Here is a 144,179-nt window from a genome sequence, read left to right on the forward strand (position 1 = left end):
TTGTATAGGTTTGCATTGTCACCACAATCTGTTTTGTAGCCTGTTTCATATTGATGTCACGATCTATTGTATAGCCTGTTTCATATTGATGTCACGATCTATTGTAAAGTCTGTTTCATATTGATATCACGATCTATTGTATAGCCTGTTTCATATTGATGTCACGATCTATTGTATAGTCTGTTTCATATTGATGTCACGATCTATTGTATAGTCTGTTTCATATTGATGTCACGATCTATTGTATAGTCTGTTTCATATTGATGTCACGATCTATTGTATAGTCTGTTTCATATTGATGTCACGATCTATTGTATATCCTGTTTCAAATTGATGTCACGATGTATTGTATAGCCTGTTTCATATTGATATCACGATCTATTGTATAGTCTGTTTCATATTGATGTCACGATCTATTGTATAGTCTGTTTCATATTGATGTCACGATCTATTGTATAGTCTGTTTCATATTGATGTCACGATCTCTTGTATAGTCTGTTTCATATTGATGTCACGATCTATTCCTTGGTACAAAGAATACTAATTCGTACTTTTGTATTTCATCGAATGACGTATTGTAGAGCGACAAAGGGGAAAATCGCGTACTTTTCATAAAAGCATGAAACAAGGTAAATTTCAAGATGAACGCCATTTTTTCGGGGCAAAGCTAAGAGAAGTAATAAAATGACACGCTGTGTCTCGAAACCATTGAACTTGGCATGCTAATAGCTAAGACTATCAAAATGAAATTAAAACCGGAAGCTATTGAAAAATGCACAAATAAAGGATGGCTGCAGTTTCCACAGGCAAAACTAAGAGAGTTAATGCAATAACACGCTGAACGTTATTATCAAAACATGACTTGTTATTGCCGAGACTATCGTATTGAAGTTTTAGACTCTGTTTTAACTAATACTTGTTATATGCCTATACCTCTTCCCAGTAGGTGTACTTGAACATAACTTAGTTGCTAAAAAGTGTCTATACATCCGTCTTAACATTACATATTGTTATTGACTCGTAGAGTGTTGTGTTGTTTGTACATTTTGCCAAAATATGCGAAAAATTGTACATTTCAGTTGAGTAAGCCCACAAAAATGAATACATTTTTTATAAAAAAACGTATGAAACTTGGATTAGAAGCCAAGTTAATCGAAATTAGGATTTAAACCGGGAGACATTGAAAGAAGTACCTATTTCCGGTATTATTCAAGATAGCGTTCATTTCCTTAGGCAATACTTGGAGAAGTAGTGAAATAGTAGACATAATACATAATGCGCATGTGCATTAATATACATTGTTCTGACACACACTGTGTGAAATCACAGACACTATCACTGTCCATATTACAACCCTCTTTGATGTCACGTTGCAATTGATTTGTATTTTTCGAAATTAGCGACACTGATCATGTGACAACAAGGAAATACATCAAGAGGACATCTACAGTAGTACAGTTCCTGTAATAAAACTGGCGATCGATCATGTTCGTCAGAAATACCTCCTTAAATAGATAGTATATATCACGGTGCCTTCATCTAGTGTACTCAAACGACATATATATATTCAGCTTCCAGTCCTTTGTCAAGATAAAGACAAGCCGAACACCTTTTCCAGACCACGTGATTATGTCCATGACTTTCTATGACGATTTCATGTCGCGGTTTGGTCTGTATTGTTCTCTTGCCTCTTTGTTTGAAAACGTGTGCCGCGATTGATTTTCGCAACTTCTAATCTTTGGCGAAGTAAGTTAAATTTAAAGTTCTGTATGCTCAGATACGGTTTTCAGTTGTTTATTGAATATCCATATAATATCTTAATCCGCGAATGTTGATATTTGCAACTTGTTTTGACATGGAAATCGCGAAATTTAATTTCCGCGACAGAAACAGTTTCCATCTAGACATTCTTTGCTGACTGATAATTTATTGTATCCATTTAAAAACGTTAAATCGCATTCCAGGGCAACGTGGATACCATACTCATTTCAACTATGTAGCGAACATGAACTTTTGCTCGTAGAACTCTAGGTCAATAAATATCGACAAACAAAAATAAATATTGACAACCAAGTGACTTCCGGTGACGACCAGAACCCGTGTGACCTTGGACTCCCGTGTTCGAGTTAGGCTGCTACAGCCTCTAAACAGAAACTGTGGGTCTAGTCAATGTAACGTATTGACAGAATCACAATGCTGACGGCGCCATCCGGTAAATCTAATTTGTTATTGAAATAATTAATAACAAATCCATTACAAATACATCTGGGCTGTTATATAATGAACCCGATATATTTTCTCGTGTCTCAATAGAATTAAATTTCAAAATTACTTTTTTTTTTTATTTCAGCGACTATGCAATTGTGATTATGCTCAAGTCCAAAACACACTATCCGCAATCATTGTATCTATATTACTACACCAGGAAGCCGATCGAGTAGGAAAATTAATTCAACACAATGACATTGTGTATCATTTTTCTCTTTCATTCCACCGATTACATTGTATGTAATTGTACTGTGACTAATCCTCATAGTTAACTGAACTGTAAATATGTCCTCGATAAATTATCTAACAATCGATATGCCGAAATCAAAACTTCATTTACATGTAGCTACATCGTTTATACGAAAGCACAGCGAATTTACATTAAGATGAGAAGGCGGTGTTATAGCATCATCCACAGCCATTTATCTTAATGGCATCATCCACAGCCATTTATCTTAATGGCATCATCCACAGCCATTTATCTTAATGGCATCATCCACAGCCATTTATCTTAATGGCATCATCCACAGCCAGCAATCTTATGGCATCATCCACAGCCATTTATCTTAATGCTTAACAATAAGGTAATAATCGGATAAAGAGGTGGTGCGATACGGTCACATATAATGAGTATAGGATACAGAGATGGTGTAATACGGTCACAGATAATGAGTATAGGATACAGAGGTGGTGTAATACGGTCACATATAATGAGTATAGGATACAGAGATGGTGTAGTACGGTCACAGATAATGAGTATAGGATACAGAGATGGTGTAATACGGTCACAGATAATGAGTATAGGATACAGAGATGGTGTAATACGGTCACAGATAATGAGTATAGGATACAGAGATGATGTAATACGGTCACAGATAATGAGTATAGGATACAGAGGTGGTGTAATACGGTCACAGATAATGAGTATAGGATACAGAGATGGTGTAATACGGTCACATATAATGAGTATAGGATACAGAGATGGTGTAATACGGTCACAGATAATGAGTATAGGATACAGAGATGTGTAATACGGTCACAGATAATGAGTATAGGATACAGAGATGGTGTAATACGGTCACAGATAATGAGTATAGGATACAGAGATGATGTAATACGGTCACAGATAATGAGTATAGGATACAGAGATGGTGTAATACGGTCACAGATAATGAGTATAGGATACAGAGATGGTGTAATACGGTCACAGATAATGAGTATAGGATACAGAGATGGTGTAATACGGTCACAGATAATGAGTATAGGATACAGAGATGGTGTAATACGGTCACAGATAATGAGTATAGGATACAGAGGTGGTGTAATACGGTCACAGATAATGAGTATAGGATACAGAGATGGTGTAATACGGTCACAGATAATGAGTATAGGATACAGAGATGGTGTAATACGGTCACAGATAATGAGTATAGGATACAGAGATGATGTAATACGGTCACAGATAATGAGTATAGGATACAGAGATGGTGTAATACGGTCACAGATAATGAGTATAGGATACAGAGATGGTGTAATACGGTCACAGATAATGAGTATAGGATACAGAGATGGTGTAATACGGTCACAGATAATGAGTATAGGATACAGAGATGGTGTAATACGGTCACAGATAATGAGTATAGGATACAGAGATGGTGTAATACGGTCACAGATAATGAGTATAGGATACAGAGATGGTGTAATACGGTCACAGATAATGAGTATAGGATACAGAGATGGTGTAATACGGTCACAGATAATGAGTATAGGATACAGAGTGGTGTAATACGGTCACAGATAATGAGTATAGGATACAGAGTGGTGTAATACGGTCACAGATAATGAGTATAGGATACAGAGATGATGTGTAATACGGTCACAGATAATGAGTATAGGATACAGAGATGTGTAATACGGTCACAGATAATGAGTATAGGATACAGAGTGGTGTAATACGGTCACAGATAATGAGTATAGGATACAGAGATGGTGTATACGGTCACAGATAATGAGTATAGGATACAGAGGTGGTGTAATACGGTCACAGATAATGAGTATAGGATACAGAGATGGTGTAATACGGTCACAGATAATGAGTATAGATACGAGGATACAGAGATGATGTAATACGGTCACAGATAATGAGTATAGGATACAGAGATGGTGTAATACGGTCACAGATAATGAGTATAGGATACAGAGATGGTGTAATACGGTCACAGATAATGAGTATAGGATACAGAGTGGTGTAATATCACAGATAATGAGTATAGGATACAGAGATGGTGTAATACGGTCACAGATAATGAGTATAGGATACAGAGATGATGTAATACGGTCACACATATAATGAGTATAGGATACAGAGATGGTGTAATACGGTCACAGATAATGAGTATAGGATACAGAGTGGTGTAATACGGTCACAGATAATGAGTATAGGATACAGAGGTGGTGTAATACGGTCACAGATAATGAGTATAGATACAGAGGTGGTGTATAATACGGTCACAGATAATGAGTATAGGATACAGAGGTGGTGTAATACGGTCACAGATAATGAGTATAGGATACAGAGGTGGTGTAATACGGTCACAGATAATGAGTATAGGATACAGAGATGGTGTAATACGGTCACATGATAATGAGATATAGGATACAGAGGTGGTGTAATACGGTCACAGATAATGAGTATTAGGATACAGAGATGTGGTGTAAATAATGTGTATCCACTGGATAATGAGTTAATGAGGAACAACAGAGATGGTGTAATACGGTCACAGATAATGAGTATAGGATACAGAGATGGTGTAATACGGTCACAGATAATGAGTATAGGATACAGGAGATGGAGTGATACGGTCACATGATAATGATTATAGGATACAGAGGTGGTGTAATACGATCACAGATAATGAGTATTGGATACAAAGGTGGTGTAATACGCTCACAGATAATGAGTATAGGATACAGAGGTGGTGTAATACGGTCACAGATAATGAGTATAGGATACAGAGATGGTGTAATACGGTCACAGATAATGAGTATAGGATACAGAGGTGGTGTAATACGGTCACAGATAATGAGTATAGGATACAGAGGTGGTGTAATACGGTCACAGATAATGAGTATAGGATACAGAGATGGTGTAATACGGTCACAGATAATGAGTATAGGATACAGAGATGGTGTAATACGGTCACAGATAATGAGTATAGGATACAGAGGTGGTGTAATACGGTCACAGATAATGAGTATAGGATACAGAGATGGTGTAATACGGTCACAGATAATGAGTATAGGATACAGAGATGGTGTAATACGGTCACAGATAATGAGTATAGGATACAGAGGTGGTGTAATACGGTCACAGATAATGAGTATAGGATACAGAGATGGTGTAATACGGTCACAGATAATGAGTATAGGATACAGAGATGGTGTAATACGGTCACAGATAATGAGTATAGGATACAGAGGTGGTGTAATACGGTCACAGATAATGAGTATAGGATACAGAGATGGTGTAATACGGTCACAGATAATGAGTATAGGATACAGAGATGGTGTAATACGGTCACAGATAATGAGTATAGGATACAGAGATGGTGTAATACGGTCACAGATAATGAGTATAGGATACAGAGATGGTGTAATACGGTCACAGATAATGAGTATAGGATACAGAGGTGGTGTAATACGGTCACAGATAATGAGTATAGGATACAGAGATGGTGTAATACGGTCACAGATAATGAGTATAGGATACAGAGATGGTGTAATACGGTCACAGATAATGAGTATAGGATACAGAGATGGTGGTGTAATACGGTCACAGATAATGAGTATAGGATACAGATGATGTAATACGGTCACAGATAATGAGTATAGGATACAGAGTGGTGTAATACGGTCACGATAATGAGTATAGGATACAGAGGTGGTGTAATACGGTCACAGATAATGAGTATAGTGATACAGAGATGGTGTAATACGGTCACAGATAATGAGTAATAGGATACAGAGGTGGTGTAATACGGTCACAGAATAATGAGTATAGGATACAGAGTTGTATTAATACGTCACAGATAGTGAAATAATGAGTATATAAGAGGTACAGAGATGATGTAATTACGGTCACTAAGGATAATGAGTATAGGATACAGTCATACATTGCTGGATAACCTTTTCTTAATGAGTAATATTCCAAAGATGTTTTGGTCACATAAAATGAGTATTATCAGACTGGTTATTACGATCAGGGCATGCAATCCATAAGGATCCATACAATTTCGATTACGATCGTCACCTCATGAAATTTCGATGATGCCCTCTTTTGTGATGCATTTAGATCAATGATGATCAGTGTCATCAGCTCATGATCAGAACTGAGACAGTTAGGATCATTTCCATTGATCCTTTCCAAACTGCCATCACAGAATCGGCCAAGAAAAGGTAAGAACCTTTCCATTGACTCAACTGTCGCTATACATTCAACGCAGAACCTTTGACTTAACCGTCGTCACACCATCAACGCAGATTTGAACAGTGAGGATCCTTTCCATTGACTCAACTGTCGTTATACCATCAGGCCAGATTTGAACAATGTGAGGGTCCTTTCCATTGTCTCATGTCGTTTATCTCAACTAACCACCAGTCGTTAGGGTCCTTTCCATTGTCTCAACTGTCGTTATACAATGAACCACCAGCCCAGAACGGCAAAAGATAGGATAAATTTCAAAAGCATACATATTAACAAAGATAATATACATAATGTAAATTATCAGTTTAAATGACTTTTAAAATTTAAAAAAGAGGCCGAATTCGCGCAAAAGTTTTTTTTTTTTTTTTTTTTTTTTTTTTTTTTGGAAGACAATCGTATATGTAAATTTTGTTTAATTGCCAAACTTATTTATTTTTTTCAATATGCAAAACGAATTTTTTTACAATGAAAAATAAAAAAGAGCCTCGTCTGATAAAATGGTTTTACATAAGCGAAGGTGGCGTGGAATCGTATAAAGCCTTCATTGTCTGATTTTGAGCTGTTTGGCCTCAAAAATATGTAAACAAGAGCTTATTTGTTTATAAAGCTATTCATAGGTTATCGTCCCAACTCTTGAAGCTTTGCTTAATATTTTTCATGAAATTCCTGCATGATAAACCAATTCCTAGAACCATTTTACAAAATCCAAGAGCTCGCAGCCAAGGTCGAGGTACGAGACAACGAGTGTTCACTCATGCAAGAGTTAGCACTCGAGGCCAGGATACGATACAACGAGTGGTCACCAACAAGAGCTCAAAGCAGAGGCCGGGGTACGAGACAACGAGTAGTTCCATGTACAAGAGGTCACTGATGAGGCCAGGATACGAGACAACAAGTGATCCCACATACAAGAGCTCACAGAAGAGGCCGGCGTACGAGACAACGAGTGATCATCCATATGATAGCCTGGGTACGAGACAACGAGAGATCACACATACAAGAGCTCAATGCTGAGGCCAGGATACGAGACGAGTGGTCATCCATCCAAGAGCGTACAGCTGAGGTCAGGGTACGAGACAACGAGTGGTCATCCATCCAAGAGTTCGCAGCCGAGACAGGGTTATGAGACAACGAGTGTTTTCCACCCAAGACCTCACAGCGCTCTACACGACTCCACGACACTCTGCCATAAAGCTAGTTGTTGCTGGTTACAATATCAATACCCACAATCACATGACGTTAGATTCAAAAACTAATTGACGGCTGAACTACCACTACCATATGCATATTACACTACCATATTACCACTAGCATTCGAAATCGTGGGTAGGAGGTTTTTACTGATTACTATCTAGCAAATGAAAATAAAATTAACCCAAGCAAAAGTCGTAGAATGTACTAAATGGGTGCTCTACATTATTGTCTTGTTAACATCACGGAAGGAACAAAATCACTCAGTAATTAAGAGTGGTTGCATAAGTATGCTTTTACATACATGGTACAACAACTGCCGAAGGAAAAAATTGACGGACAGCATTCATTATCGGTACATAAAGTACAAAACTGATTCTCTCCGGACATATACTCTTCTATCGTACTTTAGCTGTAGTGAACATTTGTCGGAGAGCTACAACATTTATAAAAAAATGAAATGAGAAAAAAACAGCGGCTTCAAAAAGCATTGCCTTTAAAACAAATTAGTTCATGCAAAGCGTTAGTTTTTCAAAACGTGTTACACCGTCCAGCCCGATCACGCCATCACCTCTCTCCGAGGAAGACAGCCACAGAGACAAGGCTTGTTTAGTATCATTTGATAGATATTCCTGTTTATTACTCGCCGTGGAAATCTCACCTTGAAATCGATCCTGACATCAGAGAAGCGCGTTGGGGTGATTAGAACTCGTTTTCTGATTCAGAAGTCGTAGAATCTGGGTTAATGCTCACAATGAATGCTGTGGATAGAGTTTGAATTATCACTGCGTTAGAGTTGTGATGGAAACGGGAACCTGTTCACACTAGTGCTCCGCTTGTGCTCCACACATTCTGCAATCAACATTATTACATGTTTTAACATCTCACATTGGATATTTTTTTTTTCATTTTAGGGAAGCCTACGGACACCTATACGTGCCGTGTAGTATTTTATTTCTATCGTGAAATACATTTACTTTCATTCCTACGGGTGTCACGGCGTCAATAAAATCTCTATTTCCTCGTTGAAATTTTAACATTTTTTCACAAACTTGACTGGTTTTACTATTAAAGATGCAAACAATGGAATTTGTGTTGAAAATATCACGTAATTTTTCATGTATGGAAAATTGACTTCCAGTCGTGGATTTCTTTGAATTTATTTCAAAATGGCGGGATATTATAGTTGTGGAATTGCAATAAAACGTCGAGGTATGAAAGAAAAATACTCTTTCATAACTGGATATGAAGGATATGGATATTCTACCCTCGGGATCACAAAATGTTGCAAAACCCTCGGCAAGCCTCGGGTTTTACTACATTTTGTTACCCTCGGGTAGAATATCCCTATCCTTCATATCCACATATGAAAGAGCCTTATAATCTTGCTATGATGAGATAACTGTCTTGTTATAACGAAATGAGTATCTTGTTAAAACGAGATAGAAAACGATACTACATGTCAAGAATAGGCTTCAATTTTACACGGACATTGTAAATAATTCAATTATATTTACATTTACTTGTCACTTCTACTACTATATAAACTGACCAAGGCAAAGTGAAATATATGACGACATAACTGACACCCAAAGCTTGACCATTATGACGTCACTAATGTTGACGTCAACTGATCACCGTCAAAATGGCTGTTCCATCTTGTGGATTAAATCGTCGTTGATAAACGATTTCCCTCGTTAATGCAGACAACCTAAAATGAGTTGATAATGAAAATATAAGCATTAAACTATTTTCCTATGGCATCTATGGTCTATATAGATGCCAGAGCTTTGCAGACGATCATCTCATAATGTGCTCGCGCATTATGATGATTGTCTGCAAAGCTCTGGCATCTATATAGACCAAAGATGCCATAGGAAGATAGCTTAATGCTTAATTAAATTAGTAGCATATTCCTCCAATTACTGACCTATAGTATACATGTACATTGCCGAACCTAGCGAATTAATCAGATCATTAGTGTGGATCGTCATTAAAAGTGATGTATTTTCACCACCTACCCCCCCCCTAAAAAAAAAATAATAAAAAAATGCGTCACAATTAATTTATAAGTTATTTAATGTAGAATGCTATGGTGAACGATAGTTATATAGCTTATAATTTGTAATCAAATAATCTCTTAAAACGACTTTACACGTGTACGTAAGGTGGTCAGTACTCAAACCTGGTAAAGGCCCCTTCACACTGGATGAATACTCTTCTACACTCTTCACGACCTCCACGACCATAAAGATCGTAACGAGATCTTGAAAAGTTTTGAAAACCATCTTCAGTGTGACTGTTTTAACGACACTGATACGCTCCTACCGCGCACAAAAATAGCCTTGCGCCACATTCTTTACGTCAACGGTTATGTTCTTCGTACGATTATACTACGACAGACCATGCTGTCAGAACGCTATTTTACGACTATAAGCCCGGATGCTGTTACGCTCTAGAAGATCTCATCACGCTTGTATTCCGCTGCTTCCACGAGTATACCGTTTGCGCTACGTTATTTCACGACATTGTCAAGGCCGATCGACGTTTACTATACATGTATATACGATGTCTTTGAGCCTCCTTTTTCAGTTTCATTCTTGCTTTTGAGGAAGAAACACCTTAAAAAATGAAAATCAAGCTTCGATGCACCTTACAATGTCAGCAAAGTATATTTCAAGTTTGGATGGCTATAACCCTAGCTATTGCTGCGGAAGGGGAAGAATAATGAGAGAACGGTCACATTTGTTTTTCCCTCTAATAATTAACTGTTTTATGTGACTTTGATGACGGTCAGACGATAAATGAAGGGTGGCTGTGTGTATTTATATAGATGTGATGACAACGTAAAACGGTCGTGGGGGCCTCGTCGTGAAAACGTGCCATGGTCCTCTTGATCGTAGTAAGATCGGGACTTTGCGTAGTAGACGCGTAGCTTGGACTTAACTATATCGTAGTTAGGGCGAAGTCGTCGTAGTGCAAGATCGTTGTTCAAACGCCAGACCAGCGTAGGGAGTGTTGCATCATAGTTTTGACGACCAAGCCACGCGAATCCTGCGTTTCTACTACGCTGCAATCGCTGCCTCTAAGCTCCGTCTACGACCTGGATACGATCCCACTATGACCCAGAAACACTACGACCTCGCTACATAAATGTTGAGAATGTTCAAAATAGTCGTAGCACAACCACGCTCTATCGCGCGCGATGACGACCTACCTGCGTTGCTAATACGCCTTTAAAGACAATTAATTTGGAAATTAACTATACTTATACCGTACTACTATCATAGCTTTTATTCACATTACAAAAATACCATCATTTTTCTAATGAATAGAGACACCTTCTTCAATAATTGGATATTACAAATACCTATAAGGCCACCCATCTTATGAAGACCGGGATTACTATAATAATACTGTGGGATATATTTAAATACGTATATTTTTTATTTCTTCGTCGTTTACATACAAAAAGATAGTGAAATCAATCCCCGAAAATTTCATTGCATAAATGGCATATTCTTTCACGTTTCTCAACATTACGCCATCTTCCAGTCTCAATTGGAATTTTTAAATTTGATGTACGGGAATTTAGTTGTGTATACTCTATTCATTTCCGATAATTTTATAAGATAATTTTCAAATCCAAATTCTTTTTTATATATTAGATAAATTTGCCCTCTTGAGGAATTTTCCACATCTGAGAACCATTTTTGTATAAACTGATCTTGAAGGCGCTGTTTCATAAAACTTTTATAAAAAACTGTTAATCATTTTGTATTTCATTGAGGAAGATATTTGACTGACCAGATTCATCAAAAATATTTTAAATGAAAGATATCCATTTTAATGTGTATATTCCTTCGAAATGTAACTTCGAGAGTAGTTTATAAAGTATACTACTTAATTTATTTTCATTTTGTATAAGTCTATTCCAAAAACACAGCATTCTCAGTTTTGATATTTATTTCGATTAGTGGGAATCTTCCCAGTTCCCCATACACCTTAAAATCTGGAGTGCTACTTCTGACTTTAAGTAATTCGTTTGCAGAATTTCAGGTGTGTTTTGCTCGACTGACTTTAAATTCCCATACCCCCAAACTTCGGAACCATATAGCAGTATTGGTTCAACTAACGAATCAAATAATTTTAGTTGTAAATCTATTGGAATAGCTTGGTTACGCACCTTTTTATATAAAGCGAATATTGATTTTTGGGCTTGGTCAACCAATCTGTTAATAGCGTTGGAAAAATTACCAATATATTTAAAAGTGATGCCTAAATATGTAAAAGTATCTGTTGTTTCCAAGACATGACCGTTAAGCACGAAAATTATAACACTTGTTTTAGTTTTCCTCTTGCTGAAAACTAACACTTTAGTTTTGTTAATATTTACCTGAAGTTTCCATGTATCGCAATACTGTTGAAATATAATCTAGTGCGTTTTTGCATACCTTCTGATGTTTTCGGAAAGTATCACAGTATCATCTGCATAAAGTAATATGAATATTTTCAAAAATATGCTTAATTTATCAGACATTTTCTGTTCGATAGTCTCAAGGGAGCTAACTCCTGCAACCTCCATATATTGTTCTAAATCGTTAAGGAATATTGAGAAAAGAAATGGGGATAGATTTTCACCCTTGGCGGACACCAACTAGGCACGGGAAACAATCAGATATTTGACCATTGTATTGTACACAAGATTTTTATATTATCATACATATTATAAATTACTTTAAAACATTTCCCCTTTATTTTGCTTTTCCTAATAATATTTTTTTCCATAAACCTACACGCCACACAGTATCAAATGCTTTTTCGAAAATCAACAAAAGTGCAATATACAGCTTTTTATTATTAGCGAGATATAGAGATATCAGAGATTGCAAAATAAAAACATTATCCATCGTAGAGTGATTCTTTCTAAATCCTGCCTGATTTTTTGAAATGAGGTTTTCTTTGAATAGAGTATTTATTCAACCTTGTGTTTATGATAGAAGTAAACAATTTCCCAAGACAACTTATAAGGGTTATTGCTCTATAAAATTATCCGGATCTTCCTCACTTCCTTTATTTTTGTTCATGGATTTTTATAATACCAATAGTCCAACTCTCAGGTAATAATCCTGTATCCAAAATGACATTAAAAAGTTTACAATATATAGTTATATAGTTCAGGCGGTGAGTTTTTTAAGTATTCATTTAATATCATGTCAATACCAGGGGCCTTTATTTTTTTTAACTGTTTAATAGCATTAAGTAAATTCAAGTTCAGTTTTTCACTATTCAATATATCATCATCAATCATCATCATCATCATCATCATCACCACCATCATTACCATCATCATCATCGTCACACATCATCGTCACAATCATCACTACTAACTTCATCATCATCGTCGATCATCATCATCATCATCATCATCATCAAACTTCCATCATCATCATCATGTCATCACCACCACTTCTATCACATCATTATCATCATCATCATTATCATTATCATCATCATCATCACCACCACTTCTATCATCATCATTATCATCATCATCCATCACATCATTATCTATCATCATCATCATCATCATCATCATCACCATTACCATCATCATCATCATCATATCACCACATGCACGTGCACGACGTTGTAACGACCTGCCACGATCTAAATGATTTTCTAGGTCGTAGCGCGGTCTTTGTCAATACGGATAGAATAAGGTCGCACGATTTACCTCCCTTATTACCATTGACTTACATTTATCATCTGCACAAAGCGATTATCCTCGTACATCCCGTACACTTAATTCCTTTTCTTTCACAGCTACATTGTACACGTACATACATAACTATGGCTTTAAATCCACTTACCGAATGATTGAAATATATGTATGTGGCTGATGTGATTTTTATGCTGAATATAATGAAATTGACTACATTATATATACATGTATGATAGTGTACAGGTATACATGTAATTTACATAGATCTGTTAATATATATATATTTGTTTAAAGGACAGGCGCAAGGTTTTATAAACGCACAAAACAGTTTCGATCAAATACAAAAAATAAATTTAATTTTTGCAACCTTACGTGTTGGTGTTTATTCTTCTTGCATTGCAGTCTCAACTTTTAGTTTTAAAAACTAACTGAGCTATCAATATATTCAAATAAAATGACATGTAAACTAAAAAAAAAAAAAAAAAAAAATACCACATAAACACGAATGTACATGTATATTTACCATGCCAGGGTATCTTTCAACACACCCTACAAATAATTTAAAAAAAAAAATCACGATCGAGAGTGTAAAAAAACTATTACATGTACATGTACCACCGATCTTGAGGCCAACAAACCCGACAGACACCGTATGTTTATGTTCGCAACGTAAAATCTTGACAGTGTGTAGTGAAATATGTTACTACAAGAAGTGTATTTATATATCTACAACACAAAGAACACAGACAACAGCTTAGGCTGACAATCCTACCGTACAAAAACTAAAACTAAGACCATAGCCCCCCCCCCCCCCCCGCCTTTGAAAAAAAATAAGACCCCAAAATCTTTTTAATATTGGATGCATATATTTTGACTTGGACATATATACTATTTTACTTAAAATATTGGTCTTAAAGAGTTATAAAGCTGCCATTTCCAATTTTTATCTATCAATGTTATAATTCAAATTGGCCTATTTAATCGGTCTAACCGTCTAATCTAGCCCTACTGAGATCGGCAACTCCCGGCTAAATTCGTAGAATTCTGAATGAACTTTACAAAATGTATGTCATATATGTATCCGTATTTTTGTATGTTCCATTTTCATTCCACTTTTAGTATGTGCTGTCACTCCGCATTTCGCATTTTAGTATGTACCGTGTTCCGTCAATTAGCATACGCATTACATACGGAACTTCCGGACGTTTTGTCAAGAAGGAAAGATGACGTAAGAAATGTTGAAGTTTAACTTTCAAATTTAATAACGATACGTTTGACTTGACGGAGGGCTATTCTGGAGTGTCCAGAATGCAGCCGTCGTGTTCCGTACAAAGTCTGAGAACTAACTGATTTACAAATAGAACATATCACGCTTTAAAAAATAATGTACAGACAATAAATTATAGAATTAGGGCTCATTGGGAGATTAATCAGCCGTGGTCAGTGTCCTTTAGGCAATTAGGATGGCCGTGGCATTAATCCGGTTACGTAATAGAATGGAACATAAAATCTTTCAGAAAAGGTTTATCGAAGTAAATTGCCAGAGGATATATACAGTGTAGAGTAGATATAATAAAGTTCATTATCAAGCCTTAGAAATGTCAAATTATACACAATAGTAAACTGATAATTGATGTTAAAATTTAGCAACTATTAACAGAAGTTCAAAGCACTTTAAAATTTATTACAAAATTCTTTGTGATACGCATCGTCTTATGTTACACGATGGTGCTAGTTCTATTAAAATAAGAAATATAAAAGTAATGTCTCGTAACATGGTTTCCTACTACAGACTGTTTATTTGTTCCACCGGTTACTGGAAACAGATTTCATTTCAAAATGCCTGATTAATTTCTAGAAAATCGTGATTTAAAATACTTTTACCACGAATGCTTGCTCTACACGGCTAAGATTTTAAAAATCGGTCAAATTTTGAAGACAGTGTGAAACTTTGCACATGGCTTCTTTAGGACATAAGGTTTCTGGAAAAAAAATGGACCCCAAAAATCACAGCCTTTGGCGGCCGCCATATTGGTTTTCAAAATGGCCGCAAAAAACACCTTCTGCGACCCGTATCTCATGTTCTACCAGATAGACTCAAACTTAAAACGTCTTCATCGATATTATTAATATTTAGGTACATTCTGGTAGTGCTAAACTTCATGTAGAAGGACCGCCATTTTATACTTCAAGATGGCCAAAAAACTTTGCGAGCTATATCTGTAGATAATACCCAGTTGGACCTTCAACCAAACATCAGTAAGTATGATGTGTCATTAAGATATGTCCTTTGGACCTTCACCTAAACATCAGTAAGTATGACGTTTCATTAGGATATTTCCTTTGGACCTTCACCCAAACGTGTCATTAGGATATGTCCTTTGGACCTTCAACCAAACATCAGTAAGTATGACGTTTCATTAAGATAAGTCCTTTGGACCTTCACACAAACACCAGTAAACACGTTAGTAAACACGTTAGGTACGCACCTAGCAAAAATCTTTTTAAGCCATCTGACTCGAAGGGTCAGGATGACCTATAGTCATCTTGGTTCGTCCGTCGTCGAGCGCCGTTCGTAAATATTTCATTCTTCTCAATAATTGAAAGGCCCAGGGTACTGATATTTGGCCAATAGCATGCTGGGACTTGATATTGGTTCTGTGAAATGCTTGGATGAACAGCTACCAAGTTTCGTCAAATGAATGACCTTGACTACCATTCAAGGTTACATGGGTTAAATAGGCTTTAATATTTAAATGACTTCTTGTGAATAACTATAAGGCTTAGAAACCTGATATTGGGTCTAGGACATGCAAGGATGGAGGGCTGCCAAGTTTGTTCAAGTGAATGACCTTGACCGCAATTAAAGGCCACTGGAGTCATATAGGCTTAAATATTTTAATACCTTAAATACATCAGATGACTCCAATGCTGGCTGGTCCCCTCATCAGGTGGATCCTCCTTCGTTAGACGTTTCGGCGCTTTCCATGACGTCCACCAGGGACCGGTCGGCTATCGCATCCGCTTGGTTTTATTGCGAGTAGTTGTCTTATTTATGTCTGTTCATAACTACGAGCAGCGATGTCCCGGAAACCCCTGCTTCCGATCTCTATCGGTAAGCAACATGTCTTCCATCCTCGATGTTGGCATTCTTCCACCAGCTGCTGGTATTTCTGTTGCTTCCGTTCGTTGGCCTCCTCCATCCTGTCTTCCCATGGTACTGTTAGTTCCACCATGACTACCTGCTTAAAGCTGCGGGACCATAACGTCGGGGCGGAGTGGTGTTGAAGCCACCTCTGCTGGGAAATCCATCCTCTGCTGGATGTCTGCCTCTCATTTCCCAGTCGCTTGCTGTTGCGAGTGTCCCACCAGCCTCTACACTTCCTGTAGCCCGGGTTCCAGACTTCACAAATATGACAAACTTAGACCCTTTTGATATCGTCCCCCTTTTTCACGGTCTAGACTTGCTGCTACCTCCTTTAGGACCTGGTCGTGGCGCCATGTGTATCTTCTATCTGAAATTGCCACCTAGCATGATGTGAGGACATGTGCCAGGTTAGCTGGTTTCCTGCAAAGTACCAAATCGGCGTTGTCCTTGATTCACCCAGGTGAATAGGTTGGTTGGGCTTAGCAGTAAATCGTAGGTTGACTTCAGCAGGAAGCTAGGTCTGTGACCTTCCATCTTCCAAATATCATTCCAGGATACTTTCCTCTGCCTCACCCTCTCCCAGTGAGTCTAGTGGCCTTGTGATGGTCCCCGGGCCAAGACGGCCTAATGCCACAGACTTTACGATATCACCAATCCGAAGTCTTACCTCTGCTTCCTTCAAAGTACTTTCTTCCTGTTCGTGTAACGACCCACGCTTCTCTGACCTTGTCATCCGCACTGTCCCTCAACATGATGACTTGACGTACTTTGGTAACCTTGAACTCCTCCTTTAACGATTTGAGCGGGAGTTGGAGTTTGGTCCCTGAGCAGTACAAGCCTACACTGTTGAAGCTGCGTAAAATGTTAAGCCATCTTCGAAAGTGTCCACTGATCATCCTCTCCATTACCTCTACAGATGTCATTTGCCAAGGCTCTTCACTGGCTTCTCTGTAACAGTTGGTATGTTCACTCCTCCGATCTTAAACCTTTCCTCCTTCACCTTGCCTGCCTTAAGTACGAGACTCCGGAACTTGGCTGGTTTGGACCTTATGCGGGCCCAAGTGATCTGCTCTTCTATATCCCTCAGGGTCCATCTTCCTTCTACCACCGTCTGCGTCGTCCCCGTTATATCGTTCATAAACGCTTTGGTTACCTACTGCCTGTCGACAGGTACAGACCTCTATACCCATCTTTTCAACAGCTTTGATGATCAAGTTCATCGCTGCTGTAAAGAATATGACCGATATCGTGCACCCGGTGACAATCCCGACATCCATTCTTTGCCAAGAAGTTGTGAGGTCTCCTAAAGTGAAGCGCATCTGGAAATTGTCGAAATAATTCTTGAGAATTCTGAATTTCTCGGGCACATGATACTTTTCCGTCGTCATCTCTACTAGTTTGTGTGGTATGGAACCGTACGCATTGCCCAGGTCGAGCCAAAGTAGCGCAACATTGCCTTTGTTCTCCCTAGCTTCCCTGATGTTTTGGTTTAGTACGTTGGTGTGTTCCAGACATCAAGATACGTCAGGAATGCCTCCCTTCTTCCCTGCAATGTCTATGTATTTGTTGCCCAGCATGTACTTCGTCAATTGCCTCGCTAAGATGGCTAGCATTACCTTTCCCTCCACATTCAGTAAAGATATGGTTCTGAACTGGCTGATGTCTTTGGCGTTATCTTCCTTGGGTATGAAGCACCCCTCTGCTCTGTTCCAGCTGTCCGCCAAACGCCCTCTCCTCCAAACCTTCCAGGTGCTGATCCTGCTCGTGGCTTCTTGATAATTTCACGAACCTCAGAAAGCTTCGGCTCGCTTTCGTCAAATGCCTCTGTTGGCTCTTCGACCTCCCTTATCTTGTTGTTCTCTGGCAGATCTTCAGCTCTCTTAGGATCACTGTGGGTCTTCTTTAGGTGCTCCTCCACTTCCTCCTTGGAGCTTACCAACTTCGTGAAGAAGCTTGCTCCCGAAGAGCTTCTTCACGAACTGGAATGGGTTTGTCTCAAAACTTTCTCTATTCCTGCTTCTCTCTTTCCGATTCCTTCTATTGGTTTCTGCTCTTCTCAGTGTCTTGGGTCTTTCCCCGAGGCCATGCGTCAGTTCGATGATAGGTTGTTTCTGGACGTCTGATACTTCCCTGTATTGTTTCTTCAGTGCTCTCAGTTCCCTTCTGATGTTACCAATTTCCTTCTCTCTTCTATTTTTCCGGTTGTTTCCACCTCTTCTTTCCGTTTCCTCAGTTCCACATCTCTCTATTCCCATACTGTATATGCATATGGCCATTCCTTTAACCTTCTTATCAATATTTTCAGCTAACATTGGCCCAAGGATGTTGCCGACGTCCTCATCAAACTGCCTTGTTGAAACTCCGAGGCCATTTTACACGTTTTCTTCTCTCCTCCCCTTGCTTTATCTGATCCTCCGCCAATTCCCTCTGAGAGTCTACCTCCCAGCCTTTCTTCTCTCCCCCCTCTACATGGAGACTGTGGTTACTGTGGTTGTTTCCCGGAACCTTCTCCTCCTCCTCCACCTCACCAGATTGCTCTGCGTGTTGCGCCAGGTTGAGAATAGTAGCGCAGACCATCTTTGTGCGGTGGATCTTATATGTTATATCCTATACCTTTTTCGTTCTTGCAGGTATTTCCGCAAGTACATATGCTCCCCCTTCTTCTGTTGATTGGTCTCATGTCCATATTCCGTTCCGTTGTCGTTTCCAAGATGTATCCGATGGGTCGCTCATCCTTCCAAGTTTGTTCAAGGGAATGACCTTGACTGCAATTGAAGGTCACAGGAGTCATATAGAATAAAATCTTTTAATGACTTCTTGTGAATAACTAAGAAGCGTAGAGAGACCTGATATTGAGTCTGGGACATAAAGTCTGACCTTGTCCTTCGTTTAAGTTCAAAGCTGTCAAATATAGAAGAAACTAACACCTACTGTCAGTAGAGTTTGTAGTATACAATACTTTGAATGTTGGTTGAAGATAAGGTGAAAATTGTCAGTCTTTATGATACCCTTTTTATTGATGCAAATTTGTATTTCCCAACTAAATACTTTAACTGTGCTGTATTGTGTCAATAGTCACATGACCGTTTAGGCCCATGGGCCTCTTGTTTAAATGTCATAATACATGCTTCTTATAAATACACTACTTTCCAGAGTGTGTTCTTCAAAGTTTTTTTTCTTTATACAATATTATCTTTGTGGATAGAATATCAAGACAATTTCTCTTACAAAAATGTAGCTATATTTGTGTCAACGATTTACATTTACAGGGTTAAAAAACAAACAAAAACAAATTAATTTCTTCTTAGAAATAAAATACAATTTAATGAAAACAAAAACATAATCCATTTTGCCTGTGTTAGCTAGTGAGAATCTCGGCTCCTTCATCAGTTATAAGAATTGTATGTTCAAATTGGGCTGAGCGACCACCATCTTTAGAAATACACGTCCAGCCATCTTTTAACACAGTGAAGGCTGTTTCTCCCTCGCACACAAGTGGCTCTGCAATGAAAGGATATAAAGTAGTCACTATAGGTAAAACTATTGGGTTTTAAAATGATCAAAAACTATGTAAAAAACAGTCTTATGAGTAATACTCATCTACAACCTTTAATTGTTTTCTTAAGTAAGCAAGAGTCATCCCATTGTTGTAATGTATAAATCTAACACTATTTTACAATGCAATCTACCTATTGTGAAAGTCATCCCATGTTGTAATGTATAGATCTAACACAATACACTTTTTTCTTACCTATTGTGAAAGTCATCCCAAGTTGTAATGTATAGATCTAACAATACACTTTTTTCTTACCTATTGTAAAAGTCATCCCAAGTTGTAATGTATAGATCTAACAATACACTTTTTTCTTTCCTATTGTAAAAGTCATCCCAGGTTGTAATGTATAGATCTAACAATACACTTTTTTCTTACCTATTGTAAAAGTCATCCCAAGTTGTAATGTATAGATCTAACAATACACTTTTTTCTTACCTATTGTAAAAGTCATCCCAAGTTGTAATGTATAGATCTAACAATACACTTTTTTCTTACCTATTGTAAAAGTCATCCCAGGTTGTAATGTATAGATCTAACAATACACTTTTTTCTTTCCTATTGTAAAAGTCATCCCAAGTTGTAATGTATAGATCTAACAATACACTTTTTTCTTTCCTATTGTAAAAGTCATCCCAAGTTGTAATGTATAGATCTAACAATATACTGTAATCTTACCTATTGTAAAAGTCATCCCAGGTTGCATTAAGACTTCTTCATCTGGTTCGTGTGCTGAGAAATCATAATCAAAAGAACATTTTTAATTTCTGTTTCTGTCTCTTGAATTAATTCTAGTCATTTTTGTATCAATTAGATTTTATGTAAGTAAGCATGCATGTACATTTTGATTGGTTATCTAAGGGAATAACTATTTATGTTCTAAAAACAATACTTGTATTTCTCAAAAAGACTGCATAGTTAATATAATATATTGTTTTTCAAATGAACTTTGGTAAGTTATATGTGTAGTGACAGTACCCTGGTAAGTTATATGTGTAGTGACAGCACCCTGGTAAGTTATATGTGTAGTGACAGTACCCTGGTAAGTTATATGTGTAGTGATAGTACCCTGGTAAGTTATATGTGTAGTGACCTTACCCTGGTAGTTATATGTTGTAGTGACAGTACCCTGGTAAGTTATATGTTGTAGTGACAGTACCCTGGTAAGTTATATGTTGTAGTGACAGTACCCTGGGTAAGTGTAGTGACAGTACCTGTGTATATGTGTAGTGACAGTACCCTGGTAAGTTATATGTTGTAGTGACAGTACCCTGGTAAGTTATATTGTAGTGTGTAGTGTTACAGTACCCTGGTAAGTTATATGTTGTAGTGACAGTACCCTGGTAAGTTATATGTTGTAGTGACAGTACCCTGGTAAGTTATATGTTGTAGTGACAGTACCCTGGTAAGTTATATGTTGTAGTGACAGTACCCTGGTAAGTTATATGTGTGTGTAGTGACAGTACCCTGGTAAGTTATATGTGTAGTGACAGTACCCTGGTAAGTTATATGTGTAGTGACAGTACCCTGGTAAGTTATATGTTGTAGTGACAGTACCCTGGTAAGTTATATGTGTGTAGTGACAGTACCCTGGTAAGTTATATGTTGTAGTGACAGTACCCTGGTAAGTTATATGTGTAGTGACAGTACCCTGGTAAGTTATATGTGTAGTGACAGTACCCTGGTAAGTTATATGTTGTAGTGACAGTACCCTGGTAAGTTATATGTGTAGTGACAGTACCCTGGTAAGTTATATTGTGTAGTGACAGTACCCTGGTAAGTTATATGTGTAGTGACAGTACCCTGGTAAGTTATATGTTAGTAGTAGTGACAGTACCCTGGTAAGTTATATGTTGTAGTGACAGTACCCTGGTAAGTTATATGTGTAGTGACAGTACCCTGGTAAGTTATATGTTGTAGTGACAGTACCCTGGTAAGTTATATGTTGTAGTGACAGTACCCTGGTAAGTTATATGTGTAGTGACAGTACCCTGGTAAGTTATATGTGTAGTGACAGTACCCTGGTAAGTTATATGTTGTAGTGACAGTACCCTGGTAAGTTATATGTGTAGTGACAGTACCCTGGTAAGTTATATGTTGTAGTGACAGTACCCTGGTAAGTTATATGTTGTAGTGACAGTACCCTGGTAAGTTATATGTTGTAGTGACAGTACCCTGGTAAGTTATATGTTGTAGTGACAGTACCCTGGTAAGTTATATGTGTGTAGTGACAGTACCCTGTAAGTTATATGTGTAGTGACAGTACCCTGGTAAGTTATATGTTGTAGTGACAGTACCCTGGTAAGTTATATGTTGTAGTGACAGTACCCTGGTAAGTTATATGTTGTAGTGACAGTACCCTGGTAAGTATATGTGTAGTGACAGTACCCTGGTAAGTTATATGTTGTAGTGACAGTACCCTGGTAAGTTATATGTTGTAGTGACAGTACCCTGGTAAGTTATATGTGTAGTGACAGTACCCTGGTAAGTTATATGTTGTAGTGACAGTACCCTGGTAAGTTATATGTTGTAGTGACAGTACCCTGGTAAGTTATATGTTGTAGTGACAGTACCCTGGTAAGTTATATGTTGTAGTGACAGTACCCTGGTAAGTTATATGTTGTAGTGACAGTACCCTGGTAAGTTATATGTGTAGTGACAGTACCCTGGTAAGTTATATGTTGTAGTGACAGTACCCTGGTAAGTTATATGTGTAGTGACAGTACCCTGGTAAGTTATATGTTGTAGTGACAGTACCCTGGTAAGTTATATGTGTAGTGACAGTACCCTGGTAAGTTATATGTGTAGTGACAGTACCCTGGTAAGTTATATGTTGTAGTGACAGTACCCTGGTAGTTATATGTGTAGTGACAGTACCCTGGTAAGTGTAGTGACAGTACCCTGGTAAGTTATATGTTGTAGTGACAGTACCCTGGTAAGTTATATGTTGTAGTGACAGTACCCTGGTAAGTTATATGTGTAGTGACAGTACCCTGGTAAGTTATATGTTGTAGTGACAGTACCCTGGTAAGTTATATGTTGTAGTGACAGTACCCTGGTAAGTTATATGTGTAGTGACAGTACCCTGGTAAGTTATATGTGTAGTGACAGTACCCTGGTAAGTTATATGTGTAGTGACAGTACCCTGTGTGTAGTGACGTACCTGGTAAGTTATATGTTGTAGTGACAGTACCCTGGTAAGTTATGTGTTGTAGTGACAGTTACCCTGGTAAGTTATATGTTGTAGTGACAGTACCCTGGTAAGTTTTATGTGTAGTGACAGTACCCTGGTAAGTTATATGTGTAGTGACAGTACCCTGGTAAGTTATTTGTTGTAGTGACAGTACCCTGGTAAGTTATATGTTGTAGTGACAGTAACCTGGTAAGTTATACTTAGTTGTATTGACATTAATACCTACCAACATGATGAATAACGTCTGGTGGACCATGGAAGTATGTGCCGATTCCATGCCCTAAAATCTGTGGTACAACTGAAAACCCTTCTGACGCAGCAACCTCGCTTTAATACAAAATGATGTAAAATTAAAATAATGTGGTCACACTGCTCAGCCTTATATAATACAGAACAAATATATAATTAGTTTGGTTATTCCACGAATATGATGAAACTCAAAATAGATAACGCAAAACTCAATTTCTGATTTTCTTCTACCAGGTAACCAGAACTATTTTCAGTAAAGCGTTTGCTGAAACAATTTTGATATTTTTAAACACTCAGTCACCATGATCCCTCAGCAGGGCTTGCAATAGATTGTCGTCTGATATTTATAGTAACTGCTCATTGCCCAGGACTTGACTCACCTTATTGCATCTCCAATGGCACTCATTGGCTGTCCTGGTCCACACACACTAATTCCAGCATCTCGACATTGTCTTGCCACATCAACTAAATGTTTACCATCCTCATCTACGTTTCCAACAAGATAGGTTTCTGATACATCACCATGGTAACCATCCAAATATATCTGGAAAAAATCAATATTTGATCTTTTAACTTTTAATTAGATGACAGTTAGAGTATATAATTACTTTTGATGCTTTTATTTCTTCACCCAATATGTATAACCCCATATTTAATTATTATAACACAAATCTATTTCTAATTTCTAATGTAAATGGTTGAAGTTATATACAAGAAGAGTACCCCTGATAACCTAAACACTAGTATTTTGTCTACTGCCCAAACCTTCTGGATTGTAAATTTTCCACATTTCCGAGTTCTGCCTCCTTAGCGTATGAATGATTATATCTAATCCTCCATATCTCTGTCCAAACCAAGTTGTCCAGGCTGTCAATATCTGGATTATTACGGGACTACTGTACATTATTCTTAAGACCTGCTGAATTCCATGCTACCGATCCCAGAGTAAGACAATTAAAGGATATATTGAAGAGACCAAACATCAAATGATAAACACATTTAGTAATGGTATAAAGTCCTTACCTGGTACCTAAATAATGGTATACAGTCCATGCCTGGTACAAGTAATAGTATACAGTCCATACCTGGTACAAGTAATGGTATACAGTCCAAACCTAGTACCTAAAGTGATTTATACAGTCTACATCTGGTACCTTAGTAATGGTATACAGTCCAATATTCTGACTATATAATTATATTCTCTTATCAGAAGTGTGATGGAAGGAAATTTGAATAATTTTAAAAGGCATTTTCTTCTTTTTTTTTTTTGAAAATTTGTTTTCGTTGAGAAAATACTTACTGTTATATCAACGTTGATAATGTCTCCATCCGACAGAGGTCGAAGGTCAGGAATCCCGTGAATCATTACATTGTTTACCGATGTACATATAGATTTATAATAAACGTTGTAGAACAGAGGAGATGGGTAACAGTTATTTTCAATACACATCTCATGCGCAAATTCATCCAGTTCATCTGTAGTCACTCCAACCTGTGCAAAATAATTCAATGTTTCAATTAGTAATTTGAATGTTAAAAACACCAAAAGTAACTAGAAACAAGTGTACATTCTTTTTATTTACTGTAAAAAGGACACAGATGTATATTTCAAACAATATTTATGATATGACAAATGAAATATATCATCACTATCGTGGGTATGTTACACATGAAAAAGTGTACATGATGTACCTGTATTTGTTCAGCAGTTGCATCGAGAATTGTTCTTGCAAGTTTACAGGAGTTTCTCATTTTTACAATTTGTTCTTCATTTTTTAGCTCAAGTTTCTCTTTCTTGCCGACTGTGGGGTTCTCAACATATGATGGTATAGGTATACGATCTCTGGGGAAATCTCTCAGAGGTGTACAATCAACAGGGCGTACAAGTTTGAACTTTCTCCTGGAATAGTGGAACTTTGAAACTTCTCCCTCTGGTTTGACCTCCAATGTTGTGCAGTATTTAGCGCCATTATTCACAAAACCTCTGCAGGATAACAATAACCTTCCAACTGAAACAAAAATAATCTTACAATATATATTTTAAAATTCTTTGAAGCTTTGGAGACATAAGATGTAGAAGGTCTCGATCAGGTGGATTACCTGCAACCAGGTACATTTTTGTACGTCGCTTGGTAGAGCATATGACCAGTGTTCGAAGATCCCTGCCCTTATCACATAATCTGGCGTCTACCATTTTCTATTAATTCAAAAGACTTGGTGCCTGACCAAACCCATCCTTGATACTCCAGGGGTTCCTATCACTTACGATCTCTACACCCCTGGACTATCTCATAGTGAAATTGAAGGCAGTTCAGCGGAAAATATTTGACCAATCACAGACCAGCAAAGATTTCCTTTTGAAGACTACAGAGAGAGCGACGTCCAACTTCAAAGCCACAGAGTCAACCACAGTGTACTGTTATACGACTCTATTGATGTACATCAAATGACTTATTTACCAGTTCTGTTCTGTTGCCTCCAGTTTTACTTGAGATAGTCCAGGGGTGTAGAGATGGTAAGTGATCGAAACCCCTGGAATATCGATGATGGACCAAACCATGTTTCAAGTGTGGTAAATACTTGACCTAGACCCGGATTGTATATTAATTTAATCTTCGCAAATACTGAAAATGGGAGAAAAAATTTTTTATAGGATTAATTTGTTTTAGTTATATACAACCAAATTTTAAAACTGCAATATTGTTCAAGTTTACAATAGAAAAGTTAGTATCAAACAAAGTTTGCAGATGTTGTTTATCAAATATATATGTATCAAATTAAAATTGTTAAGACTGGATTTAAATGAATATTGTTGTATTAAACATTTTTCTAAAAAAATGCATTAACTATTTAAAGCTAAATTAATGATATCAAGACTATTTATTATTAAACTTTATGAACAAAAAGAAAAGTTTGAAAATATGACTTATTTATATAATTGATTTAATTTATTTTGCTAACTTTCTCAAGGACATATGCAATTTATACTTATAAGTCCTTGACTATATAATTTCTCTAGATAATTATTAATTTCATAAATTTTAGAGTCTGCAATATAAGAGCAGCCTGATTCTAGACTACCAAAGACCACAGGTGAGAATCAAAGGTACATACATATGTAGCCCTGGGTACTGCCCATTACCTGTATGGGGTTTTTGGTGTCGATTACCTATCTGGGTGTAGTGCACTACTAGTTTACCTGTAGTTTAAATGCTGTGCACTACTAATGCACTACAAGTGCACTAGGTGTAAAGGTTAGCTTACACTCAACAGGTTGGGGACACTCCCGTATATGCAGGATAGTCCTGCATTTGAGTAACAATCCTGTATCTAAGGGATAATTTTGTTACGTAATTGCAGGATTCTGTGAAATGAAAATGGATAAAGTTGTTTTAAAAAACTGTATAAAAAAGGGCAAAATAATTTTCAGATAGCCATATATGCATATAACTGATTGAAGACTTTATGTTTTTTGTGCATGAACTATTGAATTCTATTATCTCACTTAATAATAAAGTGGCAATTTAGTTGTTCTCCACTACATAGCTGCAATGTTGTAGCTCAAAAGACTTTAAGACAGATACTGGTGTCGTCTTTAGAGCTACAATTGGTGCCTATTACTGCTAATGGAGCAAAGTAATGATTATGCAAACCATTATAAAACGTTTGTTTGCATTTTATCGTACTTGTTTGATATCGCTTACCTACTAGGAAATAAAACTGAACCACATAAAATATAAAATTCTCATCAAGGCATTATTTTTTTACACAATACATATGAAGGTTTTTCTGAAATCAATGTATATGGTAAGTCCACAAATTGTGAATTTGACGTCTTGTGAGTGGTACGGTAGATATTAAGAATGGTACATAATGTAGTTATGTTTGTTTTGGACAAAAATAATATGTAAATGCCTGTATACAAATAAAATAATTGGAAACCTACAAAAAAGTATAGGAGTCAATGCTCCACTACGACACATAGGGACCAATTCGTACCCGGCCGAAAGGTATAAACTTAGTAGGCCGGGTACGTATATTTGTTCTATAGACTACAATGTATAGCCATCAGGGAAATTAAGTGCAAATGTCATGGTTGATTGACTTTTACATGTGTTCTATTTTAGCCCAATAGTAAGCAATTGAGGTGATTTTGTTTGTGACATTTACAAACATTTAGATTATGAAATTTATTTCCATTTGAGTAATGATACATGGAAAGTTACATAATAGTGATGTTGCCATGTAAAAATTATGACGCTCTTTTTTGATAAAAATGTTTAAAACAACTTTATCAGTTTTCCTTTCACAGAATCCTGCACTTGCGTAACAAAATTATCCCTCAAATACAGGACTGTTACTCAAATTCAGGACTATCCTGCAAAACGTTACAACTGTAAAATCAGAGGCTCGATTGGACCAAAGGCGTCTGCATTTGGTTTTGGAAAAATAAAATGTCCTAACCCTAGTAGGGGTAGCTATATAGGTTATTATATTTTTATCAAACCAGAAGCAGACGCCTGTGATTGGGCACTGTTGTGTGAACTTGATGACAAGAATTAAAATGTCATCCACATCTATTAAATGAAAACGGTGCGTTTTCAATCACCAGTCATGACTATGACCTTCAGCAATCTCTTTTTCTACGAAAGAACATATTTTGGTCAGTAAACAGCAGGTCATGATCATTTTAAATACCTTTCGTCCTCATGTTTCCACTGTGTCGCTTACGCACATAAAAATCCGTTTATTAAAAAGGGGGAAGTTGACAGTTTATTAGTTCTTTCAGCAAATTAGAAAATAGCTCACTAAGTTGATTACTTTTTTTTAACAACGGTACCAAAAAAGACATACATATTATTTTACAACATACGATAAAATATCTATTTTTTGAAATCATAAGCGACACATTTTCAACTTTTGCTTTGCAACACCCTACAGACACATCGCCAATACGAAATTCTATTTCTGCATTATTTCCAGTCAAACTTCCATATCTAAGGTAGGCAACATATAGCGTATACATTTCTTACAATATTTTAATTTAAATGTAAATTACATTTTTTAATGATAATCTTTTAAAACAATTCTAAACGTTCGTAGTACTTTCGTCCAAGTTTTGGCCAATCAGAATTTACCACATCAGTCATCGGCTCTATTTGTTATATAGCCTATATGTACAGTTTCGAGATATTTTCTTTTTTTTATTAATAATGTAAATTAATAGTTATGTCATCTTATTTTTATTCGTTTATTATAGATGTTCCGTTATATCCATCAAGCTTGACATCTCCCAATTTAGTTTTCATGCGAGTGGTTGTTGACAGAGAAGTAAGAGTTATCTCCAGTATATCGCACATGACAGCATCTGCCTATTACTTTAAATGCAACACAGTTATTTATAAACCCCTGTAATAATGTTATAGGCCTATTTCTTTTTCTTTTACAGTAGACTTATTTAGACTGTAACTGCAGAGAAAATGGATCTACATATTTCTTGGACCTTCTTCATCCCTCTGATGATCATGCTGACTGAAGCAAAGAAGGATAAAGAACTGTACTGTGCTGGTAAATGGTTAAAAAAATGCTATACATTGATGATGAGACAAAGTGTGGTTTGGGCCCTTTTGGACCCCCAAATTGATATTTTTTTAAAGGATTATTAAGAAATAAACTTAACATTTATTCAGAATATGTAGTAACCTCAGACACATCTTTAGGCAAAATAATATCACTGATGGCAAGGCCTTAAAGGGCGCAGCCATATGTTTCAGTAAACCATTAATTATACAATGTTAAAAAGTTCAATTTATGGAAATAACGGAGCAGACCGAATTTTCTGTTTATTTTTTATTCATATATTCACTGTCCTTGTCTCCAAATCCCCATTTGAGATGAAATCCACATTTAATTTCCGTAACAGATATTCCGTTTTTGGTTAGCTGATTATATTGAAAGTGGTCTATCACTTGAACGCTTGCAAATAAAGAGCAAATAGCACTGATCATAAACTTCTGCCAGATGAAGATTAGTATGTTCGTCGGATCATTAAAGTGTTTGAACCGTTTGATTATATAATGAGATGACTTCAAAGCATCGCATCACGCTGATGGGATTTTTTACAGTGGGTAAAACAATGGCGGCCGCAAACTGAAGCTGTCAGTGTTGGATTGAATTTGAAAAGATTGTTTTTTTGTTATATTTTCGTATATGTGTTACCTTAGTAGTGCTTCGCACTTATAAAGTTTGTTGAAGGATGGACTCTATTATTTCTAGATAAAAAACTTAGCAAAAAATGGCGAAAATTGTCAAAATTTCCACATTTTCATTATTTATGCATATTTACAGATAGTTACCATAGCAACTACAACTATTAGAAAACAGCCGAATAGTTGAAATATAATATAGTGAAGTAAACTTGATTGATTTCGGGGCCAAAAAAGGCCCATACCATACATAGTCCTTTTAGATTTCAAGAGTTATTCTCTTGTGTGCATATAATACTTCAATTTCATTTCCCGATACAAATGCAATGTACCTGCTTGGATCATTATTGCAATTAGTACATAGAACATCATGTGCATGTTGGTAAGTTTTAAGTCTGTTATAGGATCATGCATGTATCAGTTTGGATATCACAGGGAAGCTTGCATGGGATTGTATTCTGTCTTTGAATATTAAAGGGACAATTCATTCTATAAGAGAACATTAAAATTTGTATATATATCAGATAAAACAACTTCTAATGGAAATTACATCAGTCAGTTTTACTGTGATATGCCTGAAACGCCTATGGTGGTGACACGTGTGTGAAATATTCAAACTTGCTCGCTGTCCGCCATTACACACTGTGGTCGAACTTCTTGTATGCCGAACCCTGTCCCTTGCTCGTAAAGTAATGCAACTTTTGGCTAGAACTGCTCAAATCGCTCTGACAGTAGTGTGTTTACCTTATTAGGTGAATTGTCTTGCCTAAAAATCATTTTATCACCTTCTCAGTGGTTATGTAGTTCATTTGTTTAACGTGCGTGACTTTGGCTCGGGTATGGGTACAGAGTTAATATTGTACCTGCTTAATCGTATTGATCAACGATTTGATATTTCAACGATATTAATTAAAATACTTAACAATGTTGTGGAATTTGTCAATGTTTTACGTTATATGTTTCATAAGAAATGTAGAACAATACATTTATGCTATATTTTGCTTATTGGTTATGTAAAAGAATTTGCCTGAGTCTTTGAATATTAAAGAGTTACCTCCCTTGCAGGTTACAGTATCCATTGTGATGTCTTTATTTTGTGAGCGAAATTCACATCATTTTCTCTGAAAATTATGACTTTGTGCTTGTATAAACATGACGTCACAGTCAGTACAGGTTCTATACCTGCAAGGGCAGATAACTGTAATACAGATACAGAATAGTCAGAGGTCCAACATCTTATATTATTGGATCAGGATAAGATAGCTAATGAATGATTATTCATATCATTGCTCACCTTGAATACTGAAATTATTAAAAAAAATATATAGAAAATTCAATATTACTCTTTTGTACAGTATACATTTAACAGGTTTAAATATAATATAAGTATAAACCTTATTTACTTTACATTGATTGTGAAACAAGTTATGTATAATATACAAATCACTTTTGATAGCCCAATTATCTGATGTGAGCAATCTTATTCGTGGATCCATTATCCTAAATTGAGATATTTTGGCATAGGGAAAATTTGGCATTTTTTTAAACAAAATAGGGGGGTTAAATTTTGGTGCTTTAAAATTTGGTGTATCCCTATACCTTATAAAATTTTGGTGCATAACTTGATTTGATCAAAAGAAAAGCGTGAAGATGTATTTTGTCTATACACATAGATCCTGCAACATTGAAAACTGACATGATCAGTTTTAAAACCTTATCGATATAAAGACAACCCTCTGAGATATTGGTCTTCAATGAAAGTGATGAATAGTTTTTCTTTGGTTGACAGCAGATACCTGTAATGAATGTTTATGTAACGTGATAGAGTAATTTACCTGCAAATACATGTTCACATACCTAAGAAATGATATGTATAGATGTAAAAATAGTTACCGACAAAACAAATAAAACATAGCCAAATTTTAGTGCGTTTAATTTGGCGCTTTCATGCAAACGCCAAATAAGCCAAAATTATCTTATTATATGTCAGTTTAATTGCATACTTTTTAACTTTTTAAGTCCTTTTGAAATGTGAAATCAGGCATTTAACAATCAGTGAGCTAGGGATCGATTTAATAATATATATATATATATATATATATACAAAATTGTAATCCTTATAATAATAACATGATTGATTGTTTTTATCCCCAGTATGCAGAGCCTTGGTTGATGAAGTCAGTTATAGTATTGGACAAGTTGATCCAAAGAAATTAGTGCAGGTTGGAAGTTTTCGAATTGATGGGAAAGGAAATCAGTTAACAAAACAGGTTTGTGAGATTAATTTTGCATTCAATACAATTATCTAACCTGGCCACATGCCAATAGAGTTAATTAAGCTTCTTAGGAGTAGATGTGATATTTCTATGTAATTTAGGACTGTATAGAACATATGTATGTACAATTGTATATATATACATGTATTCATCATTTTGATTGCACAGTAATATAATTTGACAATCATATAATATTATATCTGATTCATTAAAATTTTGTCGGAGACATGTTAATGACAATTATATAATGATTACATTTTCTAAATTATTTCTAATGAATGAATGAATCAAATCTGTGTAATAGGAACTGAATGAGCACTTTTTTGAAAACGGATATATATATTTCAGTTGTAACATTGAGCGACATGGTGAAATGCTGTTAAACTGTTTAATACATGTATGCAGATATGTAAATAACATGTTTGTAATAATTGATGTCTCATTAAAGGTTCCTTTAGCTAGATCTGAGGTACATCTTACAGAACTATTGGAAGGCATGTGTGAAAAATTTAAAGATTATTCAGAAACTAAAAACAGTGCCGGAAAAACTAGCGTGGTTAGGACTGCCTCAAGGAATGGGAAACCTATATCACTGAAAAATATATCTATAAGCAGTGAGAAACAGAAACTCATCCGGTTTGCCGTAAGTGAATTGTTTTCATTTTAAAATTAATATTCTTAAAGATTCTCCACCGCTGACAGAGCATTATAACAATACCCATCATTTGAACAATAACTGATGTTTAATTGTGTATATATATATGTGTGTAATTAACACAAAAATGTATATGAAATAATTTATTTTGCTTTTGGTGCATGCACAATCAGTACTAAATTCTATATATTGCATAGTGCCATGGATTTTTGTGGGACACAATTAAATATTTTTCATATTTTTAACTTCAACTAAGATAAGCAGCTCAAACTTTTTAATGGCAGTAATATGGTGTGAAGAATGTAACTTTAATTTGTAACTGAAGAAAAAGATTAATTTGACTGCTCCTGTTTTTGATAGAGATAAAATACCATTTGTTGGCAATGGAGTATTTTTAACAAAAATTTATTTCTGGATATTTTTCTTTTTCTTTAAATAAGGAGACAGTGCAGAGTCATTACCCCTGAAAGACCACCATAAATATATAACTTCTCTGCCTTCTCTTTTTTCTGTTTTTCTGTTCAAAATAGTGTAATAAGATATATGTTTGTCTTATTTTGTCTTAAAAATTTCTAGTCTTATAGTTATCAAAATATAGTATACTTAAATGTAAATTGTCCAGAAGTTTTGAAATGTAAATTTAGCAAAAGACGTTTAGCATTTAAAAGTAAACCTTATTTATTGTTTTTTTTTTTTATAAACAAATATTTTGATTATTTGTTTATTTTTTTTATCTTTGGTTTACAGTGCGATACGATTCTAGAAGACCATGAAGATAAGATGATGGCTGCCTTTAAACAGTATACTGAACAGACTGAAACAGAAGAGAAAATATGTAGGGAGTTAGCAGGTGAGGAAAATCTTAACAAATTTGGGAGTTAAACTCATTTAGTAAAAATATTTTAAGTTTCTGTAGAATGGCATGGAAGACTTATCATCAAATAATACAATATTCACAAAAACGTCTTCTGAAGAATCGCAAGGTTTTCAGAAATGTCTTGAACACACCATGTTTACAAGAGCACATTATGTTTACAAGATGAAAGTTCATTACTAAGTAAACAATAAAATTTAGTGGTCTCAGCAATTAGCGAAGTGTATTGTATTAATATTGCATACAGAAGTCACCAATATTGTCTTGTCTCATCCTTTCATATCGCATTGTGTCCTGTTTCATTCCGATGTGTCCTGTTATCATTTCTCATTAAGTTGGAGGTATTTTTTAAAAGACGTTATAGCAATTTTCAAAATCCTGAAGGAAATTATCATCAGAACCTTTTACTCATCTATAATATATGTCTTGGTGTTACTAACTGTTGGTGAACGATTCAGGTCCCTTTGTTTCATGATTACACTAAAATTGAACCAAAAATATGTGTTATGTTTTATAGAACTGTGTTCAGAGGGAGATCTTCAGATTGCTATGCCTTCATCTGAAATGACTGCAGAAGAAATAGCTGCCATGGAGAATGAGAGTGACAGTGATGAGAGTGATGGTGAGGAGAGTGAGGACGAGAACGGTGATACAAGTCCTCTGGAGGTGCCTGACGATGAGGAGGAATATGTATCAATGACAAATCAACAAGGAGATACTGAACAGAAATCAGAAAAGGAGGAGTTATGATAAACGGGTCTACATTTAGTGATTCTGAGTGTGCTGTTTGAGTGCTACCTTCCCTTAGATTCTCATACCCATATGTCTCCTCTCATATTTATCAGATTATTTCTTTCATATTGGTTGGTTAGCATTTTCTCATTGACTCAGTTTTCATGCCACCTATAATGTTTTCTTTTTAGGTCATCCTAACCATTAAAGTCATTGTGTTTCGTCTGTCATCATGCACCGTCCGTAAAAGAACCAAAAAGTTCCCAGGGTATTTGTATTAGCCATGTAGCGCATGCCAGGATTAAGGGCTACCAATTTTGTTCAAAAGAATTGTAGTGATCTTCATTCAAGGTCACACAGTTCAAAAATGCTAGTCTTTTCAATAACTTAGAGGTCAAGAGACTTAATATTGGGCCTGTGACATGTTTGGATGAAGGGATATCAAGTTTGTTTAAAGGAATGACCTTGACCATCTTTCAAAGTCACATGATCAAAAAGGTTGAAATCTTGAACAACTTATTTACTTTAAATAATTCAAAGGGAAAGAGACCTGATATTATGCCTGTAACATGCTTGGATGAAAGGCTTCTAAGTTGATGAAATAAATGACCTTGACCATCATTCAAGATCTTAGTTGTCAAACATAGCAGAGAATTTGGAATATGCAATGCTTTAATTGTAAGGTGAAGGAAAGATGAACATTTTGAATCTATTTGATTCTTTTGTATTTGTCCAAAGTTATGTAATATTTGATTATAGTGTGTTGTGACAATAGTCAGATGACCATTAACGCCCCATGGGACTTTTGTTATTGTTCAGTGCTTTATCCTCATGAAACAAAGTTTCTTTATACTTTCTCAAAAATCATAGATATCCCAATATACCAAATATGTACTGTGTTTTTTTCTCTTCTTCAAACTGCTATAATTAAAGGTTTCAGAAAAAAATGTTTACAATATGATCTGTTTTTCTTTAAAGATGCTCCACCGCTGACAGAGCATAAATGATATTCATCATTTGAACAATAATTGGCGTTTATTCTTGTATATATATGCCTAATTAGCACAAATAAAATAATATAAAATAACTTATTTTGCCTTTGGTGCATGCGCAATCAGTACTTCCTTCCATATAGGATATAGTGCCACAGAATGTTTTCGGGATGCAATTCATTATTTTTCATATTTTTAACTTGAAGTAAAATAAGAAGCTCAAACTTTTCAATGGTGGTAATGGTGTAAAGTAAGTATCTTTTGTGACTGAAGAAAAATACTAAATCGACTCTTCCTGTTTTTGATAGTGAAAAATTCCATTTGTCAGCGGTGGAGCATCTTTAAAGATGCTCTACCGCTGACAGGGAATAAACGATACTCATCAATTCAACAATAATTGGAGTTCAATTGTGTATATATATATGTTTAATTAACGCAAAAAGTAATATGTAATATTTTATTCTACTTTTGGTGCATGCACAATCAATACTTCATTCCATATAGGAAGTAGTGCCAGTGAATTTTTTCGGGATGCAATTTATTATTTTCAATATTTTTACCTTGAAGTAAAATTAGAAGTTCAAACTTTTCAATGGTGGTAATGGTGTAAAGTAAGGAACTTTTGTAGCTGAAGAAAAATACTTATTCAGCTGCTCCTGCTTTTGATAGCGAAAAAGTACCATTTGTCAGCGGCGGAGCATCTTTAATATATTTATATTTTGCTGTAATTGACAATCTTTGTTTGATAAATATTAGTAAATAAGTTTTTCTAATACTTTTCTACTTTGAAGATTTGCAGAATAATTATTTTTAAGATAATAAAGAAATTCCTTGTTCAGAGGAAAACAATTTAGTAATGTAAATTATATAATGAACTAAATAAACTAAAGTTAAACCATATTGAAAGAAGTCCAGAAATAATTTTATGTTTGACTGTTTTTTCCACGAGTCAGTATTAATAAGCCATTGTGAGTTTGATTATCAGGGGATTTTAAAGGAGGCAGGACACTGATATGTAACAAATTGGGCAGGTATTGCGTAAAATACTGAAAGGGTGATATTTGATTATAATGAAGAAAACTTGACGCATTCGATTTTAACGTTTTTGCCATGTTTATACAGCTCTTGAGAATAGCTAACGTTTTTGCCATGTTTATACAGCTCTTGAGAATAGCTGCCTAGGCACAGCGAAAATGTGTAAGTTTTCTTTATTCTATATACTTTTTCCCGTCTGTGAGGAGCATTCTAAATTTATTATGTAAATACATCAACATAAATATTGTGATAAGAGTAAATGTGAAAGCATGTTTGGAGAGAATGTCTGTTTGTGGTATTAGTGTAAGTTTAATAAAAAAAAAATGTTACAAATGATGATTATTACCCTGAAGTTAAAAATGTGTGAAGAATTCTATGAGATACTACACTATTCAAACTATAACAAAATCTAACCTTTTATTTTTGTATTACATGCATGTATGATTGAAACACTTTATGGGCATTTTTTCATAGATTATTTTGTCATACTTTATTTATAATAGTTTTTCATAGCTCAGTTCTTATCAGATTGATAGGTTATCTACAATAATTGTTATATACTATACTATACTCCTGATAAAATCTACATTAGAAAGTTAGACTCATTAGATTGACTCTTTGTATTGTCCGTTTCTTTACTTAATTTGACTAAGAAAAACTACATTTGTTTGCATTAATTTTATACTTGACGTTGTTTAGATCGAAGAAAGAGCTTTAAAGCAACTGAACCCTTTTCGATTTACATGGAGAATGGATGTTGCTGTGGTGTGAAATCTTCTGTAATTGTTAAAATCAAGTCATATAAAATCAAAATCAGAGTTATTTTACTATAATCATAGGTAGACCTATTGTAAATTACAAAAAAGGTCTTGAAATAGTAAACATTTTATCATGATAATTTGGAGTTCTACTTACATTGTCATACTTTTATACGTATGCTTTCAAAATGTAAAATCAATTTTTTTGTGAACATGTTACATGCATATGTATATGAACGTCTATTCGACAGCGAGGTTGTTTCTGTATACCTTTATAATTATGTCATACTAGCACATGTAATAGAGAATTCGTAGATTGTTACACAAGTTAAAATTATCAACAACTTGGGAAAAAAATCGGTAAATAAGTACATGTATGTCTTATAAATCAGTATGTTACATTAGACTTGATTTATTAGTTGCTCATAAAAATAAAACGTCTATGGTATCTTAATTTCCTGTGTAATAGTCTTTTAACTTAGTTTTAGCATTTTCCCACTAATTCTAATATTATCACACAGATCAATATAATCTAAGTAAACGCATACTATACATGTACTGAAAAAGAGAAAATTACATTTATCTGTTCCATTATCTCGGGATTTGGCCACAACAGTAATTACTAGATATGCCTTAGCCATTTCTCAATTTTTCGGTGATCAAGTTTTTGCGACAATACGTACCACAATTCCTTTTAACCTATCATGCAAATATGGCATACATGTATATGGAGGCGTTCTAATGATACCGATGTTCATATTCAATGTGATAATGTCATGTGCACATATAGTGGGAATACTGTTTGAATGAAAAATTAGAGTTTATTAATAAGTGCATTCCCAAAAATCTGCATTTTTTGCCCAAAATACACCAGTTAAACATTTTTGTCTTAAAACTAGTCTTCGTTTTATGTTTAGTGTTCCTCAAAGCATATAATAGGAGTATTTGTGATGATTATAATGCCTTTCTGTATGGCAAATTTGTATGATGTAATTTACAACCGCCAGTTGCATGACAAGTTCAAAGAGGACTTGATTTGATGTGAATGCTTTTGTAAAGTCGAATCTGGTCAAACCAGCGCTCCTAGTACACGCTATACATGTAGACACTACTGTAGTTAAAATTGCCATGGTATTTTGGTGTCAGAAACCCCGTAGACTTACTAGACTGAAATGTACATATTTTGGCGTATTTTGCAAAAATTTATAATGATAATAATAAACTGTATTTACTGAAGATGAGTATGCTTAATTAGCCAACGGCTAATCTACCACACGGTCCGATCCTCTAAAACTTAAAGTGAATAGTCGGGCAAAGAAAACCAGTCTAAATGCGTTCATTGGCCTTCCAAAAGTTCTCACATATTAATACGACGGTCAAGTTCTGCTTAGTTTCCCAGTTCTGACCATTAAAGTAAAGAAAAGTTGAAAGCATTGAAAGCGAGGCTGCGTGGAAATGTAACCACGGACATAGTGAGCCGGGAGGACGTTTTAGAATTTCCATACTTTAAATTAATTTCTACGTACGAAGACAGATTTTGACGAGAGATTTTATTTTTCCATTTCATAAGAAATTATACTGGATACATTCACACCATTTTTACCGACTTTAGCCATCCTTGCCCGACTGTTCACTTTAACAAGCAACAGAACAATCTTCGAGTCAACAGTAGTACAATACGCCTAATGTTAGTCCCGATACATATACATATGTCTTTCATACTTACGGGTGTAATACTGGCTGGTCTAGGGCAATACACTCATGCCGCCTGGGGCTGTATTGCATGGCTACCCATGCAATAAAGCCTTGTGACGTCACAGCGTCAACAAAATTTCTATTTCCTCGGTAAAATTTTAACATTTTTTTTCACAAACTTGATTAGGTTTACTATAAAAGATGCAAACAACGGAATATTAGTTGAAAATATCACGCTATTTTTCATGTATAAAAACTGACCTCTAGCCGTGGATTTCTTCGAATTTGTTTCAAAATGACGGGGTATTATAGTTGTAAAATTGCAATAAAACGTCGAGTTATGAAAGAAAAATACTCTTTCATAAGTGGATATGAAGGATAACGATATTCTACCCTCGGGATCACAAAATGTTGCAAAATCATCGGCAAGCCTCGGTTTTACTACATTTTGTGACCCTCGGGTAGAATATCCCTATCCTTCATATCCACATATGAAAAAGTCTTATATTATCAACTTCTCAAGTACACATTAGAAGTGATATATAGATACATATCAAACATCACTCAAACGGGTATAAAACCTTAATTTCAATATATTTGCGAATACATGAATTTTGAGATACGATGTATTTAAATTGTGCGTAATTATACATTTAATACAATTATTCGCGAACAAATTTGAATTTACGTTAAAGCTCTCGCAAAAGTTTGTAATCGGCGAAAAAAAGTGGTTTAGACTAGATTTGAAAGAAAAGTCTTCCGATGAAAGATCTATACTGTACATTTCATTTTGTGTGAAGATCATTGATGTACTAGTCTGGGGCTACGCAGAAGCTGTTATAAGCACAGTTGTAGTTCGTTCCATTATCAACACATGATATTTCATTGCTTCAATAATTTTAAATCCATGTGCCGAACCCGTACATTAGAAGAAAACACGTTTCTATATATGTCCTTGTAGGAACCGGTTTGTATTAGTATATTGTTTATTGGGGCTCGGTAGTCGTTCGCCTGTTATATAAGGCGTCGATACAAATGAAGCTGAGATTAAAATCAAACATTATCATCTCGGCGGCTTTTATACGGTAGTGTTACACTAGATATCCCATTTAAATAATGGATAAAAAGGAACATTGTCAAGTATTGTGAGATTTTCTTTTAACCAGCGTACATATGTGACAACACTAATCAAATAATGTTATCAAGAATCAACACCTGTATTCTCTTCTGGAGAGGTTTAATCGATTAGCATGCACTTTTAATTATAGAAATGCATGTGAAATTTTAGCTATGATTGATCGGCTATTCCCACGGTGATTAACTCTTTGTAACACGACATAAGGAAATGCTTCAAAGAATCAAACAGACATTATCAACGGAAAATAAATTTTATTTCTCTTTAGATTCCTAATTTCCAATTAAGTAAGCGAAACTTATTCAGCAGACTTTTGACTTTGTCCAAACGAGCTCCATAGCTCTGGTGAAGTGGTTGGTATGGCCCAAGGAAGGACGAAGATGGCAGATGGGGCCGAATATAGGGCTTTGGTACTGACGCTTTAGTCTGAACCAGTGGTTTCTGTCGAAATGAAAATAAAAAAAAAAGACTATGAAAAATGAAATATCAAACACTCACACTTACATCGAGAAAACGAAAGACAAAAAACCCAACAACAACAACGAAAAAACAAAGACAATGTCAGATGATTAGGTACTTTGATTTCATGATGAGTTTTGATATTTGCAATTTCTTTTCGATATTTGGTTGAATCACAAAGTTCATCCACACTTTTCGCATTCGGTTGGTCTTTCTAGAGCTTCAGGTCTTCATAACATCATTGCTTTCCCCAGCATCTATTAGTAGGTCAACATGATAAAATAAAATCCTTGCTGTATGTAGTCTTTAATCTGTATATATCTTTATAATTGTAAAGGCAATGTGTATCAATGATATATGTATGGTGTTATTACTATCAACATTTCACGCCGAAACATAATTTGTCAATTCGACAGAACTTTGTTATCCAATGTGGTAATGTGTGTAAAGAATAATTTCCTGTTTTTGATAGTGAAAAAACATCTTGCATTTTTAACCACACGAGGAGGAAGGCTACATCTGTCTATTATATACTACACAAAATTTGGTAAGGATAGATTTTACTGTGTAGGATATAAAAATCATTTTATTGTACAATATTCATTAGAAATACTTAAATGATATCTTTAAGATGTCTGAACGCAGGTTCCAACAGAAAAAATATGAATTTTACACGAGTGTTCGATACATTACTTGTGAAATGGAGCTACCCCTCAAATGACAAAAACTCAACAAGAGGAGCGAAAATGAAATACGCATTAAACACAGTTTTCTCGTGTAATTTTCATTTCAGTATCTTGTGTGACGTCCCTTAGGTTCAATAACACTGTGACATCGCCGACACATGCTAGCAATTAAGTTCCGTTTCCGGTTTTGCTGGATGGATGCCTATTTCTCTTGCAGGGCCGTTCCATGTTTTTGCAATGACCTTGGCTGATAAACGCGGGAAGAAATGGATTCCTGTAGCATGTCCCACACGTGCTCTATCGGATTTAGATCCGGGGAACGAGCATACCAGTCCATGCATTCGATAATTTCCATTTGAAACTCGTTGTCAGAGGTTACGTAATGCTAAGTCACTACGAAATGACTTTATAAACGCCACTGGAACTCGAATATCCATGTAATTTGTGCATAAAAGACATCCTCTGACCGGTCTGACGGCCTGTATACCTGAGGAGATTTTCCTTGATCGGTAGGCATGCTCAGGCTAGGCTTCCATGAGCCCGCGATCATGCAAGATGGACTATCGGAGACCGAACTCTTGTTCTGGTCACAGACGAGTCTAAATTCTGTCTCGACTTCACAGACAGGCGTGCTAAGGTGTGGAGACTACCAAATTACCACTTTCACACAGCCAACGTCTGCGAACACGACCGACATGGCGGCGGGTCTGTGATGGTCTGGGGCGGTATAAGTGTTCAAAGTAAAACAAACCTCCATGTCTTCCCGAACGGGAATTTGACGACCCAGAGGTACTGCGATGAAGTCCTCGGTGTTTGCATTAGACCGCATACTGATGCTATTGGTCCGGAATTCATTCTATTGGATGATAACGCTCACCCACATAGAGCTCGAGTCTCTGATGCCTATCTTCAGAAGGAACTATCGAACGAATGGACTGGCCTGCTCAACCCCCGAATCTAAATCCGATAGAGCACATGTGGGATATGCTACAGGAATCTAATTCTTCTCACCTTAACCAGCCAAAGTCACCGCAAGAACTTGGAACGGCTCTGCGAGAGGAATGGGCATCCATCCAGCAAAACCAGAAAAGGGACTTAAATGCGAGCAGGTGTCGGCGATGTCGCAGTGTTATTGAAGCTAAGGGACGTCACACAAGATATTGAAATAAAAATTACACGAGAAAATTGTTTTTAACACGAATTTCGTTTTCGCTTCAATTGTAGTGTTTTTGTCATTTTGAAGGATAGCCTTGCAAGTAATGCATCGGACACTTTTGAAATTTTCTTAGTTTTTCTGTTGGAACCTGTGTGAAGTCATTAAAACGTCATTAAATTATATTTATGAATATTGTACAATAAAATAAATTTGATATACTTTAAAATAAAAGTGATCCTTAGCAAAATTTGAGTTTGAAATCACGATAGTAATGTAGTCAAAAAATAATATTTATAAACCAACAGTAAAAATATTTATAGACCAACTGTAAATAATATTTATCCCGGCTTTTGTGGACATTCGTCATAATAAAAATGGTGAATATTATTGACTCACCTGCAATATATTATATTTCAACTTATTTGTATTTTTAGGCATTAAAATCATTTCATGGGAATCTATTTTCGCGATTAAGAGTTGTTTTTGTTAAACCGTATGGTTATTTTCACGGGTTAATATTTCGGCGATTTGATCTAAAACAATATTGTCAAATTATGGTTTTCCTAGCAATGTCCCGCGAAATCGTGAAAACATTACCCCCGCGGAAATAACCACATACACATTGTTGTATATTTTCTAGAAAAAAAATCGTAAAAATTCATTTTGAGATTTCTAGAAAAAAAATCGTAAAAATTCATTTTGAGATTTCTGTGGCAGCACTTACGTGTGTTTCCACGTGCGATGTTTGGTGTACTGTGGCCTTGTGGTGCACCGTATCAGTATGCTGTGTTACGAAATCCGTGTCATATATGCGGCTCCCGCCCGCCCTTTGTCTATGGTCCGGCATTTCTTTAGTACCGTGGAGTATAAGCTCAACGGCCTTCACCTTTCCAAAATTGTTCCCGTGTTTCTGACAACAGTATAATTAACATCTGTTAACAACCATGTATACGTGTATTTGCTGCCAATCTGACATGGTTGTAGATATCATCAATATTTACTGGATAATGTTCATGAGAAGATGTCATAATGGTGAAAAAGTCTTGAATACAATCAATGCGGGATGAATTCATGCCCTGTTTCTTTATCATTTACCATCTATCATGACCTTGGTTTGTTATATGTAATTTTCGTCTAAAGCTGCTGCGTTCTAAATTATGATTCATTTGGAACACTTCAAATCCGGATGATCCGTGTTAAAGCCAAAACTAAAGAAAAGATATATTTTACTTGTTACTAAGTATTCGATCTTTTTGACTTGATAAAATTTGTTGAATGAAAACAGCCAAAACTGCCTTTAAAGACCATCAAAGGAACTATTCTGTATAGGCAGTAACAGACTATTCTACTATAGCGTTCTACCTCGTCTTTGATGGTCAGTTTCCACAGACCAGTTGGGTCCTCTCCCCATGACTGCACGGACATAAATGTCCAGTTTTGGAATCCGGCTGATGACCTGTCCATGGACCGTTCCGACAGTAGCATTGTCTCCATACCTACGGGTGTGGCATAGTAGTAATATTAGTCAGAGATATACAACAGTAGTACTGTCTCCATACCTACAGATGTGGTACAGTGGTAATATTAGTCAGAGATATACAACAGTAGTACTGTCTCCATACCTACAGATGTGGTACAGTGGTAATATTAGTCAGAGATATACAACAGTAGTACTGTCTCCATACCTACAGATGTGGTACAGTGGTAATATTAGTCAGAGATATACAACAGTAGTACTGTCTCCATACCTACAGATGTGGTACAGTGGTAATATTAGTCAGAGATATACAACAGTAGTACTGTCTCCATACCTACAGATGTGGTACAGTGGTAATATTAGTCAGAGATATACAACAGTAGTACTGTCCATACCTACAGAGTGGTACAGTGGTAATATAGTCAGAGATATACAACGTAGTACTGTCTCCATACCTACAGATGTGGTACAGTGGTAATATTAGTCAGAGATATACAACAGTAGTACTGTCTCCATACCTACAGATGTGGTACAGTGGTAATATTAGTCAGAGATATACAACAGTAGTACTGTCTCCATACCTACAGATGTGGTACAGTGGTAATATTAGTCAGAGATATACAACAGTAGTACTGTCTCCATACCTACAGATGTGGTACAGTGGTAATATTAGTCAGAGATATACAACAGTAGTACTGTCTCCATACCTACAGATGTGGTACAGTGGTATATATTAGTCAGAGATATACAACAGTAGTACTGTCTCCATACCTACAGATGTGGTACAGTGGTAATATTAGTCAGAGATATACAACAGTAGTACTGTCTCCATACCTACAGATGTGGTACAGTGGTAATATTAGTCAGATATATACAACAGTAGTACTGTCTCCATACCTACAGATGTGGTACAGTGGTAATATTAGGAGATATACAACAGTAGTACTGTCTCCATACCTACAGATGTGGTACAGTGGTAATATTAGTCAGAGATATACAACAGTAGTACTGTCTCCATACCTACAGATGTGGTACAGTGGTAATATTAGTCAGAGATATACAACAGTAGTACTGTCTCCATACCTACAGATGTGGTACAGTGGTAATATTAGTCAGAGATATACAACAGTAGTACTGTCTCCATACCTACAGATGTGGTACAGTTGTATTATTAGTCAGAGATATACAACAATAGTAGAATTATCACTTTACCTACAGATACAGTATGTCACACCATTACAATAAGCCAGAGACATTCAACAATATCCATCCTGTGTACCCAAATTTTATAAATCATATTCATCTGTGTGATACAGTAGTTCATTAATTGTAGTTAGGTATTTGAATATAAAACCCACTATTCGAAACAGGAATAAGAAAAACAAAGTGCATAAGTACCGGCATCTAGGTTCATTCCGGTGAGGAAGGTAAACTTAAGTCAGTCTATAACTAACGTATATAACATGGTATCAGGGATTGAGTTTCACAGGAGTACTATCAACGACGACTAATCACTATCCTTTGTTTAGAAACCTTGTGGTACAAAGGTATAAATCTTTTATAGTTAACAAATTTATCCCAGATACTACTTAATACTATATTTTCAACATAACACTGCTGATTTTCAGTCATACCAGACACACTGCATAGTGACGAAGTTGACATAGGCAACATACAACATTAGGAAGATATTGTTGATAATTAAACCGAGACTTACCACTTGGTGACGTTAGACTAATATGGAGATCACCCCTCCTGGAATAGTCCATGGTGATCCGCATCTGAATATGTTCAAGGTAATTGACCTCATTGGCCTGTCCTTTACATCCACTTGTGGTCATGTCGATGTCCAGCCTATGACCACTGGACAATGATCTAGTAAAAGCCATACCGAATGAAATCATATGATGTGTGCGAAACCTTTATTGAATGGAGACTTACAAAACAACACACATTCCATGCTCTACATCCAAATTACATCTATTAGCAATGTAAAATTTATGTTATTTACACATTGTGCATGGGAAAATATTGATGTATATATATACATGGACTAACGAATTATAACAATGATAATGCTTAAACATTCACATTGCCTTCCATATTCTGGTATTTCCATATCAAACAACTCCACAGTGAATTGATTTCTCGATTCAAAGTCAAATAATCCATTGTACTTTCAGTTAATATTGTTGGAAATTATCCAATGTGTAAAACTCTAAACTTTCCTGTGGCACCAAAGACGTCTCCATTATGACTCCTGGTAAAGTTTATCGGAGACAAAAGACTCGGTGGGGATTTTACGTTTCGATATATTGAACAAGTCGGACCTCTATAATAGTATTCCACATCGAAATGATTTAAGTTACACATATCAATTAATACTAAATCGTACCATCGTGTATTGTTATTTATGTATTATATAATAAAGCATGTAGTTTAATTATTATGTTTCTGTTGACTTCTTCGTGGTTGTTGAAATGAAAAAATCATTGACCTGGTCGTTATTGCATTAATCGATATTTTGATTTTTCACTTTTTGATGTACTTACTGAGGTAAATTAGAGTTAGAATCCGAGTGTACTGTGCAGATGTATTTCTCCGGAACTGATTTCCATGTTCTTGGATTAGATTCCTGTACCAAACTAGCAGCGTGTAACAGTCCAAAGCCAAAGGCGTTATTGACCCAATATCCGGCCCCGTTTCTCTTCCATCCGTGGTTGTTTTTCAGTGGGGAATAACCGGATGTCCACGCAACCAAGTGCTGCATGTCTCTCCATGTCAAATCAGGACTAAATAAATATCGATAAGTTATAAATGGATCCAAAAACAGATTACAACGGAAAGACTATGAGTGCACAGATCCTATATGCATGTTTGGGGACAAGCCATGTGGTTACAAAGGAAACTGTAACGACATCTTTAATTTTTTCTGACCTAGATTTAAATTTTAAGATAAAACGGAAACAATTTTATGCAATCAAATCTGTCAATACAGACCTTCAAAAACAAAGGAAATGGTCGTTAGAGTCTTGTTGCTTTAACGCGGTGTAATTGTGTTAAAATGACCAATGAGATCATCAGAAAGTGGACTCTTGAAGCACATAGTCTTAATAAACTCGAGCAGACAGTTAGAAAAATCGCCAACTCTATCACAAATCCAAACTAAACACGCTGTGCTTACTTTGCCTCCAGAACGAGGGCAAATATCCCAGCGGCCAATGGGGCAGCTGCAGAAGTACCCGTATGCTGTACTGTACATCCATTGTGTAAGTCTGCACTGGCCTGTAAAATTATTTTACTTTATTCAACGTGTTTAAAGAGTATATTTCTTACATAAGATTAGTGGCACGAAAAACGACTAAAATAATATTACTGTTACAACACGTACATTAAATCTGCAGTATACAATCACAATGTTTTATTAAATGTGGTAACATATTAAAGCTATTTTAAGTATTTTGTAGATTTACATGTAGCTCAATTTTAAAATTTCGCTGATATTGCATCATGACTAAATGAAATGATCTGAACACAGGGTAATTGATTTTGAAAGTGGTTATGTAATCAATTGTAGTCATGTACTAGAATATAAATCAATTGTATAACAAGGGATTTGGGTAAATGGCAATATTCTTATTACTGTCGATACTTAGAGCGATAAAATCTCTTTAACTAGAAAATTCATTGTTTTACTATACGGTTCTACTGATGTAGTATCGTTAGAAAACTCTAGCACATCTCAGTGAGATAAAGTTGTGAAACATCATTTGTTATCTAGAATACCTACGTAACAACTGGTTAAATTTACTTCAAACTGGCAAAAGTATAGTCACACGTTAATAACGTAGCCAAATGGTACAAATTGTCGGTTAACTTTTTCTATCTTCATCAATGTTCAATTTTACGAAATCTACCAATTTAATTAAATTTATTCTTGTAATTCTGCTCCACTAATATGTTTTGCGGTCGTGAAGCATCGTCGCGGAATAGAATTATAAGTCTAATTTTAATCATATTGAGACATCTGAAAAGTTTTTAATCAAAATCAATATTAATTGTGCTGCATTCGTCAAAATAGTTAACAACTGAATTACGAATTACTGTCTTAAATATTACTGTACACATACCACTCGTTCGTCACCGAAAGCACCACTGGAGTAAGTTGTTGCCATGGTTGAAGCACATTTTTCAGCATACCATGGGGTCATCTGGTGCTGTGACGCACTGCTAATTGAGAGTGAGTATATACTTCCGGTGTACCCATCACAGTCACAGTTGTCACCAAGACGGCCACCATTACCGGAAGCCCAAACATAGATGACCCCTTTACCATTACGGCCCTAAAAGCATTAGTATATGTATGACATTCAAAATTTTAAGAGGGAGATTAACATTTTAAAAGTGTATGGAGTATTATACTATATGTGCATCTATTGCATCTATATTAAAATCAGCCATCCTTTTTTTACATTTGACAAAGAAATAACTTTTCATTTGGTATTGCAATGATTCTGTTGACCTTCATGCCTATTTCATCTCAACAAAATAGATATGAGAGGACTTTCATTATTTGATTATTACAGGCTAACGTTGTTGGTTTGTGTTTGAAAGATAAATCGTCTTTGTGAAAACAACTGTTAGATCGTTTTTTATACCATCAAAGTTATCGTGAAGATGAAAAACAACACAATATTACATATGCTGACCTCTTTTATACCAAGCTCGAATGCCCTCTGTGCCATTTTGCCAGGTCCTTCCACCGTGGCTCCATCGTCATTCGGTCCCCAGGACGCACTGTATATATCTATATACTTATGGTTAAATGCTATTGCTTGTCCTTCCAGACTGTCGGTGACCCTTCCGTCCAACATCCGCACACCTGGCAGTCAGGAGTAACACGATAAACACAGATATGAAGACGTATATAGACAACAAAACGAGTGAAATGGTAATATCAATATAGCATTGAAATTGATTGCTCTAAACAAAATACGACAAAAAAAACTGTAAAATTTTAATTAATTTTTTTTCAGCATTCGATTTTACTTCTTTATTGATAAATAAAACAACATTGTATAAATAGTATTGATAGCGACTATGGATTGCATTCAAAGACATTTTAGTAGATGTTACATGCCATGGGGCTGATGTGAATACATGTAATCACAAATGCATAAAAAGTCTACAATTTCTCACATATGAAATCCTGGCAAGATAATCGAATGCATGATAGTTATTCAAACAATTTACCTCTTTCAAACACTGGTTGAGTATCAATTAATCATCATCTGTCTTAATATATATGCTGCATGTACTATTTAATATACGTGTACTATAGTTTAATAAGTTAAATGTATGTGTTTAGTACAATCCCCCGTTATCGAACCTGATTTGCCGTTGGGTATTTCAGCGGTACTGATAGACCCTGTGATAGTAACGCCCTGCAGGTGAGTACACCAAGTGTTTAATTTTATGCATCAATAAACAGCTATTGTAAAAACATTCCACACTTCTTTGATCATTGGTCTTGTACCAAGTGATTTACATGACTGGTGCAAAGTCCCTGGTCTGATCCCTTGTGTGACAGTAGGGAAATGAGAGCGACATTAACTAGTGTTGATAACATATGTGATGTATGGGATATGTAATAACACCAAGTTTACGATCCTCAAGGCTTTCCAAGGCGCTCGTAAAAATGACTGTTATTGCTCTGTATTGAGTCTGAAACGGAGGCTGGAAAATACACACTTGCCACAAAGACAATATTCCTTTGGGATATGTACGTTTTAAGGCTCAAAGAAACATCTATACATTTCCAGAAAGGATAATGTTGATGAATTACAAACAGTGTTAAATACAGGTAGGAATATCCATTGGTCCATTAGCTATTGATAGTAAAGTGGGCTGTAATTTACGAAAGCAGTTTGCACAGATCTATCAGGACCTCTCATGTATTGACTACACGTATTGCGTCGTCTATCAAACCATCACAATGGAATATATTGTAAACTTTGGAATCATCCAGGTCGAATGTGCTTTTATCGGAATTAAGGTTTAACACACTATGTTATGTTCACTAGATATTAATAACACATTAAAACTGGTCAATGGAATGTAAAATATAGAATGAAATATCTACAAACAAAGGCATATACATTTTGTTAAAGTGAATAGTCGGGCAAAGAAAACCAGTCTAAATGCTTTCATTAGCCTTCCAAAAGTTCTCACATATTAATACGAAAGTTAAGTTCGGCTTAGTTTCAAAGTTCTGACCATTGAAATAAAGAAAAGTTGAAAGCATTGAAAGCGAGGCTGCGTGGAAATGTAACCACGGACATAGTCAGCCGAGAGGACGAAGGTCAAGTTCGGCTTAGTTTCCAAGTTCTGACCATTGAAATAAAGAAAAGTTGAAAGCATTGAAAGCGAGGCTGCGTGGAAATGTAACCACGGACATAGTCGGCCGAGAGGACGTTTTAGGATTCCTATACTTTAAATTAATTTCTGCGTACGCAGACAGATTTTGACGAGAGATTTTATTTTTCTATTTCATAAGAAATAATACTGGATACATTCACACCATTTTTACCTACTTTAGCCATCCTTGCCCGACTGTTCACTTTAAAGGATCTCGTATGTAAAGTGGATTTGGGTTTTGAAAACCAATATCTGCATGTATATGGATACTAATGTCAACGTTAGTATTTATTATGTTGAAGATTGCTGAGAAGATATGCACTTTTTATACGAGTTTTAAGTGTGCTTTTTATCTATTATATCAAAGCTAATATACTTTATAACGGTAAATAGTGACATTGACAAGTTGTCTACATCGCAGATATGTTGATGGGTCCTTAGCGATGTCTGTGCAGGATTCTGGGACGGTTTCTGTTAGTAATGACGTCATACCTCCTATCCTAGAATTGAAGGCTACGCCGACACCACACAAGCTATTGTTAGCCACCATGGCAATCTCTCCGGCACATCTGGTACCGTGCCTATAAGATATAAACATCAGGGGTCACACAGTCTCACCAGACAATCATGTGTAGATTTCTGTTTATTTTGTGAAACATGCAATACGTTCCGATGAACATTTTTAGCTGCAAACCTCCGAGAACAGTTTTCATATTTTGGTGCAACATAAGATACTTTGCATAATGATATCTTGATTATAAAAAAACAACGTTTTCTCACGATCTTTTAATTTGAATGCATAATCATTGGTTTAACTATTATTTGACATTTTGATAAAACCTACCTATTAAGAGTGTTTACAACATATTGGTTTTAGATAATACGTATCAACATACTTGTTTTCGTTGGTAATATCGTATCTTGGCTGTGGGTCATGATCACGTCCATTCAAATCTGTACTTGCTCGCGGATCCTGTGTGAAACAATCATCGGACGAATTTAATCATGTTTTATGTCATATACTGTAATATTGTAACAGTATACATATAATTTACACAATTTTTACACAGGAGATCTCTCACGTAAATAAAATTGTGTTCATTGCTGTGTGACTGAAAATCTGTCATTTATAAGGCTAAGTTTGAAATTCATCACATGTTTACTTGTTCGAAATCAATTTGATGTTAACGTTTGATTGTCAAAAATAAGAATGTTTGCAATATCGAGAATTTTGTATGAACATATTTTTGCATGTGACGTAGCCAAAGAATTTGGCCCATATAGTGATAACCATTAATAGTTCAACCTTTTGTGGTTGAAGATGTGAGTAGTAGTATGTTGTGGGTCAAGGAAGTAATGCCAACAGTTGTATTTCAGATAACACTGGATTCTTATCAACATATACAGGGTACAAATTACTGTAAGTAGTACATAGAGGGAAAAGACGTAATTCTAACTGTGTAGACAAAATATTGTCAAATGCTCGAGGCGATCTGCCTCTTTGTCAAGACACAAAAAGAAACAAAAAATGTATATTAAAGGCGGTCACGATCGCCTCAAAAATTCGATAACATATATACAAAAAATGTAATATTCTCTTTGGTCACACACACACACATATATATATAGTGATGGTTCTTAGTGCTTCATTCATCGTGATATAAGTATGATGTGAGAAGTACAGTTGTGGTCAAACACACACACACACACACACACATATACATATATATATATGGTTCCGATTTCGATCTCCGCTTGGCGAAGGATATATTGTATAACTGTATTATAATACTTGTTTCGTTTGTCTATTCTATTTTCTATAATTATTTAGGCTACATGTCATGTGTTTGGTTGTATTCGTGTCTTGATAATGAGGTGTCTTGCATAGTTTGTCTACATGGTTAGTATTACTACAGTACCATTTACACACATATGATTATATGAGGTTAGCTTTCAAAATTACAAAGAATGCGAGCCTAAACAACTTGATACAGGCATCTAATACTCACGTAGTTCTGCGCTAAGTCCGTATGGTTGTGTTCAATACCTGGACAACAAATTAATCGATATCTTTATTTTCATAACAATCAAGTTTAGTGTTTAATCATTGCTGTCACTATTTCTTTTTATTTTTATCGGGGCATGAAAACAAATTTGTTTGTAAACTGTGTGAATCTGCGTAACGGATTCTCACAAAAATTTGTGAATAATTTATTTCATACCCCGATTTTTTTTTTCTAATTATGTGACATTAATGCTTAATTTTGTTATCTATTTGATAAAATAAAGTATGTTGAAATGTACCATTCTAGTGATTTTTCAAGGGATTCTTTTCCGAGTCAATACGCAACGTCAATGTCGCTATTTTGGCGTCACCATAACGTCGGTGTTTCGGGTCATTCTCGATTTTTTTTTCATAGTTATATAAAAAAGTATTGGCCAGTCAGAAAGCCAGTTTTGGTATGAAACCCAAGAAAAAATAATTATATTTCTCTGTGAAAAAACCGCCTCTCTGTCGTGGAAAGTAAAAGTCAGTACAAATTCGCGAAGATGAACACTTGCAGATTTGAAATTTGTTTATATTGATTAACAGAAACAAACTTTACTTGCAAAATTTGCGAAAGGAAGTCTCACACAAAACAACTGTTATTTACAGTAAAGCAGATATGAAATACGGAATTGATTATATATAGGTATAAAAAGGAAAAAAAACTAATATGTTTTGTCCTTTTTTATCACCAATCATAATATAATTTCACTTTCTTTATTATACAACTGGAGATCTATACAAAAAGTAGGGCGAATTAACCTCATAACCGGCATATTTCGTTACAAGTCATACGAGAAAATGTCAAATCAAAACTACTCTTTCGTTTATGTCTGTGATATAGTATATCATATCGGTCTAACGCTTTATTTGATAAAGTACCTTTTGTCTCATTTAACAACTTTTAAATTGCCCGCTATTCAGAAAACGTCGGCTTATTTTTGAGATAATTTCACTGTAAGAAATCCAAGGCTTACTTTCAAGTGCAGCCTATTTTTAAAGTGGGCATATTTTAAAGATAAATTTCACTATAAGCAATCCAAGGCTTATTTCAAGACCGGCCTATTTTCGTTTCAGACTTATCATCGAGATTTTAGGGTATAGTTGTTATTGTAAACATACTTAATTCCGCGTGCGATTTATTTTAGTGTATCATATTACTATATTACGCGTACAATAAAATTCGTATATTATACGCGAGCGGTTGGAATTTGTTTAATCACTTCGCTCGAAAATGACAATTGCAATACAAGTTTTAAACAGTAAATCGAGAACTAAATCATCGCGAAATGTGAAAAGTAAAATGTAAATGAAATGTGAAATGAATTCGACGTGAAAGTAAGTTTGTTGATAATATATACATGTTTAAAAAAATAGCAAAACGAGAAGCGTACCGTCGTCGAGGACAGTGATGACAACGCCCTTTCCGGTGATGCCCTGGTTCCACACGGGGATAATATGGAGGTCATACTTAGGCTTTGTTAGGTCATGGGTTTTATCTTTCTGTATTAATGTAAATACATTATAAATGAACCATTATAGATAATGATACATGGCAATAGATTGATTACTTACACTAAATGTTTTCCAAAATACTATAGCCAAAATCATCATACATCGACTATACAATGCATTGTGTAGTGCGGTTTTATTGATTTTCCATCATTGCTGCATTTTGCTCCTAATGTCAGATAAAGATACTTACAATGATAATGTATATTATCATTAAAACGGATACATGTATATGTAGCTGTAACTATCACCGTTATAAAACAGTATCGTGTAAAGAACTGTGATTTAGCTTCTTAATGTTTTCTTCTTTTGGACGCATTTTCTGAATTGCTATTTTGCTGGTTTGAAATAATTCCACGTATCAAGATATTTGGCATTTTGTTGTTATTTTCGATAGGTTTTATTTTTTTAGTCTCCGTTATAGGTGGGCTTATTTTACGATGTATGTTTTTACTTAATGGTGAGATGTGGGGAGATAACAATATGAAATTTGATGTCATCTTTAAAAATTGATGACGTCATCAAAATAAATGCGTTTATCTAAATTATTCTTCAGGTATTTTGCTATACATGTACGTTGATAAATATACCATCGTTTATAACAATGAATTTGTGGTTCTTAAACATCCCATCAATGTACATATGTATATATCATTCTATTTATCTGTATTTAATGTATCTCTTTACAAATAATGTCAGATACTAAAACATTACGTCATTTTACGTCATACTCACTATGTACCACTGCTTCGTCCACAGAGGATCATTAAACTCCATATGGATGTACTGTCTCTCTTCACGTTCCCGTTCATCCGTGACTTCTCGTTTGGATCGAGATTTGGAAACCTGTTGTTCAGCCCAGTTTACCTAAGATTATAAAAACGAAAACATAAAATGAAGGTTGCATATCTGCACTTAAAATAGCTAGCCGAATGGTTTTCATTGTTACTACGTAATTAGCAATTTATTTGTAGCAATGCATCTTAATAGAGTAATATGATATAATTTTTTATCAGAAGATGTCTTTTAGATTTTACCTGTGCATGTTCATTATTGCTACGTTTCAAAATATTGAAGTGTGTTGCTGTTCATAACTTGACGTTGTTTTGTTAAAAAAAAGACAAACACGTCTAGCGAAGAACATATATATCAAATCGCTGTGCGTCATTATAGAGATTGAACAGTGTTTTGATTGCGTTAAAGGGGGTATGAACGCAATGGGATACAGACATATTCAATGTAGCGCGTTACATAAATAAGTCTATTTTTACATGATCGTGATCAAATTTAAAACGATGTTGGTTGCTAAGCTGGGTAACTACGGTAGTCAGGATATAGTTCTGATTGTTTAATGTTATAGCTGCAGTTTGGTTTGATATATAACAATGACAGCTTTCAATTATTTTTAAAATACGGTTTCTTTTTTCAATTTATTATACAATGTATATCAATAATGTCTACTTCGAATAAAAATTGAGATAATCGAGGCGGAACGACTACCGGTATGTATTGTTGTCAGGGTAGTGATGCGGTCCGAAGTGGAGCGAGCCGCCATATTTGATTTTCAATCGAAGAAAATTACTGTGCTATGGCCTATTGATATGACCGCTGAGCTGCTGAATGTTTGTCATGTATGTATCGGTCTACAATCGCGATATAGACTAAATTCTTCATAGTCATGATTTTATTGTACGGAGGAAAGACGGGGGGTAAAGCTGATGATACTGTTTCGGATAGGTTACAATCCTGTACATGACGTGTTTACCTATTATATCTGTAGCAAGGCGCCAGTTGCAAATTTTGTCAAAAATAACATTTCTATTTTTAGTAGATTTTTTATACGGGGATTTTAAGAAATGGCCCAGTTGGCGGCCATTTTGAAATTGTGTCTTTTTTTCGCTTTTATGTGAGCTACAGTTTTACCATTTTTTACTGAAATTGTTTTTACTTAAATCATCACTGCGTCAGTATTTTTAGCTGTATCGAGCTATTTTTTGCTGCAAATCTTTTCTGGGTTCGTGGTAACTTAAATATTGAGCATTAATGTGTGAAATGATATCCTTTTGTCACTTTATTTTTACATTTAATAGTAATTTGAGCACTTTTATATTTTACTCTAAAATACTGAAATAAATAGCAGATATTCAAATGGGACAAAAAAGTAAGCACACCGACCCCCCATTTTTCTATTTTTTTTAAATACCAGAACCTTTCCTATAAAGGATTAAATTTGGTAAAAATGGCTGAAAATGGTGCATTTTGTAGCTCAAAATTAAGGAGTAGCTAGGGGTAGCATATGTTGATATTCGGAGAAAACATATTAGTCTTATTAATCAATCCAAGGCTTATTTCAAGACCGGCCTATTTTCGTTTCAGACTTATCATCGAGATTTTAGGGTATAGTAGTTATTGTAAACATACTTAATTCCGCGTGCGATTTATTTTAGTGTATCATATTACTATATTACGCGTACAATAAAATTCGTATATTATACGCGAGCGGTTGGAATTTGTTTAATCACTTCGCTCGAAAATGACAATTGCAATACAAGTTTTAAACAGTAAATCGAGAACTAAATCATCGCGAAATGTGAAATGTAAAATGTAAATGAAATGTGAAATGAATTCGACGTGAAAATAAGTTTGTTGATAATATATACATGTTTAAAAAAAATAGCAAAACGAGAAGCGTACCGTCGTCGAGGACAGTGATGACAACGCCCTTTCCGGTGATGCCCTGGTTCCACACGGGGATATAATATGGAGGTCATACTTAGGCTTTGTTAGGTCATGGGTTTTATCTTTCTGTATTAATGTAAATACATTATAAATTAACCATTATAGATAATGATACATGGCAATAGATTGATTACTATAACACTAAATGTTTTCCAAAATACTAAAGCCAAAATCATCATACATCGACTATACAATGCATTGTGTAGTGCGGTTTTACTGATTTTCCATCATTGCTGCATTTTGCTCCTTATGTCCGATACAGATACTTACAATGAGAATGTATATTATCATTAAAACGGATACATGTATATGTAGCTGTAACTATCACCGTTATAAAAACAGTATCGTGTAAAGAACTGTGATTTAGCTTCTTAATGTTTTCTTCTTTTGGACGCATTTTCTGAATTGCAATTTTGCTGGTTTGAAATAATTCCACGTATCAAGATATTTGGCATTTTGTTGTTATTTTCGATAGGTTTTATTTTTCTAGTCTCCGTTATAGGTGGGCTTATTTTACGATGTATGTTTTTACTTAATGGTGAGATGTGGGGAGATAACAATATGAAGTTTGATGTCATCTTTAAAAATTGATGACGTCATCACAATAAATGCGTTTATCTAAATTATTCTTCAGGTATTTTGCTATACATGATAAATATACCATCGTTTATAACAATGAATTTGTGGTTCTTAAAACATCCCATCAATGTACATATGTATATATCATTCTATTTATCTGTATTTAATGTATCTCTTTACAAATAATGTCAGATACTAAAACATTACGTCATTTTACGTCATACTCACTATGTACCACTGCTTCGTCCACAAGGGATCATTAAACTCCATATGGATGTACTGTCTCTCTTCACGTGCCCGTTCATCCGTGACTTCTCGTTTGGATTCGAGATTTGGAAACCTGTTGTTCAGCCCAGTTTACCTAAGATTATAAAAACGAAAACATAAAATGAAGGTTGCATATCTGCACTTAAAATAGCTAGCCGAATGGTTTTCATTGTTACTACGTAATTAGCAATTTATTTGTAGCAATGCATCTTAATAGAGTAATATGATATAATTATTATCAGAAGATGTCTTTTAGATTTTACCTGTGCATGTTCATTATTGCTACGTTTCAAAATATTGAAGTGTATTGCTGTTCATAACTTGACGTTGTTTTGTTATAAAAGACAAACACGTCTAGCGAAGAACATATCAAATCGCTGTGCGTCATTATAGAGATTGAACTGTGTTTTGATTGCGTTAAAGGTGGTATGAACGCAATGGGATACAGACATATTCAATGTAGCGCGTTACATAAATAAGTCTATTTTTACATGATCGTGATCAAATTTAAAGCGATGTTGGTTGCTAAGCTGGGTAACTACGGTAGTCAGGATATAGTTCCGATTGTTTAATGTTATAGCTGCAGTTTGGTTTGATATATAACAATGACAGCTTTCAATTATTTTTAAAATACGGTTTCTTTTTTCAATTTATTATACAATGTATATCAATAATGTCTACTTCGAATAAAAATTGAGATAATCGAGGCGGAACGACTACCGGTATGTATTGTTGTCAGGGTAGTGATGCGGTCCGAAGTGGAGCGAGCCGCCATATTTGATTTTCAATCGAAGAAAATTACTGTGCTATGGCCTATTGATATGACCGCTGAGCTGCTGAATGTTTGTCATGTATGTATCGGTCTACAATCGCGATATAGACTAAATTCTTCATAGTCATGATTTTATTGTACGGAGGAAAGACGGGGGGTAAAGCTGATGATACTGTTTCGGATAGGTTACAATCCTGTACATGACGTGTTTACCTATTATATCTGTAGCAAGGCGCCAGTTGCAAATTTTGTCAAAAATAACATTTCTATTTTTAGTAGATTTTTTATACGGGGATTTTAAGAAATGGCCCAGTTGGCGGCCATTTTGAAATTGTGTCTTTTTTTCGCTTTTATGTGAGCTACAGTTTTACCATTTTTTACTGAAATTGTTTTTACTTAAATCATCACTGCGTCAGTATTTTTAGCTGTATCGAGCTATTTTTTTGCTGCAAATCTTTTCTGGGTTCGTGGTAACTTAAATATTGAGCATTAATGTGTGAAATGATATCCTTTTGTCACTTTATTTTTACATTTAATGGTAATTTGAGCACTTTTATCTTTTACTCTAAAATACTGAAATAAATAGCAAATATTCAAATGGGACAAAAAAGTAAGCACACGGACCCCCCATTTTTCTAATTTTTTTAAATACCAGAACCTTTCCTATAAAGGGTTAAATTTGGTAAAAATGGCTGAAAATGGTGCATTTTGTAGCTCAAAATTAAGGAGTAGGGGTAGCATATGTTGATATTCGGAGAAAACATATTAGTTTTATTAATCAAAATTGGTATATTTTTAAAGAAGACTACTGGAAAATAAATTCTACAGACATCCATACATATCAAAAATCTCATTAGGAGACTATGGCTTTAATCTCTTGTGTATATGGTAAAAACGACAAAATTCCCGTAAAATCCAATATTTTGTCAACTAGGTATCTTTGAGTGACAATAGCTCAAAAACGACCAAACAGACATATGTTTTTCTTCCATTTTCTTTTATGGTATGAACTCCTATTTCCAAAAATCTAAATGAGAAAAAAAGTTTAATGCAAAACATTTTTGACCTCTCAGAGGAGTACATCCTTATGATAAGTTAAATGTTGTATGATGTAGTGGGGATACCTGAAGGTTCTATATCTAGCTAAATGTAATAAATTGTACATTATTATTATGGCATAAGTCATCCTAATTTCCATTTGCCATTTGTTTATGTGCAATAAAGCTCTTAGAATAACATGGAGTAGATTATTTTGATGACTTGCTTGATGAAGATAGTAAACCATCATTGGACATTGGGTTTCATATCTGTTAACTGATTATCAGCGTTTAGAGACAACATAAAATGATTGATATGGTTAATGGGGATAAATATGTCTAACTTTAATTAACAGTTAGCTAGATTTACGTCATTTATAGAGTATTAATTGAATGACATGCCTACAATCATCACAACAACAACATCAGCTTCCTAATATGGTGACGTGGTACATGTACATGGTTAAATATGGTGACGTGTTGTTGATGACGTCATATCCGAGTTGGGGTAAAGCCCCTCCCATGAAAGGTTATGCAACCGATACAATATCTATATGAGTAATGACAAACACGTCTGAAAGGTCTCATATCACCTGTAACATGATTTAAATCTGAGAACCAAAGAAATGGTTTATTGACACAGTCTGTGAAGTTGTAACTATCGTCAATAAGAAATACGTCAATGAATAATGCATACACTTCATTGTGATTGACATGAGCATAAGTCACGTGATTCAGGATTAATGTCGAATCTAATGATTCCTGACAAAGAGGTGATTTCTATTCTTTCAAGCTTCATTCCGTAAAGCTTTTCATTAATACTGGGTACGCCGTTAATCCTACAACCGGAAGTGAGATAAGCTCACGTGACAGACATCGAATAGTCGATGTTCATTTCAACATTACTCTGCATTTCATTTCCGTATTTTCTGATAAAGGAGAGCTATATTGTAATAATACATAATCCTAATATCGTTTGTATTCATTCCCTGGAAAGTCAGGATCCGGTGATACAGCGGCATTCCCCGTCATATAACTGACGCTCGGGCGTGATCACCGTGTGTCTCACTAACAAGGTAGACTATACTAAAATCGATTCCACGAGGATTGACCAGAACACGAAACAATAATAGCTGTCAAATGGACAGTTATGCCATAATATTGCATATGCAAGTCCGTTAAAGAAGACAATATGTCTGATCGACCAAGCATAACACAATTACTAGAATCTTTATCACTGTTTTTAAATATATAACATGATAATATAGTCTTTCTATCGTATTCTGTGCACAAAGGTTGATAGTGTATTCATATATTTTTTTCTGGAGAGACCAAAAAAACTAATTCTGTCATGCTCGTATATTTTGGGATGAGTCCAATGTTGTAGTATACTCACGCGGTTGTCCGCTTGGAGGCGCCACGTATGGTGGTCAGCACTGCGTTTGGAACGACTTGGTACTTGCGCATGCGTTAAGAGGTAATGGTCTTCAAAGGGCCTGAGCTGCAATGTAGAATAGAATCGATAGGGATTTAGATATCTTTATTTTTGTATATGGTAATAAAGTGAACCAAAATAGTGTTCGACCATTCTAGTATTTACAAAGTACAAAACTACAATACTTGATATTCATAGGTTTCAAGTGAAGTGCCGCTACGTGTAAATACCTTGATATTAACATGAACATGGCAATGGAATGAGAATATATGGTCTATCACTTCATTTCATATTTTTACAATGATGTTAGCGACTTCTTCAGATATGTTTTCATTTAAACATACACAAAGCTTATTATTACATGTTATATTGCAGTAAGTAAAGCGTTGTTGCAAATATTTTTCAAGCATCGTGCATGTTTATCCGCGCCTTTAAAGTTGTATTGCTGCTAATTTCACTGTAACGATATGTAACTTAAACATTTGATATTTAAACATAGACATGTAACTTGATGATTTAGCTCCCCAAAAGCATATGTCGGCCTATAAGAGAGCCGAAATCTAGGAATCATATATTCCTGGTTTTGAATAAAGCGCCTTAAATCTTGTCGGATTCCTAATCGTATCATGTGACTGAGGTTCGACACGACCCGCACGTGGTGAGCCAGGTAACTAGCGTAAGCACACATGTGTTTGTTTACGTTTTCCTTCTGGCCTATATGAGCAAATCATGATAGTATATGTCCACAGATTGAGTATTTGAAACATCCAATTTACACATTACCGTAAAATGTTGTGTGTATCAAATATTGTAATGTGCGAGCATTATTTTCTTTGTAGATAGAGTCTGATGAGGTCGACCACATATTTTGTTTATGAAAAATTTTTGATATTTTCTCTTGGTTTCACAACTCTCGTTTTACTTCGAGATTGTCGCGACGCTGTTCGGAAGAGTTCGGAATGATTCGGCATCTTTCGAGCCTATTTTTCACGTGTACACGTTAAAAAGAATTTTTACTTTTATAATTAAAGATACTTCCAGTGCTGCAACTTTATAAAAAGTGGTAAAATTAGAAAGTTTAAACCTCAGGCAAACGGAGAAAAATATGTATAACACTTAAACAGTTTTCACTATGACCAAAAGAGCGAAAGTTATAGACCAGACAACTTTAAATGATTTTCACAGCTTAATTCATCAAATAGAATGAACACAGCATAAAATGTCAAAGTTGTCGCCAAATCATGGCATATAAGTTTCTTTAAAAATATCAATATATATCGATAGCCTAAGATGAAGTTACAAAAACAAACAAATGCAACCTTTCTTGTATAAATCATACAAAGCCTGACGATTCATTTCGTTGTTTTGTCATGTGAACGACGGTGTGAAACATAAGAAGACCCGCGTTATGAAAACTATCATTTAATTCATTTGAATTTGATTGTTCCGAAAATGATGATAAGTGTATACGTAGGATAAACGGAAACCTAATAACTTTAACGTGATCACAACATGTTGAACAGTTCTATTTTGAATATGTGATGATGATTTTCTGATCATTTGATATGTCGCTATCTATTTGATAATACAGCTTATCTTATCATTCATTTAAAATGGGATTAAAATATTAAACAAAAATTATCAAATAAAATAAAATCCTTTACTAAAAAGTACAAAAGTGAATTTAGTTTCATCCGGACTATATAAAAAACAAATTTATTGACCTCGTGGTATCTACATCACAGGGTATGTCTTTAAGCTATACATCTACCTTCCATGACAATATTCGTCATGTTACAAATGCGTTAATTGTTATCACTAACCACCGCTGCTCTTTTAGTAATACCCTATCATCCATTGTTTTGGTTTAATCATTTATTTAGAATCCACTTTGAAATACTTTATATCCAATATGACGACTTTTTATACTATATACATTACTGTTGTCAGTGACAGTGAATGTGGTATACTGCTAAACACATTACTGTTGTCAGCAAACGTGGAATGCTACTATATAAATTTCTGTTGTCAGTCTGATTGTGTGAACGTAGTACATTCATTCTACTAAATACGTAATATGAAAACAGATCGCTATCCACGCTTCACATATGGCCTTTCAATATTTTTAATTTAAATGAATCGATATCTTCACCTTATTACCATATATAGTGTACATGCATACTTTGTCAGATGTGATATAGAAACGAAATTTAGTTTTATATCGCCAATAATAGATTAATATTGTTTCCTTGCATGCTATATGCTTCCTAAACTCGCCGGCAATATATGTATCACAGAATCGATCATTGTTATTTTGAACATGATAGATTGGTTTGCACAGATTTCAATTATAACATTTTGCGCTACAGTCAATTCAAAGGATTATTTTTCTTTGTTAAATTGATAGCGTGGTATAGATTAGACTAGTAAAAGCCGTTCATGAATGCTCTATCATACAACACTGGCAAGTATTGCCTGATTTTTCTCAATAATTTTTTATCAACGCCGTGACTGTGAAAATGCTCTGTTGATATTCGTTCTAGAAATTAAAAAAAAAATTCTAACAAAAAGAAATCTTTATAAATATTATGAAACTAGACATCTTTACGGGCGAAATTACAATGAATACTTCGAACAGGTACCGAATGAAAGGGGTCTGAAAAATTCATCAATGTAACAGTTAGTTTGGTATCGAACAGGAGATGTATTCGTATAAACTATATATTAAAAATTTTATAGCAAATACTAAAATATTAGCGTCTATGAATAGAATACATCATAAATCCACTAAATAATACATATCACTGTTAAAGAATATTACCGTCGTGAATTACGGACAAAATTCTGTGTAATGTAAATGATACGTCATTAAAATATAATTTGTATATTTACACGTGTCATGTTTAAGGATCGAATACAGTTACCGTATTGCCGCAATTTCATGGAAATATTTTGTGAGTTTGCAAAACACGATAAAAGTCAAATAATTTAAACAATATGATAATTATCATTATGTTCTTTTAGCCACATTTCAAAATTTTGATTAATTCAAAATTTATTTTTTACGGTTTTTTCAAAAGGTACCCACGTATTATTCGTATTGATTCGTATAGTACGGTATCGCTTACACCAATAATCCTATATTTATATCATAAAGGTTAGGCATTAATGATGGTCCCATAACCTTTCTTGCTTACATCATAATATAGGCCATACCCTTACTTAAGCACTCCCTACTATCTACAAGGGAAGGTTGACTTCGATCACTCAGAGATGATACTTTAGGTCGGGGTCACTAGCGTAGGCCGGCTAATTAATTGTTATAACCTCTTAATAATCTATTGACGTCCATGTTTACTATAGAAAACTGGCGGTAGACAATGGTCATTTTGACATCACTCTGAGAGGACTGACATGTTATGGCGACCTGTTTTAATAGGTTACAAATCAATAAATCTCCGCATTCAATATTTAGTAAAAGTAGGACTCGAAAATTTGATCATATATTCCAAAGAGAACCAAAACTTACGTTCCAGGTAAACAAATAGCGAGAGGGAAGGGTGAAAGTGTGTGTGTGTGATAATTAAAACGTTATCATAATTAAGCTACATGATCACGTATGCATGTGTAAAAAAAATATCGATCACGAAAATTTGTCTTGTTTGATACACATTTACTGGTTAAAAGCCACCGCAAATGGCATTTCTATGATTGATTTGATAAGATAATAAATAAATCAAATGATTATGTTGATTACTTTGGGGTTTAAACAGATAGTTATTTTTTTAAATATCTACTGAAAACTGGGGTAACCAAGTGCACTTCATATGTCGAAAAATCATTGAAAACAAAATGGGGATGTTTTAAAAGCAAAAAAAAAAAACGTATTTGTTTTAATTACAGAGAACTAATGGCATGTCAAGTTTTAGGCGTAATGAAATTGTGATGTTTTGTGATTTATACATGTATGCATATTTTTCGATAAAACATATCATGCCTTTTAAACTTACTGTTTGGTTTTGCCTGTCTGTAATCGCGACATTGTTGTCGGTAATATTTGCTATATCCGCGCTCAATGTTATTTCCACGAACGGGAATACCCATGAATAAAATAGAGAGAATGGCATACATGATAACCTATTTAAATTATTACTGTTAAAATGACAATAATTGAACACATCCTACCATAATAAATCCCAGAAAACTTAGCAACCCTACAGTGATATTCCCTTGGATGGAATTTATTTAACCGATAACTAGTAATTGTGACGGGTGATTATAAAATTACCAGCGAAAACGCAGTAATTGATGAACAACTATGATAACGACCCCTACTGATTACTGGTATGAACACAAGGCTTGATATTGTGATTATTGGCTACGAAAAAAAGACATTTGCGTCGGTGGATCCAAAAATGGCTCGGACAGATGGAAAGTTGTGGAAATAATTTTGATTTATCTTTTGAAGGAGATCCAAACAGCAACATTAGTTAACATAAATAGTTTTCTGATTATATATTATAATTACCAGTCGTGAAGTTCGAAGTTCTATGTATGATCTAAATATTCGTGAATGGAATATAACAAGTTTTTAGACATTTCAGATCTATAGTGACCACGGGATAGAAAGAGATCCGAATTATCAAATTTTTGCCTCGATAGAAAATTTTTTCAGACTTTCAACTGTTCCTTTATTAGATCATCGCTAGAGCATGGAGATATTTTCTGGGATAACATAACATCAGGACAAAGCAATCTTTTAGAAAATATTCATTTTGAAACAGCTAGGATCATAACCGGTGCCACCAAACTCATTAGTTATGATATCATTTTATACAGAATCTGGATTAGAAACACTTATCGATAGAAGACGAAAATTATCAAATTCCATCAGATTGTTCATTGTTAGTACCCTTCTTACCTAGCTCACATGTTCCCAGCTCGTCATAATAATATTCCCTCATACTGCACGAGGTGAGTCGAATCTTGTCAAACTCCATGTCGTATTAACCTCTACAACGATCCCTATCTACTTTCTTTTAACTTATGGAAATCGCTTTCGGACAAACTGTCTCAAACTACAAATAGCTCATTACAGAATCCAAACTGTCCCCAACTACTATTAGCATTGTAAAAACAAGACATGACCAGATTCACCATTCTCGTCTTAGAATGCATTGCAGGTCTATAAATTCTCATCTATATCATCGCAATCTTGTTGTTAGTCCTCGCTGCTCATATAACCAATCTGGAGAAACTACAAAACATTTCCTTCTCCATTGTCCAAATTACCAACTAAAAATGCTACATGTATTATTCTAGAAAAATGTCCCATGTCTATATTGTTAACAGTTTACTCTATGGTAATCCTAATATACACGATATCAATGTAAACAAGTTTGATACGGCTCAAAAATGTTTAAGTCGCTCGAACCGTTTCAAGTAAATATAAACACACATATCCATCAGTGCTATTCTATTGTTAATCTCAAATTGATTATCTCTATTCATATATTTGTTATATAATCCGACCCGATTACATATTTGTCATTCACTCGGCACAATTTTACATGTTTGTCATTCCCCTGGCATGATTTCAATTGGGCGAAAAATGTTGACAATAAAAAGTGAATGACAAGATGGTCAATGTAGGTATTTCTCATGAAAGATGAGTAACGTACCAGTATTTTATCGGCGTCTGTTTTAATTTCCGGCAATAGCACTATTATTCGTAATATAACCAGAGCAATTCTGTATCGATTATTATTTTTTGTTATTTCCTATGATAGCCCGATGGTAATTGATATTTGTTCAATACTAAGACTGCATGTTGAAATATATCAGTTGTTATAAACACAAAAGGTACGTCGTTAGAAGAACCTGAGGGCATCGCCATATGGTTTCGAGGACTGCGAAACTGACTGCGGAGCGTTTCTAAATGGTAACAATATTGTTTATAATTGCATTGGTAGCTTAAAATGGGTAAATAATAACTATCTTGTCCGATTAGACTATCACTGTTTATTATACATTAAAGTTACACTGGACGTACAGAGTAATGTTAACAGTTGTAAAAGTTTAGAATAAACTTTCCAATTTTCCATCTCAAGGATCTGATCTTGTGAGGTACAATTTGTAAGTTGCCATATAGAAAACAGTTATAAAAATAGACTTCTATTGTTTGTATAATTTTCATACGCGAACTTTTAGAAATGACCAATTTGGCGGCCATTTTGAAAAGATGAATTTCTTACACTTTGTAGAGTGATGAAATTTATTTTTTTACTTCAATATTTTACTTACACGAAACACGCCGATGCAACATTTTTAACTATATCAAGTTAATTGTTGATGTAAATCTTTATTTATGGTCACTGAGATGAAAATGATAAGGATTTAAGTGTGAAATTATAACCTATTTGTTTTTAATCTTTACATTTTAACTGACGATAAAGTAATTTGAAATTTCAACAAGAAATGCGGAAGAAATATTTTTGTTACAGGACAAAAATCAAGCACCTAGACTCCTGTTTTTAAAATGGTTTTAAAACAGCAACTTGTTTTCATTTGAACTTTAGAACAAGTAAATTATCAGATTTTTTCTGTGAAGCGTTGATTCAAAAAATCTAAAATCAATGTATTTTCATTTTCCAAAATAAGAGAGTAGGGGTAACAGACACTGCTATTTTAAGCTGAACTACTGGGTTGACGTTGTCATATTGCTATTTTTAACGAAAACTCTGGTTTTGTCACTGTTGCGAATACTCATAATTATCAGACAACTCACTTACAATATTATGCTTTAGTTTGTTGTATGTATTTAAAAAACAACACAGTGAAATTCAGGTAAAATCACAATCATGCTAAATAGCAATCTTTGATTCATAATGCCTCATATTCAAGCCCACTTACATATTATTATTATTACATTTTTCACTTTAGTATGAATCCCTATTTCCAAAAATCTATATTAAAAAAATAGTTTCAGAAAAAAGAAGATTTTTCACGAAAGCAGACCCTTAAAGTGAAATAAATGTATGAGAATGGTATTTCAAACAGATTGAATTATATTCCTTCTATTGAGTGTTCCTCATGACGTTTTTTATAACGTCGAGAAGAACCCAGCTGACCTTTCTTCACGAATTGTCAACGAATCACGTCGTCACGAGCGATAGCGCGACCTATTTAGATCTACGTACTTCCGGTATTGTTGGTATCCTCTAACGTGACTAGCATGCATTTAACAGAACACATGTGTACCATTCATGCCTTCTTAGTCCGCTGTCTTCTATAATCCTTATCTTACAAAGTTTTGTGAGGTTCGTTGTTACCTGGAATATAACCTTTGATGATACCTCATTGACGCATACCTAAACACATACCTAAACATATACATAAACACATATATAAACATATAATAAAACACATACCTAAACACATATCTAAACACACATATGTAAACATATAGTTAAAACACATATATAAACACATGCCAAAACACATACATAAATACATACCAAAACATATAATTAAACACATATATAAACACATACCTAAACACATACATAAATACATACCTAAATATACAATTAAACACATATATAAACACATATCTAAATACATACATAAATACATACATAAACATACATATTATGTTATGGTTAGATTATTATCTACTGATGTTTATTTAATGTTTTATGTTTCTACATATCTCTTATAAAGATGTGTTATATTTTAACTACTTGAGCGAGCCACATAAAACAAAGTTTTTAAGATTGAAAAAATCAAAACAAATAAGTATATAACAAGCAAATAAGATAGTCCTCGGAATTGTTATTGAAAATAATTTAACGTGTCAATATGAAGTTATCGATCAATACTCTTATGAATGTTTACAAGCTGTTAACGTTGAAAACGAGAATTACGCGGTTGGTAAGACATTTGTTCAATAATTCAGTTGAATAAATGAATAATAAATATTTGTTTGCTTGCAATTTGATACTGTTGTTAAAATAATGTAATTTGGGAGGATACCGGTGTAAAATGATATAATTGTTGGGATACCAGAGTTAAATGAACGTAATTTAACATTGGGCTGCAGGGGTTCAGTTCTCCGATCTAACCTAAAATGTAAAAAAAATAATTCAAATGATAATATGTCACTTTTTATTATTCCCTTTCAAAAACATCTAATAGACCCTAACAATATTCATTTGAGCTGATTGTGGCAACTTTACATTGTATTCGTATACATATATGTATATAAGATATAACTTACTAATTGTACACATCTTCTGCAATATTTTTGACCAACGTCCATGTTTTATTGTTCATACTTAATATAACGTGTTTGCTCAAAATTGATTTCCGGATCTTCAACAGACAAAAGTAAAATATTCAAATGACCAATATGTGACACTTTTGAACTCTTTCATATCTTTGATTCATTTGAAATTGTACATTTTAGAACTTTTGGCAATGCCTAAATAATTGAATGTTCCTTTCAAACAAAATAATTTTCATAACTAACAGACAGAACATAAAAATCGACCACAAATGAGGATATGAACGCCATGTTATAGATAGGAGTGCCACAGTATTTTGTCTACATCACAATAAAATTGTGTTATTATGTCATATTACATATTGCACATTGCATGCCATGATTTATAGCCAAACCCATTGTTTTGTTACCTATCTAGACAAAGTTTCCCATTAACACATATTACCACGTTAACAAGGTCTAATATATCTGATCATCGATTTCTGACAGGTGTTCCTCTTTACTTACAAACGTGTGGTGATGACCAAGGTAAAACTAGCTCATATCGACCTCATCAATATGTTTCAGACGAACAGTTTGTAGCAAACCTCTACACAGTGGACACCCTTCTTAGTTAAAACCTACGTAAAATGGCTACCTGCTTAATTATACCACTTTCTGGTATTCTTATATTGTCCATTTCAGCAGTTTTAATAAATTTTACCTCGATAATTAAAGACCTCGTGGTTATGAATACTACTTTGTCTATCTACACAGACTAGAAGATGGGGTTGACAAATTCGGTATAATTTACCAAAGTGTTACAGTGTTTTAGTGTTTTATTGGAAGCTTACTGAAGGGAAAACATCAAAGCTAAATGTAATGATATAATTTTTGTTGTTTAGAAGTAAGTATTATCTTATATCACTTTGAACTAACAGTGTTCTTTATTCATTTCATTGCTACATAATCAAATACGTCCATGATATATGTATAGCTGTAAGAACATATTGCTGCTCTGATTACGATGTGACATGTGTAGCTTTAAACGTATGATAAAAGCATCCGTTTGTACACATCTAAGCCCTTCTTCTCTGAAATGTATGGTTCTCAAAATCGTTCGTGTTAAGGAGGACGAGAAAAACACGGATATGTTAAGGATATGTATTCAGAAGTAAATGAAATTTACTTTCTATGAATGCTAAAGGCGTTCGTCACTTAAAAGTATAATGCACGTGTTGTAATGGACTTATTTATTTGTAATGTTTGTATTTAGCTAAAAGCTCCATTAAGAATTATCCTCAAAGGGAGTATTTATTTTCGAGCAAAAGAAAAACAATACGTGTATATTGATTACGGATGTATAGACACATTTAGGTGTAACTCATGTTTGACATTCATGACGTTATAAACAATATAACTGATTATTAAGTATATAAATGTTATCATATTTAATTATTGCAACAAAGCACATATTCGCGGTCCAAACGTCAAGCTGCAGCTATATGCTTTATGCGCCGTTTGTTTGCTGTATAATACTGACGTATACAAAATTGTATACCTATTTCATCATTGTCAAAATGATAAACGTTTTAAGTATGAGCGCAGGCGAGGACGTTTAGTGATGACATATATGTTGTATTAGATAAATGTGAAATTGATCCACATCTAATAAAGAGCATCGCAGGGTTCTTGGGAAACTGATGATTTGATGGTAAAATGAAAAACGAAATGGTCTATTGATAAATATCTCAATTAATGTAATGGATATCACAAATCGACGTCGTATTTGTAGATGGAGTTGCCTAAAGCCATCGCTGTTTTTTTAAATATTCTGTTTGATAGGTGATGATTGTAAGTATGGAAAGATAACTGTCGATACCATTTAAAAATACAAACTGATATATAATGTAGTGAATTGTATAGGTAAAGAGAATATCAACTCATAAATAATGAAAATAAGTCAAATAGAGTTAAAATGAAAAGTACTTTTGAATAGCAATTCTCATCAAAGCAACTATCAGTTTGTGTTCAAGGACTGGTAACTAAACATTTACATGACATTTTTTCTAGCAAATTAGTTCTGAATATGAGACAATTACTGAATATTGAGCCAAAATACAAAGTGAAAAAAATCAAAGGGTTTCGATTCACATGTGTTGGGTGTTTTTTTAGCATTGTTTCATTTCTCGATTTGTTATTGCATAGAGAAATATTTTATTAATAAACCATCATTTAAATCCTGACATAACTTAATTTAAAATCCAGATAATACATGTGAACATATCAATTCGGCTGCGTATTCAATAATGCCACGTTTCGTTATTATTATCAAGTCGTCATAACTAATTAATGGCTGATGAAATCTAAATGATATGTCACTGATATTGTATTCTTGAAAATTGACAAGTTGTATTTTTTTAATTTGTATTTTAGATAAAAAATATTAAAATGTGCAAAATTTGTTAAATATGTAATTTGTTAAATATATATATATAAACTGTATGAAAACTAAGAAATGTCATCTTCACAATATATATAAAAATCAAAATGAAACCGACCATTTCCTGATCGCTGCAGCTTTCTTTATATTTGTACTGTACATGTTATTATTGGGTTTTTTTATTTGACAAAATGATCAAATATATTACAGCGAGAAGACTTAACCATTTTTCAGTTTACGGAGCGGGGTGGATGATGATAAAAAATTGTCCTTGGTGCCTGGATATGAGGGGACTCAAAATCAACATATTTAATGAAAAATTTGATAATGTCTTATTGTAAGGAAACTATCTGTCCGATTACCAGAGAATATGTTGTGATATTAAACCTACTTATGTTATCATAGGTATCAAATGAAATGCACAACGCTAATACAACTCAGATTCCAACCATTGTATCCATTATGCTTGAGAAGAAAGTTATTTTTATATATTTGTCTATTAACCCAACAATTCCCTTCACTGTATTTCAATTTCGCTATACATACTTTACTCTCTGGAGATTCAAATGAAAACCACCGTTAAATTTATTACCTTTTTTCATTGTATTTCTGTTTGGTAACGTAACATAAAAGATTACAATAGTATAAAATGTGAAATGACATAAAACGGTTAACATATTCAATACACCACACATGCTGACTTTTACTTTTGGCTTTTGCCTACGCTATAATTTCTATTTATACATGATTTCCTGAAATATCATAATGTGATTATACTTTAAATGATTTGATATATAGTATTTTTATATTTTGATTATTTATAATTGTAACCAAACTTAATGGAACATGGGTGTATATGATTAATTCAATTATAAAATGTCCTCTTTCCAAGAATTTAAATTTGTGTGAAAGTATTAGCGTTATTTTCATGTAGCATTGTATTGCAGATCCCATGATATTATACTTTTCGCATGGTTGTAGCTACACTGTACGTCTGGTACCTGCGTATGTTTCACCAGTTTATATAGACATGCAGGCGTATTAATAAACCGAGCAACAGATGCTACTTATCTTATCATCAGATCTAATAAAGTGTGCAATTAGCCGATCAATATTTTAATGGAGACAACCTAGTGAAAATATGACATCGCAGACCCTTGTGATCACAACTAACAGTTACACTATACATACTAACTTCTGAAATATATTCCACAAACATAATACACGGACATGGTATGTTGCAAACACAAGCGCTGACATTTCCAAACTGCGCTGTAATTATATGGATAATTTAGGGAAATTGGTGTATGAAGTGGTTATTGTGTCAGTAAATTTAGTCTGGATTTACGACTGGCGTTTGTTAAAGCCTCGGTAACATATGGCATATGTTTGCGTCTCTTCTGGTGAAGAAACTGTTTAAAACATTATCAAAAATAAAATTACATTGTATAAACAACAATCGAAATCATAACAAAGAATTCATTCAATTATTGAAATGCTCGCTCATATAGACATAATTAATATTGAATAACGATAACTATTGTCTTTCGATATTTCTTCAATTATGTAGATTATTACAAGAATTTTCTGAAATTGAAACATACCTCATGCCCGATTTCGTATCCATGGTTTCTGGCGACTCGTTGGGCTTCATCAGGTCCTCCCGGAATTTCGACAGCCCATTCATTCAGAAAATGATTATCGGCGTTGACATTGTAGACACAGAGGACGAACAAATAGATAAAAGAAAGTAAAACGCCTTCTCTCATAATACAAGACTCTCCCGACTGTATTCGGAAATCAAAAGGAAAAGCTAAGGAAAAGTTGTTGGAAACTTTGATCACGTCATATGTCAAAAAGTTTAGCACCGAAAATCTCTATAATTCTCCTGATTGGCAAATGGCCGTACAAACCGAAGGCCCTATCCTAATCTTTTGTCACCTCGCCATATCAGTAGATGGGGTCGGTATTAGATAACCATACCGCACGCACGACTTTAGTGAGAAAATAGTACTCTTCTCCAGCTGTCACAGAACGAGAGTACTGATAGAATAACTCTAGTCACTACTCCAATACTACCAACACACATATACGTGTATTTGATGTCATTTCCAGCCGCCCGCTCATTCGGTCGTGTGCATAATACGCACATTACACGACCTAATGGTACACCTCCGTCCTAAGCCCAAGACCTAATCAAGCCGTGACACTGCCGTATGAGCAATGAATGGAAGTCAAGCTACATTGAAATATTAGTGGAAATATCAATTAAGCAAAATAATGCACAATTTGTCCGTATTATTAATAGGCCTTTTAGAAACAATTGACTGACTTATATTGGTCTCCGATGGATAATCGACAACACAATGCCCTGATCTTCATTAATTGTCGCTGGCTGATGAGATTTTCTAACGTTCTGAATTCTGCCCTAACAGGATAGAATGTAAACTACTTTACTGGACATTAAAGGGGATCACATTAATTCAAATATGGTCTGAGGAAGCATACGTTATATGGTTTTGATATAATTCTTACGTTGGGATACTTTCCCTTAATGAGTTCTTTATTAAGTATATAAACATGAACTTCTTTGTTCAAATTAAATATGAAAATAACATAAATATCAGTTATGGAAATTATTGAATTGTTTTCTTAATTTACCGGTTAATCGTTATTGATAAAGTGATTTGTTGTGGGTTTTTTCGCTGTTGGTTTTTGGCCGATGGGTAGAATTTTGGGTGAGATGAAGTTAGAGTGATTCGTTTTTCGTTTTAGTCGGGTGAAGTAAAATACAGCTATGCGTTATGAGTATCTGGTTTGGTAAAAAAAAAGTGATACAGTGATTCGTTGTTCTGAATAAAGACCTACTTTTAACATTTCTTTGCTGATGAACGTGTTTCCGTACTGATATAGATGACCAGGATTTTGCGTGATTTGTGATATGAATGTACATAATTGATCTGTTTGAAGCGTGTATAACACAGATGCAAAGAAAAAAAACCGTCTAAACCTAAATAATTACAATACGATATATATTCGTTTAGCTTGTTATTTTTGCGATGATATTTTCTTGAAATTGTGACACAGTTGGGGAATTCTAAACCAAGATTTGTTCAAGGTATGATGGAGAAAGCTGATTATTTTAAGGTTTGATTATTTACTATTAAAAATCTAACACGATCCACAAAAAAGTAATGCAATAGTTAAAAAAAATCAAAAAAAGTATTCTACAAATTGGCGTAACATCCCTTTTAGTGTAAGTCACTTAATGATGGTTGATTCTGGAGACACTAAACAAATGATTGTGTGTAACTTGCTGTTGGCATCGTTACGTTAAGTGGCTCGGCTATCGTACTACTCAGAGGTATATGCTAATTTTCACTTAAAACAACCGAAAATAGATATTATTCTTTAGGTACATATTATATTAGGCCATCGTGGTAAACCCCTTCGGCATTTTCTTTCCTTGATCTCAAAAATATAAAAGCTCAATAATTACCTGTATATTTGTATAATTTTTAGAAGTGACCTAAGGAAATTTCCCGGTCGTTTATGCGTTGAGGTCAGATAATACGTGGCGTAAATGTATAGAGCGCACGTTAACGTTTGCTATCGTACAAATGTATATGTAACACTTGTATTTAATTTTGGGTTTAACTGATTTTATGCAAAGTATAGCAAATATATCATACAGTGTATGTTTACCACTGTACAAAGCTATGTTCTTCGGAAGGCTTGAGCTCTTCGGAAGGCTTGAGCTAAACGGTACTCGGAACCAGTTCTCAGTTCCGTTTAAGTAAAACGGAAATAGGAACTAGTTCCGTGTTCCGTTTATTTTTTTTAATAATATTAAAGAAATGTAGTATATGTGATTGGAACATTTAACAAATGTTGTCTGTTGTGTTTTGTCATTGATAATTTGTGATAGAATCAGTTTAAAACGTTTTCAAATAACTCCTATTTCCGTGGACCTAGATCCGTTTAAGTAAAACGGAACTCCGAGTTTCGTCTTAGGAAATTCTCTTTCATTTTAGACAAAATTAGTCAATATGCTTTGGACATACATGTATATGAAATACTGTCTGTTGTCTTTTTTTCATGGATAACTAGTGTGAATCCACTTTGATCAACTACCATTTCCGAGTTGTTTTTAAGTGAAACGGAACTTGGAACCAGTTCCGAGTTCCATATAAGGAAATTCTCTATTATTTTAGATAAAAGCAGTCAATGTGCTTTGGAAATATTAGAAATGTTGTCTGTTGTCTTTTTTCATGGATTACTAGTGGTAAATCCACTTTAAGTTAGTTTTCGATCGACTTCCTCTTCCGAGTTCCGTTGAAGTAAAACTGAACCAGTTCCGAGTTCCGTTTTACCTAAACTGAGCTCGGAACTGGTTCCTCCCTTCTTTAGGTAGTATTTTACAAAAAAAAAAAAAAAACAGTTTCCGTTTCTTAATTTTTGACTGAAAAAAACCCCAATATGTCATTAAAATAATTTGCAGTTTTTTTTCCTTATTCTAAAAGCGTAGATATGATTTAGTATATAAATCATCAACAAATATATCATGCCGTTAACGTAGGACATGAGTAAATAAAGTCTTAAGTTTTGTACAATACATTAAAATCTTAACCAATGCATGCTGTTTTAATCTTATTAACTCGACGTCTAACATACAGTCGTGATCGTTAAAGAATAGTTTTGGGGTGATGGCTGAGGAAAATTGTAATACACTAACAGATCCCAAATCTACTATTTCTATGAAGCAGCATATGTGAATATAAAATACAGGAAAACGAAACTGAAATTCACAGAACAAGTAACAATTTCTAAAAGGTTCGGAAAACAGTCTCCCTCTCAGCTCGATTAAATTTAATGCAACATGTTTTAAATTTGAAAAGTAGAGTTTAAAGCTGAACAACAAGATAATAATCTGTGCTTTCAAATTATGGATGAAAATGCCTTATATAAGATGACAAATATTAATTTGATAGCTTAGTTAATTGTTTTAGTCTAGGATTGTGTAATATTGGGGAAGAAACAAATCATTTCTAAAAGTACAATAAAATTAACCTTTTTTATATCGTTAGTATATAAATGTTTTTGAAAGATATTTAGAATACAAACATTGTCCTTGCATAATTATAATCCTCAGACATTTTATCACATGGCCTTGTAAAATAACTGTTACCAGAAAATCAATGTTAATGGTCGTTTAAAGATGCCAACTTTAATCTACTTAAGGGATATTTATGCATTACTGTAATGCTTCATTTAGGAGCAGTATTCACTGTCGTGCTAAGAGACAGTATGCATGTCACTGCGGTGACCCGGATGTTCTACATCCTGGTTTGTATTTAAGACGTCCGGCATACTTTGTGACGTAATTAGATTCTCCATTAACCTTACAATCATCGCATGCTATATGACGTGAGTTGGTCTCACTAATAATAAAATGGTATACTCATTAATTACATAAACGGTATCTTATTTCAGCAATTAATAACATAAAACAATAGAAGATGAAATATCAGCAATGGCATTACGGGGAAATATATTTTGTGGGGTCCTTTCAGCAGGTATAACTCTATACGGAGGTTAAAGGCTTTGACAGAGTAGGAAACCTAAACATGCTGTAAGTGTTGTCGTAGTGGTATCAAACCTAAACATACAGTAAGTGTTGTCGTAGTGGTATCAAACCTAAACATACTGTAAGTGTTGTCGTAGTGGTATCAAACCTAAACATACTGTAAGTGTTGTCGTAGTGGTATCAAACCTAAACATACTGTAAGTGTTGTCGTAGTGGTATCAAACCTAAACATACTGTAAGTGTTGTCGTAGTGGTATCAAACCTAAACATACTGTAAGTGTTGTCGTAGTGGTATCAAACCTAAACATACTGTAAGTGTTGTCGTAGAGGTATCACACCTAAACATGCTGTAAGTGTTGTCGTAGTGGTATCAAACCTAAACATACTGTAAGTGTTGTCGTAGTGGTATCAAACCTAATATGATGTAAGTGTTGTCGTAGTGGTATCAAACCTAAACATACTGTAAGTGTTGTCGTAGAGGTATCACACCTAAACATGCTGTAAGTGTTGTCGTAGTGGTATCAAACCTAAACATACTGTAAGTGTTGTCATAGTGGTATCAAACCTAAACATACTGTAAGTGTTGTCGTAGTGGTATCAAACCTAAACATACTGTAAGTGTTGTCGTAGAGGTATCACACCTAAACATGCTGTAAGTGTTGTCGTAGTGGTATCAAACCTAAACATGCTGTAAGTGTTGTCGTGGTGGTATCAAACCTAAACATACTGTAAGTGTTGTCGTAGTGGTATCAAACCTAAACATACAGTAAGTGTTGTCGTAGTGGTATCAAACCTAAACATACTGTAAGTGTTGTCGTAGTGGTATCAAACCTAAACATACAGTAAGTGTTGTCGTAGTGGTATCAAACCTAAACATACAGTAAGCGTTGTCGTAGTTGTATCAAACCTAAACATGCTGTAAGTGTTGTCGTAGTGGTATCAAACCTAAACATACAGTAAGTGTTGTCGTAGTGGTATCAAACCTAAACATACAGTAAGTGTTGTCGTAGTGGTATCAAATCTAAACATACAGTAAGCGTTTTCGTAGTGGTATCAAACCTAAACATGCTGTAAGTGTTGTCGTAGTTGTATCAAACCTAAACATACTGTAAGTGTTGTCGTAATGGTATCAAACCTAAACATACTGTAAGTGTTGTCGTAGTTGTATCAAACCTAAACATGCTGTAAGTGTTGTCGTAGTGGTATCAAACCTAAACATACGGTAAGTGTTGTCGTAGTGGTATCAAACCTAAACATACTGTAAGTGTTGTCGTAGTGGTATCAAACCTAAACATACTGTAAGTGTTGTCGTAGTGGTATCAAACCTAAACATACTGTAAGTGTTGTCGTAGTGGTATCAAACCTAAACATACTGTAAGTGTTGTCGTAGTGGTATCAAACCTAAACATACTGTAAGTGTTGTCGTAGTGGTATCAAACCTAAACATACAGTAAGTGTTGTCGTAGTGGTATCAAACCTAAACATACAGTAACGTGGTCGTAGTTGTATCAAACCTAAACATGCTGTAAGTGTTGTCGTTGTGGTATCAAACCTAAACATACTGTAAGTGTTGTCGTAGTGGTATCAAACCTAAACATACTGTAAGTGTTGTCGTAGTGGTATCAAACCTAAACATACTGTAAGTGTTGTCGTAGTGGTATCAAACCTAAACATGCTGTAAGTGTTGTCGTAGTGGTATCAAACCTAAACATACTGTAAGTGTTGTCGTAGTGGTATCAAACCTAAACATACAGTAAGTGTTGTCGTAGTGGTATCAAACCTAAACATACAGTAAGTGTTGTCGTAGTGGTATCAAACCTTAACATACAATAAGTGTTGTCGTAGTGATATCAAACCTAAACATACTGTAAGTGTTGTCGTAGTGGTATCAGACCTAAACATGCTGTACGTGTTGTCGTAGTGGTATCAAACCTAAACATGCTGTAAGTGTTGTCGTAGTGGTATCAAACCTAAACATACAGTAAGTGTTGTCGTAGTGGTATCAAACCTAAACATGCTGTAAGTGTTGTCGTAGTGGTATCAAACCTAAACATACTGTAAGTGTTGTCGTAGTGGTATCAAACCTAAACATACTGTAAGTGTTGTCGTAGTGGTATCAAACCTAAACATACTGTAAGTGTTTGTCGTAGTGGTATCAAACCTAAACATACAGTAAGTGTTGTCGTAGTGGTATCAAACCTAAACATACTGTAAGTGTTGTCGTAGTGGTATCAAACCTAAACATACTGTAAGTGTTGTCGTAGTGGTATCAAACCTAAACATACTGTAAGTGTTGTCGTAGTGGTATCAAACCTAAACATGCTGTAAGTGTTGTCGTAGTGGTATCAAACCTAAACATACTGTAAGTGTTGTCGTAGTGGTATCAAACCTAAACATACTGTAAGTGTTGTCGTAGTGGTATCAAACCTAAACATACTGTAAGTGTTGTCGTAGTGGTATCAAACCTAAACATACTGTAAGTGTTGTCGTAGTGGTATCAAACCTAAACATACTGTAAGTGTTGTCGTAGTGGTATCAAACCTAAACATACTGTAAGTGTTGTCGTAGTGGTATCAAACCTAAACATGTTGTAAGTGTTGTCGTAGTGATAACTAACGTAATTGTTGTCGTAGTGGTATCAAACCTAAACATACTGTAAGTGTTGTCGTAGTAGTATCAAACCTAAACATACTGTAAGTGTTGTCGTAGTGATATCAAACCTAAACATGCTGTAAGTGTTGTCGTAGTGGTATCAAAACTAAACATGCCGTAAGTGTTATCGTAGTGGTATCAAACCTAAACATACTGTAAGTGTTGTCGTAGTGGTATCAATCCTAAACATGCTTAAGTGTGGTCGTAGTGGTATCAAACCTAAATATACTGTAAGTGTTGCCGTAGTGGTATCAATCCTAAACATGCTTAAGTGTGGTCGTAGTGGTATCAAACCTTGACATACTGTAAGTGTTGTCGTAGTGGTATCAAAACCGTAGTTGTAACCTAAAAGATCTGTAATGTCGTAGACAGCAAACTAAACATACTGTAAGTGTTGTCGTCAAGTGTAATTTGTCCTTGTAATCGAATATGTATGCGTAGTTATCATAATTACTGTTTTAGAATTGATAATCATATTTGTATCATAATCCACCTGATAACGAGTACCTTCGCCTATGTAATATAGATATATTTATCTCTACACAATCACCTGACATTGTCTTGAGAAAATCTTCACGTAGCCAAGGTAGGCAAATCTTTCTATATTTGCAAGGCTTCGTTTATTTGCAATATTTTGTGCATGGACACATTTGTTTGAAAATCTGTGGCGTTTATTGGAAGCTCGTTCTTATCAGATGGTAGATGTTCGGTTAGTAGGGCATAGTTCATGTAAACGCAGCTAATGTTTAACTTTATATACATGTATCTTTCTGTGTTTGTCATTGTTAGTAAAGGACAAAGGCATTATGACCAAATGTCAAAATACAAACCTTGGTATACTGCAATTTACATGACGATAAGTCAGTGCATAACTTATTTAGTTTTTTTGATTGAACGGCATCATAGGTTCAAGTCATGATAAATCAACATGCAGTACGATTATTTGAAACATATGTATAATCCATCTTATAAAGTGTCTCAAATGTAAATATTAAAATCTTATATAAGGTTTGGTTTGGTTAATACATAATACATAACGCAGATTAACATCCCCTTGTACGCATTATTTTGGATACTGCGGTATATTAGTGTCGTTTCTGCTTGAGATTGTGAAACTCCTTTTTAATGTTATAATGCTTTATCATCTAAAGATGTCGTCGGGGACACCGTGCAATACAAATCTCTATCTAAAAATTAATACATGTAAATCAGACAAAGTGTATATTCGTGACACCGAAGAGCATTAATTATATCGGAGACATTCGATTACACCAATGTCAAATAAGTGGACACAATGTCATGCATTTATTCAAAATTGGCTGGCTGATTTACGCGCCGTATAAAAAGACAAAATATCAATGTTAGAGACGCCTCCAATCTTTAGTGATTAACAGGTTACGTACAGTTAACAGTAATCCACGCACAATAACAAACCTTTGATTGTAAACTGGGCCAATTACGCACTACATATTTAGGATATTCAAATTTATTTTCTAGTGATCATCCTTCTTGCTGTCTTTAAATCTTAATATCAAATTGAGATCAACAATACTCTGGTTTTATATGGCATTTCTAAGTCCTGATAACAATCCAGTCACGATCGCGATGCTAGCTGTCATAAACCTAGCCGACACAGCAGTCATAACCGGGCAATCAGCGGGCTATATCAAACGTCATATACGATGTTATTTAGATATATGTCTCAAAGATGTCTTAATAGAACAAATATCACTAAAAATCGTATATATGGATTCAGGGTTAATTTCTTAATTGGTTGTTTGCAGAAATTGATTATCTATCGCCATGACAACGTTATGGTGAGGTATATTGATTTCGTAGTGAGATTTCTGTGTGGGATGCTGAAACTAAACACAATCAAAACTAGTAATGTCTTCAACAGTTCACTTCATTTTGTATGTATTTTATTTAATGTCTTAACTATATAATTGATATATACATTACAAGTCATGCATTTACCTTATATTTTGAAAATGGTGGACAATGGGTGTTCTGGATATGTGCAGATTAGGTATTGACATACACCGTATATGATAAGTGAAAATAAAATGCCATATAAAATCCATTCAAACAATTCAATAGAACACAAACGAAAATGAAACCCAATATTCTTTGAAATATATGTTGTATTCAACAAAAGGACTGTAATACAAATATAAATATATTATTTTTTTTGTATTTTATATGTAATTTATATACTCTACTTTACTGAAATTTACCATAACAAGGCCAACGTAGAGAAAACTGTGTCATTTCATATAAACATAGAGTAGCTTTATTTTTTTCAGATATTTTGAGGACATGCATAAATCCTAGTTTTATTTAAAACATGTGTCAAGGGAGGCAATCCATACTTAGTTTCCACTGTGCACCGTATGCCATTGGTTCCCGATATGGCTAATTAATATTCGCCATCAGTTGACATCAAAAGATAAAACTGTTTTGTTTTTCATCCTATTTTTCGACTTGTTAACCCTACCATATACTTCTGGTGGTATAACGTACAAAATTGTAGAGTCTTAGTCTGAACCCCTATATAAACATTATATGTGTCTGACAGCAGGTCTACTGGATGGAAGTCTTAGTCTGAAATCTAATATTTTTAAACATTATATGTGACAAGGTCTGACAGCAGGTCTTTTGGATAGAAGTGTTAGTCTGAAACCCAATATAAACATTATATGTAACCAGGTTTGACAGCAGGTCTACTGGGTGGAAGTCTTAGCCTGAAACCCGATATAAACATTATTATATATGAAAAGGTCTGACAGCAGGTCTACTGGGTGGAAGTCTTAGTCTGAAATCTAATATAAACATCATATGTGACCAGGTCTGACAGCAGGTCTACTGGGTGGAAGTCTTAGTCTGAAACCCGATATAAACATTATTATATATGAAAAGGTCTGACAGCAGGTCTACTGGGTGGAAGTCTTAGTCTGAAATCTAATATAAACATCATATGTGACCAGGTCTGACAGCAGGTCTACTGGGTGGAAGTCTTAGTCTGAAACCCAATATAAACATCATATGTGACCAGGTCTGACAGCAGGTCTACTGGGTGGAAGTCTTAGTCTGAAACCCAATAAAAACATATATATGTGACCAGGTCTGACAGCAGGTCTACTGGTGGAAGTCTTAGTCTGAAACCCAATAAAAACAGCATCATATGTGACCAGATCTGACAGCAGTCTACTGGTTGGAAGTCTTAGTCTAACCCAATAAACATATATGACCAGTCTGACAGCAGGTCTACTGGTGGAAGTCTTAGTCTGAAACCCAATATAAACATTAATATATGTGACCAGGTCTGACAGCAGGTCTACTGGGTGAACGCCTTAGTCTGAAACCCTTATAAACATTAATATATGTGACCAGGTCTGACAGCAGGTCTACTGGGTATAAGTCTAAGTCTGAAACCCAATAAAAAAATTATATGTGACAAGGTATGACAACAGGTCTTTTGGATGGAAGTCTTAGTCTGAAAACCAACATAAACATTATATGTGACTAGGTCTTACAGCAGGTCTTTTGGATGGAAATGTAAAAAAAGAATTTAAAATAACTCGGAAAGTAACCAATTGTTATACTAAACAAACAAAAAAAGATAATGCTTAATGGTTAAACCAAAATTCTGAGAGATCAGATGCTGCTGAGGCGACTCCCCGCTTATTATGATATACATTGCTATCTAATAAAAATTAAAGACATGTAATTACGCTCAAGTCCGATGCTCTAAGTTAGATCGTTATGGTGGAGCGGAATTACAAGTCTATTTTTTGGGATTGATCTACATTGATATTGTTACTGGATACTCTTTACCCGTTTTAAGTTAACAAAATACAAATGTATACCCTATTTAAGGAAAAGGCTAGACTGACAGCTTTACACTTAGTATGGTTTCATTAGTTTGGTTATACAAATGCATTTATATTTTATTTGTGACTTGGTGGATTAAAAAGTTATGAAATAACAAGAACAACGACTGGGGACATCGACTTGGATGATATGTCTAGTACTAGGAAACTAGTATAGTATGGACATGTTCGATGTAATAGACTGAACTATATACAATGTTGATGACGGAAACAGACAGATATATCTCGGTGTATAAATACTCTTCATAATCTATTCTCAATTTATACAGGATTGCTTGCATTGATAAACTGAAGATTTCCTCGATCCTTATTTTTTTTTAAAATTCAAAATGCGGTGCTTTCACAACTCATTATATATAAATTCATTAATTAAAATAATACAAGATCATTATCAAGTTCAAAAATATATTGCTACTGGTAAAGGTGTTCAATGAAGGTAATGTTTCTTTTAGAGTGGAGTAAATGACAAAACTCATTGAATTTTCTTAATTTTATCTATTTATATATTTATCTTTCTTGCTAACATGTTTATTCTACATATGGTGTACCATACAAGGTCACAAAGACATAAAAACTTGAATACCCACCCTCTCCTCTTTTTTCTCCCCCTCTTGATATATCTTTTCTTTTCTTCTTATCTTTTTTTCGTTCTTTACTTGCTTTCCCTTCCTATTAAAAGACCAAAAACACAATATTTTTTTTAATATATATCCTACTTTTTAACAATAGGTTAAGTGATATAACACAAAACTTCATTTAATGTTTAAAAAAAAAAAGTTGGAAATGAAAGATGTGTGTAAGGTAGATGAAAATGATGATTGATGTGAAAATAATTTCCAATGCTATTGTTGCTGTGTTAATAAATGGATGAAGCTATAAATTAAGTGCTTAGTGAATGAATTCAAATGATCAGTGTTTTTTGAAGGTGCGATGGTGATTTGAGGATGTATGAAATGTTAAGGATGAAGATAGTATTTTGTATGTATGATTGATACAGCGAGAATGACAATAAGGGCATGATTATGCAATGTGACATTATTGCATATCAAAAACTGAATGACAAATAAGTTATAAAAACATATTTCTCAAAATTGACACATTGGCAGATATTTTACTGATTTTGAAGGCCAAACAGCATTGGTATAAGCATCTCAAATATGACGGAAATAGTCATCAACGCATCATTTCAAAAAATGAAAGTTGAGGAAATTTTAGTAAAAAAAATCCTTAAGGTGAGTCTGCTATAAATCACATCAATAGATTTTTTTCGAATGATGATATACTGAGGTCTTCCGTTGATAACAAAGAGGCTTAAACTTAAGAAATCACCTCATGACGTAAGCCATGACGCCGTCTTTTGTAACTACATCTCTGATTGGCTGAAACAACGATGCAATGGTTTCAAAGAAATCGTTATTTGTTAATTTCATTAGATTCATTGAATTTTAAGAATTAACTAGACGATTTTTTTATATCACAGTGCTATAAGAAAAAGGCCAGAGGGTACAATATAACAGACAATATACATGATATACTATAGGTTTTTAGTTATTTAAGCATTGATATCACTATTTTTTTAACTTCATCGGGGTATACATACACACATGTACCAACGATATTTGTTTCGTGTGAGTGACTACTCGGCAGTGAGCCGCCGAGTGAGCTTGAAATGAGAGGTAATGGTGAAGTGACTAAGTGAGCTGGATAATGCTATCTGATGAGTAGAAACAAAACTACAGTCGTATGATGTGTCATGTATAGACTAATGAGCCAGAGAGAGGGTGTCTGATGGGTAGTAAAATGTAGGTGTTTGATGTGTAATATATAAACTATTTTGTCACTATTTATCATCGCTCTTAACGGATATTGTGCAATTAAATTCGATTCAATTCTTTTTTACCTTGATCCTTTCGGATCATCGGTTTGTGTGTGCAATACTTGTATTATGAGCATTTATTTTTTTTTAATTTTATGAAGTTTGTTTGCAAACTTTTGTGGGAATTCACATTAAAGTTTGCAAACAAAATTTCCTTCATACCCCGATGAAGTTAAAAAAATATTTACCATTTTCTTGTACTTATATGTGATGTATTGTGATTTACCTTAAAGGGACAATTCATTGAGGCTAATTTTGTTACATAACCTCTGACATAAATGTATTGTTCTACATTCCTAATGAATAATATAACAAAAGATATTGACAAATGTCTCGACATTGTAAAGTACTTTGATTGATACCGTTGAAATTCCAAATCGTTGATCAATACGATGAAGCAGGTACAACATGTACGCTGTACCCATACCCGAGCCAAAGTCAAGCACGTTAAACAAATGCAATACATAACCACTGAGGAGTTGATGAAATTATTTTGAGACAAGAACATGCAACACACTACTGTAAGAACAATTTGATTAGTTCTAGGCACAAATTTCTTTAAAACTCCAAAAAGGGCCAGAGTTCGGCATACAAAACATCTGACCATTTTGTGTAATGGCGGACAGTAAGCTAGTTTGAACATTTCACATACATTTCACATACATTTCACTACAGTGGGCTTTTCGGGCATATCACAGTAAAGCCAACTAATATAATTTTTATTAGAACTGGTTTGTTTATATATAAATAAATGCAAATTTTAATGTACTCTCAGAATGAATTGTCCCTTTAACAGTTTCAAGAGGAAAACGTATCGAGTAGAAACACACGATAAATACGATAATTATTACAAATTAATATATACACTGTAGATACATAAAGTTTTCAGTTAATTTGCGATACATGTGAAAAGATTATTTCTTGTTTCTGTTATCTGTATATCTACATCTTTTTCGTGTATGGGAGTCTAAAGAAGGGAATGACAAATCCTCACTTGAACTGAGAGTTGCTTCCCTTCTAACCTGATCGCATACGGGAAGCTAATTTTCTTTATGTCTATATGCAATAAATCATTGAAATTTTCCATCTGCAACTTATATAAGAGTGATCGATTGCCAACGCAGATTAGTAGTATATCAATCAAAACACAGCTCGTGCATGTACAAAAGACTAAATCATGATAATTAAAAAATGTTCAGCGATGGTGAGTTGGCGGAGAGTTTTCCTCCATTACTTGTCAGCAGATATCTGTACCATAACTAACACTACAGGCTCATAACATAGCACGTTATTTAGCTAAACCTGTCATTCAACAAAGCAACTCTTAACACACACACAGTGACAAATATATCCGTTCATAGCTTAAACGGGTTCTTAAGAAGAATTTATGTAATCTCTCATCGACAAATAATCACTAAACAATCATACACATAAAGTATTGCGCTGAAAATAGTCCGTAAATTGTTATTGCTGTGTGGTAATATTGGGAAGTATTGACTAGGTGTCAGCTCTACCTTATAACATCCGCGAAGAGAACATTGGGTTTTAGTAATTACATGTCCAGATTAACGAAAGTCGGGACATTTTCAATGCGGATTAATATGAAACAGGACGTAATCCATTCACAACTTGATTTAGACGGAAATACAAGATGTAGTACCAAACATATAACATGTTCCTAAATAACAACTGTTCTCACCACCCAACTGTGCTGTAGTTCTGGGCAGTTAGTAGTCTATTGTCCAATTCATACTCAGAAGATAAATCTCAGGATATGAGTAACCCACCGACGTATTCAGGGTAGATAACCCAACCAAGTATCTAGTGTAGGTAAAAATAACCGACCCCAGTACACGTATTCGGGGTACCCAAGTATTCAGGGTAGTTTTACCCACCCAAGTATTCAGGATAGGTAACCCCCAAATATTTGGTACCACCCAACCAAGTATTCAGGGTAGTTTAACCCACCCAAGTATTCAGGATAGGTAACTACCCAACCAAATATTCAGGGTCGGTAAACCCACCCAAGTACTCAGGGTAGGTAATATAGCCCACCCCAATCGGGTAGTACTCAGGGTAGGTATTAGCCCACCCAAGTATCAAGGTATTCACCCAAGTATTCAGGTGTAGGTAATTCACCCAAGTATTCAGGGTAGGTAATTCACCCAAGTATTCAGGGTAGGCCACCCAAGAATTACAACGTATTCGGGGGGGTAACCCAAGTATTCAGGGTAGGTAATTCACCCAAGTATTCAGGGTAGGAATTAATTCGGGTAGGTAATTCACCCAAGTATTCAGGGTAGGTAATTCACCCAAGTATTCAGGGTAGGTAATTCACCCAAGTATTCAGGGTAGGTAATTCACCACCAAAGTATTCAGGGTAGGTAATTCACCAAAGTATTCAGGGTAGGTAATTCATCCAAGTATTCAGGGTAGGTAACTCACCCAAGTATTCAGGGTAGGTAATTCACCCAAGTATTCAGGGTAGGTAATTCACCCAAGTATTCAGGGTAGTAATTCACCAAAGTATTCAGGGTATATAATTCACCCAAGTATTCGGGGTAGGTAATTCACCTAAAAATTCAGGGTAGGTAATTCACCCAAGTATTCAGGGTAGGTAATTCACCCAAGTATTCAGGGTAGGTAATTCACCCAAGTATTCAGGGTAGGTAATTCACCCAAGTATTCAGGGTAGGTAATTCACCCAAGTATTCAGGGTAGGTAACCCAACCAAGTATTCAGGGTAGGTAATTCACCCAAGTATTCAGGGTAGGTAATTCACCCAAGTATTCAGGGTAGGTAATTCACCAAAGTATTCAGGGTAGGTAATTCACCCAAGTATTCAGGGTAGCTAACCCATCCAGGTATTCAGGGTAGGTAATTCACCAAAGTATTCAGGGTAGGTAACCTAACTAAATATTCAGGGTAGGTAATTCACCCAAGTATTCGGGGTAGGTAATTCACCCAAGTATTCAGGGTAGGTAATTCACCCAAGTATTCAGGGTAGGTAATTCACCCAAGTATTCAGGGTAGGTAATTCACCCAAGTATTCAGGGTAGGTAATTCACCAAAGTATTCAGGGTAGGTAATTCACCCAAGTATTCAGGGTAGGTAATTCACCCAAGTATTCAGGGTAGGTAATTCACCCAAGTATTCAGGGTAGGTAATTCACCCGAGTATTAAGGGTAGGTAATTCACTTAAGTATTCGGGGTAGGTAATTCACCCAAGTATTCAAGGGTAGCTCTAACCCACCCAATTATTCAGGGTAGCTAACCCACCCAGGTATTCAGAGGGTAGGTAATTCACCCAGTGTATTACAGGGTAGGTAATTTACCCAAGTATTCGGGGTAGGTAATTCACCCAAGTATTCAGGGTAGGTAACCTAACCAATTATTCGGGGTAGGTTATTCACCCAAGTATTCAGGGTAGGTAACCTAACCAATTATTCGGGGTAGGTAATTCACCCAAGTATCAGGGTAGCTAACCAACCCAAGTATTCGGGGTAGGTAATTCACCCAAGTATTCAGGGTAGGTAACCTAACCAATTATTCGGGGTAGGTAATTCACCCAAGTATTCAGGGTAGGTAACCTAACCAATTATTCGGGGTAGGTAATTCACCCAAGTATTCAGGGTAGGTAACCTAACCAATTATTCGGGGTAGGTAATTCACCCAAGTATTCAGGGAAAGTAATTCACTGATTAAACTGAACAAATATGTGTATGAACATCCTAGTATTCAGCATGGCAACTGATAGACCCTTACATTGAAATCTGGAGTAGTTTAAAGTGATTATTAAAGACCAATTGGTAAATTTAGCTGTTATATAATGCCATATTGGTTTTGATTTCTGAAGTGAACCTTTGATTTCATCGTACTAAGGTTATCTGTCAACACATCCCCTGATTATCTATCCCGGACGAGTAGAAGCATATGTTAAAATAAAAACCCACTGCCTTTCTGATATAAAAAATCGCTGTTTTGTCGACTGGCGTCGCAATAGTCAGCTAACGCGGGGTAATTTGGACGACGGCGGGAAACATAAGACCAACCCGTTAACCAACAATACATACGTGACATTTGCAATAACGTTAGTTCATCATCGCTACATATCTTCGTTCAGGAAAAAATGCAACATTTGATGGATGTGATTGGGGAGATTTTTTTGGGAGTCTTCACGATGCCTCCGGTGGATAATAATAGTTTCCATGTTGTTGGCAAAAGTGACATATTTATTTGAATACAGCAAAGCATAACGCCGTCGACTTTTTCTTTGTTTTCTATTTCTGCTCTCCTATAGAACATCATTATATTGTTACTCCCAACTCTTTACATATATAGACATGTTTATACACAGACGTTACATTGTCATTCACAACCATTTACATATGTAGATATTTATTTACACTAACGTTGCATTAAATGTTCCTAGACGAAGTTCGTGGTTACAAATATGATAATTAGACTTGCATCAGGACCTCACATCAGAGGAACTCGTATAAATGTAATTGGCCTCTCGAAATATAAATTTACCACAACAAACTGTAAAACGGGATCCATATTCAAGAAGTAACATTATAAAGTTGTTTCATTGGTACTAAGGGAATAGTCAGATCGTTAAACCCAAGAGAACTTCTCCAAGGTCTTCACTACTGACGTGGATCAATGATATTTTAATGTTCACGATGTAAGAAACACATGATTTATTCCCTTGGCCTTTAAATAATGTTGTCATGAAACACGTGAACATTATTATCAAGAAATGTATTATTTCTGAGAACAGACGATACCAAACGAAATTCTGTATACATACTATGGATCTTCATTTTGGAACATTTCTAACGCGTACATCATTTTGAGTCCTCCCTCCCCTTCCTAACAGTCAGGACTAAGTTCTAGTTCTCCCTCCCCTTCCTAACAGTCAGGACTACGTTCTAGTTCTCCCTCCCCTTCCTAACAGTCAGGACTACGTTCTAGTTCTCCCTCCCCTTCCTAACAGTCAGGACTACGTTCTAGTTCTCTCTCCCCTTCCTAACAGTCAGGACTACGTTCTAGTTCTCCCTCCCCTTCCTAACAGTCAGGACTACGTTCTAGTTCTCCCTCCCCTTCCTAACAGTCAGGACTACGTTCTAGTTCTCTCTCCCCTTCCTAACAGTCAGGACTACGTTCTAGTTCTCCTCTCCCCTTCCTAACAGTCAGGACTACGTTCTAGTTCTCCCCTCCCCTTCCTAACAGTCAGGACTACGTTCTAGTTCTCCCTCCCCTTACTAACAGTCAGGACTACGTTCTAGTTCTCCCTCCCCTTCCTAACAGTCAGGACTACGTTCTAGTTCTCCCTCCCCTTCCTAACAGTCAGGACTACGTTCTAGTTCTCCCTCCCCTTACTAACAGTCAGGACTACGTTCTAGTTCTCCCTCCCCTTACTAACAGTCAGGACTACGTTCTAGTTCTCTCTCCCCTTCCTAACAGTCAGGACTACGTTCTAGTTCTCTCTCCCCTTCCTAACAGTCAGGACTACGTTCTAGTTCACCCTCCACTTCCTAACAGTCAGGACTACGTTCTAGTTCTCCCTCCACTTCCTAACAGTCAGGACTACGTTCTAGTTCTCCCTCCCCTTACTAACAGTCAGGACTACGTTCTAGTTCTCCCTCCCCTTCCTAACAGTCAGGACTACGTTCTAGTTCTCTCTCCCCTTCCTAACAGTCAGGACTACGTTCTAGTTCTCCCTCCCCTTCCTAACAGTCAGGACTACGTTCTAGTTCTCCCTCCCCTTCCTAACAGTCAGGACTACGTTCTAGTTCTCTATCCCCTTCCTAACAGTCAGGACTACTAGTTTCTTCTAGTTCCTAACAGTCCCTCTCCTTAATAACAGTCAGGACTACGTTCTAGTTCTCTTCCCCTTCCTAACAGTCAGGACTACGTTCTAGTTCTCCCCTCCCCTTCCTAACAGTCAGGACTACGTTCTCGTCTCTCTCCCCTTCTAAAGTCAGAGACACGTTCATTGTTCTCTCTCCCCTTCCTAACAGTCAGGACTACGTTCTAGTTCTCCCTCCCCCCCTAACAGTCAGGACTACGTTCTAGGACTAACGACTACGTTCTAGTTCTCTCTCCCCTTCCTAACAGTCAGGACTACGTTCTAGTTCTCTCTCCCCTTCCTAACAGTCAGGACTACGTTCTATGTTCAGTTCTCTCTATCCCCTTCCTAACAGTCAGGACTACGTTCTTGTTCTCCTCTCCCCTTCCTAACAGTCAGGACTAACGTTCTAGTTCTCCCTCCCCTTCCTAACAGTCAGGACTACGTTCTAGTTCTCCCTCCCCTTCCTAACAGTCAGGACTACGTTCTAGTTCTCTATCCCCTTTCCTAACAGTCAGGACTACGTTTAGTTCTCCCTCCCCTTCCTAACAGTCAGGACTACGTTCTAGTTCTCCCTCCCCTTCCTAACAGTCAGGACTACGTTCTAGTTCTCTCCCCCTTCCTAACAGTCAGGACTACGTTCTTAGTTCTCCTCTCCCCTTCCTAACAGTCAGGACTACGTTCTAGTTCTCCTCTCCCCCTTACTAACAGTCAGGACTACGTTCTAGTTCTCCCTCCTCCTTCCTAACAGTCAGGACTACGTTCTAGTTCTCCCCTCCTCCTTCCTAACAGTCAGGACTACGTTCTAGTTCTCCCTCCCCTTCCTAACAGTCAGGACTACGTTCTAGTTCTCTCCTCCCCCTTCCTAACAGTCAGGACTACGTTTCTTGTTCTCTCTCCCCTTACTAACAGTCAGGACTACGTTCTAGTTCTCCCTCCCCTACCAAACAGTCAGGACTACGTTCTAGTTCTCCCTCCCCTTCCTAACAGTCAGGACTACGATCTAGTTCTCTCTCCCCCTTACTAACAGTCAGGACTACGTTCTAGTTCTCCCTCCCCTTCCTAAAAGTCAGGACTAGTTTCTGTTCTAGTTCTCTCTCCCCTTCCTAACAGTCAGAACTACGTTCTAGTTCTCCCTCCCTTTCCTAACAGTCAGGATTACGTTCTAGTTTTCCCTTCCCTTCCTAACAGTCAGGACTACGTTCTAGTTCTCAACCTCCTAACAGTCAGGACTACGTTCTAGTTCTCCTTCCCCCTCCTAACAGTCAGGACTGCGTTCTAGTTCTCCCTCCCCTTCCTAACAGTCAGACTACGTTCTAGTTCAACCTCCACTTCCTAACAGTCAGGACTACGTTCTACATATGTAGTTCTCCTTCCCCTTCCTAACAGTCAGGACTGCGTTCTAGTTCTCCCTCCCCTTCCTAACAGTCAGGACTACGTTCTAGTTCTCCCTCCCCTTCCTAACAGTCAGGACTACGTTCTAGTTCTCCCTCCCTTCCCTAACAGTCAGGACTAACTTCTAGAATCTTAACTCAAAGGGTAAGACCACGGTCTCAGTCAGTCGATACTCAGTATCACATACCACGATCTCAGTCAGACGATACCCAGGATCACAGACCACGGTCTCAGTCAGTCGATACTCAGTCTCACATACCACGGTCTCAGTCAGTCGATACTCAGTCTCACAGACCACGGTCTCAGTCAGTCGATACCCAGTATCACAGACCACGATCTCAGTCAGTCGATACCCAGGATCACAGACTACGGTCTCAGTCAGTCGATACTCAGTCTCACAGACCACGGTCTCAGTCAGTCGACACCCAGTATCTAAGAACACGGTCTCAGTCAGTCGATACCCAGGATCACAGACCACGGTCTCAGTCAGTCGATACCCAGTATCACAGACCACGGTCTCAGTCAGTCGATACTCAGTCTCACAGACCACGGTCTCAGTCAGTCGACAGCCAGTATCAAAGAACACGGTCTCAGTCAGTCGATACCCGGTATCAGAGAACAACAAGATTGATGACGTCACGTTGTTTCGCTGAAATGCTTTAGCCAAGGTTAGCGCACTACAAATCATTGGAAGCAAGTTATCCTGACATTACATTACGCTTGACGTACATGTATATAGAAGTCGTTACCAGACATCACAAAATCGCTCGAGCTTTATTTTAAATATTTTAGATATAGAAATGATCTTCGTTGGTAGCTATCATCTAGGATTCAATGGATGTCATGAGTTTTCTATTGCCTACAATAGATGTATTTTATAAATCGTTGCACAATATGTGTATGTATAAAGAATGTAATAAAAACAATTACTTTCCCAGTTTGTTTCGTGTAAGTTATGAATATACATGTACTTGCATCACTTCCCCACACAATATATTCACTTGTTTCGTTCGAAGAATAATAACGTTTCAATCTCGTTCTCATGGCTAGAGGTATGCCCTGAAAACTGATATATATGGCGTCCTGGCATGTTCTTTGTTATTCACTTGTCGATATTTCTAGTAATTCCATGAAGTCTGACACATCATATATTTAGAATTGGTACAATGCTACATGCACATACATTTCCGTACCGTCATGCATGCTTTTATTGCCACTGAATGGCACCGGGTTCCCGCGGTAAATAGCTATATAAAGGCCATGCGCTTTGGTAAGGTAACCCCAACAGTTGGATTGTCCTTGGATGGCCGTGAGATCTGTGGAAATTGATGAATTTGAAATCCTCTATTTGGATTTGGATGTACGTGTACGGATAACCCCTCTTACTGGCCATATATGAAAGATCTTCAAATATTCATCTCATTGACTTGTAGTGGTGCGAAACCTGCATAAAAGATAGAGGCTTAAAGATTGATCGAGACTCCGGGACCACAGTCAATGATGTAATGCTGTAGTGGATACATATAGGAGAATTCACTAACTGAACTCATTAGTCGGTATATATTCTACAAGTCATTTAATATGTCATCAAAACTAAGCAGTGTAGCTATATAGTTATCAGTGCCAATCTGGTCAGGGGAACAGGAGTGGTCAATAACCAGCCGGTCACGTGAGTCATTTGTATAAATACGCAGCTATATAGATATGTTTTGTGCAACCTGATGAATTACCTTTTTATATGAGTACACAATGATAACAACTTTTGAAGTTGTTATGATATATTTTAACAAATCTGTGTGATTGATAAACTTTTATGTACATGTACCAAGTGATTCACATTAATTGGCATATGATTTACTCTGTGACTTGTGTTTTTATATTACGTTTGTGAGACATCAAACACCCAAAACCTACCTTTAAAATAATATAAAGTAATATATAAGTAAAATTAATACAATGTAGTATGTGATGACTTTTAGAAAGTATTCAACTTGCAGCATACCATACCTATGAGAAAATGAATAAAATTTCAGTTAATGTGTTAGTAAAACAACAAAAGGTTTGGTTACATTGAACTTGTGGAATAATGGCAGATGATGGAAAAGAAATGGCAAAGTTTGCATTCTAGTGAAGGATTTATGATATGATCGGTAATGACAGTGGTCAGTAAAGTCAATGGCCGGTAAAGACAGTGGCCAGTAAAGTCAATGGCCGGTAAAGACAGTGGCCAGTAAAGTCAATGGCAGGTAAAGAGTGGTCAGTGTTCAGTGGCGGTATTTAAGACAGTGGCCAGGAAAGTCAATGGCGTTAAAGGACAGTGGTCAGTAAATGGCCGATAAAGACAGTGGTCAGTAAAAATCAAACGGCCGGTAAAATGACAGTGGTCAGTAAAGTAAATGGCCGATAATGACAGTGGTCAGTAGAAAGTGTCAATAGCCGGCTAACACAGTGGTCAGTAAAGTCAATGGCCGATAAAGAACAGTGACCAGTCACGGGTAGGTGGTCAGTATAGACAACTGTTGGTAATGGCAGTGCTCGGTAAAGACTAAGATAATATTTACATAGGCCTGTCAGGTGGACAGGGATATTTCAACCCCAGTGGAAAGATTTGGGCTAAACAACTCGTGGCTTGCCGAGGGTTGAGGGTCAAAATCTTTCACGTGGGATAACCCAGTAAGTATGGGAGAAAACTGTTCATAATGACAGTGGTCAGTATAAAACACTGTTGGTAACGACAGTGGTCAGTATAGACAGTGAGTGATAAATATTTGGTAATGTCGGTAGTGGTTGTTAAAGTTGTGAACATTAAGGGTCCGTGTAGACAGAGGTCGGTAAGGACAACAAAGACCGAAGCCGTGTGAAGTTCAGTGACGGTCATGGACAGTGGCAAACAAAGACAAGTTAAAATAAATGAATGATTGTTAGAGCGGTCAATTGACAGTGGCAAACAAAGACATGTTTCATGGATGATTGTTAGAGTACCAATGAGGATAATTCAGATAAGTGTTTAAATATATGTCGGTGATCAGTTACCTTAACCCAGTGTATTCAGGAGAGATAATGGACAATTAAGTCAGTGGTCAGAAAAGACAATGTACAAACAAGTCAGTGGTCAGAAAAGAAAATGGACAATCAAGTCAGTAGTCGGTGGATGGATAGTCAAATAAAGTCAGTAGTCGGTAACAAATAGTCGATGAGGTCCGATAACTCATTAGGGTGGTCGTAACGGATTGTCGATTAAGTCAGTGGTCCATAACGAATAGTCGATAAAGTCAGTAGTCGGTAACGGATAGTCGATAAAAGTCAGAAAAGTCGGTAACAAGTAAGTCGATAAAGTCAGTAGCCGATATACAAATAGTCAATAAAGTCAGTAGTTGGTTAGAAATTTTCGATAACGACAGAAGTAGGTAACAAATGGTCGATGAAGTCCGTGTTGGGTAATAGGATAGTCGATAAAGTCAGTAGTCGGTAACAAATAGTCAATTAAGTCAGTAAATTGTGAAGGATACTCGATAAAGTCAGAAGTCAGTCACAGATAACCAATAAAGTCACGTAGTGGATAACGGATAGTCAATAAAGTCAGTAGTCGGTAAACAAATAGTCGATGAAGTCAGTAGTCGTAAACAAATAGTCCAATAAAGTCAGTGGTCCATAAACGACATAGTCAATTAAGTCAGTAAATCGGTGAAGGATACTCGATAAAGTCAGAAGTCCGTGGTGGGTAACGGATAGTCGATAAAGTCAGTAGTCGATAACAAATAGTCGATAAAGTCAGTAGTCGGTTACAAATAGTCAATTAAGTCAGTAAATGTGTGAAGGGATACTCGATAAAGTCAGAAGTCCGTGGTGGGTAACGGATAGTCGATAAAGTCAGTAGATCCCGATAACGGATAGTCGATAAAGTCAGTAGTCGGTAACAAATAGTCAATTAAAGTCAGTAAATGGTGAAGGTATACTCGATAAAGTCAGAAGTCGGTCACAGATAGTCAATATAAGTCGTGTAAATGGTGAAGGATACTCGATAAAGTCAGAGTCGATCGGATTGTCGACGTAAGTCACAGATAGTCGATAAAGTCTGTAGTCGGGTAACGGATAGTCAATGTAGTAAGTAGTCGGTTACGGATAGTCGATAAAATCAGTAGTCGGTAACGGATAGTCGATAATTCCTTATAGGTAATTTGTACACATGTATTTCATCGCTTTCAGTATACTCTGATATTATATAGCTTTCTGTATATCTGAACATATAGTTTGTTCTTGTCCCTGCTATTTCGATACCATTGCTATATTCCATAAATACAGATGTTTGTTCAAACGTGTATTGCTATTACTTAGCCCAATCGACACACATTTTTGTCTTGAATTGTTTTGGTGATAAGAAATTGCATAACATGATAGACATAATTCTTTATACAATATATGTTACAAAACATTGACATGTTTCATTAGACACCATCAGAACAGAAAACACAGTCTTTTATTTTGATTCTCATTTAGGAAAGACAATACCTTTGAACGACACAAATTCACAATCTGTTAAAACTTATACAAACCGATTTGTAAACGACAGCTGGAGTTAAGTGTGTATTAAGCATTCTAGACACACATTGAATTCCATTATTGAAGTCTGTAACCTGCCATTCATCTTATTTGAACCAAACGTTTATCTGTTGATGGGGAAGTTCAGAAACAATAACAAAATCATTGCACGTATCTCGGGTAATGTAAAGAGTAATTGTGTCTTTGATAAGTCTGCGTCTGCAAGCAATTTTCTGTTCAAACTCTGTTTTTATATAAGGTAACATTGAGGAAACTATGAATGTTAAATCAATATTAGCGTTTTGATATTGTCACTTTGCTCAGAGATTGTATTTACGTCTGAAAGCCACAGATCAAATATTGCTACACTTTTTGCATTGTTGTTTTATACAGCAAGTAATAATACATTTAATCCCTTTGTCATGTTTTATGCTTATAGATCGTTATAAAACTTAAACGCCATCTTTATCTATGATTCTGTAAGATGTATCAGAGTTTGAAAGGAGAATCCGTGCGTTGATATCGATACATGATAGTTACTATAGCTTAATTTAAGTACTTATCCTGCAATTTTTAAGTGTATTAAATTTTGTTATAAAAAAAAAAAAAAAAAAAAACACATTTTTTGTTTGTTATTTTTTTGGCTCAAGAATTTGTTCCTTAAATTTCAGTTTTTGTATTTTGCTAAGTCTTTTCAATTGATTTATTTTTGTCGACAATATCCTAAGATAATAAATTTGCTAGAAATACATGTTCAACAGTTTGGGCGGCATTTGCATATCCCAAAAATGACAAAATTTCTTATGCATTTAAAATTGTATTTTGTATTGCAGAAGGTCCTTTCCTATACAACATTGCCCTGCAGGTAGGGCGTTAGAATTGTACATGCTGCCCCTATTTCATGATCGTAAAAGGCGACTAAATTTAGGATCTTATCTTTTCTCTTCTTCCTAACTGACTTTATCTTTCCTAACGCCTCCCTTGGCACCGCCTCACTTTTGGCCTTGAGTTGAGGTTTGCCCTTTGAGGAAGGACTCTGGGTTCTGTTCCACTGGCCGAGACACACCAAAGTCTATAAACGTGGTAGTTTCTGCTCCTGCTAAGCGCTCAGCAATACAGGGAGTGGGACGACTGGTTCGCCCGTTGTCAGTATAATGTGACCGGGTAGGGTGTGTTGCTTGGTATCTTCGGCGGCATGCTTCAGTGATATAGCACTATAAAAAGGGCAACAGTCCCACTATACAAGAAGACACTACATGAATATACCGCAGTCTCCTAAAACACGCACCTCGCACAACATACACGCAACACACAGCATACATGGGAGTTGTCCTAACATGATTGATCAAACAAACAAAACAAACCGAATACAACAATTATTTAAAAATATTGCAACGATGGTGTTCAAGCTAATGTTAAAAATGCCATAGAAACTGCCAACAGCTCAATTTTTCTTGAGACTTTGCATATTAAAAGTATTCATTTAAGTAGAACCGTATAGTTTATATATTTAAGTTATTTCTTCGTTTTTCGAAAATTTTTCTTTGAATGAAACGTGAAAATTTTGTTTGAATGATATTTTAATTTTTATGAAAAATTAACTGTTTTTTTTTTGGAAAAAACGAAAACAAAACATTGCTCTTTGTTTTCACCTTTACGGGTTTTGTTCACAATTTTTAACTCCCCACTCCCCCATTAAAAATACTCTCATGACATTTTCTCTCTATGTGTCTGTGTGTAAAAAAAAATCGTTTGCTTGAAAAATCAATTTGTAGTAAAAATGAAATAAAGTATGAAATAAAGGATGAAGTGTTTTTTTAGACAAAAAAAAAAATGAAAAATAAAAAACTATGTGCAAAAGATAGACAAAAGGGGTGCCCTTGACCTCATACCCAAAGTATTGTTAGAAAACATCATTTTAGGCCTTTTATGCCTTTTTAAAAATGCAAAATAGAAAAAAAACACATATAAAGTAGTTATGTACCTAGGATATTAACACTGCAAAATTTGAAAAAAGGGGCATGGACTGATTTTGCAACCCAACCTTTACCAAAAAATGGTTATCAATGAAGAACTATTACACAATGCACCATGGAAAAGTAGCTGCCGTTGTCATCTCTCGAAAAAGAATATTCCCGATTATCACTATGAGTATTGACCGGGTGTCATTTCTTTACAAAGGCTAAATCCCATTAACTAGGCAATGAAGATAATTACGTCATTCCTGGAAAGAAATGGATGCCCTTGGGTATCACAATGCCATCCAAAACACAATTACACTGGCAGTGTATGAGTATTTTATAGATATCAAGATACGCTCATCTGTTATCACAGATGGTAAATGATTTCATCGAATTAGTTCATATATCCACTAACCTTTAAATTGTTTAAATGTCAAAAGAACACCGATTTTCATATACGACGAACACTATTTGTCTAAAAAAATTTCAGATTTATTCTGTTGACTCCATTGACCGTTCCAGATGCATCCGAATATGATTTTCTGGAAATATTCGGGTCACCTGTTCCACCACGTGATGCAATGAACACTCGAATTTTTATCACAGTTGACGCCTTCTGCGGGTATCGTTCATATTATTTTGTATACAACTGTAACAAATGGTATGTAATCAAGGTGTATTTCAGCCTGATATTGTTTCCTTTCGCGCGACTTTGCGATGGTAACGGATATTTGATCTGAAAAATATTGAATACATTCATGGATGACTTACATTTTCTCTTATAGCCTAATGACAAAATTCAATCTTAAAGTCGCTGAAGATTAAAAGTCTTATTTTTGTCAAAAAAGCGAAAATTTCTACTTCGAAAATAACCGGCTGACACTGTGTCGAATTTATTCATTCTCTATATGGCATTTCCTGAAAGGCAAAACTTAAAGATGCTCCACCGTTGACATATGGTATTTTTCCTCTATCAAAAACAGCATCAGACGATTGAGTAATTTTCTTCTGTTACAAAAGTTACTTTCTTTACACCATTACTACCATTGAAATGTTTGAGCTTCTAATTTTACGTCAAGATAAAAAATATTAAAAATAATTAATTGCATCCCGAAAAAATTCCATGGCACTATGTCCTATATGGAATGAGATACTGATTGCGCATGCACCTAAAGCAAATTGAATAATTTATATATTATATTTTGTGTTAATTAGACAAATATATACACAATTCAACACCAATTACTGTTCAAATGATCAGTGTCATTTATGCTCTGTCGGCGGTGGAGTAATCATATTGTATAAATCAAATGAAATAAGAAATTTTTGATATTCAAAAGATCTACTGCGAATTAGTATTCTTATGATATTGATTTGAGGAAATCTTTCTATCCTGGGACATCGCCAATGATTTCAACGAAAGACGTGTAGAATTGCGTTCATCTTTGATTTTCTTTGCTTATATCTAAAGCATTTCCTCAATACAAATGTAAAAAATTCAATTAGAAGTGTCAAATATGATTAATCTTATATAACTTATGCATAAATAATGTCCTTTATTATTTTGTGTAGACATTGTAATTTTGTTTTGTAATTAAGACACTGATTTAAGAGTAAACATGAAGGGTAGTTTTTTGTTTGTCATGGTAGTTAACGCGCTGTAAACATGGACTATTATAATTAGGTACAGTGTAACTGTGCAATGAGGTACAGTGGTTCTGGGCTGTTCGATAATAGATTACCAATTAGAATACATAAAAACAGGGTAGCTAGGAAGTAATTGAATTTTCATTATTGATTAGAAATAATCAATATTTGTACACTGTCTATAACCATTTCATTTTGAAAAGGAAATATCGAAGAGAAGCTATATTTAAAAGGCATTTAGATCTAATGTTTTCATTCAAACACTATACATGTATATACAAAAACAATTCATGAAAACAAACAATTTTCTGACTTAAGCGTTAGTATATATTTTCTTCATTGTACAAAATGATACACTGTTACTTGAAATGCTTTGATAATGTACATTAATGAATTAGATCATTTGGAATTGAACAGTGTATTGACGAAATGCATATAATTTTATTTCCTATCGTGCTACGCCGCCGACGAATAGTGATTTGTAGGTATTACATGTACAAGCTGGAACAGGCGAATCAGTACCTTTTTACCCGTACAAAAATTACCTACTTTACAGTTTTACCATCATTGAAAAGTTTAAGCTTCTGATTTTACTTCAGAACTAATTTAGAAAGTATTTAAAATAATTAATTAGATCCTTAACAACATCGATGGCACATTTGTCCAAATTATAATAAATATTGTTTATGCTCTGTCGGCGTGGAACATCATAATTCTTTAAACTAATATAGCCATAGTATGTATACAAAATAAAATGGTGTAAAATTTTATCATCATACAGTTGGTCTTCTTTTTAAACCATACCTAAACCAAATTAAATAGAATATTAATTAAATAGTACACCTCATTAATACCATAGGTGTACGTGTAATACGATCCAGTTTATATATCGAATATTGCTGTCATTATATGATAGCAGCATGTTCAGTCACCATTGTGTGTCAGATAAAGATGATTGTCTAATGCGGGGAATATGCCCATTACTTCCCTTTCTATACATCCAATATGGATAGTTGCTAATCGCTCAGTCCATAATGTAATTTCTCAGTATCAGGTGGTATACCTGTATGATTGCTGTTTTATGATGGTTCATGGTATGGTATAGATAAACATGTGTCATTTCAGGTAGAGAAATGATAACCGTACTCATTTCTGAACAGTACTACATTATAGTATATCTCTCACGTTTAACCGTTCAGTATGGGGATAAGTTTCCCAGACCTGACAGGGTTATCCCGCGGTTGCCAGGAAAAGATAACTCTCACGCGCTGGACAATGACGTCATCGATACATGCGCAGATTAGTGTCGAGGACGCCATTAATTGTCAACACTACAAAAATAATACCTAATCTGATTTTTTTTTTTAAATATGGGAAAAAAATAATCTTACATGGGTCTGTCAAGTGGACAGGGATATCTCAACCCTCGTTAAAGATTTTGGCCGCCAACCCTTGGCAAGCCTCAGGTTGATCAACCAAAATCTTTCACTCGAGTTGAGATACCCTTGTCCATTTGACAGACTCATGTAAGATTCTATTATTCCTGATTGTTTGTATTTCTGTATTGTTATGATGGGTTTCGCTTGTTTACATGACCACGGTGTTGTATTTAGGTGTCAGCTTAACTGTCATCATCATCAGCTTTTAACGGGAATCTTCAAATTTCTCAGCGCTTCGGCGAATTTTAAAGTGAATAATCGGGCAATGAAACCAGTCTAAATACGTTCGTTGGCCTTCCAAAAGCCCTTATATATCAAAACGACGGTCACGTTCTGCTTACATTGTCCAGTTTTGACCATTGAAATTATGGAAAAGCCCCGTGTACATTTAGCACAATTCAAAAAATAAATTATGAAAGCGAGGCCGTGTGTGAATGTCAATACTGACATAACCAGTCGGGAGGAAGTTTTAGGATTCCTGTAATATAAATTAATTTCTTCGCATGCAAAGCGAATTTGATGAGAAGTTTTATTTTCCCATTTCATAAGAAATTATACTGGATATATTAACACCATTTTATCGACTTTAGCCTTCCTTTGCCCGACTATTCACTTTAAGTACTTCACTGATAGAGCAGAAATTGAATTTAAAGACGTTGCTTGGAATTGAAAGAGCGTGGTTAATAAACAATATTTGTTTTACATTGTCAGTTGGTATGGTGTTTAATTACGCATGGCTGATGGGGTTAAGCTACTCGTTTATCTACGTTAGCAGCCAGAATCTGATACATGCAAGTTATATAACCAACATACCAAGTCACATGTAGAAACTATGCAAATATCGCGTGTTAAAGAATTTTGAAAAATAGTGATTTCAACTTTAGCAAACATTTGAATTTGTAAAATATTATTAACGTTTTGTTAATTTGTGTTCTCAAATAGGTTATCCAAATGTACCTAAATAAACAACTTGATTATAATTCAAACAGCGGCTTGGTATTATCGATAGTACGGTATCCCTACTATTTTACAGAGCCGATGGGTAAAGCATGTATGAAAAAGAAGAAAAACTTCATCAATGTTTAACAATATTTAGTAAATTAACGAAATTTCTAATTTAAAATCTAGTTTTTAATTCTAACATCTGTGCGTCACTTCTGGAAAAGAAGAGATATCCTTTGATCTCTTAGTTAGCCTTCAACGCATTGGACAACCAAGACATTGCTATTATTTCGATAGTTAATGATAAGTTTACATATGTTTCAGCAGAAACGTCGTTAAATACATTTCATTTAATATTAATATACTTGAAATAAATGTTGATTATGTCATTGTATCGTAGTGTTTGGAAGTCAACGTATAATGGGCTAGTAGAATTGATATTATCATGTTAAAGTCCCAATATCCGTATCTGTCTTATTTTTTCATGATTTAGAAGAATATCGAAAAACCTGCTGTAAATTATGTAGAGACAGGATTAGATCGAAGTCAAGATTAACGATAAGAATTCGGAAACTTTTGATAAAAAATCAAATAGATATTGAAAATCGCTATTGATGGGTCCCATTTAGTCATTACAAACAAACCAAAGTTAGTTAACATTTAACGTCGTTGCCGAGAACGTTATGTGACTATCGGAAGTACGTAACGTCTATCCGAACTCTTCCGAGAACTGGTCTTGAACTTTCCCACTTCCGTTTGGCAATAACCGTAGTTTGTATGGCAACCAGTTTAAAATGAAGGCATGTTTACAAGTATCGACTATTAACAACTGCTGTGCCGAAGTTATTAAGAAAACATTATACATATTCTTCGATATAACTTAATATCAACTACATCTACAAATACTAACAATATCGGGTAGAATCTAACTTGACTTTTTGTTCATATTTACCTATAGTGTGGTTTTAAGAATTAAGAATAATTATTATGACATTAGCAATGAGAATGATGGATCATATGTCCAGATATTTATATGCATTCATAAATCTGTTTTAAAATATAAAAAATATAAATACGCTTTTCAGAAATCACCATGTTTAATCGAATATCAACAATGTGGACAGTAATGCCAAAGGCTATATATCCGAACAGCAACATTCATTATATTGTACATGTAACAAAGCATAATTCTAATAAAGGGCATCGAGGATAATTGGATCACAACGAGAGATATTAAATCGTGTAGTTTTTGATGTGTCATTTGTCTGTGCGAGCATCAGTCTACACTCTATACTAATAACACACTGGTAAAAGTAGAGAGCCAGTAACAAATCGATTTCTAAACAAGGAACACTTTTTTTAGCATCTGATGGTCATGATTAAAAGGAAACGTTTCACTTAAAGGTTGCCATTGATTGAGACTGTAGACTGTTGTGGGTCATGTAAACGATATATATTCTGTTTTGGAGTTGACATAACTTTGTTCAACAAATGATATAATCTTATCCGAGGAGACAACGGGGCCAAATTGATTACCGTCGTGAAATGCAAAGATATTTACGAAATAAAAGCCAAGAATTGTAAATTGTACATGTACCTTTGGAAAACTCAAGAACAAGTAGATCAGTCATCCTCACAGCACATCCGCCAGGGGAAACTGATGAACTACATAACCACTGTGGAGGTGATAAAATGATTTTTTAGTCGAGACATTTCACCTAATAAGGTAAGCACACTACTGTCAGAGCGATTTGAGCAGTTCTAGACAAAAGTAGCATTACTCTACGAGCAAGGGATAGGGTTCGGCATACAAGATGTTCGACAACAATGTGTAATGGCGGCCAGCGAGCGAGTTTGAACATTTCACCACCATAGGCTTTTCTGGCATATCACAGTAAAACCGATTGATCTTATTTCCATTAGAACTGGGCATTTTCCGATATATGTACAAATTTTTAATGTTCTCTTAGACTGAATTATCCCTTTAAAGTGTCGAAGGTCTGCAAAACATGACTAAACATACTAAAACATGGTTGAAAAATGTCGATTGCGATATGGTATCTTTACGTGAGCGAGGATGTCTTTGGTACCCTCACAATCGGTGATGAATGACATTAGAGACCTTTGATAGGTAATAGACGATTCACCTGACCGATAAAATTAGTCACCATCGATATCATTAGACCTGTTTGTATTTTGGCATTGCTTTCGGATATTTTCTAAAATATGGTTACCTGAGCAAGAATGCCTGCAAATGACAAGTCTGCAAAATTAGACAGTACCATACCGGTCGTAGATTAACCCCGTCTGGCATTTTAAAAGGGGGCACACATAAAGAAATAACAACTGTTAGGGATAACAACAATACTGCGTTCAAAAGTTCAGTCATAACATTTGATAAAAACATAGTCAGTGGGAACAAATCATATTACTCTACTCACTAGATGGAATTATCATCTTTGTTTGACGGTTGTCTTATTACTTGTTAATTTACTTATAAAGATGTACCTTAATGATTGCTTTAAGAGTCAAATCATATGCGGATTAACAAAACAAAACATTGCGCGTTTTTCAAGGGGCCTATTAAGTCGTGGGAGGTTGTTCAGACGTTCATTCCCAAACATTTGACCGTTGTTAATAGCACACCAGTAAACAGGGCAGTTTACACCATTTGGTGTGCTCTATTAACTGTTACCTCTACCAAATCTTAAGTGGAATATAACCTTCTGGGTTCACATACTGACGTAGTGCTCCAATCTGAACAGTTAAAGACCCATACAACTTTCAAAATGTAATCCGGCTGATTACGATGGAAAATAATGAAAGCAAGCTAAAGATCGTTTAGGTATCGTATATACAAAGGGGCTGTTACTATTGTACAATTTAACACCAAAACAACCGCACAGACATTATTCGCCAAAGGAGCTATTAGAAGTTAACTATTAAAAAACATATTCATATATTGCTGTTATTTACACAAACACATCAATATGCTAAATTTTGTTAGAAAACCTAATATTAGTCTGTGATGTTCCACTATTCTCATTGGGTAATATATTGTCACGTGAAGGTCGCTATTTAGCATAGACTTGATGTACATGTACATTGTATTTATGTTTATGGGCGATACATTGTATAGATATTTAGGAATTTTACCTCACAACCGTGTGCATATCGCATTACCCAAACAGCAAATTCCTCAAAAAGTCAGTTTCTCAACAAGAAGTCCTAAAGCCATCGTTCTTTTAATTAAGTTGCATACAAAAATGATTTTCTTCATTTATTTCTAACTAAGCACCATTTCGTGTATATAGATTTAAGGCCTTTTGTTTTGGTGAGCGTGGCACAGTAGTAGAAGACACTATTGTAAATGAAAATGGACTTCGTCCACTGCCGTTATTTAATTCTAACAAAACAATACGTGTATAACACCATTTGACGTCAACAAATGTCAATGATTGATAAGTATCTTATGAGTTTGCTCTTGGCCAAATGATATTTTATATGCACCAAACAACCTTTCAGACAGAGGCACTGTTATTGGTCATAATAAATCTTGATACCAGTTCTACCTTTCAGTCGAACCAGCAGACTGGGCATTATGTCCGAGAGATAACTCGGAATATTACCGATACTCAGAAATTCCTTTCATCAAAAACTTTAGAGCACATCGCATTAACCCTAACGTCGCTTTCATGTGATTCCGATGTCTAAACGATGTTGCGATACTATTCCCCTTATCGATTGGTCGGCGCTGCTTTGAATTTTGCATGTCTGTATGGCTTATATATACTCTGACGCAACGAGTAATATTAGTACTGGTAAGTATTCTTACGATTCCAATTAACAAAGAAAAAAGAAGTATAAAATATTGATTTTCTATAACCAAAGTAGACATAGTTCTATGGCGGCAGAAGCCGTACCACGTGACGTGATTGCATGTTGGTGTATCCCTGACTACAATCGTGGTGTTTTACTCTCTGGCGATTTTTTCGTGTTTCTTTAGAACTTCTCGGTGTGATGCCGTGCCGACATGGAATGTAGGGTTGAGGTTAGTCTAATGGGACTAATAGGTATGGCGGTCGAGTCATAGATTCTCGATCTTCTCTAAATTATACCGATACTGGTCCTACATTAACAAGTATAGTCATATAGAGGAGTTAATCTTAGGTTACTGTAAGCCGTATTCGATAATTCGATCATGCGATTTAAGATAATGCAATATGATTTGAGACATAGGTATGTGTGCATGTATTTCATTGACAAGCATTTTGGTGAAACAAGAAACCTGGCGGTTTTGACTTTCTGTCTATGTATGTTTAGAACCATGTCTATCTTATTCTAGATAGTCTATATACTGACAGTAATTTTACGAACAAAAATTAAAAAAACAAAAACAAAAAAAAACATAATGATAAACTGAATAGTGTAATGCAAATGATGATAATTTTACAAAAAATAGTTCTCTATAAATGTGAAGATAAATCATTTTATACAACATATATACCTGAAAACTCTAGTAAATGTGAAGTTAAATAATTTTATAGATTATATATACACGATACTTAGTATGTAGTGGTCATTCTTTAATACTATCGAATGCTTAGCGCGAATTATACGAGCACATCATACAAGCGATGTCAAATAACTCTCTACAAATAAGATGATACCCTAATCCATATGAATATTCAGAATATGGTTTAATTTATGATAGAAGAATCTTCCTAAACAAGAATTAATGCATGAATCATCCGGAATAACGTTTTGCAACATACGAATATGGCATTTTAGAACAAAAAGAGCATTTAAATCTAAACACAGATTTCATGCTGAATCGTATCGGTATTTTAGAGAGATAATTTGCCGTTATGTTGAATTTAAATTATAATCGAAGAAATATTGATAATTTGAGGTTATTACATCCAATCGTCATAATGGTTGAAATGAAAAATATTCTATGTCCGTAACAATTGTTTCCGGTGTATCTGACGATTGATTTGTTAGACTTTAGGGCGACAGTATTATTCTACATGAAAATCGCAGATATTGAGTCCAAGAAGTAACTATAATGACAAAAATATAACAAAATGATTTCTAAACTTGTCTAACAATGACTGAAAACCACGTTTTATCAACAAGGCCATGTAAGATGTTCCAAAAGGACGTGCGTCATTAAAATGTATTGAAACTAGTCTACATCGCTGTTACATATGCATATGATCAAAAAGAATTTGCTCATAAATGAAACGCATGTAAGATGTTCCAAAAGGACGTGCGTCTTCAATCAGAGCCAACTGATGATGATTACAGTCAAACTTGTCTTAACGACCCCCTGTATTCAGCGGCTTTCTGTCTTAAGCGACCTTAATTATTCCTCCAAATGATATTTACTATATAAATGACCTGTATTCAACGACCACCTGCCTAACGCCTCTAAAGACCATAAAAATCCACACCATTACGTGTTCATGATCTGTCTCAAGCGACTATTTTGAAACGGAAACCGAAGTTTTGGAATTACATCTCGTGCGATTTCGTGTGATTTTGTAATGAACAGTGTATAAGTCAATCAGACGCTTGATACAATGCATTGCGTCAAGCGTATTCAACAAGAGTTTAACTGCATTGAGCAAATGTATGTCTCTACAGAGATTGATAAGGCGATGTTTTACGAAAGCGCGATGATTATAAGATCGCTATTGTATCCTATATTATATGAAATATACGCGTATAAACTTGATTGATTGCCAATTATTTCATTGAAAACACAGCGAAATCGTTTTATAGAATTCCGGGAAATAACCTGTTTGCCAACATTTGTGTCACACGTGTGCAATTTTAGCAGTCGTTCATAACATCGTTTTATCGCTGTCTACAGTCATTTATTAAATAAACATGATATTTAATTAATAAAAATAACTCGTGTATTGCAATTTCATCATTTTTGATTATTATATAACTTTTTTCTTGATAACGATCCCGCAGAAATCTGAAGCCAAATGGTGTCTGGCATTTGTTGTGATTGTAAACAGCTGCGCTTCAATCGGCCGATTTCCCGTGAATTAAAGCATTTTGCGATTGATCATGCGTCTTGTACGTTGTTATATTCATCTTTATCATATTTTCAGGAGATATTATTTCTTTTAGACACTTTTACCTAGATTATTCTGATTTATAACTTCGATACATCGGCGAGTAAAACATTCGATTTTCACATGTAAATCACGACGTAATTATGCGTCCAAATGGAGCATTTTACGATTAACTATGCATCTGGTACGTAATTATTTTCATTATTGACCCTGTCTTAAGCAACCACCTGCCTTATGCGACCTTATTTTGAACTTCCATTGGAAGGTCACTTAAAACAGGTTTTACCTGTACATGTTTTTGTTTCCATTGACAGAGAATTTAACTAAACCCCAAATGAGGTGTGCCACCAATACTGAGCGATATTTGGATATTCGTTGGTTATTTCGATTGCTTGGAATATTGCTTGGTGGTCTCTGATGGATTTCTTTATGAATGTTTATTAATTTTCGAAATGCAGCATGCTGAAGCCGTCTTAACGTTAAGTCATCAGAATTAAATGTCAAATCAGTCTCCCAAAACGATCCAGACCATAATGAAACAATTATTAATAGTTAATGCACCTCATGGAATCTTAACAATTGTTTGCTAAATCCGCTTTTCTACCTTTTCATAATTTACCACTTCTAATCAACTGGATTTAAAACTCGTTACAAAGGGGCCAACACCGGCTATGCATTCTGCTTATTGTGGTTGAAGTTTGCAGATACTCTGAACTATTTTATAGAGTGCCATTACCACATACCTATATAGGGCAGCTGTCAAAATTGTTACTTATATCTGAACAGCCAAATACTAAACGGGAATATGGACTTATATTTACAAAGGATGGATTCTATAGAGGTAAATACGTACCGACGTTAGCTTAGTACAAATCAGCAACGGAGTTTTCTTGAGTAAAATGGAACACGGGATGCGGTAACGGATGTCTTTCTATATGTTTTAAAAGAATTTGATGGAGAATGGATCGAACTGCCCTTTTGCATTTTTCCTCATCATGAAAACTTCTTTCCAATTAACATAGTCATATTTCTTTAATTTGTGTTTAAATAAGAAAAGTCGTTATCATGCAAACATATACTATTTGTAGAATTCACATAATGTAATTGCTATTATTTGTTATTTTATTACTGTAAATACATTTATTTATTTCAGGTGACGAGTGAAAATGAAGAAAAGCGCCAAGATTTTCGAGAAATTGCTAAGGGGTCGGCAAAGTCCTGTAAGTACAAAATTATTTATAAGTTTCATTTATATGTGCTGTTTTTCATAAAGGTTCAGGTCGACACCAGAAACGACCTACAGTGTATATACTCACCATAAACATATTTATACTCTGTGTAGTTGGCTTTTAAAGTTACAAGTCACACTTTCTGAAGCCAGTGGTGTTATTTATTTTGAAGAAATAACTCATTCGTGTGAAATGAATTTCATATCAAACGTCTTCTCGTAGTAGAATTTTTATGTATCAGTCGGAGTACTTGGGGGAAAACCCCATGTAGTTGGGCAGATGACCCCAAACTTTCCATATCCAATCAGGGTTATATAGTCCGCTCGCGATAATGTGAAGAGTATCGTCTATCTATCAGAATAGATTTAATCCCTTAAAGCCAAAATATATCATCTGTTTCTTTACAAATCTGCTACGTCCGAATCCTCCTATCAAACTACAACGCAACCAAGATGATGACTTATTCTGATCTGACAAGTTACTCTTCTTGTTAATGATGCTATCCTTAAAAGAGATGCGATATAGATGAAATGTGCAGGTCAACCTTCAAGTATCGCGTCATCTACACTGCAGTCTTAGGTGTGATATTGGGAGCAGATGTTCAGTCTTAATCTTGTTTATTGTATATAGAAGGCAGACGAGGAATTATTCCGGTTTTCTTGAAAATATGAAATTACAACCTACAGTGCACATGTATTATAGACCCGAACGAGCAATAAGACTGTTATATACACCTCTTTACGAGAGACAACCTTTATATGATGGCCATGTAATGCTAGGATAGCGAACATATGCCTTATAAATACTAAATCAAAATATGAGAATACAGTAGACTTGCTGCCGTAACTACATGCACAAAACACCCGGATCTCTTCAACAACAGCTCTATGACCGTTGGGCTGTGACTACGTAAATCAAATATAAAGTTTATGTCAGAAATCCACAGATTTGTTAAACAGTGATAATTAGCAGGCATGTGATCGCCAAGAATCTGAATCCTAGTCGTATCGTGACAAACACAGCGAACAGGTACGATTCCTTAGACTGGGCTATCTACTGCGATAAAGGTAATACAGATCATTGTAGGATATATATGAATGAGCTTAGTCTACGCCGTCAAACATGTTCCATCGACTGGCGAGTGTGAAAAGATTACCAACACCATGTATCTATACGGACAAATGTCTAAAGGTATGTGCTATTGATATTATATATGAACATGCTTCAGTTCATTGAAAATCTGTCAAAACACAAGGCATTTTAAAATTGTTGATATAAATAGGCGTGTTTTTATCCGTTTCATTAGGATATTACTGTCTGGGTTTTTAGTTCTAGTTTTAGATTACTACGTCAATGTTTTTCTGACCATTGTAGGAAATACCGGGGTGCTAACGTTTCGAAAATTCATACACTCAGACTTTTCCCATACTTGACAGGGTTTTCTTCAATACTTGACAGTGTTATCCCGCGGTTGCTAGGGACAAGATTAATAGAATCTTTCACCCCCTTGGGGTGAGACAGGAGAATCTCAACCCGAGGGGTAAGATTCTTTTAAAGTTGTCAAAAACGAGGCTCTGCCCACCCTGATGAACCGAACGCTTAGACAGTGAGTTCACAAGCACATTACAATATTGATGCAGCTAAAACGTCGCAAAAGTAATAGTAACTATAGATATTTCTAAAAATCGATTTTGATATGCTCTATTATTTTTGTTATCGATGCTCCATCGCTGACAAATGGTATTTTTTTCACTATCAAAAACGGCAGCAGACGATTTAGTATTTTTCTTCAGTTACAAAAGTTACTTACTTTACACCATTACCGCCGTTGAAAAGTTTGAGCTTCTAATCACTTCAAGTTAAAAGTATAAAAAAAAAAAAAAAAAAAAAATGCATCCCGGAAAAAATCCGTAGAGTTATATCCTATATGGCATGGAGTACTGATTGCGCTTGACCCAAAGGCAAAATAAATTATTTTATATTATTTTTTGTGTTAATTAGACTTATGCATACACGATTAAACACTAATTATTGTTCAAATGATGAATATCATTTATACTCTGTCGGCGGCGGAGCATCTTTAAGAATCTTATCCCAAGGGTTGAGATCTCCTGTCTCACCTCAATGAGGATAAATGATTCTTTTTCTCTTACCCCGTGCATCACTTTGTGTCTCTAGTAAACGTGTCACTTATGCAAGCGAGGATGGCGTGACCTCAATGAGTCACCGTCTTTACGACGTCATTTCATTGTTGTCGTGTCGTGATAATACTATTACCGCGACGTCATGATACTGTTGTCGTGACGTCACAGTCATACCATTGTTTGGCACGTGCAAAGATCTCGTGTAGCTAGTCTTTGCCGTAGGATGAGATAGAAAAGTCTCACACCGGTAAAACTGTGGATATCCCTATCCGGAGTAAGAGAAAACTCTGTCTTTTATCAAGGTAGGATAAAGACAGCTTACACGTACTTGATAATGACGTTATTGATTCACTATTTTTTTTAAGTTGCGATGTCTCTGTGATGTCGACACTATCAATATTATTCTAAATCATTGATTTTTTTGTTAAATATGAGAGAAAAATAATCAAACATGAATCTGTAAAGTGAACAGGGATATTTTAACCCTATGGAAAAGTTTATGGTGTCAGCCCTCGACAAACCTCGGGCTGATCAGCCAAAATCTTTCACTCGGGTTGAGATATCCTTGTCCACTTGACAGTCCAATGTAAGGCTATATTTAATTATCATAATAGTTATGTATTATGTTAGAGCAGGTAAGCATGTCTAAACATGTGTTTAACTATAATAATGACTAGTTTGGGCAACTTTCACTCAGCTCCTAAACAGAAAAAAAAATCTCCGGATTTTGATTTACCGAAAAAAAACCCCAGAAACATACTATATTCATACGGGTCAAAGTATTCACGATTTCACTTGAAAAGCTGGAAAAATAAATATTATTCAACCATATTTTTAGAATTAATGGATTGAATTTTCGCAATCATAGCCATGTTTCACAAAATTGCGAGGTTATCCGCGCTAAAATAATATGATACACGGTTTTCTATATTTGATTGTTTATTCTAAGGCCAAGGCATTGCTGCATGAAACAAAAATAGTTCATCCTCCGATTATGAACAACAATACATTGTTGTTATTGCTATTTTAATGCTAAATTTGAGTAAGAAACAGTATTATTTTATAATATTAAGTATAGGGAAGGACGTAGAACTTAGCTTTACGTAGATTCACTTAATTAGGTACCTGGGTAAAACAGATTATCGTCTCGGAAATGAGTGGGATAGGTCCTGCTTTTTGTCGTGGGCTATTTTCTTTTGTTTTTATGATTAATGACAATACCATATTTAAAATGAAACAATTATATAGCTGAACTTTAATGATCAAGTTCTAATAATGTCTCTCAGTTTCCTGTAGAATTCTTATATAGATGGTTCTGAACGAAGAGAATAAATTGAACCAAACACAATTTAATGGGTGTTTTGCATTATAATCAACACAACCATGTACGTGTAAACAAGTATTCTTACGCGAGTACGTGTCGTTATAAAATTAATGAGCCAGTCGATGAGTAATTTGGAATCGTGTACCGAGTTCGGCAATCAGCGCTATGTTTAGTCTGCCGAACTCTCGGTGTGACGGAAATGGAAGCCGACGAGTCTGACCTGGGGAGAGGTCTCGGCAAGAAACCTCATTATTTATTTTCCATACATCCATAATGTTGAACTACCTCCATGGTAATAATTATTGTAACTGTTTCTTGTCTAGCAACATTATTACCAAACATGTTGATCAAAACTGCACGCATCTGCGATACCGTTTTAGATAAGATGTGTGAATTTGTTAAATTGGAAAATAAATAATTGATAGGTATGCATATATTACTTGAGGTAAATCACACTTACGACTTCAAAATGTGTTATATTTGGTATTCCATTTAAATCAAGTACATTAATTCAGCACAGTCCCGTTTTACAGGCAAGTAAAATTACTTTGTACTAAGATAAATAGCGACACTTACACGCATACTTGCGTTATGTATTGTAAAGTTTATATGTAAAAACATTGGAAAAAGATAATTACCATTGTCTTCAAACAATTTCCGAACACCATTGTGACAGTTCTTTTATTAACTGCAGTCAATACCGGTTCAACTCTTGTGCATTCTAAACAGACATGTTTTTAGATTAAGTTAAGTGAAACTGTTGATGTTATTTAGGTTATTATATTTTGTCAGAAACATATACGTATATATGTTTCTAATGTTGTGTAAGATCAAGTAATGCTGTTTTGACTGACCGTCAGATTGGTCTTTATAATGATAATTGCATCAAAGTAGATTTAGTAAGAAGACATATATATAAACTTTATTTCTTTTACATCGAATACGAAACAAGTTATACAACTTATGCAAATCACTTTCGATGGCCCGGATGTAAGCGCGCGAGGGGTCATAGTATGGGAGGAAACCGGAGTGTCCGGAGAAAATCCACGTGATCGGGCCGGTGAACCCTAACCTTTTCATGTCCGTGCCGGGTATCGAACCCCTGTCGGCTAGGTGAAAGGCGAGCGGCTTAACAACTACACCACCCGATCATCAAAGGAAACATGTTGACCTCCATGCGAGTGTCATGATAAGTTCTGCAGTGGTTTTCCTCGGAGTGGCAACTACAACAGGTAGAAGAAAGAAAAAAAAAACACCTAGGAAACATAATTAAATTATTAATTTACTAATTTATTTGTGTCACATTGAGAAACTCTAACTTTCATCTCCCACTAACGGAAACTAACCCCCGATAATCTAATCCTTGCCGTGCTTAATCAAAATGAGTTTGTGTTGTCAGTATATCTATGTGTGTAGTCCTGAAGGAGAGTCATCAATATCAATACTATTCATCAGTCACATATAAGTTTGTTTTGCCTGGAGTTTTGAAATGAATCAAACATGTTTTGTCTTACATGAGTTGATAATGAGTGTAAGGTATACAGGCCATATCACCACATTATACAGTGGATCGTTCAGGATCAAATTACCTATAGCTTAATGAAATAACTATATATATACGCCATTAAAAGGCTTAATGCAATAACTATATATATACGCCATTAAAAGGCTTAATGCAATAACTATATATATACGCCATTAAAAAGGCTATATATACGCCATTAAAAGGCTTAATGAAATAACTATATATATACGCCATTAAAAAGGGCATTTATTGACTAGTGTGTCTGCTAAGTAGTAACAGGGTAATTTAGCATGGTGATAAATAAAAGGTTGAAATATCTTGTGTTTTAAGATTGGAAACCTGCAACTACAACCTACTTAATACCGTATACGAGTAGTCTCCCTTGTAACTACAATTTGCCGAGGCATTAATCTAGCGAATATCAGATTACCGTTTGCTTTTCATTTATTATACAATTTTAAATTACAGTGTAAAAGCATAAACATGGGCATTAAAAAACAAGTGATACATTTTATATCGGATATTGAAGAATATTTTTTAATTATTTGGCAATTAACGTTTAATGGGCATAAACAATGCTTGAATGTTTTTGATTTGTATTTAAAGATGCTCAACCGCCGACAGAGCATAAATGATATTAATCATTTGAACAATAATTGGTGTTTAATCGTGTATATATGTGCCTAATTAACACAAAAATAATATGAAATAATTTATATCGCCTTTGGTGCATGCGCCATCAATACTTCATTCCATATAGGATATAGTGTCATGGAATTTTTTCGGGATGCAATTAATTATTTTTCATATTTTTAACTTGAAGTAAAATTAGAAGCTCAAACTTTTCAATGGTGGTAGTGGTGTAAAGTAAGTAACTTTTGTAACTGAAGAAAAATACTTAATCGTCTGCTCCTGTTTTTATAGTGAAAAATACAATTTGTCAGCGGTGGAGCATCTTTAAGCTAGAGATCCAACAACATGAGTAATAATTTTATTTAAACAGTTCACAACATGTACAAGTTGTTTTGGACGATGACATACTGGGTCCCTAGTTAAAAAGCAATGTCTGGCGTCTTCTCGTGGTGGTCTTAGCGTCAGGTGTTGGAAAAATATTTTGCTACATTAATTATAACAAAACTGGTCCAAAGACTCTAATCGTTTATAAGGAGGATGTGCTATTTTCCTAATCCAGGTTCACTAGCTACACTATATACACTTGACATGATATATAAGCATGTGCCGTATACATGAGCCTCTTGTCGTAATACATTTTGAGGTAAGCTTGCGATAAATCATCATAACAGTTGTACGCTGCACACACAGCTATTAGACTCAATTTTAGTCAAAATACGCGAATGTAGTGAAAACGTGAATAACCCGACATTTAGCCGCTATATAAGAGCGGACACATGCTCATCGTTAAGACCGCGGTCATGCAGGACACTTCCATTGGCTATAACATTACAATTGACTTAGAATTGAGCTAGTATTTAGATGCTGAACACAGTGATAGGTAGAGATTGTAATACGCGCACTTTCGATGGGATCCGAAAGTATCTAAACACTTTGTCGTTAGAGATGGGTTTTACTAAAGACTCTCTGTTTAGAAATGTCCCCCCAGACACAGGTTTACGACGCGCGCAAAAAAAAAAAAAAAAAAAAAAAAATACAAGAAATACTGAAAGGCTGTTTACTTAGCCCTGTATACCATTTCCAGAAAATGGGGGTAATTAATTTTAAAATGCTCTGAACACCACAAAAATCATCCGATCTGAATTTTTTTAGCTTACATTGAAGACAATTCCTTACAGGTCACTATGGTATATGATATATGGGCGAATTTTATTTCATATCGAAAGTTGAATTACGAGGATTCGTGTAAAAATCGTTAGTCGGAAAAGTACACGCTACATCCCCAGGTCACGATTCCCTAATGAGCACAGACCGAATAAAATCCCCAAACACTAGTATTAACACCCGAGCATTGAAATCTCCAATGATTATGACGTCATATATATTAACGTGAGAGGGAGTTAAGTACTGTGCAGTATTTAGCGTAAATAAAGTCGGTAAGCATGTCTGTAAACAAACAAAAGTTCTACACGTATCATCGGTATAACATAATCGTTTGGAATGCATATCAATCTGTACAGTCCTATTGGACAATCAATATCACCTTTGACCTCGGGCTCGTGCTTCACGCGAGTGCTGAGCTTTGGTCATATGATCATGCAGTCGGAAGTCCGCCTGCCTTAACATATTTTGTTGATGGTTATCATGTAAAAGACTGTATTTAACTGGTTTGCATGCAATATGTGTCAATATTTCTATGACCTTGCATATTTCAAGATGTTTTAGATTCCTTTTTGTCACAGTGCAACAAGTTGAACAAAGTTTTTCACAAAGTAAAAGAGAAAGCTCATAAATTAGTAAACATTCTTTGGGTTTTTTTTGGGTTTTTTTTTCTCTAAATTTTTTTGACTGTCGTGAATCTCCTCTGAGTGTAGAGATTTCTTTGTTCTACCCTCAAGGTAGGAAATATACTATTAGTCTCCCATCTTACGTCGATTCACCATACATGCATTATGTTCATAAACAACGCGGACAAGGTAGGTCGTCCTGAACGCTGTAGATAGGAGATGAAGTAAAAAAAAACCAAACAAATTTGAGCAAAGTATCGATACCTCTGTGTAGATAGCGCCAGTTACAAGAGATCAATCGAGCTGATACCACCGCTGTGCCAAGTCAAATGATCCTGATATCCAAACAGTGACTTCGAAATCGTAGTATTTATGTCTTTTCTAATCAATATATGTCAGCATTAGCTTGAATAAGAGCTCTTCTTTATGGAGATAGTCATCTTTATTGGTATTTAATTGTCTGTTTGGCATCAGTAAATGGAGATATGTTGGTATATACCCGGGAACTCTGTGTTAATCACAAGTTATGGTCGCCTCGGTTACTGATGCAGATCTTTGATGGGTAACTCGGGATCATAAAAACGTGACACATATGGATAAGGTCAATGTAAAGACGGCTAGCATCATGTATACTGGATTTATAAGATAATTAATCGGATCAGGTATGATGATTCGGCAATGTTCGCATCACAAATTTGATGTCTTGGATATTTAAGATCCTGTGCTCAAAGGTTCCATAGGTCGCCTGTTGTGATATAACTGGACGTGTCGATCGTCTACATCCGGCTAGTGTCGGTCTGGTTCGAACCTCGGCCTGGACGTGCATTTTCCAATCCTCTACCTTATAATGGTACGTGTTATAATATTTAACGTTATTAACAATAAGGCGTTACTTTCTAGCCTGATGTTTATGTTTACATGTGTCGGGTGGACATGTAACAGAACTTGATGTTTATGTTTACATGTGTCGGGTGGACGTGTAACAGAACCTGATGTTTATGTTTACATGTGTCGGGTGGACGTGTAACAGAACCTGATGTTTATGTTTACATGTGTCGGGTGGACATGTAACAGAACCTGATGTTTATGTTTACATGTGTCGGGTGGACGTGTAACAGAACCTGATGTTTATGTTTACATGTGTCGGGTGGACATGTAACAGAACCTGATGTTTATGTTTACATGTGTCGGGTGGACGTGTAACAGAACCTGATGTTTATGTTTACATGTGTCGGGTGGACGTGTAACAGAACCTGATGTTTATGTTTACATGTGTCGGGTGGACGTGTAACAGAACCTGATGTTTATGTTTACATGTGTCGGGTGGACGTGTAACAGAACCTGATGTTTATGTTTACATGTGTCGGGTGGACGTGTAACAGAACCATGTGTCGGGTGGACGTGTTTATGTTTTATGTTTACATGTGTCGGGTGGACGTGTAACAGAACCTGATGTTTATGTTTACATGTGTCGGGTGGACGTGTAACAGAACCTGATGTTTATGTTTACATGTGTCGGGTGGACGTGTAACAGAACCTGATGTTTATGTTTACATGTGTCGGGTGGACGTGTAACAGAACCTGATGTTTATGTTTACATGTGTCGGGTGGACGTGTAACAGAACCTGATGTTTATGTTTACATGTGTCGGGTGGACGTGTAACAGAACCTGATGTTATGTTTACATGTGTCGGGTGACGTGTAACAGAACCTGATGTTTATGTTTACATGTGTCGGTGGACGTGTAACAGAACCTGATGTTTAATGTTTACATGTTTACAGTGTCGGGTGGACGTGTAACAGAACCTGATGTTTATGTTTACATGTGTCGGGTGGACGTGTAACAGAACCTGATGTTTATGTTTACATGTGTCGGGTGGACGTGTAACAGAACCTGATGTTTATGTTTACATGTGTCGGGTGGACGTGTAACAGAACCTGATGTTTATGTTTACATGTGTCGGGTGGACGTGTAACAGAACCTGATGTTTATGTTTACATGTGTCGGGTGGACGTGTAACAGAACCTGATGTTTATGTTTACATGTGTCGGTGGACGTGTAACAGAACCTGATGTTTTATGTTTACATGTGTCGGGTGGACGTGTAACAGAACCTGATGTTTATGTTTACATGTGTCGGGTGGACGTGTAACAGAACCTGATGTTTATGTTTACATGTGTCGGTGGACGTGTAACAGAACCTGATGTTTATGTTTACATGTGTCGGGTGGACGTGTAACAGAACCTGATGTTTATGTTTACATGTGTCGGGTGGACGTGTAACAGAACCTGATGTTAATGTTTACATGTGTCGGGTGGACGTGTAACAGAACCTGATGTTTATGTTTACATGTGTCGGGTGGACGTGTAACAGAACCTGATGTTTATGTTTACATGTGTCGGGTGGACGTGTAACAGAACCTGATGTTTATGTTTACATGTGTCGGTGGACGTGTAACAGAACCTGATGTTTATGTTTACATGTGTCGGGTGGACGTGGACGTGTAACAGAACCTGATGTTTATGTTTACATGTGTCGGTGGACGTGTAACAGAACCTGATGTTTATGTTTACATGTGTCGGGTGGAGTGTAACAGAACCTGATGTTTATGTTTACATGTGTCGGGTGGACGTGTAACAGAACCTGATGTTTATGTTTACATGTGTCGGGTGGACGTGTAACAGAACCTGATGTTTATGTTTACATGTGTCGGGTGGACGTGTAACAGAACCTGATGTTTATGTTTACATGTGTCGGGTGGACGTGTAACAGAATCTGGTTTTTATGTTTACATGTGTCGGGTGGACGTGTAACAGAACCTGATGTTTATGTTTACATGTGTGTCGGTGGACGTGTAACAGAACCTGATGTTTATGTTTACATGTGTCGGGTGGACGTGTAACAGAACCTGATGTTTATGTTTACATGTGTCGGGTGGACGTGTAACAGAACCTGATGTTTATGTTTACATGTGTCGGGTGGACGTGTAACAGAACCTGATGTTTATGTTTACATGTGTCGGGTGGACGTGTAACAGAACCTGATGTTTATGTTTACATGTGTCGGTGGTGGACGTGTAACAGAACCTGATGTTTATGTTTACATGTGTCGGGTGGACGTGTAACAGAACCTGATGTTTATGTTTACATGTGTCGGGTGGACGTGTAACAGAACCTGATGTTTATGTTTACATGTGTCGGGTGGACGTGTAACAGAACCTGATGTTTATGTTTACATGTGTCGGGTGGACGTGTAACAGAACCTGATGTTTATGTTTACATGTGTCGGGTGGACGTGTAACAGAACCTGATGTTTATGTTTACATGTGTCGGGTGGACGTGTAACAGACCTGATGTTTATGTTTACATGTGTCGGGTGGACGTGTAACAGAACCTGATGTTTATGTTTACATGTGTCGGGTGGACGTGTAACAGAACCTGATGTTTATGCTTACATATGTCAGGTGGACGTGTAACAGAACCTGATGTTTATGTTTACATATGTCGGGTGGACGTGTAACAGAACCTGATGTTAATGTTTAAATGTGTCGGGTGGACGTGTAACAGAACCTGATGTTTATGTTTACATGTGTCGGGTGGACGTGTAACAGAACCTGATGTTTATGTTTACATGTGTCGGGTGGACGTGTAACAGAACCTGATGTTTATGTTTACATGTGTCGGGTGGACATGTAACAGAACCTGATGTTTATGTTTAAATGTGTCGGAAAGGGAGAATAGAAAGACATTGTACAAATAAGGCAATTATGGAAAATTACAATAACAACTAAAAGAAAGAAAAAGAAAAAAAAGACATCATTGAAATGACATCATGTAATACTTTAAACTATGATTAAATACAATTCCTTTTGTGTGTTGTGTGGAATGTTATCGCGCCATGAAAAGACATACTATAGTTTTGCCTCTAATCGGTACAAATTATGGCCAGTTTCTGGAACTTTCTAGAAGACAGACACGAAGCATGACGCATGCTGGCCATACTGTTACTAAACCCTATTGACTACATACCTATTGATTAAGTCTCGCTCGAGGTTCTCCGTCACTTTCGGAAAGATTGTTGGAAAGTCATAGACCCACTGATGGATTTATTGCCTGGTCGTGAAGGCGGGATGGTATCTTAGCAGACATGCTAACCGTCTCTTTACGTTAATTCGCTAACTTATGACGTCCAAAACAGCCATATAAATGCACTTCTGAAAATAGAAGTAGTTTATCTGACATCCGGTTCCTATCATTTTTACGTTGTTGGTTAAATAAAACTATATATTAAACTTTAAAAGCCAAACCCTTCCTATACAAAAACTCATGCTACCAGTCTTCTCAAGTTAAGTTTGCTGTTTTCTGTTTTGAGAATTGCTATATTTTTCTGTTTTAGAATTAGTTACCAAACCTTTGGCCTTACTGTTGTGATTAAATTAAAATCTCTCATTGGTCACCAGGGAATAGATCTGGTCGATATAAGGAAACGTTTTCGCTTTCTATAAGGAAGTTATCTTTCATCGCGCGTACAAAGGAAAGCTCCACCATACGATATCGTGAAGTTAAGGGAATACCTGAGGAATCTAGTCACTGTCACATCATCATCAATTTGGATCGCAATACAGGGTATATATATTAACTTTGGTGCTTTAACATCAATTGATAGACCTTATTAAAGTCCACAATTATTGATACAGGTGTCTGGTAGGTACGTACCAGTTATTATTTTAGCACAAACAACGATTTTGGTGGAATAGTTACAAGTGATCTTTTTTAATTATTTAGAAATATATATGTAATATAACTAATGTTGTTGTCTTCATAGGATCGGTGTCTGACAGTCTTTAAAAATATGCTCCACCGCCGACAAATAGTATTTTTTCACTATCAAAAACAGGAGCAGACGATATAGTATTTTTCATCAGTTACAAAAATTACTTACTTTACACCATTACCACCATTGAAAAGTTTGAGCTGCTAATTCTACGTCAAGTTAAAAATATGAAAATTAATTAATTGCATCCCGAAAAAAATCCGACGCACTATATCCTATATGGAATGAAGAACTGATTGCGCATGCACCAAAGGCAAAATGAAAATATATATATTATTTTTGTGTTAATTAGACATACATACACACGATTGAACACCAATCATTGTTCAGATAATGAATATCATTTATGCTCTGTCGGCGGTGGAGCATCTTTAATCTCTGGTAACGTGTTCGAGACCACCGTGGGAATGTTGCCGGGTACATATTAATATACTGTCCGTCATTTCATGGTATCTAAGTGCAGTATTACCAATTACTGTAGAACATCTACACTGTCAATAATCTTGCTGCACTTTGTACGGCTGTAGCTGTTCAAACTGTTATTAAAATCATACTATTCTATCCATTCTTCCTGTTTTAATCACATTTGTAATTTAGAATAAATGTAAATTCCTGACAATTCTTGACAATATGGAAGGTAAATGCGAATTAATACGTTATAACAATAAGACATTCATCATGAGAGTACCACACGACATTATCTCGTCAGTGTGATGAGCCTCGATTGGAGATTTAAACCCCGCCCGGTAGTTTGCGGTATAATTCTGAGGTCACGCCTACAGTACAGTAGGCACGCGACCGCTATATCGATTTACAGGCCTGACAAATCCCAGATTTATCACAAAATACTTTAAGATGAAACCGTATTAACAGTTGTATATCGTGTACGGACCCGGCATGGGGCCGTCACGGACGAACCGCTGTCATCTAATTTAGGTAATGCGTTTATCTTTCTTCTTGAAGTTTGCTCCTCCGCCATGATGTGGCAAGTCGAAAATATTGTTGACAACTTAAGGTTCGTTTGTCAGTCATATCAAATATAAGCTGTGAATGATGTGAAGACCATCTTTACGGCACCACCTTAACGTTAAAGAACAAACATGTTTCTGTTTTCTAGATGAATGATATTTGGATCTTTTAAAATGAGAGGACACGACTATATATTTTTTTCAGTAAAAGAAGTATCTTGCTACATTCTATTACCCTCTTTGAAAAGTTTGAACTTCTCATTTTCCTTCAGAATAAAAGTACTGAAGATACCTAATTACATCCCAAAACCAAATTAGTGTCACTATATGGCCTGCAGGTAGGGCGTTAGAATTGTACCTGCTGCCCCTATTGCATGATCGTAAAAGGCGACTAAATTTAGGATCTTATCTTTTCTCTTCTTCCTAACTGACTTTATCTGTCCTAATGCCTCCCTTGGCACCGCCTCACTTTTGGCCTTGAGTTGAGCGTTCGCCCCTGTGAGGAAGGCTCTGGGTTTTGTCCCCTAGTCGAGACACACCAAAGTCTATAAAAGTGGTAGTTTCTGCTCCTGCTTAGCGCTCAGCATACAGGGAGTGGGACGACTGGTTCGCCCGTTATCAGTATAATGTGACCGGGTGGGGGTGTTGCTTGGTGTCTTCGGCGGCATCCTTCAGTGATATAGCACTATAAAAAGGCCAACAGTTCCACCATACAAAAAGACACAACATGAATATACCGCAGTCTCCAAAAACACGCACCTCGCACAACATACACGCAACACACCACATACATATGAGGCCGTCCTTACATGACCGTATCCGTTAAAAGGACGTTAATTAATCAAACAAACAAACAAACAAACAAAGCCCTATATAGAATAAGATATTAATTGCACATACAACAAAAGCAAAACAAGTTATTAAATTAGTTTTCTGTTAATTGGACTAATATATCTATGACCACAACATCAATTATTGTTAAAGTGATCAATTTTGTTTCTTGTTTTCTCGGCAGTGAAACATATTTAAACTAGTAATTTCACCGCCACTTCTGCCTATGAACACATATATATCTTTCCCTCAACTATCCAGTTTTGAAAGTCCTTTATCATCTGGACTGGTTTTAATTAACTATCTCACCATTGTTTGTGTGGTGTATAACTACATAACAATCTAGTTGTTTGTTTGGTGCATAACTACATAACAGTCTAGTTGTTTGTGTGGTTTATAACTACAAAGCAGTCTAGTTGTTTGGGTGGTGTATAACTACATAACAGTCTAGTTGTTTGGGTGGTGTATAACTACATAACAGTCTAGTTGTTTGGGTGGTGTATAACTACATAACAGTCTAGTTGTTTGGGTGGTGTATAACTACATAACAGTCTAGTTGTTTGGGTGGTGTATAACTACATAACAGTCTAGTTGTTTGGGTGGTGTATAACTACATAACAGTCTAGTTGTTTGGGTGGTGTATAACTACATAACAGTCTAGTTGTTTGGGTGGTGTATAACTACATAACAGTCTAGTTGTTTGGGTGGTGTATAACTACATAACAGTCTAGTTGTTTGGGTGGTGTATAACTACATAACAGTCTAGTTGTTTGGGTGGTGTATAACTACATAACAGTCTAGGTAGTTGTTTGGGTGGTGTATAACTACATAACAGTCTAGTTGTTTGGGTGGTGTATAACTACATAACAGTCTAGTTGTTTGGGTGGTGTATAACTACATAACAGTCTAGTTGTTTGGGTGGTGTATAACTACATAACAGTCTAGTTGTTTGGGTGGTGTATAACTACATAACAGTCTAGTTGTTTGGGTGGTGTATAACTACATAACAGTCTAGTTGTTTGTGTGGTGTATAACTACATAACAGTCTAGTTGTTGTGTGGTGTATAACTACATAACAGTCTAGTTGTTTGGGTGGTGTATAACTATATAACAGTCTAGTTGTTTGGGTGGTGTATAACTACATAACAGTCTAGTTGTTTGTGTGGTGTATAACTACATAACAGTCTAGTTGTTTGGGTGGTGTATAACTACATAACAGTCTAGTTGTTTGGGTGGTGTATAACTATATAACAGTCTAGTTGTTTGTGTGGTGTATAACTACATAACAGTCTAGTTGTTTGGGTGGTGTATAACTACATAACAGTCTAGTTGTTTGGGTGGTGTATAACTACATAACAGTCTAGTTGTTTGGGTGGTGTATAACTACATAACAGTCTAGTTGTTTGGGTGGTGTATAACTACATAACAGTCTAGTTGTTTGGGTGGTGTATAACTACATAACAGTCTAGTTGTTTGGGTGGTGTATAACTACATAACAGTCTAGTTGTTTGTGTGGTGTATAACTATATAACAGTCTAGTTGTTTGGGTGGTGTATAACTACATAACAGTCTAGTTGTTTGTGTATAACTATGTGTGACTGTAGCCACTAACTGTGATGTATAACTATGTGTGACTGTAGCCACTAACTGTGATGTATAACTATGTGTGACTGTAGCCACTAACTGTGGTGTATAACTATGTGTGACTGTAGCCACTAACTGTGGTGTATAACTATGTGAGACTGTAGCCACTAACTGTGGTGTATAACTATGTGTGACTGTAGCCACTAACTGTGGTGTATAACTATGTGTGACTGTAGCCACTAACTGTGGTGTATAACTATGTGTGACTGTAGCCACTAACTGTGGTGTATAACTGTAGCACTACTGTGATGTGTGTGACTGTAGCCACTAACTGTGGTGTATAACTATGTGTGACTGTAGCCACTAACTGTGGTGTATAACTATGTGTGACTGTAGCCACTAACTGTGATGTATAACTGTGTGTGACTGTAGCCACTAACTGTGATGTATAACTATGTGTGACTGTAGCCACTAACTGTGATGTATAACTATGTGTGACTGTAGCCACTAACTGTGTGTATAACTATGTGTGACTGTAGCCACTAACTGTGGTGTATAACTATGTGTGACTGTAGCCACTAACTGTGGTGTATAACTATGTGTGACTGTAGCCACTAACTGTGATGTATAACTATGTGTGACTGTAGCCACTAACTGTGATGTATAACTATGTGTGACTGTAGCCACTAACTGTGGTGTATAACTATGTGTGACTGTAGCCACTAACTGTGATGTATAACTATGTGTGACTGTAGCCACTAACTGTGGTGTATAACTATGTGTGACTGTAGCCACTAACTGTGGTGTATAACTATGTGTGACTGTAGCCACTAACTGTGGTGTATAACTATGTGTGACTGTAGCCACTAACTGTGGTGTATAACTATGTGTGTGACTGTAGCCACTAACTGTGGTGTATAACTATGTGTGACTGTAGCCACTAACTGTGGTGTATAACTATGTGTGACTGTAGCCACTAACTGTGGTGTATAACTATGTGTGACTGTAGCCACTAACTGTGGTGTATAACTATGTGTGACTGTAGCCACTAACTGTGGTGTATAACTATGTGTGACTGTAGCCACTAACTGTGGTGTATAACTATGTGTGACTGTAGCCACTAACTGTGTGTATAACTATGTGTGACTGTAGCCACTAACTGTGGTGTATAACTATGTGTGACTGTAGCCACTAACTGTGGTGTATAAACTATGTGTGACTGTAGCCACTAACTGTGGTGTATAACTTGTGTGACTGTAGCCACTAACTATGTTAACTATGTGTGACTGTATAACTGTGGTGTGATGTGTGACTGTAGCCACTAACTGTGGTGTATAACTATGTGTGACTGTAGCCACTAACTGTGGTGTATAACTATGTGTGACTGTAGCCACTAACTGTATAACTATGTGTGTAGCACTAACTTATGTATAACTATGTGGACTGTAGCCACTAACTGTGATGTATAACTATGTGTGACTGTAGCCACTAACTGTGGTGTATAACTATGTGTGACTGTAGCCACTAACTGTGTGTATAACTATGTGTGACTGTAGCCACTAACTGTGGTGTATAACTATGTGTGACTGTAGCCACTAACTGTGGTGTATAACTATGTGTGACTGTAGCCACTAACTGTGTGTATAACTATGTGTGACTGTAGCCACTAACTGTGTGTAAACTGTGGTAAACTAGTGTGACTGTAGCCACTAACTGTGGTGTATAACTATGTGTGACTGTAGCCACTAACTGTGATGTATAACTGTGTGTGACTGTAGCCACTAACTGTGGTGTATAACTATGTGTGACTGTAGCCACTAACTGTGATGTATAACTATGTGAGACTGTAGCCACTAACTGTGGTGTATAACTATGTGTGACTGTAGCCACTAACTGTGGTGTATAACTATGTGAGACTGTAGCCACTAACTGTGGATGTATAACTATGTGTGACTGTAGCCACTAACTGTGGTGTATAACTATGTGTGGACTGTAGCCACTAACTGTGATGTTATAACTATGTGTGACTGTAGCCACTAACTGTGGTGTATAACTATGTGTGACTGTAGCCACTAACTGTGATGTATAACTATGTGTGACTGTAGCCACTAACTGTGATGTATAACTATGTGTGACTGTAGCCACTAACTGTGGTGTATAACTATGTGTGACTGTAGCCACTAACTGTGATGTATAACTATGTGTGACTGTAGCCACTAACTGTGATGTATAACTGTGTGTGACTGTAGCCACTAACTGATTTATAACTATGTGTGACTGTAGCCACTAACTGTGATGTATAACTATGTGAGACTGTAGCCACTAACTGTGGTGTATAACTATGTGTGACTGTAGCCACTAACTGTGGTGTATAACTATGTGTGACTGTAGCCACTAACTGTGATGTATAACTATGTGTGACTGTAGCCACTAACTGTGGTGTATAACTATGTGTGACTGTAGCCACTAACTGTGGTGTATAACTATGTGTGACTGTAGCCACTAACTGTGGTGTATAACTATGTGTGACTGTAGCCACTAACTGTGGTGTATAACTATGTGTGACTGTAGCCACTAACTGTGATGTATAACTATGTGTGACTGTAGCCACTAACTGTGATGTATAACTATGTGTGACTGTAGCCACTAACTGTGGTGTATAACTATGTGTGACTGTAGCCACTAACTGTGGTGTATAACTATGTGTGACTGTAGCCACTAACTGTGGTGTATAACTATGTGTGACTGTAGCCACTCACTGTGATGTATAACTATGTGTGACTGTAGCCACTAACTGATTTATAACTATGTGAGACTGTAGCCACTAACTGTGGTGTATAACTATGTGTGACTGTAGCCACTAACTGTGGTGTATAACTATGTGTGACTGTAGCCACTAACTGTGATGTATAACTATGTGTGACTGTAGCCACTAACTGTGATGTATAACTATGTGTGACTGTAGCCACTAACTGTGATGTATAACTATGTGTGACTGTAGCCACTAACTGTGGTGTATAACTATGTGTGACTGTAGCCACTAACTGTGGTGTATAACTATGTGTGACTGTAGCCACTAACTGTGGTGTATAACTATGTGTGACTGTAGCCACTAACTGTGATGTATAACTATGTGTGACTGTAGCCACTAACTGTGGTGTATAACTATGTGTGACTGTAGCCACTAACTGTGATGTATAACTATGTGTGACTGTAGTAGCCACTAACTGTGGTGTATAACTATGTGTGACTGTAGCCACTAACTGTGGTGTATAACTATGTGTGACTGTAGCCACTAACTGTGGTGTATAACTATGTGTGACTGTAGCCACTAACTGTGGTGTATAACTATGTGTGACTGTAGCCACTAACTGTGGTGTATAACTATGTGTGACTGTAGCCACTAACTGTGGTGTATAACTATGTGTGACTGTAGCCACTAACTGTGGTGTATAACTATGTGTGACTATACCCATTAACTGATTTATAACTATGTGTGACTGTAGCCACTAACTGTGGTGTATAACTATGTGTGACTGTAGCCACTAACTGTGATGTATAACTATGTGTGACTGTAGCCACTAACTGTGGTGTATAACTATGTGTGACTGTAGCCACTAACTGTGGTGTATAACTATGTGTGACTGTAGACACTAACTGTGATGTATAACTATGTGTGACTGTAGCCACTAACTGTGGTGTATAACTATGTGTGACTGTAGCCACTAACTGTGGTGTATAACTATGTGTGTGACTGTAGCCACTAACTGTGATGTATAACTATGTGTGACTGTAGCCACTAACTGTGTGTATAACTATGTGTGACTGTAGCCACTAACTGTGTGTATAACTATGTGTGACTGTAGCCACTAACTGTGGTGTATAACTATGTGTGTGACTGTAGCCACTAACTGTGGTGTATAACTATGTGTGACTGTAGCCACTAACTGTGGTGTATAACTATGTGTGACTGTAGCCACTAACTGTGGTGTATAACTATGTGTGACTGTAGCCACTAACTGTGATGTATAACTATGTGTGACTGTAGCCACTAACTGTGGTGTATAACTATGTGTGACTGTAGCCACTAACTGTGATGTATAACTATGTGTGACTGTAGCCACTAACTGTGGTGTATAAACTATGTGTGACTGTAGCCACTAACTGTGGTGTATAACTATGTGTGACTGTAGCCACTAACTGTGGTGTATAACTATGTGAGACTGTAGCCACTAACTGTGGTGTATAACTATGTGTGACTGTAGCCACTAACTGTGGTGTATAACTATTGTGGACTGTAGCCACTAACTGTGGTGTATAACTATGTGTGACTGTAGCCACTAACTGTGATGTATAACTATGTGTGACTGTAGCCACTAACTGTGATGTATAACTATGTGTGACTGTAGCCACTAACTGTGGTGTATAACTATGTGTGACTGTAGCCACTAACTGTGATGTATAACTATGTGTGACTGTAGCCACTAACTGTGGTGTATAACTATGTGTGACTGTAGCCACTAACTGTGTGTATAACTATGTGTGACTGTAGCCACTAACTGTGGTGTATAACTATGTGTGACTGTAGCCACTAACTGTGATGTATAACTATGTGAGACTGTAGCCACTAACTGTGGTGTATAACTATGTGTGACTGTAGCCACTAACTGTGGTGTATAACTATGTGTGACTGTAGCCACTAACTGTGATGTATAACTATGTGTGACTGTAGCCACTAACTGTGGTGTATAACTATGTGTGGCTGCAGCCACTAACTGTGGTGTATAACTATGTGAGACTGTAGCCACTAACTGTGATGTATAACTATGTGAGACTGTAGCCACTAACTGTGGTGTATAACTATGTGTGACTGTAGCCACTAACTGTGGTGTATAACTATGTGAGACTGTAGCCACTAACTGTGGTGTATAACTATGTGTGACTGTAGCCACTAACTGTGGTGTATAACTATGTGTGACTGTAGCCACTAACTGTGATGTATAACTATGTGTGACTGTAGCCACTAACTGTGATGTATAACTATGTGTGACTGTAGCCACTAACTGTGGTGTATAACTATGTGTGACTGTAGCCACTAACTGTGGTGTATAACTATGTGACTGTAGCCACTAACTGTGATGTATAACTATGTGTGACTGTAGCCACTAACTGTGATGTATAACTATGTGTGACTGTAGCCACTAACTGTGATGTATAACTATGTGTGACTGTAGCCACTAACTGTGGTGTATAACTATGTGTGACTGTAGCCACTAACTGTGGTGTATAACTATGTGTGACTGTAGCCACTAACTGTGGTGTATAACTATGTGTGACTGTAGCCACTAACTGTGGTGTATAACTATGTGTGACTGTAGCCACTAACTGTGACTGTAGCCACTAACTGTGTGTATAACTATGTGTGACTGTAGCCACTAACTGTGTGTGTATAACTATGTGTGACTGTAGCCACTAACTGTGGTGTATAACTATGTGTGACTGTAGCCACTAACTGTGATGTATAACTATGTGTGACTGTAGCCACTAACTGTGGTGTATAACTATGTGTGACTGTAGCCACTAACTGTGTGTATAACTATGTGTGACTGTAGCCACTAACTGTGGTGTATAACTATGTGTGACTGTAGCCACTAACTGTGGTGTATAACTATGTGTGACTGTAGCCACTAACTGTGGTGTATAACTATGTGTGACTGTAGCCACTAACTGTGGTGTATAACTATGTGTGACTGTAGCCACTAACTGTGGTGTATAACTATGTGTGACTGTAGCCACTAACTGTGGTGTATAACTATGTGAGACTGTAGCCACTAACTGTGATGTATAACTATGTGTGACTGTAGCCACTAACTGTGGTGTATAACTATGTGAGACTGTAGCCACTAACTGTGGATGTATAACTATGTGTGACTGTAGCCACTAACTGTGGTGTATAACTATGTGTGACTGTAGCCACTAACTGTGGTGTATAACTATGTGTGACTGTAGCCACTAACTGTGGTGTATAACTATGTGTGACTGTAGCCACTAACTGTGGTGTATAACTATGTGTGACTGTAGCCACTAACTGTGGTGTATAACTATGTGAGACTGTAGCCACTAACTGTGATGTATAACTATGTGTGACTGTAGCCACTAACTGTGGTGTATAACTATGTGTGACTGTAGCCACTAACTGTGGTGTATAACTATGTGAGACTGTAGCCACTAACTGTGATGTATAACTATGTGTGACTGTAGCCACTAACTGTGGTGTATAACTATGTGTGACTGTAGCCACTAACTGTGGTGTATAACTATGTGTGACTGTAGCCACTAACTGTGATGTGTATAACTATGTGTGACTGTAGCCACTAACTGTGGTGTATAACTATGTGTGACTGTAGCCACTAACTGTGGTGTATAACTATGTGTGACTGTAGCCACTAACTGTGTGTATAACTATGTGTGACTGTAGCCACTAACTGTGGTGTATAACTATGTGTGACTGTAGCCACTAACTGTGATGTATAACTATGTGTGACTGTAGCCACTAACTGTGGTGTATAACTATGTGTGACTGTAGCCACTAACTGTGGTGTATAACTATGTGAGACTGTAGCCACTAACTGTGGTGTATAACTATGTGTGACTGTAGCCACTAACTGTGGTGTATAACTATGTGTGACTGTAGCCACTAACTGTGATGTATAACTATGTGTGACTGTAGCCACTAACTGTGATGTATAACTATGTGTGACTGTAGCCACTAACTGTGATGTATAACTAACTGTGTGACTGTAGTACACTAACTGTGATGTATAACTATGTGTGACTGTAGCCACTAACTGTGATGTATAACTATGTGTGACTGTAGCCACTAACTGTGTGTATAACTGTGTGTGACTGTAGCCACTAACTGTGTGTATAACTATGTGTGACTGTAGCCACTAACTGTGGTGTATAACTATGTGTGTGACTGTAGCCACTAACTGTGGTGTATAAACTATGTGTGACTGTAGCCACTAACTGTGATGTATAACTATGTGTGACTGTAGCCACTAACTGTGATGTATAACTATGTATGGCTGTAGCCACTAACTGTGGTGTATAACTATGTGAGACTGTAGCCACTAACTGTGGTGTATAACTATGTGTGACTGTAGCCACTAACTGTGATGTATAACTATGTGTGACTGTAGCCACTAACTGTGTGTATAACTATGTGTGACTGTAGCCACTAACTGTGGTGTATAACTATGTGTGACTGTAGCCACTAACTGTGATGTATAACTATGTGTGACTGTAGCCACTAACTGTGGTGTATAACTATGTGTGTGACTGTAGCCACTAACTGTGGTGTATAACTATGTGTGACTGTAGCCACTAACTGTGGTGTATAACTATGTGTGACTGTAGCCACTAACTGTGATGTATAACTATGTGTGACTGTAGCCACTAACTGTGGTGTATAACTATGTGTGACTGTAGCCACTAACTGTGGTGTATAACTATGTGTGACTGTAGCCACTAACTGTGGTGTATAACTATGTGTGACTGTAGCCACTAACTGTGGTGTATAACTATGTGTGACTGTAGCCACTAACTGTGGTGTATAACTATGTGTGACTGTAGCCACTAACTGTGGTGTATAACTATGTGAGACTGTAGCCACTAACTGTGGTGTATAACTATGTGTGACTGTAGCCACTAACTGTGGTGTATAACTATGTGTGACTATACCCATTAACTGATTTATAACTATGTGTGACTGTAGCCACTAACTGTGGTGTATAACTATGTGTGACTGTAGCCACTAACTGTGGTGTATAACTATGTGTGACTGTAGCCACTAACTGTGATGTATAACTATGTGTGACTGTAGCCACTAACTGTGGTGTATAACTATGTGTGACTGTAGCCACTAACTGTGGTGTATAACTATGTGTGACTGTAGCCACTAACTGTGGTGTATAACTATGTGTGACTGTAGCCACTAACTGTGGTGTATAACTATGTGTGACTGTAGCCACTAACTGTGGTGTATAACTATGTGTGACTGTAGCCACTAACTGTGGTGTATAACTATGTGTGACTGTAGCCACTAACTGTGTGTATAACTATGTGTGACTGTAGCCACTAACTGTGGTGTATAACTATGTGTGACTGTAGCCACTAACTGTGGTGTATAACTATGTGTGACTGTAGCCACTAACTGTGATGTATAACTATGTGTGACTGTAGCCACTAACTGTGGTGTATAACTATGTGTGACTGTAGCCACTAACTGTGGTGTATAACTATGTGTGACTGTAGCCACTAACTGTGGTGTATAACTATGTGTGACTGTAGCCACTAACTGTGGTGTATAACTATGTGTGACTGTAGCCACTAACTGTGGTGTATAACTATGTGTGACTGTAGCCACTCACTGTGATGTATAACTATGTGTGACTGTAGCCACTAACTGTGGTGTATAACTATGTGTGACTGTAGCCACTAACTGTGGTGTATAACTATGTGTGACTGTAGCCACTAACTGTGATGTATAACTATGTGTGACTGTAGCCACTAACTGTAACTATGTGCTGTAGCCATAACTGTGTGTATAACTATGTGTGACTGTAGCCACTAACTGTGGTGTATAACTATGTGAGACTGTAGCCACTAACTGTGATGTATAACTATGTGTGACTGTAGCCACTAACTGTGGTGTATAACTATGTGTGACTGTAGCCACTAACTGTGATGTATAACTATGTGTGACTGTAGCCACTAACTGTGATGTATAACTATGTGTGACTGTAGCCACTAACTGTGGTGTATAACTATGTGTGACTGTAGCCACTAACTGTGATGTATAACTATGTGTGACTGTAGCCACTAACTGTGGTGTATAACTATGTGTGACTGTAGCCACTAACTGTGATGTATAACTATGTGTGACTGTAGCCACTAACTGTGTGTATAACTATGTGTGACTGTAGCCACTAACTGTGTGTATAACTATGTGTGACTGTAGCCACTAACTGTGATGTATAACTATGTGTGACTGTAGCCACTAACTGTGGTGTATAACTATGTGTGACTGTAGCCACTAACTGTGATGTATAACTATGTGTGACTGTAGCCACTAACTGTGGTGTATAAAACTATGTGTGACTGTAGCCACTAACTGTGATGTATAACTATGTGTGACTGTAGCCACTAACTGTGGTGTATAACTATGTGTGACTGTAGCCACTAACTGTGGTGTATAACTATGTGTGACTGTAGCCACTAACTGTGGTGTATAACTATGTGTGACTGTAGCCACTAACTGTGGTGTATAACTATGTGAGACTGTAGCCACTAACTGTGGTGTATAACTATGTGTGACTGTAGCCACTAACTGTGGTGTATAACTATGTGTGACTGTAGCCACTAACTGTGATGTATAACTATGTGTGACTGTAGCCACTAACTGATGTATAACTATGTGAGACTGTAGCCACTAACTGTGGTGTATAACTATGTGTGACTGTAGCCACTAACTGTGGTGTATAACTATGTGTGACTGTAGCCACTAACTGTGGTGTATAACTATGTGTGACTGTAGCCACTAACTGTGTGTATAACTATGTGTGACTGTAGCCACTAACTGTGGTGTATAACTATGTGTGACTGTAGCCACTAACTGTGGTGTATAACTATGTGTGACTGTAGCCACTAACTGTGGTGTATAACTATGTGTGACTGTAGCCACTAACTGTGGTGTATAACTATGTGTGACTGTAGCCACTAACTGTGTGTATAACTATGTGTGACTGTAGCCACTAACTGTGGTGTATAACTATGTGTGACTGTAGCCACTAACTGTGGTGTATAACTATGTGTGACTGTAGCCACTAACTGTGGTGTATAACTATGTGTGACTGTAGCCACTAACTGTGGTGTATAACTATGTGAGACTGTAGCCACTAACTGTGGTGTATAACTATGTGTGACTGTAGCCACTAACTGTGGTGTATAACTATGTGTGACTGTAGCCACTAACTGTGGTGTATAACTATGTGAGACTGTAGCCACTAACTGTGATGTATAACTATGTGTGACTGTAGCCACTAACTGTGATGTATAACTATGTGTGACTGTAGCCACTAACTGTGGTGTATAACTATGTGTGACTGTAGCCACTAACTGTGGTGTATAACTATGTGTGACTGTAGCCACTAACTGTGATGTATAACTATGTGAGACTGTAGCCACTAACTTGTGATGTATAACTATGTGTGACTGTAGCCACTAACTGTGTGTATAACTATGTGTGACTGTAGCCACTAACTGTGGTGTATAACTATGTGTGACTGTAGCCACTAACTGTGATGTATAACTATGTGTGACTGTAGCCACTAACTGTGGTGTATAACTATGTGAGACTGTAGCCACTAACTGTGATGTATAACTATGTGAGACTGTAGCCATTAACTGTGGTGTATAACTATGTGAGACTGTAGCCACTAACTGTGGTGTATAACTATGTGTGACTGTAGCCACTAACTGTGATGTATAACTATGTGTGACTGTAGCCACTAACTGTGATGTATAACTATGTGTGACTGTAGCCACTAACTGTGATGTATAACTATGTGTGACTGTAGCCACTAACTGTGATGTATAACTATGTGTGACTGTAGCCACTAACTGTGATGTATAACTATGTGTGACTGTAGCCACTAACTGTGGTGTATAACTATGTGTGACTGTAGCCACTAACTGTGGTGTATAACTATGTGTGACTGTAGCCACTAACTGTGGTGTATAACTATGTGTGACTGTAGCCACTAACTGTGATGTATAACTATGTGTGTGACTGTAGCCACTAACTGTGATGTATAACTATGTGTGACTGTAGCCACTAACTGTGGTGTATAACTATGTGTGACTGTAGCCACTAACTGTGGTGTATAACTATGTGTGACTGTAGCCACTAACTGTGGTGTATAACTATGTGTGACTGTAGCCACTAACTGTGTGTATAACTATGTGTGACTGTAGCCACTAACTGTGATGTATAACTATGTGTGACTGTAGCCACTAACTGTGGTGTATAACTATGTGTGACTGTAGCCACTAACTGTGATGTATAACTATGTGAGACTGTAGCCACTAACTGTGGTGTATAACTATGTGTGACTGTAGCCACTAACTGTGGTGTATAACTATGTGTGACTGTAGCCACTAACTGTGGTGTATAACTATGTGTGACTGTAGCCACTAACTGTGGTGTATAACTATGTGTGGACTGTAGCCACTAACTGTGGTGTATAACTATGTGTGACTGTAGCCACTAACTGTGGTGTATAACTATGTGAGACTGTAGCCACTAACTGTGATGTATAACTATGTGAGACTGTAGCCATTAACTGTGGTGTATAACTATGTGTGACTGTAGCCACTAACTGTGGTGTATAACTATGTGTGACTGTAGCCACTAACTGTGATGTATAACTATGTGTGACTGTAGCCACTAACTGTGTGTGTATAACTATGTGTGACTGTAGCCACTAACTGTGGTGTATAACTATGTGGACTGTAGCCACTAACTGTGGTGTATAACTATGTGTGACTGTAGCCACTAACTGTGGTGTATAACTATGTGTGACTGTAGCCACTAACTGATGTATAACTATGTGTGACTGTAGCCACTAACTGTGGTGTATAACTATGTGAGACTGTAGCCACTAACTGTGATGTATAACTATGTGTGGCTGTAGCCACTAACTGTGGTGTATAACTATGTGTGACTGTAGCCACTAACTGTGATGTATAACTATGTGTGACTGTAGCCACTAACTGTGATGTATAACTATGTGTGACTGTAGCCACTAACTGTGGTGTATAACTATGTGTGACTGTAGCCACTAACTGTGGTGTATAACTATGTGAGACTGTAGCCACTAACTGTGATGTATAACTATGTGTGACTGTAGCCACTAACTGTGATGTATAACTATGTGTGACTGTAGCCACTAACTGTGGTGTATAACTATGTGTGACTGTAGCCACTAACTGTGATGTATAACTATGTGTGACTGTAGCCACTAACTGTGGTGTATAACTATGTGTGACTGTAGCCACTAACTGTGGATGTATAACTATGTGTGTGACTGTAGCCACTAACTGTGATGTATAACTATGTGTGACTGTAGCCACTAACTGTGGTGTATAACTATGTGTGACTGTAGCCACTAACTGTGATGTATAACTATGTGTGACTGTAGCCACTAACTGTGGTGTATAACTATGTGAGACTGTAGCCACTAACTGTGATGTATAACTGTGTGTGACTGTAGCCACTAACTGATGTATAACTATGTGTGACTGTAGCCACTAACTGTGGTGTATAACTATGTGAGACTGTAGCCACTAACTGTGGTGTATAACTATGTGTGACTGTAGCCACTAACTGTGGTGTATAATATGTGTGACTGTAGCCACTAACTGTGTGTATAACTATGTGTGACTGTAGCCACTAACTGTGATGTATAACTATGTGTGACTGTAGCCACTAACTGTGGTGTATAACTATGTGTGACTGTAGCCACTAACTGTGATGTATAACTATGTGTGACTGTAGCCACTAACTGTGGTGTATAACTATGTGTGACTGTAGCCACTAACTGTGATGTATAACTATGTGTGACTGTAGCCACTAACTGTGATGTATAACTGTGTGTGACTGTAGCCACTAACTGTGATGTATAACTATGTGTGACTGTAGCCACTAACTGTGATGTATAACTATGTGTGACTGTAGCCACTAACTGTGGTGTATAACTATGTGTGACTGTAGCCACTAACTGTGGTGTATAACTATGTGTGACTGTAGCCACTAACTGTGGTGTATAACTATGTGTGACTGTAGCCACTAACTGTGGTGTATAACTATGTTGTGACTGTAGCCACTAACTGTGGTGTATAACTATGTGTGACTGTAGCCACTAACTGTGGTGTATAACTATGTGTGACTGTAGCCACTAACTGTGGTGTATAACTATGTGTGACTGTAGCCACTAACTGTGGTGTATAACTATGTGTGACTGTAGCCACTAACTGTGGTGTATAACTATGTGTGACTGTAGCCACTAACTGTGGTGTATAACTATGTGTGACTGTAGCCACTAACTGTGGTGTATAACTATGTGTGACTGTAGCCACTAACTGTGGTGTATAACTATGTGTGACTATAGCCATTAACTGATTTATAACTATGTGTGACTGTAGCCACTAACTGTGGTGTATAACTATGTGTGACTGTAGCCACTCACTGTGATGTATAACTATGTGAGACTGTAGCCACTAACTGTGGTGTATAACTATGTGTGACTGTAGCCACTAACTGTGGTGTATAACTATGTGTGACTGTAGCCACCACTGTTTATAACTGTGACTGTAGCCACTAACTGTGTGTGACTGTAGCCACTAACTGTGATGTATAACTATGTGTGACTGTAGCCACTAACTGTGGTGTATAACTATGTGTGACTGTAGCCACTAACTGTGGTGTATAACTATGTGTGACTGTAGCCACTAACTGTGGTGTATAACTATGTGTGACTGTAGCCACTAACTGTGGTGTATAACTATGTGTGACTGTAGCCACTAACTGTGGTGTATAACTATGTGTGACTGTAGCCACTAACTGTGTGTATAACTATGTGAGACTGTAGCCACTAACTGTGGTGTATAACTATGTGTGACTGTAGCCACTAACTGTGGTGTATAACTATGTGTGACTGTAGCCACTAACTGTGGTGTATAACTATGTGTGACTGTAGCCACTAACTGTGGTGTATAACTATGTGTGACTGTAGCCACTAACTGTGGTGTATAACTATGTGTGACTGTAGCCACTAACTGTGTGTATAACTATGTGTGACTGTAGCCACTAACTGTGGTGTATAACTATGTGTGACTGTAGCCACTAACTGTGATGTATAACTATGTGTGACTGTAGCCACTAACTGTGGTGTATAACTATGTGAGACTGTAGCCACTAACTGTGGTGTATAACTATGTGTGACTGTAGCCACTAACTGTGGTGTATAACTATGTGTGACTGTAGCCACTAACTGTGATGTATAACTATGTGTGACTGTAGCCACTAACTGTGGTGTATAACTATGTGTGACTGTAGCCACTAACTGTGATGTATAACTATGTGTGACTGTAGCCACTAACTGTGGTGTATAACTATGTGTGACTGTAGCCACTAACTGTGATGTATAACTATGTGTGACTGTAGCCACTAACTGTGGTGTATAACTGTGTGTGACTGTAGCCACTAACTGTGATGTATAACTATGTGTGACTGTAGCCACTAACTGTGGTGTATAACTATGTGTGACTGTAGCCACTAACTGTGATGTATAACTATGTGTGACTGTAGCCACTAACTGTGGTGTATAACTATGTGTGACTGTAGCCACTAACTGTGATGTATAACTATGTGTGACTGTAGCCACTAACTGTGGTGTATAACTATTGTGTGACTGTAGCCACTAACTGTGTGTGTATAACTATGTGTGACTGTAGCCACCACTAACTGTGATGTATAACTATGTGTGACTGTAGCCACTAACTGTGGTGTATAACTATGTGTGACTGTAGCCACTAACTGTGGTGTATAACTATGTGTGACTGTAGCCACTAACTGTGGTGTATAACTATGTGTGACTGTAGCCACTAACTGTGATGTATAACTATGTGTGACTGTAGCCACTAACTGTGATGTATAACTATGTGTGACTGTAGCCACTAACTGTGATGTATAACTATGTGTGACTGTAGCCACTAACTGTGGTGTATAACTATGTGTGACTGTAGCCACTAACTGTGGTGTATAACTATGTGTGACTGTAGCCACTAACTGTGATGTATAACTATGTGTGACTGTAGCCACTAACTGTGTGTATAACTATGTGTGACTGTAGCCACTAACTGTGGTGTATAACTATGTGTGACTGTAGCCACTAACTGTTGTGTATAACTATGTGAGACTGTAGCCACTAACTGTGGTGTATAACTATGTGTGACTGTAGCCACTAACTGTGGTGTATAACTATGTGTGACTGTAGCCACTAACTGTGGTGTATAACTATGTGTGACTGTAGCCACTAACTGTGTGTGTATAACTATGTGTGACTGTAGCCACTAACTGTGATGTATAACTATGTGTGACTGTAGCCACTAACTGTGATGTATAACTATGTGTGACTGTAGCCACTAACTGTGGTGTATAACTATGTGTGACTGTAGCCACTAACTGTGGTGTATAACTATGTGTGACTGTAGCCACTAACTGTGATGTATAACTATGTGTGACTGTAGCCACTAACTGTGATGTATAACATGTGTGACTGTAGCCACTAACTGATGTATAACTATGTGAGACTGTAGCCACTAACTGTGGTGTATAACTATGTGTGACTGTAGCCACTAACTGTGGTGTATAACTATGTGTGACTGTAGCCACTAACTGTGGTGTATAACTATGTGAGACTGTAGCCACTAACTGTGATGTATAACTATGTGTGGCTGTAGCCACTAACTGTGGTGTATAACTATGTGTGACTGTAGCCACTAACTGTGGTGTATAACTATGTGTGACTGTAGCCACTAACTGTGGTGTATAACTATGTGTGACTGTAGCCACTAACTGTGGTGTATAACTATGTGTGACTGTAGCCACTAACTGTGGTGTATAACTATGTGAGACTGTAGCCACTAACTGTGATGTATAACTATGTGAGACTGTAGCCACTAACTGTGGTGTATAACTATGTGTGACTGTAGCCACTAACTGTGGTGTATAACTATGTGTGACTGTAGCCACTAACTGTGATGTATAACTATGTGTGACTGTAGCCACTAACTGTGGTGTATAACTATGTGTGACTGTAGCCACTAACTGTGATGTATAACTATGTGTGACTGTAGCCACTAACTGTGGTGTATAACTATGTGTGACTGTAGCCACTAACTGTGATGTATAACTATGTGTGACTGTAGCCACTAACTGTGGTGTATAACTATGTGTGACTGTAGCCACTAACTGTGATGTATAACTATGTGTGACTGTAGCCACTAACTGTGATGTATAACTATGTGTGACTGTAGCCACTAACTGTGATGTATAACTATGTGTGACTGTAGCCACTAACTGTGATGTATAACTATGTGTGACTGTAGCCACTAACTGTGATGTATAACTATGTGTGACTGTAGCCACTAACTGTGTGTATAACTATGTGTGACTGTAGCCACTAACTGTGATGTATAACTATGTGTGACTGTAGCCACTAACTGTGATGTATAACTATGTGTGACTGTAGCCACTAACTGTGATGTGTATAACTATGTGTGACTGTAGCCACTAACTGTGGTGTATAACTATGTGTGACTGTAGCCACTAACTGTGATGTATATAACTATGTGTGACTGTAGCCACTAACTGTGGTGTATAACTATGTGTGACTGTAGCCACTAACTGTGATGTATAACTATGTGTGACTGTAGCCACTAACTGTGGTGTATAACTATGTGTGACTGTAGCCACTAACTGTGATGTATAACTATGTGAGACTGTAGCCACTAACTGTGGTGTATAACTATGTGTGACTGTAGCCACTAACTGTGGATGTATAACTATGTGTGACTGTAGCCACTAACTGTGGTGTATAACTATGTGTGACTGTAGCCACTAACTGTGATGTATAACTATGTGTGACTGTAGCCACTAACTGTGATGTATAACTATGTGTGACTGTAGCCACTAACTGTGTGTATAACTATGTGTGACTGTAGCCACTAACTGTGGTGTATAACAATGTGTGACTGTAGCCACTAACTGTGGATGTATAACTATGTGAGACTGTAGCCACTAACTGTGATGTATAACTATGTGTGACTGTAGCCATTAACTGTGGTGTATAACTATGTGTGACTGTAGCCACTAACTGTGGTGTATAACTATGTGAGACTGTAGCCACTAACTGTGGTGTATAACTATGTGTGTGACTGTAGCCACTAACTTGTGATGTATAACTATGTGTGACTGTAGCCACTAACTGATGTATATAACTATGTGTGACTGTAGCCACTAACTGTGGTGTATAACTATGTGTGACTGTAGCCACTAACTGTGGTGTATAACTATGTGTGACTGTAGCCACTAACTGTGATGTATAACTATGTGTGACTGTAGCCACTAACTGTGGTGTATAACTATGTGTGACTGTAGCCACTAACTGTGATGTATGTCCACACCAAAACACTGTGAAAAGTCATTCCTCAAGCCACACCAAAACAAAAGTCATTCCTCAAAGCCACACCAAAACAAAAGTCATTCCTCAGCCACACCAAAACAAAAGTCATTCCTCACAGCCACACCAAAAAACAAAAGTCATTCCTCAAGCTACACCAAAACAAAATCATTCCTCAAGCCACACCAAAACAAAAGTCATTCCTCCAAACCACACCAAAACAAAAGACATTCCTCAAAGCACAGACCAAAACAAAAGACATATCCTCAAACCACACCAAAACAAAAGTCATTCCTCAAAGCCACACCAAAACAAAAGTCATTCCTCAAATCCACACCAAAACAAAAGTCATTCCTCAAACCACACCAAAACAAAAGTCATTCCTCCAAACCACACCAAAACAAAGTCATTCCTCAAGCCCACTACCAAAACAAAAGTCATTCCTCAAGCCACACCAAAAACAAAAGTCATTCCTCCAACCTACACCAAAAACAAAAGTCATTCCTCAAGCCACACCAAAACAAAAGTCATTCCTCAAGCCACACCAAAACAAAAGTCATTCCTCAAGCCACACCAAAACAAAAGTCATTCCTCAAGCCAAACCAAAACAAAAGTCATTCCTCAAGCCACAAACCAAAACAAAAAGTCATTCCTCCCAGCCACACCTTAAACAAAAGTCA

The 144,179-nt window shown here is 36.1% G+C and overlaps 3 protein-coding genes across 4 annotated transcripts; 1 reads left to right on the forward strand and 2 right to left on the reverse strand.

Moving 5' to 3' along the window:
- Nucleotides 1-20,112: 20,112 nt before the first annotated feature.
- On the reverse strand, nucleotides 20,113-28,631 carry LOC138333676 (methionine aminopeptidase 1D, mitochondrial-like). The gene is made up of 7 exons (XM_069282205.1): nucleotides 28,509-28,631; nucleotides 25,503-25,819; nucleotides 25,111-25,302; nucleotides 24,191-24,354; nucleotides 23,788-23,888; nucleotides 21,047-21,100; nucleotides 20,113-20,316 (listed from the first exon to the last, which is right to left on the reverse strand). Exons 1-7 carry the CDS (start codon nucleotides 28,519-28,521, stop codon nucleotides 20,174-20,176), a joined length of 984 nt encoding a protein of 327 aa, XP_069138306.1. The 5' UTR covers nucleotides 28,522-28,631; the 3' UTR covers nucleotides 20,113-20,173.
- A 65-nt stretch (nucleotides 28,632-28,696) lies between these two features.
- Nucleotides 28,697-37,792, forward strand: LOC138333675 (protein canopy homolog 2-like). 2 transcript variants are annotated; one of them, XR_011210020.1, is made up of 7 exons: nucleotides 28,697-28,812; nucleotides 29,260-29,378; nucleotides 32,171-32,286; nucleotides 32,741-32,935; nucleotides 33,695-33,797; nucleotides 34,339-34,946; nucleotides 35,094-37,792. XR_011210020.1 is itself a non-coding variant. In XM_069282204.1 (6 exons), the coding sequence occupies exons 2-6, from the start codon at nucleotides 29,291-29,293 to the stop codon at nucleotides 34,569-34,571; spliced, it is 735 nt and encodes a 244-aa protein (XP_069138305.1). In that variant the 5' UTR covers nucleotides 28,697-28,812; nucleotides 29,260-29,290; the 3' UTR covers nucleotides 34,572-37,792. The 2 variants fall into 2 exon arrangements, 1 of the variants encoding a protein (XP_069138305.1); XM_069282204.1 differs by having other exon boundaries at nucleotides 34,339-37,792.
- A 2,610-nt stretch (nucleotides 37,793-40,402) lies between these two features.
- LOC138333677 (neuroendocrine convertase 1-like) lies at nucleotides 40,403-73,546 on the reverse strand. The gene is made up of 15 exons (XM_069282206.1): nucleotides 73,062-73,546; nucleotides 60,713-60,817; nucleotides 54,658-54,789; nucleotides 53,805-53,913; nucleotides 52,373-52,410; nucleotides 51,260-51,336; nucleotides 50,856-50,944; nucleotides 48,656-48,828; nucleotides 48,077-48,289; nucleotides 47,131-47,231; nucleotides 46,499-46,738; nucleotides 45,664-45,821; nucleotides 43,832-43,965; nucleotides 43,194-43,379; nucleotides 40,403-40,609 (listed from the first exon to the last, which is right to left on the reverse strand). The coding sequence occupies exons 1-15, from the start codon at nucleotides 73,224-73,226 to the stop codon at nucleotides 40,433-40,435; spliced, it is 2,097 nt and encodes a 698-aa protein (XP_069138307.1). The 5' UTR covers nucleotides 73,227-73,546; the 3' UTR covers nucleotides 40,403-40,432.
- Between the last annotated feature and the right edge of the window lie 70,633 nt (nucleotides 73,547-144,179).

The sequence above is a fragment of the Argopecten irradians genome, chromosome 10, assembly GCF_041381155.1.
Source record: "Argopecten irradians isolate NY chromosome 10, Ai_NY, whole genome shotgun sequence".
In the NCBI taxonomy this organism is placed as follows: Eukaryota; Metazoa; Mollusca; class Bivalvia; order Pectinida; family Pectinidae; genus Argopecten; species Argopecten irradians.

Excerpts from the sequence above, each read along its gene's own strand:
- LOC138333676 (XM_069282205.1), bottom strand. Across the intron at positions 23,889-24,190 it reads GCCATTGGAGATGCAATAAG|CGAGGTTGCTGCGTCAGAAG; the intron begins GTGAGTCAAGTC and ends TTTGTATTAAAG. Across the intron at positions 21,101-23,787 it reads AGACGTTATTCATCATGTTG|CACACGAACCAGATGAAGAA; the intron begins GTAGGTATTAAT and ends ATGATTTCTCAG.
- LOC138333675 (XM_069282204.1), top strand. The coding sequence starts at position 29,291 with ATGGATCTACATATTTCTTGGACCTTCTTCATCCCTCTGATGATCATG. Across the intron at positions 32,936-33,694 it reads AGAAACTCATCCGGTTTGCC|TGCGATACGATTCTAGAAGA; the intron begins GTAAGTGAATTG and ends TTTGGTTTACAG. Across the intron at positions 33,798-34,338 it reads AATATGTAGGGAGTTAGCAG|AACTGTGTTCAGAGGGAGAT; the intron begins GTGAGGAAAATC and ends TATGTTTTATAG.
- LOC138333677 (XM_069282206.1), bottom strand. The coding sequence starts at position 73,226 with ATGAGAGAAGGCGTTTTACTTTCTTTTATCTATTTGTTCGTCCTCTGT. Across the intron at positions 54,790-60,712 it reads GCCTCCAAGCGGACAACCGC|GTAAACTGGGCTGAACAACA; the intron begins GTGAGTATACTA and ends TTATAATCTTAG. Across the intron at positions 45,822-46,498 it reads TCTAACTCTAATTTACCTCA|ATCATTGTCCAGTGGTCATA; the intron begins GTAAGTACATCA and ends GGCTTTTACTAG.